Source organism: Oncorhynchus masou, chromosome 19, assembly GCF_036934945.1.
Source record: "Oncorhynchus masou masou isolate Uvic2021 chromosome 19, UVic_Omas_1.1, whole genome shotgun sequence".
Taxonomy (NCBI): domain Eukaryota; kingdom Metazoa; phylum Chordata; class Actinopteri; order Salmoniformes; family Salmonidae; genus Oncorhynchus; species Oncorhynchus masou.
Window position 1 is genome coordinate 20,245,482 of NC_088230.1, and position 110,040 is coordinate 20,355,521.

At 42.8% G+C, this 110,040-nt stretch overlaps 4 protein-coding genes, 1 long non-coding RNA gene and 1 pseudogene across 6 annotated transcripts; 2 read left to right on the plus strand and 4 right to left on the minus strand.

Moving 5' to 3' along the window:
- Positions 1-20,935: 20,935 nt before the first annotated feature.
- On the minus strand, positions 20,936-26,306 carry LOC135505968 (headcase protein homolog). 2 transcript variants are annotated; one of them, XM_064925275.1, is made up of 4 exons: positions 25,927-26,306; positions 22,620-23,711; positions 21,684-21,838; positions 20,936-21,431 (listed from the first exon to the last, which is right to left on the minus strand). In XM_064925275.1, exons 1-4 carry the CDS (start codon positions 26,084-26,086, stop codon positions 21,267-21,269), a joined length of 1,572 nt encoding a protein of 523 aa, XP_064781347.1. In that variant the 5' UTR covers positions 26,087-26,306; the 3' UTR covers positions 20,936-21,266. The 2 variants fall into 2 exon arrangements, with proteins under 2 accessions (XP_064781347.1, XP_064781346.1); XM_064925274.1 differs by having other exon boundaries at positions 22,620-23,714.
- Positions 26,307-27,364: 1,058 nt separating this feature from the next.
- LOC135505623 (costars family protein ABRACL-like) lies at positions 27,365-29,329 on the minus strand (annotated as a pseudogene).
- Positions 29,330-37,500: 8,171 nt separating this feature from the next.
- Positions 37,501-53,717, plus strand: LOC135505969 (ralBP1-associated Eps domain-containing protein 1-like). Its single transcript, XM_064925277.1, is given in 20 exon segments — positions 37,501-38,435; positions 41,421-41,544; positions 42,933-43,126; positions 43,359-43,518; positions 44,941-45,074; positions 45,448-45,613; positions 45,888-45,951; positions 46,156-46,310; positions 46,469-46,587; positions 47,082-47,162; positions 49,230-49,317; positions 49,540-49,638; positions 49,789-49,861; positions 49,956-50,128; positions 50,131-50,153; positions 50,414-50,587; positions 50,682-50,768; positions 50,872-51,011; positions 51,719-51,824; positions 51,996-53,717. Coding segments are annotated over 20 exon segments (2,382 nt in total). The 5' UTR covers positions 37,501-38,282; the 3' UTR covers positions 52,065-53,717.
- Positions 53,718-55,603: 1,886 nt separating this feature from the next.
- LOC135505970 (clusterin-like) lies at positions 55,604-63,263 on the minus strand. The gene is made up of 9 exons (XM_064925278.1): positions 63,126-63,263; positions 59,846-59,976; positions 59,579-59,727; positions 59,233-59,403; positions 58,587-59,025; positions 58,363-58,494; positions 57,801-58,027; positions 56,016-56,191; positions 55,604-55,889 (listed from the first exon to the last, which is right to left on the minus strand). Exons 2-9 carry the CDS (start codon positions 59,934-59,936, stop codon positions 55,877-55,879), a joined length of 1,398 nt encoding a protein of 465 aa, XP_064781350.1. The 5' UTR covers positions 59,937-59,976; positions 63,126-63,263; the 3' UTR covers positions 55,604-55,876.
- A 6,318-nt stretch (positions 63,264-69,581) lies between these two features.
- On the plus strand, positions 69,582-82,688 carry LOC135505971 (scavenger receptor class A member 3-like). The gene is made up of 8 exons (XM_064925279.1): positions 69,582-69,745; positions 69,881-69,984; positions 74,240-74,275; positions 74,561-74,605; positions 75,147-75,266; positions 78,626-78,706; positions 79,176-80,219; positions 81,300-82,688. The coding sequence occupies exons 2-8, from the start codon at positions 69,978-69,980 to the stop codon at positions 81,743-81,745; spliced, it is 1,779 nt and encodes a 592-aa protein (XP_064781351.1). The 5' UTR covers positions 69,582-69,745; positions 69,881-69,977; the 3' UTR covers positions 81,746-82,688.
- Positions 82,689-103,846: 21,158 nt separating this feature from the next.
- LOC135505561 (uncharacterized) lies at positions 103,847-106,043 on the minus strand. The gene is made up of 3 exons (XR_010450288.1): positions 105,070-106,043; positions 104,698-104,900; positions 103,847-104,398 (listed from the first exon to the last, which is right to left on the minus strand). It is a non-coding gene; the product is annotated as an uncharacterized LOC135505561 (long non-coding RNA).
- Between the last annotated feature and the right edge of the window lie 3,997 nt (positions 106,044-110,040).

The window sequence follows — 110,040 nt, forward strand, 5'->3', positions numbered from 1 at the left end:
CCTGTCCCTGCTGAAGAAAAGCAGGCCCAAACCATGATGCTGCCACCACCATGTTTGACAGTGGGTATGGTAGGTTCAGGGTGATGAGCTGTGTTGCATTTACGCCAAACATAACGTTTTGCATTGTTGCCAAAAAAGTTCAATTTTGGTTTCATCTTACCAGAGCACCTTCTTCCACATGTTTGGTGTGTCTCCCAGGTGGCTTGTGGCAAACTTTAAACAACACTTTTTATGGATATCTTTAAGAAATGGCTTTCTTCTTGCCACTCTCCCATAAAGGCCAGATTTGTGCAATATACGACTGATGTTTGTCCTATGGACAGAGTCTCCCACCTCAGCTGTAGATCTCTGCAGTTCATCCAGAGTGATCATGGGCCTCTTGGCTGCATCTCTGATCAGTCTTCTCCTTGTATGAGCTGAAAGTTTAGAGGGACGGCCAGGTCTTGGTAGATTTGCAGTGGTCTGATACTCCTTCCATTTCAATATTATCGCTTGCACAGTGCTCCTTGGGATGTTTAAAGCTTGGGAAATCTTTTTGTATCCAAATCCGGCTTTAAACTTGTTCGCAAAATGTGTCTCGGAACTGCCTGGTGTGTTCCTTGTTCTTCATGATGCTCTCTGCGCTTTTAACGGACCTCTGAGACTATCACAGTGCAGGTGCATTTATACTGAGACTTGATTACACACAGGTGGATTGTATTTATCATCATTAGTCATTTAGGTCAACATTGGATCATTCAGAGATCCTCACTGAACTTCTGGAGAGAGTTTGCTGCACTGAAAGTAAAGGGGCTGAATAATTTTGCACGCCCAATTTTTCAGTTTTTGATTTGTTAAAAAAGTTTGAAATATCCAATAAATGTCGTTCCACTTCATGATTGTGTCCCACTTGTTGTTGATTCTTCACAAAAAAATACAGTTTTATATCTTTATGTTTGAAGCCTGAAATGTGGCAAAAGTTCGCAAAGTTCAAGGGGGCCGAATACTTTCGCAAGGCACTGTAGGTCTGTAACAGTTTGGGTCTAGGGTGTCACCCCCTTTGAAGAGGGGGATGACCGCGGCAGCTTTCCAATCTTTAGAGATCTTGGACCATACGAAAGAGAGGTTGAACAGGCTGGTAATAGGGGTTGCAACAATGGCTGCAGATAGTTTTAGAAAGAGAGGGTCCAGATTGTCTAGCCCAGCTGATTTGTACGGGTCCAGGTTTCGCAGCTCTTTCAGAACATCTGCTGTCTGGATTTGGGTGAAGGAGAAGCTGGGGAGGCTTGGGCGAGTAGCTGCGGGGGAGGTGGAGCTGTTGGCCGGGGTTGGAGCAGCTAGGAAGAAGGCATGGCCAGCCATTGAGAAATGCTTATTGAAATTTTCATTATCAGTTGTGACCGTGTTACCTAGCCTCAGTGCAGTGGGCAGCTGGGAGGAGGTGCTCTTGTTCTCCATGGACTTTACACACAGTGTCCCAAAACTTTTTGGAGTTAGAGCTACAGGATGCAAATTTCTGCTTGAAAAAGCTAGCCTTTGCTTTCCTGACTGACTGCGTGTATTGGTTCCTGACTTCCCTGAACAGTTGCATATCGTGGGGACAATTCGATGCGATTGCAGTCCACCACAGGATGTTTTTGCTCTGGTCAAGGGCAGTCAGGTCTGAAGTGAACCAAGGGCTATATCTGTTCTTGGTTCTGCATTTCTTGAACGGGGCATTATCTAAGATGGTGAGGAAATTACTTTTGAAGAATGACCAGGCATCCTCGACTGAAGGGATGAGGTCAATATCCTTCCAGGATATCCGGGCCAGGTCGATTAGAAAGATCTGCTCTCAGAAGTGTTTTAGGGAGCGTTTGACAGTGATGAGGGGTGGTCATTTGACCGCAGGCCCATAGCGGACACAGGCAATGAGGCAGTGATCGCTGAGATCCTGATTGAAAACAGAGGAGGTGTATTTGGAGGGCAAGTTGGTCAGGATAATGTCTATGAGGGTGCCCATGTTTACGGATTTAGGGTTGTACCTGTGGGTTCCTTGATGATTTGCGTGAGATTGAGAGCATCTAGCTTAGATTGTAGGACTGCCGGGGTATTAAGCATATCCCAGTTTTGTTCACCTAACATAATTAACTCTGAAGCTAGATGGGGGGCGATCAATTCACAAATGGTGTCCAGGGCACAGCTGGGAGCGGAGGGAGGTCGATAGCAGGCGGCAACAGTGAGAGACTTATTTCTGGAGAGGTTCATTTTTAAAATTAGAAGTTCAAACTGTTTGGGTATAGACCTGGAAAGTAGGAAAGAACTTTGCAGGCTATCTCTGCAGTAGATTGCAACTCCTCCTCCTTTGGCAGTTCTATCAAGACGGAAAATGTTGTAGTTGGGTATGGAAATCTCAGAATTATTGGTGGCCTTCCTAAGCCAGGATTCAGACACGGCAAGGACATCAGGGTTGGCGGAGTGTGCTCAAGCAGTGAGTAAAACAACTTAGGGAGGAGGCTTCTGATGTTGACATGCATGAAACCAAGGTTTTTTTCGATCACAGAAGTCAACAAATGAGGGTGCCTGGGGACACGCAGGGCCTGGGTTTACCTCCACGTCACCTGAGGAACAGAGGATGAGTAGGTTGAGGGTACAGCTAAAGGCTATCAAAACTGGTCGCCGAGAGCGTTGGGTACAAAGAATGAAAGGAGCAGATTTCTGGGCGTGGTAGAATAGATTCAGGGCATAATGTGCAGACAGGGGTATGGTGGGTGTGGGTACAGCGGAGGTAAGCCCAGGCACTGAGTGATGATAAGAGAGGTTGTATCTCTGGATAAGCTGGTTATAATGGGTGAGGTCACCACATGTGTGGGAGGTGGGACAATGGAGGTATCAGAGGTATAATGAGTGGAACTAGGGGCTCCATTGTAAACTAAAACAATGATAACTAACCTAAACAACAGTATACAAGGCATACTGACATATGAGAGAGACATACAGCGAGGCATAAAGTAACCACAGGTGTTGATTTGGAGAGCTAGCTAAGACAACAACGGGTGAGACAACAACAGCTAATCAGCTAAAACAACAACAGGTAAAATGGAAATGAATGGGCAGACAGGGTCAGTTAACTACACACAGAGCCTGAGTTCGCAGCTGGGGCCAACAGATAAAAATAATAATAATAACAAATAAATAAATAAAACAGAATGGAGTACTGTGATTAATGGACTGTCCAGTGGGCATCAGCTATGTAGCCAAGTGATCATAGGGTCCAGGGGGCAACAATAGATGAGACAGGGAAGCCGTGGAGAGGTCTTTACTAAGCTAGCACGCGGGGCGACACGGCGTTTAAAGTTAGTAGCCCGGGGCTAGTAGAAGCGTCTGCTCCCACGTCCGACGGAGGCCGGTTGAAGGCACAGTGGATTATTCGAGTATTCGTCGTCGGTAGACCTGTCGTGGTGGTGTGGCAGGGTGCCTTGTCGACTAAGGATCCAAGCCAAATGGCGAAAGAGGTATTGTAGTTGTAGTAATTTAGTTTTCTATCTGGGAGATGCGCCTGGCTCACGGCTAACCGGTGCTAGCTTCGGGGCAGGGGCGTTAGCCACTATAGGCACTCGGTAGCAGGTCCAGAGCTTACGGCAAGGATCCGGTGGAGTAGTGTGTTCCAGCTGTGTTTGGGTGGAGTCCGGGTGAACAACTGAGTAGGCCAGGAGGTGAGCCTCAGGGATAGCTTCGGTACTGGGTAACTCGGTGGGTGCTAGCTAGCTGTGAAGATCAGGGGAATGGTCCAGGGATTACGGCAGGAATCCGGCGTTGTAGTGGAGAGACAGTCCGTTACTGGTAGGCTGACGAGTATTATCCAAGCTAAAAAAAGGGCTGGTACCTGTGCAGAAGGTAAAGGCCGCTAGCAGTGGCTAACAATGACTAAATAGCTTGTAGCTAATTAGCTTCTGATGGCTAGGCGGTTCTTGCTATAAGGTCTACAAATTAAAAATAATAGCGGATCCCTATCACATTGGGTGAGGCAGGTTACCGGAAAGTATAATTGAACTAAAATGGAGAAGAGATTGAAAATAAAATTGAAATATATACAAAAATAGATTGAAAAATACAAAAGTACACGAGACGTCAAACAAAACACGTCTGCACTGCTACGCCATCTTGGATGATATGTTGGTCACAGGGGCGTGGATCAGAAAACCAGTCAGTATCTGGTGTGACCATCATTTGCCTCATGCATCGCCACACATCTGCTTCACATAGAGTTGATCAGACTGTTGATTGTGGCCTGTGGAATGTTATCCCACTCCTCTTCAATGGCTGTGTGAAATTGCTGGATATTGGCTGGAACTGGAACACGCTGTCGTACACGTAAATCCAGAGCATCCCAAACATGCTCAACGGGTGACATGTCTGGTGAGTATGCAGGTCATGGAAGAACTGTGACATGTTCAGCTTCCTGGAATTGTGCACTGATCATAAAATGCCATTGTGTTTGTTGTCAGTAGCTTATGCCCGCTGTCACGAACCCAGCTTGTAGCCCTTATTAACAAAGAAGGAGACAACGTGGAGATAAGGAATAACAAAACATATATTTATTAAATAAAGTAAACCATATACAATTAACAATGGTGAGTGTAGTCATTAGTGTAAGTGAGTGGTTACGTGCATAGATGGTGAAAATGAGGGGTGTTGAGAGGTGCCAAAACAAACAAGCCAGAACCAAAAATACAGTGTGGCTGCGCGGAGAGAGTCTCCTCAATGAATGAGGGAAAGGTGCATTTATACCCGGGACACAGCTGAGCCCAGGCGTGTCCCATTTCGCTGATGACCCTCCCAGCTCCGCCCACCTACATCCTATTAAGGAAAACAAGAGCAAAGAGAAAGAATTCCGCAAACAGAGTGGGAGGGGCGTCACACTGCCCATACCATAACCCCACTGGCACACTGTTCACAATGTTGACCGCTCAGCAAACTGCTCACCCACACAACGCCATACACACTGTCTGCCATCTGACCAGTACAGTTGAAACCGAGATTCATCCATGAAGAGCACCCTGTTGTGTATTTTGTGGAATTGCATTAGTGAAACATTGGGAAAATGTTGTAATTTCCCAGGTATTGTAATTGTATTTTTTCAGGAAATGTGAAGAGGTCCCAGGACAATCCCAGGATACCAGCTACCCGTGTTAATCCCTATCACAGAATCTTGTCCCGCTATTGAACGGACAAGTTTACTGTTTCTAACGCAAGAAAGAGGACAGCCCTCTTGTCAGATATGACCTTTTTTTCCCAAGACAGAATAAATATTTTGTGTCAGGTGATAAAACATGCTTTGTTTAGTTACTTTTTCCTCATCTTGTTTCTCCAACTTTATAGCAAGTCAAGATAGCGTACACTAGCTCAAAGTCAGGCTAGGTTGAAGATGCCACTGTAGCTAGCAACCTCCGCCAAATAATAATCAAAAACAAACATCATTCCCATCACAATAAAATTCAACAGGAGGCAACAGTCAAAATATAATTGGCTTAACAGCCATGGTGTATTATTTAACATTACTATTAAAATAGTACTCACTCTTAGGAATGGGTAACTGTTAACAAGTTATACACCAAGTTCAAACCATTAAAAACACATTCCTAATATTGAGTTGCACCCCCTTTTTTTGCAGTCAGAACAGCCTGATGGACTCCACAAGGTGTTGAAAGCATTCCATAAGAATGCTGGCCCATGTTGTACTTCAATGCAGTTCAATGCAGTTGTCAAGTTGGCTGGATGTCCTGGGTGGTGGACCATTCTTGATACACACGGGAAACTGTTGAGCGTGAAAAACCCCAGTAGCGTTGCAGTTCTTGACACAAACCGTTGCGCCTGGCACCTACTGCCATACCCCATTCAAATGCATTTCAATCTTTGTCTTGACCATTCCCCCTCTGAATGGCATACATATACAATCCATGTCTCAATTATCTCAAGGCTTAGAAATCCTTCTTTAACCTCTCTGGGATCGTTCGGGACGCTAGCGCCCACCTCGCCAACAGCCAGGGAAGTTGCAGGGTGCCAAATTCAAAACAACAGAAATCTCAAAATTAAAATTCCTCAACCATACAAGTATTTTACACAATTTTAAAGATACACTTCTCGTTAATCCGACCACAGAGTCCGATTTCAAAAAGAGTTTTCGGCGAAAGCAGAACATATTATTATGTTAGGTCAGCAACTAGTCACAGAAAGCATTCAGACATTTTCCAACCAAAGAGAGGTGTCACAAAAAGCAGAAATATAGATCAAATTAATCACTAACCTTTGACGGCCTTCATCAGATGACACTCCCAGGACTCAATGTTACACAATACATGTATGTTTTGTTCGATCAAGATCATATTTATATCCAAAAAACCTCAGTTTACATTGGCGCCATGTTCAGAAATGCCTCCAAAACATCCGGAGAAATTGCAGAGAGCCACATCAAATAACAGAAATACCCATCATAAACTTTGATGAAAGATACATGTTTTATATAGAATTAAAGATAAGCTTGTTCTTAATGCAACTGCTGTGTCAGATTTCAAAAAAGCTTTACGGCAAAGCACAATATTCAATAATCTGAGAACAGCGTTCAGCCACAAAAGCAAGCCATACAGTTACCCGCCAAATTGTGGAGTCAACAAAAGTCATAAATAGCATTACAAATCTTTACTTACCTTTGCTGATCTTCGTCGGAATGCACTCCCAGGATTCCCACTTCCACAAGAAATGTTTGTTTTTGTTCGATTACGTCCATATTTATGTCCAAATACCTCTGTTTTGTTTGTGCGTTTAGTTCACTATTCCAAAGGCACAATGCGCGAGCGCAAAATCCAGATGAAAAGTCAAAAGAGTTCCATTACAGTTTGTATAAACATGTCAAATGATGTTTACAATCAATCCTTAGGGTCTTTTTTACAATAAATCTTCAATAATATTCCAACCGGACAATAGCGTATTCATTACAGAGGAAAAAGAAGGAACGGCGCGCCCGCATGACCGCACAGTAAACAACTGATTGGTCTCAGCCTAGTCCACTTGTTGAAACAGCTCTTATTCGACATCCTTCCTCAAACTTTCTAAAGGTGGTTGACATCTGCTGGAAGCCTTGTGAAGTGCAATCTGGCCCCATAGACACAGCATATTGGATAGGCAATCACTTAAATGAAACTACAAACCTCAGATTTCCCACTTCCTGGTTGTATTTGTCTCAGGTTTTCACCTGCCATATGAGTTCTGTTATACTCACAGACATCATTCAAACAGTTTTAGAAACTTCAAAGTGTTTTCTATCCAATACCACTAATAATATAAATATATTAGCATCTGGGACAGAGTAGCAGGCAGTTTACTCTGGGCACCTTATTCATCCATGCTACTCAATACTGCCCCCCTGTCACCAAGAGGTTTTTAACCTCTCTCCTCCCCTTCATCTACACTGATTAACGTGGATTTAACAAGTGACGTCAATAAGGGATCATAGTTTTCACCTGGATTCACCTGGTCAGTCTATGTCATGGAAAGAGCAGGTGTCCTTATTAATGATTTGTACACTAAGTGTGCAGTGCCTTCAGAAAGTATTCAGACCCCTACACCTTTTCAACATTTTGTTACATCACAGCCTTATTCAAAAATGGATTAAAATAAAATCTACACACAATACCCCATAATGACAAAGCAAAAACAGGTTTTTAGAAATGTTAAAAAATGTATTAAAAATAAAAAACAGAAACACCTTATTTACATAAGTACTCAGACCCTTTGCTATGAGACTCGAAATTGAGCTCAGGTGCATCCTGTTTCCATTGATCATCCTTCAGGTGTTTCTCCAACTTGATTGGAGTCTTCCTGTGGTAAGGTTAATTGATTGTTCATGATTTAGAAAGTCGCACACACACACCTGTCAATATAAGCCCCCACAGTTGATAGTGCATGTCAGAGCAAAAATCAAGCCATGAGGTTAAAGTAATTGCCGTAGAGCTCAGAGACAGGATTGTGTCGACGCACAGATCTGGGGAAGGGTACCAAAACATTTCTGCAACATTGAAGGTCCCCAAGAACACAGGGGCCTCCATCATTCTTAAATGGAAAAGTTTGGAACCACCAAGACTCTTCCTAGAGCTTGCTGCCCAGCCAAACAGAGCAATCGAGGGAGAAGGGTCTCAGTAAGGGGTGTGTCCAAGAACCTGATGGTCACTGACAGAGCTCCTCTGTGGAGATGGGAGAACCTTCCAGAAGGACAACCATCTCTGCAGCACTCCCCCAATCAGGCCTTTATGATAGATTAGCCAGACGGAAGCCACTCCTCAGTAAAAGGCACATGACAATCTGCTTGGAGTTTGCCAAAAGGTGCCTAAAGACTATCAGACAAGATTACTGATGAAACAAGATTAAACTTCTTGGCCTGAAAACCAAGCTCAACGTCTGAAGGAAACCTGGTACCATCCCTACTGTGAAACAAGGTGGTGGCAGCATCATGATGTGGGAATATTTTTCAGCGGCAGGGAATGGGAGACTAGTCAAGATAAAGATAAATATGAACGGAGCAAAGTACAGATAGATCCTTGATGAAAACCTGCTCCAGAGCGCTCAGGACCCCAGACTGAGGCGAAGGTTCACCTTCCAGCAGGATAACGACCCTAAGCACACAGGCAAGACAACGCAGGAGTGGCTTCAGGACAAGTCTCTGAATTTCCTTGAGTGGCCCAGCCAGAGTGCGGACTTGAACCCGATCGCACATCTCTGGAGAGCCCTGAAAATAGCTGTGCAGCAACGCTCCCCATCCAACCTGACAGAGTTTAAGACAATCTGCAGAGAAGAATGGGAGAAACTCCCCAAATAATCAAAGGTATTTACAAAGCCCGTTTTACATCAGCTGATGTCACAAAGTGCTATACAGAAACCCAGCCTAAAACCCCAAACAGCAAGCAATGCAGATGTAGAAGCACGGTGGCTAGGAAAAACTCCCTAGAATGGCAGGAACCTAGGAAGAAACCTAGAGAGGAACCAGGCTCTGAGGGGTGGCCAGTACTCTTCTGGGAGTGCCCGGTGGAGATTATAACAGTACATGGCCAAGATGCTCAAATGTTCATAGATGACCAGCAGGGTCAAATAATAATAAAATCACAGTGGTTGTAGATGGTGCAACTGGTCAGCACCTCAGGAGTATATGTCAGCTTTTCATAGCTGAGTATTCAGAGTTTGAGACAGCAGGTGTGGTAGAGAGAGAGTCAAAAACAGCAGGTCCGGCACAAGGTAGCACATCCGGTGAATATGTCAGGGTTCCATAGCCACAGGCAGAACAGGTGAAACTGGAGCAGCAGCACAACCAGGGGGACTGGGGACAGTAAGGAGTCATCAGGCCAGGTAGTCCTAAGGCATGGTCCTAGGGCTCAGGTTCTCTGGGAGGGAGAGGGAGAGAATTAAATGGAGCATACTTAAATTCACACAGGACACCGGATAAGACAGGAGAATTATGCCAGATATAACAGACTAACCCTGGACACAAACTATTGCAGCATAGATACTAGAGACTGAGACAGGAAGGGTCGGGAGACACAGTGGCCCCGTACGACGATACCCCCGGACAGGGCCAACCAGGCAGGATATCACCCCACCCACTTTGCCAAAGCACAGCCCTCACACCATTAGAGGGATATCCACAAACCACCAACATACTACCCTGAGACAAGGCTGAGTATGGCCCACGAGGATCTCCCCCACGGCACGAACCCGGACAGTGACTCAACCCACTCAAGTGATGCACCCCTCCTAGGGACGGCATGGAAGAGCATTTATAAGCCATTGACTCAGCCCCCGTAATAGGGTCAGAGGCAGATAATCCCAGTGTAGAGAGGGGAACCGGCCAGCCAGAGACAGCAAGGGCAGTTTGTCGATACAGTGCCTTTCCCTTCACCTTCACACCCCTGGGCCAGACTACACTCAATCATAGGACCTACTGAAGAGATGAGTCTTCAATAAAGACAAAGGTCGAGACAGAGTCTGTGTCTCTCACATGGATAGGCAGACCATTCCATAACAATTGAGCTTCAAGGGACAATAAGGACTGTAGCATACATCTTGTGACTGTGGCATACGTGTAGGTACGTATGGCAGGAACAAATCGGAGAGACAGGTAGGAGCAAGCCCATGTAATGCTTTGTAGGTTAGCAGTAAAACCTTGAAATCAGCCCTAGCCTTAACAGGATGACAGTGTAGGGAGGCTAGCACTGGAGTAATATGATAAAATTGTTTGGTTCTAGTTAAGATTCTAGCAGCTGTATTTAGCACTAACTGAAGTTTATTTAGTGCTTTATCCGGGTAGCCGGAAAGTAGAACATTGCAGTAGTCTAATCTAGAAGTGACAAAAGCATGGATTAGCTTTTCTGCATCATTTTAGGACAACATTTCTGATTGTTTTCAATGTTACGAAGATGGAAAAAAGCTGTCCTTGAAATATTCAATGTTTGTCAAACGAGAGATCAGGAACCAGAGTAACACCAAGGTCTTTCAGTTTTATTTGAGACGACTGTACAACCGAGATGAATTGTCTGTCAGGTTTCAGGTAAGACCCAACTGCAGACTGTGTAGAAGTAAAAAAATGTATCGTAACAAGAGGGGTAGGCAAACGACAGGTCAAGACAAGCAGGAGTCGATAATCCAGAGTAGGAGCAAAGGTACAGGACCGCAGGCAGGCTCAGTCAGAGTGGTCAGGCAGGTGGGCTCGGAGTCAAATCCAGGAGTGCGAGAAATGCGAGACTGGAAAAAGCAGGCGCTGAGACACAAAACACTTGAACAAACAAGACGAACTGGCACAGACAGACAGAAAACATAGGTATAAAAAACCAGGGTATAAGTGGGGAAGAAGGGCAGAACCTGGAGGGGGTGGAGACAAGCACAAGGACAGGTGAAACAGATCAGGGCGTGACATTGTCAGATCCAACAAAGATCTCTGTTTCTTGGGACCTAGAACTAGCATCTCTGTTTTGTCCAAGTTTAAAAGTAAAACATTTGCCACCATCCACTTCCTTGTCTGAAACACAGGCTTCCAGGAAGGTCAATTTTGGGGCTTTACCATGTTCAAATCAAATCAAATCAAATTTTATTTGTCACATACACATGGTTAGCAGATGTTAATGCGAGTGTAGCGAAATGCTTGTGCTTCTAGTTCCGACAATGCAGTAATAACCAACAAGTAATCTAACTAACAATTCCTAAACTACTGTCTTATACACAGTGTAAGGGGATAAAGAATATGTACATAAGGATATATGAATGAGTGATGGTACAGAGCAGCATAGGCAAGATACAGTAGATGGTATCGAGTACAGTATATACATATGATATGAGTATGTAAACAAAGTGGCATAGTTAAAGTGGCTAGTGATACATGTATTACATAAGGATGCAGTCGATGATATAGAGTACAGTATATACGTATGCATATGAGATTACATTTACATTACATTTAAGTCATTTAGCAGACGCTCTTATCCAGAGCGACTTACAAATTGGTGAATTCACCTTCTGACATCCAGTGGAACAGCCACTTTACAATAGTGCATCTAAATCATTAAGGGGGGGGGGGTGAGAAGGATTACTTATCTTATCCTAGGTATTCCTTGAAGAGGTGGGGTTTCAGGTGTCTCCGGAAGGTGGTGAATAATGGAGGGTATGTAAACATTATATTAGGTAGCATTGTTTAAAGTGGCTAGTGATATATTTACATCATTTCCCATCAATTCCCATTATTAAAGTGGCTGGAGTTGAGTCAGTGTCAGTGTGTTGGCAGCAGCCACTCAATATTAGTGGTGGCTGTTTAACAGTCTGATGGCCTTGAGATAGAAGCTGTTTTTCAGTCTCTCGGTCCCAGCTTTGATGCACCTGTACTGACCTCGCCTTCTGGATGATAGCGGGGTGAACAGGCAGTGGCTCGGGTGGTTGATGTCCTTGATGATCTTTATGGCCTTCCTGTAACATCGGGTGGTGTAGGTGTCCTGGAGGGCAGGTAGTTTGCCCCCGGTGATGCGTTGTGCAGACCTCACTACCCTCTGGAGAACCTTACGGTGGAGGGCGGAGCAGTTGCCGTACCAGGCGGTGATACAGCCCGCCAGGATGCTCTCGATTGTGCATCTGTAGAAGTTTGTGAGTGCTTTTGGTGACAAGCCGAATTTCTTCAGCCTCCTGAGGTTGAAGAGGCGCTGCTGCGCCTTCTTCATGATGCTGTCTGTGTGAGTGGACCAATTCAGTTTGTCTGTGATGTGTATGCCGAGGAACTTAAAACTTGCTACTCTCTCCACTACTGTTCCATCGATGTGGATAGGGGGTGTTCCCTCTGCTGTTTCCTGAAGTCCACAATCATCTCCTTAGTTTTGTTGACGTTGAGTGTGAGGTTATTTTCCTGACACCACACTCCGAGGGCCCTCACCTCCACCCTGTAGGCCGTCTCGTCGTTGTTGGTAATCAAGCCTACCACTGTTGTGTCGTCCGCAAACTTGATGATTGAGTTGGAGGCGTGCGTGGCCACGCAGTCGTGGGTGAACAGGGAGTACAGGAGAGGGCTCAGAACGCACCCTTGTGGGGCCCCAGTGTTGAGGATCAGCGGGGAGGAGATGTTGTTACCTACCCTCACCACCTGGGGGCGGCCCGTCAGGAAGTCCAGTACCCAGTTGCACAGGGTGGGGTCGAGACCCAGGGTCTGGAGCTTGATGACGAGCTTGGAGGGTACTATGGTGTTGAATGCCGAGCTGTAGTCGATGAACAGCATTCTCACATAGGTATTCCTCTTGTCCAGATGGGTTAGGGCAGTGTGCAGTGTGGTTGAGATTGCATCGTCTGTGGACCTATTTGAGCGTTAAGCAAATTGGAGTGGGTCTAGGGTGTCAGGTAGGGTGGAGGTGATATGGTCCTTGACCAGTTTCTCAAAGCACTTCATGATGACGGAAGTGAGTGCTACGGGGCGGTAGTCGTTTAGCTCAGTTACCTTAGCTTTCTTGGGAACAGGAACAATGGTGGCCCTCTTGAAGCATGTGGGAACAGCAGACTGGTATAGGGATTTATTGAATATGTCCGTAAACACACCAGCCAGCTGGTCTGCGCATGCTCTGAGGGCGCGGCTGGGGATGCCGTCTGGGCCTGCAGCCTTGCGAGGGTTAACACGTTTAAATGTTTTACTCACCTGGCTGCAGTGAAGGAGAGACCGCATTTTTCCGTTGCAGGCAGTGTCAGTGGCACTGTATTGTCCTCAAAGCGGGCAAAAAAGTTATTTAGTCTGCCTGGGAGCAAGACATCCTGGTCCGTGACTGGGCTGGATTTCTTCCTATAGTCCGTGATTGACTGTAGACCCTGCCACATGCCTCTTGTGTCTGAGCCGTTGAATTGGGATTCTACTTTGTCTCTGTACGCTTAGCTTGTTTGATAGCCTTACGGAGGGAATAGCTGCATTGTTTGTATTCAGTCATGTTACCAGACACCTTGCCCTGATTGAAAGCAGTGGTTCGCGCTTTCAGTTTCACGCGAATGCTGCCATCAATCCAAGGTTTCTGGTTAGGGAATGTTTTAATCGTTGCTATGGGAAAGACATCTTCAATGCACGTTCTAATGAACTCGCACACCGAATCAGCGTATTCGTCAATGTTGTTATTTGACGCAATACGAAACATGTCCCAGTCCACGTGATGGAAGCAGTCTTTGAGTGTGGAGTCAGCTTGGTCGGACCAGCGTTGGACAGACCTCAGCGTGGGAGCTTCTTTTTTTAGCTTTTGTCTGTAGGCAGGTATCAGCAAAATGGAGTCCTGGTCAGCTTTTCAGAAAGGTGGGCGGGGCAGGGCCTTATATGCGTCGCGGAAGTTAGAGTAACAGTGATCCAAGGTTTTTCCGCCCCTGGTTGTTTCATAGAAATGTACAGCTGTGTATCATCCGCATAGTAGTGAAAGTTAACATTATGTTAACTTTCACCAAGTGAAAATGACATCACCAAGATGTAAAAACAATAGTGGTCCTAAAACGAAACCTTGAGAAACACCGAAACTTACAATTGATTTGTCAGAGGACATACCATCCATAGAGACAAGCTGATATCTTTCCGACATATAAGATCTAAACCAGGCCAGAACTTGTCCATGTAGACCAATTAGGGTTTCCAATCTCCCCAAAAGAATGTGGTGATTGATGGTGTCAAAAGCAGCACTAAGGTCTAGGAGCACAAGGACAGATGCAGAGTTTTGGTCTGACGCCATTAAAAGGTAATTTACCACCTTCATGAGTGCAGTCTCAGTGCTATGATGGGGTCTAAAACCAGACTGAAGCCTTTTGTATACATTGTTTGTCTTCAGGAAGGCAGTGAGATGCTGCTTTTTATTAACATTTGAGAGGAATGTGAGATACGATATAGGCTGATAGTTAAAAAAAAAAACATTTTCTGGGTTAAGGTTTGGCTTTTTCAAGAGAGGTTTTATTACTGCCACTTTTAGTTCCTCAGTTAGGTGGTTAACCTATTTTTGTACTCTGACGTCCTTGGATAGGTGGAGGAATTCTAGGAATCTTTGGACGGCTTTTGATTATCCTTGGTTGGGGTCTATGCAGATTATTTGTTACGATTGCAAACGTAATAAGATGGTGGTCCAATAGGTCAGGATTATGAGGAAAGGTATTAAGATCCACAATATTTATTCCACGGGACAAAACTAGGTCCAGGGTATGACTGTGGCAGTGAGTAGGTCCGGAGACATGTTGTACATCGAGGTTGCTTCTGAAAGCCTTTTGGAGTGGGTCTGTGGACTTTTCATGCAAATATTAAAGTCACCAAAAATTTGAATATTATCTGCCATGACTACAAGGTTCGATAGGAATTCAGGGAACTCAGTCAAGAACGCTGTATACAGCCCAGGAAGCCTGTAAACAGTATCTATAAAAAGTGATTGAGTCGGCTGCATAGATTTCATGACTAGAAGCTCAAAAGACAAAAAGAAATTATCTATCAGAAATATTAGCAACACCTCCGCCTATTGTAACCAGGAGGAGGGGCCTAATTTAACACAGTAAATTCATCAAGCTTAAGTGTGTTTCAATCAGGCCAATCACATCAAGATTATGATTAGTGATTAGTTCATTGACTATAACTGCCTTGGAAGTGAGAGATCAAACATTAAGTTGCCCTATTTTGAGATGTGAGGCATCACAATCTCTTTCAATAATGACAGGAATGGAGGTCTTTATTCCAGTGAGATTGCTAAAGCGAACACCGCCATGTTTAGTTTTGCCCAACCAAGATCAAGGCACAGACACGGTCTCAATAGGGATACAGACTATGCAAGTGGCAGACTCCACTAAGCTGGCAGGCTGGCTGACAATCTGCTGCCTGGCATTCACCCTATGTCACTGTGGAGCAAGAGGTGTCTCATTCTAAATTTTAAAATAGGGAACAGTTGTCTAACTTTTTTTTTGCTTTGGGGAGGGTTGTTTTTTGTTCTCCCTGATTTACATTCATCCTTTGCAGATATTTTTTTTTAATTGGGCAAAGGGGAGGGTGGTATCTTTTTTCTCTGGTTTACATTTGACCATTTGCAGGTTTTACTACATAATTTATTCCATCCTAGGCAAATTTCCTCACCTGCTTGCCTTGTATGAGCCTTCCCTATAAAAGTGTTTTGGTACATCCTTATGCACTATACTTTTCCGCACACATACCACAGATCAATATAGTCCACCAGTCTAACTTCTGTATCTTTCCTGCCCTCTTTCCACCATTCATCAGTGGTGTAAAAAGTACTTACGTAAAAATACTTTAAAGTAGGGCCTCCCGAGTGTGCAGCGGTCTAAGGCACTGCGGTGCTTGAGGCATCACTACAGACTTGGGTTTGATCCCAGGCTGTGTCACAACTGGTCATGACCGGATGTACCATAGGGCGGCGCACAATTGGCCCAGCGTCACCTGGGTTAGGGGAGGGTTTGGCCCGGGGGGCTTTACTTGGCTCATTGCGCTCTAGCAACTGCTTGTGGCAGGCTAGGCGCCTGCAGGCTGACTCGGTCATCAGTTGAACGGTGCAACTGGCTCCCTGGTTAAGCGAGTGGGTGTTAAAAAGTGTGGTTTGGCGGGTCATGTTTCGAAGGAAGCATGACTCGACCTTTGCCTCTCCTGAGCTTGTTGGGGAGTTGCAGCGATGAGACAAGATCGTAATCATGAAAAAGGGGTAACATTTTATTATAAGACACAGTGGCAAAATAAATTCCACCACACCTTTGTTTCATCACAATACCGGAGAGCAACATCTGTCCGGTGAAGTCCACAAAGCATTTTGCATGTAACAAACAGTTTCATGACCTACAGCATGGTCAAGCAAGTTAATGTTTCGGACTACTAAACAACCATTGACTTAGAAACATGGTGAGTTACCACAAGTGGAAAATAAAACAGGTGCTGCCTGCACTATTCCAGCAACATTTCAAAATCATCAAATCACCTGCACTTAGTTTAATACGGTGACAACTTCAAGATACCAAAAACAATTGAATCGAATCAAAGTAAGCTAAATATGATGTGGCTGTCGATGGTGCTGATTTGTGTGTGCGTGCAAGTAGAAAAAACTACGAGATGCAACAGTTGTGTAAATAAAGTTCCTGTATGTGTTAACTCTTGGGGTGCCTTATTCCCCTCTCCATTCTGCTTTTGATGTGATGTGATTGGTGTCAAGTCAAATCCAAACTGGCTTCCCATGACACTTTTTTTTGTGTATCAGGACCATTCACATTTGAGCTCACTCAGTTTAGCCAACACTGATTGGCTATTATTATTTTTAAATGATCAAGGGAGGCGAAATGCTCTCGCCTCCCTTGCATTCAATGCTACGGGCAGCAACGATGTCATACTCTTTAAGACCAGACAGCATCAGATAAGTGGGCTAAACATACTGAGAAAGAGGGGCACTGTTTCGCTCGCTCGGGTGCTTTCTCCAGTGAGATACATTCCGCCTCTTGCGATTTTAAGTACAATTATGAAACACAGAGAGACGAAAGATGCATTTAAAAAAACAAACATTTTTTACATGTATTTTTCCCTTCCCTTAGCATCCATGAATACACGCCACTGATGTGCAAAGCTGATACAGACATACAGTACCCAAGACGACTCAAAGCTGAAATTGCCGCCAAAGTTGGTTCAACAGAGTATTGACTCAGGGGTGTGAATATTTATGTAAATTAGATATTTCTGTATTTCATTTCAATAAATACTTTCTGAATGCCCAGTTATTCAGGAAAGATTAAAGTTGCACTGCCTCCTCTCCGATCCAAGTAGCTATTTTTCACTCACCTAGAACACTTCAATATAGCCTAAATATAAAATGTATTACCTTTTTATGTGTGGCATAAACACAACCAGTCAAAGTTTTTATCTGATTAGGCTACTTCAAGGCTAACTGCACATGTTCGTCCAAAATATAATTCTAGCATCCAAACTGTGCACCGCCACGCCATTTGATAAATGCAAATAAACATCTGCTCAGTGTGCAAATTACGGGGGGCCAAAGGGGGCTCAAACCCCAGAAGGAAACATGAGCTCCCCAAAATGCAACATAAGGGGGGGTCTCTAATTGAACCATTCTCTTATTTGTTTAAAATGCCATTTTGTACTGATAGTGGTAAATATGAAAAGAAAAGCTTATTCCAAATGAAACAAACACCCCCACCTCTCTATCATGGTTTAAACCAGTGACAGTTGGTTCAGGCAGAGAGAGGGAGACAAAGCAAAAGTCCTGTCTCTGTCCCAAATCTATCTATGTTAAGCATGCAAGGAATTTTTGTTTGGGGGGCAATGAGTGTCGAATTTAATCAAGATAAACATGAATTGTTATTTTGATATGTGAGGCTTATTTGATCTAATAGAAGTATCATAATGCTTAGATTGTTATGAGTGTACTTGAAAGAGAGCAACCAGGCTCCACGTATTTGCTGACCCGTGACCCACTGACACCGCCCCCAGTTAGAGGGGAATAAGGCACCCCAAGAGTTAACACATACAGGGAACTTTATTTACACACCCTGACGAAACTGAAAATTGGGGATATACATTTTAATTTTTTTAGTGCTCTCTCTTTCATGGTCCTTTAAGCTGGATTTGTGCCTTTGCTGACACCTCAGCAGGTAGCCTGGAGGGTAGGAGCGTTGGGCGAGTAACTGAAAGGTTGCTGGTTTGAATCCCTGAGCTGACAAGGTAAAAATCTTTTGTCTGTCCCTGAGCAAGGCAGTCAAGCCAATATACCCCGGGTGCCGATGATGTAGATGTCAATTGAGGCAGCCCACCCCACCTCTCTGATTCAGAGGGGTTGGGTTAAATCAAAATAAAATAAAATTTTATTAGTTACATGCGCCGAATACAACAGGTATTTCAACCTTACAGTGAAATGCTTAATTACAAGCCCCTAACCGACAGGGCAGTTTTAAAAAATCTGGATAAGAATAAGAGAAATATAGTAACAAGTAATTAAAGAGTAGCAGTAAAAAATAACAGCATATACAGGGGGGTGCCGGTACAGAGTCAATGTGCGGGGGCACCGGTTAGTTGAGGTAGTATGTACATGTAGGTAGAGTTAATTAAAGTGACTATGCATAGATGACAACAGAGAGTGGGAGTGGTGTGGAGAGGGGAGGGGGGGGGAGCTTGGTAGCTTGACATGTGGTAGCAGAGAGAACAGCCTATGACTAGGGTCTTTGACAATTTTTAGGGCCTTCCTTTGACACCGCCTGGTATAGAGGTCCTGGATGGCAGGAAGCTTGGCCCCAGTGATGTACTGGGCTGTTCGCACTACCCTCTGTAGTGCCTTGCGGTCGGAGGCCGAGCAGTTGCCATACCAAACAGTGATGCAGCTGTAGAACCTTTTGAGGATCTGAGGACCCATGCCAAATATTTTCAGTCTCCTGAGGGGCAATAGGTTTTGTCGTGCCCGCTTCACGACTGTCATGGTGTGCTTGGACCATGTTAGTTTGTTGGTGATGTTGACACCAAGGAACTTGAAGCTCTCAACCTGCTCCAATGCAACTCTGTCGATGGGAATGGGGGCGTGCTCGGTCCTCTTTTTCCTGTAGTCCTCAATCATCTCCTTTGTCTTGATCACGTTGAGGGAGAGGTTATTGTCCTGGCACCACCCGGCCAGGTCTCTGACCTCCTCCCTATAGGCTGTCTCGTTGTTATACCCCCATCTAACAATGGTGTTAGAATCGTGCCTGGCCGTGCAGTCATGAGTGTACAGGGAGTACAGGAGGGGGCTGAGCATGCACCCCTGAGGGGCCCATGTTGAGGATCAGCGTGGCGGATGTGTTGTTACCTACCCTTACCACCTGGGGGTGGCCCGTCAGGAAGTCCAGGATCCAGTTTCAGAGGGAGGTGTTTAGTCCCAGGGTTCTTAGCTTATTGATGAGCTTTGAGGGTACTATGGTGTTGAACGCTGATCTGTAGTCAATTAATAGAATTCTCACATAGCTGTTCCTTTTGTCCAGGTGGGAAAGGGCAGTGTGGAGTGAAATAGAGACTGCATCATCTGTGGATGTGTTGGGCGGTATGCAAATTGGAGTGGGTCTAGGGTTTCTGGGATGATGGTGTTGATGTGAGCCATGACCAGCCTTTCAAAGCACTTCATGGCTACAGACGTGAGTGCTACGGGTCGGTTGTTATTTAGGCAGGTTACCTTAAGTGTTCTTGGGCACAGGCACTATGGTGGTCTGCTTAAAACATGTGGACTAGGTATCCCCCTTTCCTTTAGTATGGCGGCCCACAGAGACCACACAGGGTAATTGTCACGCTGCCAACCCGCGGTCCAGTGGAGTATGGTTCTGAGGTATCCAGTGTACTACTACCATGTGGATTATACCCCCTCTCTGGAGCCTATGGAAACCCCACGCCTGAGGACGGTGCAGCATGGATCCTATGTTCCCTCTCCTCCACCTGTGGGATACGACTCAGCACCAGGTGGGGCTGCAGTAACACCCCAATGGGTGGACTACCAGAGAGCCACATTTCTGCATCCGTTGTATGGTTTTCCCTTTTCCGATTGTGTGCAGGAAGCACATTTTGCTCGTATGAAACAGGATGTAACAGAGGCTTCTTCACATTATGGCAACAGAAAAATGGATCCCGGGCTTCCCCCAGTCAGGGGAGCCCTCTTCAACAGGTTGCAGTGGAGAACATGGGACAGTCATATTGAGTACATCAGAAGGATGCCGCCTCTCCAGCGCCAGCAACATTGCTGGCTAATAATGTAACTTTAGGGTGAGTATATACAGTACCACTCAAAAGTTTGGACACACCTACTCATTCCAGGGTTTTTCTTTATTTTGACTATTTTCTACATTGTAGAATAATAGTGAGCACATCAACACTATGAAATAACCCATCGAATCATATAGTAACCGAAAGTGTTATATTAAAAATATATTTTATATTTGAGATTCTTCAAAGTAGCCACCCTTTGCCTTGATGACAGCTTTGCACACTCGTGGCATTCTCTCAGCCAGCTTCATGAGGAATGCTTTTCCAACAGCCTTGAAGGAGTTCCCACATATGCTGAGCACTTGTTGGCTACTTTTCCTTCACTCTGCAGTCCAACTCATCCCCAACCATCTCAATTGGGTTGAGGTCAGGTGATTGAGGAGGCCAGTCATCTGATGCAGCACTTCATCGCTCTCCTTGTTCAAATAGTGAGCTCATCCGTGGTGCTCGCCTAACCCTCAACCTTCTGGCCTGTAGCCCTGCATCGCATCGACTGTGCCACAAAGGCATGCTTAAGTAGTAAAGTCAATATCGATGTTTATAAACACAGGGTTGCTACAGTTATTGTTATTTGTGATCTTAAACATTATTTTGAGTGAGTGAATTCAATGAGAGGCTGTGCAATTATTTTTACAGTACGGGGGGGGGGGTCTCTGCTATTTGCCAATTATGACGAACGAGAACATGTAACATTTCTTTCTCTCCTTTATTAGAGATTTTTTGTAAAAATGCAATTTGACCTACAGATACATTCACTTGTCACAGTATATGTGTTGTTCGCCTTTTTAAGTGCCAGACAGCTCCAAACCGTTTAAGGTCTTATGAATATAATTTTTTTCTGATATCATGTAGATGTTGTCTTGGAACTTTTCAGTGGAGTCATATTCTTTCTATACATTAAAAAAGAGAAAACAATAACTGAATCCCAGAAAAAAGTATTCAAGGCTCAAAATTAAGTTGCCTAGTTAAAAAAAAATGTAACAAGAGAAACAGCACTAGCATTCATGCACAACATTTGTCAATAAGCTTCCAAGACTTTGAAGGAGGAGAATGGCTTGACAAAGTGGTAGTCGAGGTTCCCACAGTGGGGGCACTGCTGCACGTTGCTGTACTCTGAGAAGTACTGCATCCCCACCCTGACATCTATGACCGGCTTACCACAGTGCTTGCAGTTCAGACGGGCCTAAGGGCACAAAGAGAGGAAATGGCTATGGATCTGCAGTAGTTGACTTTGCCATTCATAATGACAATGAGACTAATTGATAGCAAGAGATCTAGCCACAACACAACCTCCATTTTGCTCGGACTATGGCCCATGAAGTTACTTTATGGCAGCCTGCCATGTCCGAATGACGACCCTTGACCATGCAGATACTGACCCCAAAATGAATTTCAAACTCCTCATGAGAAGAAAACGATGTGATGGCCTACTCACCTGACAACATGGCATCGCAGCCAGTATATCATAGGTGTACATTGTCCCCAACTGGTGCCAGCTCCCATCCCACCTGGACTTGCACTTGATACATACAATTTTGTGGACTCCCTCCAGACAGTCGACACAGATTGCATACAGGTGCATCAGCCTCCCTTCACAAGAGAGACAATAGTGTTATTTAATAGAATCTACAATAAGCCCTACAGCGTGAAAAATACATGCATGAAAGGATTTCACTGTAACGCATATTAATCATGCATATCAAAGCCTGAAGATCAAAGCAACATCATCCATCCAGTTTTAATTCATATCCATGTGGTGAATAGCTACCAAGCTGCTCGTGGAAAATTGGATAGATTGACTTGATTGATATGTATGATATGCTTGATCACATTCATGTGGCATAATCATTTCATTTACTTCTCAATTAAAGTCATTAATTGTATTGTGCCAAGTTTATTATGGTGTGTTCTCATCTTAAATATATGCAAGAGAAAACACCCTATATGCAGACCAGAACAACAAATTATGAAAATTGTTATTCTGAAGACCTTTGTCTGTCCCACCATACACCTTTTGAGTCCAAATAATTTGCTTGCAGCCACATACTGTAGCTCCTGAAACCTTATCAGCTGTCAACAGTAAGCTCAAACTTTTCACTGTACACATTTTTTCTACCTCAGCAGGAAGCTCGGAACCAAGGCAATCATTTTCAATGTTGTAATTACAGGTTTCCTGAGACTGTTTGTGGGAAAATATGTCCACAGAATATCAAACAAGAATGATGCCATTTTCCATTAGCAATGTTTGAGTTTGTAGCCTATCACAACATACTTATGAGGCATGTGCAATGTTTTGGCTGTCTGCTGAACCTGATAGCTTAATTGTTTCAAATTCAGTTCCTCAGAGACAGACATTGTTCCGCAGGCATACCTTGCAGGTGGCACGGCACATCGTACTCGATCTCATCATGTCTAGCGGGGCTCAGGAACAGGGTCCCGTCCACCAGGGGGAACTGCTCAAAGACAGGCAGGGTGCGGTGGCACAGGGCACAGTTGACCATGTTCCTGTGGCTGGCGCTCAGAGCCGACAGGATGTACCTCCTCAGGTCCTCTCCCTGGCCCGCCTGGGCATCATCCTCCATACGTACGTGGTAGGTGTTCAGCTTGTGTCTGGGAATGTGGGTCAGCAGCTCTGTGAGGTCCAGCCTTCGCAGGAACTGCACTGGGTTGTCCCCCAGGGTGAGTCTGGGCAGAGGTAAGATGGTGTGATCCAGGTGGCCTCCGCGACCCAGCATGCCGCTTGCCAGCATGTGCTTCCGGTGGCTATCCATGTGCACTGCATTCTTCAGGAACTCCCCCAGGTGCCGGGAGTTGCGGGGCCCTGCGAAGGCGGGCGGGGAGAAGAAGGAGAAGCCTAACGGAGGGGACTGGCCCGGGGACTCAGAGGGTGAGCGGGGCCCCAGGCTGCTTGCACAGAACAGCCCTACGTGTCCCCTCTCTTGAGAGTTCTGCCGATCCACTGACTGTCGGTGAGGCAGCTCCTGACTTGCTCTGTGAGCCAGTTTACTGCCCCCATGTAACTTGCCCCTCTTAGGATCATCAGGCAGATCCAACCCACCTCCACATGCACCCCCTCCAGCTCCGGTTAGGCTGCTCAACTTCCCCAGGCTCTTCTCCAGAGGGATCTTCTTCTTTACATCTGTCATGCGCTTCACCTGGTACCAGTTTGTGTCTTTCTTAAGGTGGCCCTGGCCACAGCGGCAGGAGCAGAAGCGGAAGGCCAGGTCGTATCCCTTCTTAGTCCACATGTTCTGCCGGCACTGCTTCTCGTTCCAGCTGCGGGCTCTTCCAATGCAGTTGAACTGGACCAGGATGCTGCTCTCCCACTCGTAGAAGCACTGCAAGTGCATCCAGTTGCCATAGGGGCAGCTATCACTGTTGCACACTACACGTTGATAGTCATCCTTCTCAAGGTCAATGTCTCTGGCCAGACTGCACACAAGAGGGGTGGCACAGGGGGCTTCTGCTGAACACAAAACAAAAGAGTTACTGTATCACTCAAAAATATATTATAACATCTTCATACGAAGTATGACTTGAAAATAAAAACAAACATGAGCTTTTGAGGCACAAAATTCACTTTGGACATATCACAGAACAAAATGATATTAAACATAATAGATTTTAATTCACGCTGTAAAGACTAACTCCTGTGAATGCAATGTTGAAAATATTCCATGCTGTTAGTGAACGATTCAGGACTGAAACATCAATGCAGAGCCTGTCTGGAACTTAACATTAAACAGTAATGGACTGTGTGAACATTCAAAAATAAGAAGAATGCTAATGGTATCTGTGTTACTTTGCAACATAAGAGCCATCATCACTGAGCATGGATCACTGAGAAAGGCCATCTGAATACACATCAGACAGGGAAACCCATCAGTACAGCCAAGTGAGTGGGAAAGTAGTCCAATGAATATATTTAATTAAAATGTGGCCTTCAACGATTCAGGGGAGACCTTTAATGAAGTAATTAAAGAAGCACTACACTCATAGAAAAAAGGGTTCGAAAAGGGTTCTTTGGCTGTCCCCATAGGAGAACAGTTTTTGGTTCCAGGTGTAACCGGTGTGAAATGGCTAGCTGGTTAGCGGGGTGCTCGCTAATAGCGTTTCAATCGGTGACGTCACTCGCTCTGAGACTTGGAGTAATGGTTTCCCTTGCTCTGCGGCTTTTGTGGAGCGATAGGTAACCATCCTTCGAGGGTAACTGTTGTTGATGTGTGCAGAGGGTCCTTGGTTAGAGCCCAGGTAGGGGCGAGGAGAGGGACGGAAGTAGCACTGTTACACCCCTTTCGGGTTCCATGTAGAACCCACTGTGGAAAGGGCTCTACTTTGAACCCAAAACAGTTCTACATGTAACACAAAAGGGTTATAGCTGGAACAGGTTCTAGATCAGCCTGGTCTCAGACTGGACATCACATAGTAAATGTAAATCCAGTACAGTAAAAGTGTACAATATGTTACGTTTGGTATGGGTACATGAGACAGAAGGTTACTTAAGGCAAAAATGAAAGTAGGTTGGCTCGTCGCGGGTAGACGTATAATGCGAATGTCTACCAACCCAAATGTTGCATATTCGAATCTAATCACAGACAACTTTAGCAACTACTCACTACTTTTTAGCTATTTTCAACTACATAGCATGTTAACTAACCCTTCCATCTAACTCATAACGTACTGTTAGACACATAGCCACCTAGCTGCCGTTAGCCAAAAACTATTGGAATTCGTAAAATATTATACATTTAGCAAATTTGTGACATATTGTACGAATTTCAATTTGTGACATACAATACCAACTGGATGATAGACATCCACAAATTAATGCATACGATACGAAACATTTCATACTAAGACAAATGTAAATCCAGGACACTCCAATTAGTATGATTTGTGAATGTCCGTCAACCATTTAAAATTATGTTATGAATTACAATTCGTATATATTACAAATTGCAATTTGTTCAATATGTTACGAATTTGAGAGGTGTATAGTATGTTACAAATTCCAATTTGCTGTGGCTAAATGGATAACGTTAACTAGGCTAAGGGTTATGGGAAGGGTTAGCTAACATGCTCAGTAGTTGCAAAGTAGCTAAAAAGTAGTAAGTAGTTGCAAAGCTAATTAGCTCAAATGCTAAAGTTGCCATGATGATATTTGAACACGTAACCTTTGGGTTGTTAGACGTTTAGGTTAGGGTTAGCTAAGCAGTTACAAAGTTGCTAATTAGTTAAAATAGTCTGTGATGAGATTCAAACACGCAACTTTGAGTTGCTACATGTTTGCGTTATAGGCTCACCCATCCACCCCGACCAATCACTTTACTTTCGTGTACCGCCTAAAATAACATTCGGTCTTATGTAGGGCGGTTACCAAAGGTAACTTAACGTACTCATTGCCGTTTCCCGGATATACGTTTATTATGTTACTCTAGTCTAAGAGACTAGGCTGGATGTGTGCGTCGTGATATGGCAGTGCATGGAGCTCCATGTCAACGCATCATTAAATTACCAATGTATAATGCTCGTTGCCAATAAAGAAATAACACGTGAGTTAGGTACAGTCGATGACAACAATGAAATGTGAAGCAACGTAAGCTTGTCGTCTAGTGCGTATGCAATAAAATCCATTGCAATAACTTGTCACGCATGTTTTGACACAATTTCACACTTACCACTTGTATGCTCGTGTAACGGTGCAGCTGTAGCACCCAATAAGGTTGTTACCCCTGGGGCTCCCACTGTTGCGGCAGCACTGGCTCCATTTTCTTGCTCATCTCCACTACTATTAGTGCGTTTATTTCTCTTCCCCTTGTTGCTTTTCTGGTTGGGCATTTTACTGATCCTGATATGAATAATTTCAAACTATAATCGACTGTCTGACATTTCTGCGGGTTCCATTTGAATCCCACTTCAAATTAACGGATACTCTCTTCTTGGTTGCAGGTGGTACTGTTTTTGCAGCTATATCACCATCTAGATTTCTGCAGTTGTGACAGCAAAGGTAACCTACGAAGAAGGCGTGTCCGTTTCTTGTTTTGATTCCTGCTTTGAATGTAGATCGGCCAGGCGCTGTTCTGTTTTCCTCCTGCCTCCATGACGAAACACGGCCCCGCCCCCCGACCCATTGCTGTAAGTTATTATTAGATCTAGCAAGGGAGTCCCAAGTAAAGGGGCCTGGTAGGAAGGGGAATCCACGGTAATACCTCAGGATCAAGTCAATGCTTTATCTGGTTTATCTGAGGCTACAGTTGCAGTCATAATCTTCTATGGCTTTGCCAACAATAGATTGATTGAGTGCAGACTTAGTATGCAGTTGCATGGTCTCCTATCCTTTTCATGAATACAAATGTTCTTCAATAATACAGTAGAGGCAGAGTGCAGTGTAATAACACAGCATAAGGCTACAAATATATAGATGTATGCAATGCATCTGTTGTATTGGGCTAATAATCAGGCTGCAAAGTAAAGGTTTGTACTTTATTCACCATCCTCAGACCCCCCCCCCACCCCCACAATTGCTTTCTTAGGAATGTATTATTTCCATTATAAGACAATGATGAACTTTGGAAAGGAACTGCACTTTGATGAAGTTTGATAATGATCATACTGTAAATGCATTGTATTAGTTCAGAGAAATTGTACATTGCTAAATTTGTCATTGTTTTTATTTATTTTTCTAACCATTTTCTTGAATAATTACAATTGCTTCCCATATCAAGTTTCACCTTTCTTTCCTACCAGAGCACAATACTAAGTATGTGTTTCCTTGAATAACAGTAACACCATGCATTGGAAAAACTAAAATGCAAGTGCTTCAAGAGAGGCTTTTGCAAAAGCAGCATGTGCAAAGGTCTCTCTTGAAGCACTTGCTATCTTAGTTTTTCTAAGGAGTTCAACACGAGGTAGCAAAATTACCATTTAAACAATCAATTAAATTGCCATTTAGTGATTCCTGTAAGGGTTAATAAAACAGGAGGAAGTTGTTTCCTAAGAAGTCTATGTATTTCATCCCCTAGAAATACAATATTTGTAGTCCTAAGAATTTATAAAATGTTGATTTATGATCCCTGGTAGATGTCATAGTAAAGCCTCAAAGAAACGCTTGACTTATCACCTGAATAATGATAACACACTCCTACAAGAATGAAGCTGATGGTTATCAACATTGTAATGGACACCTTGCAGGAGCAGCTCCCCTTCAAATGCGATGATCTTTTCCTCTTGGCAGCCCTCAGAAAGATCTTGGCAGCCCTCAGAATCACAACCAAAGCCTCAAAGATATTGGTGCACTTATAGGCATTGAACAGAACACCAAATTTGACACTAGTTTGTCCATCTGAATGTGTAAAACAAACCAGGGTTGAGTGAGGAGATATCAACATTCCTAAAGCTCTTGTGAATGTCTATGACATTATGTTGTTTCCACTAACACTGCATGGTAATGGCAAGGCTTCCCCACCTAGTTCCAACTCCCCACCAAAACATTCAGAAACATTAATCATGATATATACCGTTCAGATAAACAGTGGATCATACTGAAACAATACACTCAAATAGGCAGTGTCAGCTGAGGAGCAAAAAAGAGGAAGCATGGCTCTAAACAAATATGAAAGCCAGGGGATTTTCAACAGCAGGAGAGAGCATGAGGTAGTGGAGCTAATATGAGGTGGAACAGCCAGAAAGGAGTTCACAAACAGTTGCAGCACTGCCTGAGGATAAAGAGCAAGTGTCCAAATGAAGACTAAATACGCTTATACGCTTTTATTGTACTAATTAATCTCATTAATAGCATTATGATTCTGGGAATCCACATGGTGTGCAGACTTTGGTTACACCCCAGTACTAGAATTGTAGAGGTTTTAAAATACAGTGCATCCCCTATTGCAGCAATCACACCACCTATCCCTGGTGATTTTATTATTTTAACAGATTGTCTTGCAAAGTACACTACATGAACAAAAGTATGTGGACACCTGATCTTCGAACATCTCATTCCAAAATCATGGGCATTATTATAGAGTTGGTGCCCACTTTGCTGCTATAACAGCTCTCTCCACTCTTCTGGGAAGGCTTTCCATTAGATGTTGGAACATTGCTGATGGCACTTGCTTCAATTCAGCCACAAGCATTAGTGAGGTCGGGCACTGATGTTGTCATCGTATGCTGTAGCGTTAAGATTTCCCTTCACTGGAACTAAGGGGCCTAGCCGGAACCATCAAAAACAGCCCCAGACCATTATTCCTCCCTCACCAAAAATGTACAGTTAGCACTATGCATTGAGACAGGTAGCGTTCTCCTGGCATCCGCCAAACCCAGATTCGTCTGTCGGACTGCCAGATGGTGAAGCCCCAGAGTCCTATTGCTCCAGTCCTATGGCGGCGAGCTTAACACCACTCCAGCCAACACTTGGCATTGTGATCTTAGGCTTGTGTGCGGATGCATGGCCATGGAAACCCATTTCATGAGGCTCCCTACAAACAGTTATTGTTCTGCCGTTATTTCCAGAGGCAGTATGGAATTCTGTTGTGAGTGTTGGAACCAAGGACATACAATTTATACATTATACGTGCTTCAGCACTCGGTGGTCCCATTCCGTGAGCTTGTGTTGCCTACCACTTCGCGGCTGAGCCGTTGTTGCTCATAGACGTTTCCACTTCAAAATAACGGCATTTACAGGCAACCAGGACAGCTCTAGCAAGGCAGAAATTTGATGAACTGACTTGTTAGAGAGGTGGCATCCTATGACAGTGCCATATTGAAAGTCACTGAGCACTTCAGTAAGGCCATTCTACTGCCAATGTTTGTCTATAAAGATTGAATGGGTGTGTGCAAAATTTTATACACCTGTCAGCAACAGGGTTAACTGAAATATCCGAATCCACTAATTTGAGGGGGTGTCCACATACTTTTGTATATATAGTGTCTATTGACAGATTGATTGATTACTATCTGTTTGATTTTTGCATTGGTTATTGTTATAAACAACGTGCACTGTAATACTAGATTAGACTTATTTTTACTGGCAAACAGTTGGATCTCTACAATAAGCAGAGATACTTCATGTTGAACCGTCATTGTCCCTAGAAGTACAACAAAGTGTATAATGTCACATGCCAATATTATACAGGTGTTCCCAGAAGCCAAAATCAATAGCAAGGGAGAATAATGGGAGGGGTGTCATAATGAAGACATTTAAGTCATAACATTCCTTGTATTGTATTATTATAATGTATGGTACCTTATTAATACAGGATATTCCAACAAAGTATTTTAAAGATATACTACATTGTTGCTAAATGGTCTACAGCAGCAGAAGAAACAAATCTGTGTCACATTGTAACAAGCTGCAATTATGGGTGCATTCGAACAGATCACTTTTGTGTCACGGCCTTTCAAAGTGTGTTGCATTATGGGGATAAACATTTTCCGACTTGCACCTACAGTACATGTCAACTGCATGAACTTTATAAAAATCATGTGATCATAGGTCATGAAGTTGACTGCAGTCGACTGAAAGTTTCTGCAGTTGCTCTTCAACTTCATCCTACATTGTGGTATTCATCATTGTCAACCAATCAATAGGGTGTTTTTGTTTGAACCACACAACGTAAACAGAGAGGAAGAGGCAAAGCAAGAGGGATAACTCGGCCCAAAATCTGTCTTTTCCAGCAAGTGCCATTTCTTCCGCTTACCAAGCAAAGAGTTTTTGTATGGAGGTCAATGAGAGTTGAATTTGGTTAACAAAAAATGTAATGGCTTATTTGCTACATGAGGTTTATTTGATCTAATAGAAGTTTTGTAATTATCATGTTATTGGGAGTTGTAACGGCGTTCTTCGTTTGTTGAAAGAGAGTCGGACCGAAATACAGCGTGTTGGTTACTCATGTTTTTTAATGAAACAAATGACGAATACATGAAAACAACTGAGACAAATACAAAACAACAAAACGGAACGTGAAACCTAATTACAGCCTATCTGGTGAAACTACACAGAGACAGGAACAATCACCCACGAAATACACAGTGAAACCCAGGCTACCTAAATACGGTTCCCTATCAGAGACAACAAGAATCACCTGACTGATTGAGAACCGCTTCAGGCAGCCAAACCTAAACTAAACACACCCCTAATCAACCACAATCCCAATGCCTACAAAAACCCCAATACGACAACACAATAACATAAACCCATGTCACACCCTGGCCTGACCAACTAATTAACTAAAACACAAAATACTAAGACCAAGGCGTGACAGGAGTGTACAGATATAGCTTAAGTAGGACATGTGACATCCCGGCAACTTTGAGAAGAAAACACTATAGAAGTTGCTATCTGGGACCCTTGGGAAATGTAAATGTGACCCTAACCATCACCCTTACCTAACCGTAACTATTTTACATTTCAAATGGGGTAAAGTCAGAGTTGGGACGTCCCAAGAATCCCAGATAGTGCATACTTTGTTTAGCATGATGGCGCCGACAGAGATGGTTGCCTTGCTTCTAGTCCCTAAGAAACTATGCAGATTTTGTTTTTTATATATTATTTCTTACATTGTTAGCCCAGAGAATCTTAAGTGTTATTACATACAGCCAGAAATAACTATTGGATATCAGAGCGATGCCAACATTACGACCAGGAATACGACTTTCCCGAAGCGGATCCTTTGTTTGCACCACCACCCAGGACATTGGATCTGATTCCAGAGGCCGACCCAAAACAACATCGCCACAGAAGAGGTAGACGGAGCGGCCTCCTGAGAACAAGGCTATCTAACTTCTATCAGCATATTGTCTATAGAACTCGTGCGTGCAATACACTGGATCACTGCTACTCTAACTTCTGTGATGCATACAAGGCCCTCCCCTGCCCTCCCTTCGGCAACTCCGACCACGACTCCATTTTGCTCCTACCGTCCTATAGGCAGAAACTCAAACAGGATATACCTGTGACTAGAACTATTCAACGCTGGTCCGACCAATCGGAATCCACATTTCAAAATTGTTTTAATCACGCGGACTGGGAAATGTTCCGGGCAGCCTAAGAGAATAATATTGATTTATACGCTGATTCGTGAGTGAGTTTATAAGGAAGGGCATTGGAGATGTTGTACCCATTTTGACTAAAAACTTACCCTAACCAGAAATCATGGATACATGGCAGTATTCGTGCAAAACAAAGCGTGAACCACTGCATTTAACCTTAGAAAGATGACTGGGAATATGGCTGAATATAAAAAGTGTAGTTATTCCCTCCGCAAGTCAATCAAACAAGCAAAATGTCAGTATCGGGACAAAGTGGAGTCGCAATTCAACAACAGACGCACGTGGCAGGGTCTACAGGGAGTTACAGACTACAAAAAGAAACCCAGTCATGTCATGGACACAGACGACTTGCTTCCAGATAAATTAAACACCTTTGCCTGCTTTGAGGATAATGCAACCTCAGGAGGCTGAAGAAATTTGGCTTGTCACCTAAAACCTTCACAAACCTTTACAGATGCATAATTGAGAGCATCCTGTCGGGCTGTATCGCCGCCTGGTACGGCAACTGTACCACCCACAACCACAAGGCTCCCCAGAGTGGTGCGGTCTGCACAATGCATCACCGAGGTCAAACCACCTCCTCTCCAGGACACCTACAGCACCTGATGTCACAGGAAGGCCAACAACCACCCGAGCCACTGCCTGTTCACCCCGCTACCATCCAGAAAACGAGGTCAGTACAGGTGCATCAAAGCTGGGACCGAGAGACTGAAAAACAGCAATGACTATAAACAGCCATCACTGATACAGTGAGGCTGCTGCCTACATACTCAAAATCATTGGCCACTTTAATAAATGGATCACTAGTCACTTTAATGTTTACATACCTTGCATTACTCATCTCATATGTATATACTGTATTCTATACCATCTATTGCATCGTGCCTATGCCCCTCAGTCATCGCTCACCCATATATTTATATGTACATATTCTTACTAAGATTTGTGTGTATTCGATAGGTGTGGAATTGTTAGATTACTTGTTAGATATTACTGCACTGTCGGAAATAGAAGCACAAGCATGTCGCTACTCGGATTAACATCTGCTAACCATGTGTATGGAACCAATAACATTTTATTTTGATTTGTTCTTGGTTAGTTTCCTCTTATCATCCTCAAGGGAAACAATAACAGTTTATAAAGTCCTAGGTTGCCCCACATATTCCTGAACTGCACCTAATGAACCTCTCAGGCCTGGTCAACCACAGCCTCTGACATTCTGCTGGTGATAGTACATCACTGACTAACACATTATATGCTTCTATGTTGTTGAGGGGCAATACATGTGTTCACTCTAAAAAAGGACTCAGGCCAGGGTGAAGATTACTAGACACTGACAGATAGATTGATAATAGCCCATCTCAAAAACCCTTTCATAATTAATTTGAGCACCACTAGTAGCTTCGTGTGATGTTTGATTAAATACATCAGTAATTTGCATCTGCATTAATAAAGCAGACCTGAACTCGAGAACCAACTTATTTCGTTGAACGGAATGCGACAGCGATGTTTGTCAGAAACATTTATTCCAGTGCAAACATTGACTAGAAAGTGCAAGTAGGTTAATTTGTCATTAAGTCAATATAATCTAAACTGGGTTTTGTGATATTTCATTAAGAGTTCGTCAGGACTTAGTTGATGGTTGGGTTTTGATTTGAACAATGCCCACGCATACCCGATAAACAGCTGCGGAATAAACAGCTGCGGTGATTGCGCTCTATCCGCAGAACACACCGGCACTAACTAAGTTTCCATTGACCCAGGTTTATTCGACAAAAGCAATGTCGCAACAAAAAATGATTACATGTGTAATGGAAACGGAAGATAAACATTTCGAAAGATTGACAACAGTCGGCAGTTTTCCATTGACCCAGGTTTATTTGACTAAAGCGACGTCGCTACACCATTAGATTAATGGAAACGGCAGATATATAGGACAATTTTTCTAAAGATCGACTAAAATGTTAGCCGTTTGACAGGGGTGGATTTTCCTTTTGTCAGTTTTGTTATTGCGACAAATGACGGAAACTGATAATTATTAGAATATGGAAAATATTAAATTGCATACTATCCATGCTGGCTTTTGCGTCCAGGTAACTCACCCTAGCAGGCAATTATTGCGTCTATTTTCTATGGAAACTTTCTAAATGTCAACATAAAAAAAATCAATTGACAAGTTAATGGAAACAGCTATTTTTATCTATTCAACGAGTAGATTTTTCGAATAGAGGATGATTGCCGAATAATTTGTCATTTAGACGTGACGTCACCGCGTAACTATAAAGATCCACTCCACATTGCATTCAGAATGTCTACTGCTTGCAACTAAAACATTTTAGTTTCTCTTTCAAGAATGCCTGAATTGCGTCACTTTTCTTTTCTGGTTGGCAAGTTTTACAATGTCACGGACCGTGTCAATACATTGGCACGTGAATAATTAGAATGTGGCAAGTAAGGCTACATGAGACAGATGGGTGGGAGGGCATACAGGCGGTCACTGGTTACACAAGTTGCCTAAATCGGTAATGTTTTTATCGACACAAGATAGTTCTCATTGGAAATGCACCCTAGCAGGCAATTGTATTTCCTATGCGAACTTCATAAATGTCGTGAAAAAACAAAATCACATAAGTTAATAGGAACATCGCTATTAGCGAAGTTTCCATCCAATTGGAGACATTTCAGATTTCATGCAAATATTCTAACATCTGCATAAAGACTATGAGCATTTCCCCACCAGTAGTGTTTCCAAACTGAATTTAACTGCAAATGTGTGTGTGCACTACATCACGCACAGCCTTTTATCTGCAATAAATACACTGCAGTTATTCTGCATCCAAAATACCAGTTGATCGCAGATAAACTGCATTTAAAAAAAAGAGTATTGATATAACCAAGCGTTCCAGCCATTTAATGATTTATTTTAGACAATTATCCCAACTTCTCGCCTATTTTGTTTTGTCAACATTTTGAAAGTTCCTCCGAAATGTTTCCATCAGGCCTGTCATGGCTGTAGTAAGTTTTAACTTCCTCTGCATACACATCACAGACAAACTGAATTGGTCCACTCACACAGACAGCATCGTGAAGAAGGCGCAGCAGCGCCTCTTCAACCTCAGGATGCTGAAGAAATTCAGCTTGTCACCAAAAGCACTCACAAACTTCTACAGATGCACAATCGAGAGCATCCTGTCGGGTTGTATCGCCACATGGTACGGCAACTGCTCCGCCCACAACCGTAAGGCTCTCCAGAGGGTAGTGAGGTCTGCACAACACATCACCGGGGGCAAACTACCTGCCCTCCAGGACACCTACACCACCCGATGTCACAGGAAGGCCATAAAGATCATCAAGGACAACAACCACCCGAGCCACTGCCTGTTCACCCCGCTATCGTCCAGAAGGCGAGGTCAGTACAGGTGCATCAAAGCTGGGACCGAGAGACTGAAAAACAGCTTCTATCTCAAGGCCATCAGACTGTTAAACAGCCACCACTAACATTGAGTGGCTGCTGCCAACACACTGACTCACCTCCAGCCACTTTAATAATGGGAATTGATGGGAAATGTAAAATATATCACTAGCCACTTTAAACAATGCTACCTAATATGTTTACATACCCTACATTATTCATCTCATATGTATATACTGTACTCGATACCATCTACTGTATCTTGCCTATGCTGCTCTGTACCACTCATTCATAGCTTCATAGCTTTATGTACATATTCTTTATCCCCCTTATACACACAAGTGTAAGACAGTAGTTTTGGAATTGTTAGATTACTTGTTGGTTATTACTGCATTGTCGGAACTAGAAGCACAAGCATTTTGCTACACTCGCATTAACATCTGCTAACCATGTGTATGTGACAAATAAAATTTGATGTCATTCGATGTACTTTACACACAAAAGTTTGATGGAAACAGTGAAACGGACCTGCCAAGCATCGTCTACATAAGACATTTTTTTACTTGAGAAATACTGCACCAAACACGTTACCTAGATGTAAAATTGCTTGAGTAAAATCCTGGCAAAAGCTGACGTGTTCTTCAATTCATATAAACTATTGTCAGGAATTTATACTGGCTTTGTGCTTATGGTGACAAACATCAATAACTGTCACATCGAACCACACTCTTAATGAATCTGCAGGAACCCCTCTTTATAAGTCTGTTGGTCTAACCAGTTAAGTGTAACTAAATGAATCGAAAATGTTATCTACATAATCCCCCAACGTAATTCTCTCATGAAGGCCATCAACAATAACTATTAATGCTGTATAATGATAGGAGACAGGCACACGTAATAAGGGGTTTTATTTCTCCATTTAAAATAACTGCACAATACAACAAAGCAAAGGTACTCAACACCAATGGGGGGAAAAAACAATGGGGAAGAGAGGGCAATGTAAATCAGGGGGAACCAGGTGTGCGTAATGAGACAAGACAGACCTCAGTACCGGCCTCAGGGACAAGGTGTGGGTCAGTCAGGGCGCCAATGGTGAAAAACCCTGGTCAGCGAAGCATCCAGGATGTCCACCGCAGGAACACGGCGCCACTCCTCTGGGCCATACCTCTCCCAGTCGATGAGGTACTGGAGATGCCCCACCTGACGCCTTGAATCCAGGACTTCACTGACCAAGTACGACAGACCTCCCTCGATGTCCAGAGGAGGAGGCAGGGCGTCACTGGGTCCAGCCTCAGCGAGGGGACCAGGCACCACTAGCCTGAGGAGAGACATGAAAAGTCAACAGGGAGTTGCAAATGGTACCTTGCCTCATTAAAAAACCTCTCCTCAGGACTTTAAAAACAGACACACAAACCAAAGACTTAACTTCCGGCAGGGTAGGCGGAGGGGCAGGTTAAAGGTGGAGAGCCAGACCTGGTCGCCTGGAGAGAAAACAGGTGCCTCATTGCAGAGGCGGTCGGCCTGTTTCTTGTGCCAACACACGGCCCGCTGGAGAAGAGTGTGTGCAGCGTTCCAGGTCTTCTCAGCGCGCCGAAACCACTCGTCCACCACAGGGGCCTCAGTCTGGCTGGGATGCCAAGGTACCAGCTGATACACCTTTCCAGTGCATGTTGGGGTGAGGTTAGTGGAGGAGTGGCGGAGGGAATGCTGCACGTACTCAGCCCAAGGTAGAAAACCCACCCACTCCCCCACCGGTCCTGACAGTAATACCTCAGGAACCTGCCCAGTTCCTAATTAACCTGCCCATTAGCTTGAGGACAGTACCCAGAGGGGAGACTGACCATGATCCCTAGGTGTTCCATGAATTATTTCCATACAAGTGATGTGAACTGAGGGCCACGGTCTGATGCTAAAGGCAGGAATCATTGTCGCAGGTAATGGTCAAAAACAAACAAAACCTCACAATCATACAAACAGAAAGAACTGAACTAAATAGGGAACTGATGAGACCGAACGCAGGTGAAATCAATCAACAAAAATGAAAGACAGGGCTTCGTTCCAGAACACAAAGAAACATGGCTATGTTCAAGAACACAAATAAAAAGAACAAGGTTGACTAAGAAAAGAAAAGCAGAACCCACAGGTAGCGTACACAGATTTGCAGACATTATCGCAGGTGCAGCGAAATGTTTGTGTTTCTCGCTCCAACAGTGTAGTAAAACATAGCAATACAAAACAATACACACAATGTAAAAATAAAGAAATTAAGAAATGTCTGAACAGATCCAATTAATAACCCAAATAGCACTGTAACAGTAATCCAAATGCAATCTCATTTTTCGTCCACTTTCCTTCTCCTCGCTGCCTCGCCTCGATTACCTTGGAGAGAGGAAGCAGGAATTAAGGACGCAGGAATTAAGCAAACCAATTGAGAAAAGGAGAGGCAGCCAGGAGAGGGGAAAGTGGACGGAAATGTACTTGTATGAAATGAGACTCTCCTTCTCCAACACTTATGAAGTTTAGAGGGTGAAAACCCAAAATAGATGTATAAAGTGAATAAAACAAATGTAGCTAGTTGTGCAGGACATTTTTTAAATAAATGATAAGTAACACATGTTTGCGTGCATTCCTTCGATAAAACAATAACTGATTCAAAGGGGGTGTGGCAGATTTCAAAATTGTTCTGAGAAGGATACACTTCTGCTTCCTCACCAAAAGGAGGCTATCGAGGAGGGGAGGACCGTCTTCCGTTTGCCTACAAACGAATTGGAACAACTCCTCTACCACTCAACACTTATCGGTTTCCGGGTTACGGAGAAGAGAGGACGGGGAAGAGAGGGCTAAGGACGGACTTTGTCAAATGACAAAATGCCATTGAATTGAATGGGGAGAACCGTTCTATTCATTACATTTCTATGGTTGACATCCTTCATCCGGGACACGGTTAGTCCCCCCTGCTTTGCAGACACGCGCTGACTCTCACCGTCTGTACCATGACATCACGGGGTATAGGAATGGCGGCTCTGGCTGATGGAGGAAAGAGCCAAAAGACCCTGAAACTTTACTTCTAACATAATTAAGAAAGATTTTAAATTGATTGAAACAACATACGGTAACGGAATAGAACCGGAAGAACTCGAATTCCGGTTGATTTACTGTTCAATAGCGACGTCCAGTCTCGGAAGTTGACTACTGGCACTGCTGACTTCAGGCTAACGTTGTTAGTTAAGCTACCTGCTAATATCATATAGCTAGCTTGTTTAGCTAACGTTGGTAGCAACGTCAGTCAGTATTTACTCACATTTGATTGATTGATAATTCATAATTATCCGAAATAAATCATTGTTCTAATTAGTCGGCACGTATATTGCTAATAGGCTAGTTTCTGAGGACATTCACGAAGGTGAAATAAAAAATAAAACCCTTCTTACCATAGCTAGCTAGTTACAGTAGTATTTAGCTAAGCTGAGAAACTAGCAAAGCTGACCAGCAACGTCGCTCCTCGCCTTGTTGAGTCCAGTTATCACAAGGATAACAAAATTAGTCTGCTGATCGCTTACTTTTGATGCCATAATGGAAAGTTTAACGTTAACTGATGTGGAGCAGAAGTATTACTCTGATTTGTTCGTTTATTGCGATACGGACAACACCAAGAAAGTGGCTTCCAACGGCAAAGTTCTTGATCTTTTCCGGGCGGCCCAGCTACCCAGTGAGGTTGTCCTGCAGGTAAGCTAGCTAATGTATCAATCTGTGAAGTGTGATAGAGATTTAGTGTATGTGGCGTGCTTGTTGACTGGTGAACGTGACAAGACACCTTCTTCTAACGTTAGCCAGTTGCAAAGCCTCTTTTCACTTTGCTAACTGCTAACCAAGTATGCTACCCAGAGGAAGTTAGCAAGTTGCTAGCATTACATTATCTACATGGGCAAACTGATGTTAATAGACATGTTCTTTCAGCACAATATTTATTTCCAATGTTCTTCTATCTTTCTGCTTGAAATTCGTACAATTTTAATTATTAGCTACCTAACAGTCGATAGCCCACTTCCTTCCTTGTGCAGTTGATACTTAGTTGATGACTGGATACAAAGTTTACAATAATATTGTCCATATTAAACGGACACAATCTTATTTGTATTACCTTGATTATATAGGTCGTTATCAATAAAACAATACTGTTTTATTGATAGAGCGATCGATTTGGCTGCTGGGGGGTAATGCGACCCCCACCTTTTGCTATTAACAACAGTTGTGTGTATGTAATGTATATATGTATGTATGTATGTATGTATGTATGTATGTATGTATGTATGTATGTATGTATGTATGTGTGTATGTGTGTATATGTATGCACCTTTAACTAGACGGTTCAGTGACTGCCTACAATGACTGCCTACACCGGCCAAACCCAGATGACACTTGGCCAATTGTGTCCGCCCTTTGGGACTCCCAATCACGGCCAGTTGTGATACAGTCTGGATTCGAACCAGGATGTCTGTAGTGGCGCCTCAAGCACTGAGATGCAATGCCATAGACCGCTGCGCCACTCAGGAGCCCAGCTATGTGTCGTTTTCAAGGGATTGTTAAGTAAATGTTATAACTATTTGGTTTTAATATCATCACCTCTTGATATACACATTTCCGATTATTCCAAATGTTTAGCTCTATCATCCAAGTTAATCAGCAATTAACTGCATGCTTAATCATGATCAGTTAACATCCATTGATCATGTATTTTCAGATAAGTGAGGGTAGCCTATCAATTTGGTATGTAGCTAAATGTGTAGTCAAACATGTTATTAGCTCGCTGGCCAATTTGTCATGGTCCATCAATCAATGAAGCCTATCATGTCTGTTAGCACCAATAGTGATTAAACACTCTTAAAAGCAATGTTAAAAATGTGATAATGATAGCCAACTTCACTAGGTTGGCCTATGTTGATTGGAGAAAAAAGTACATTATCTCTACTTACCACTATGTTTAGTCAAGTGTACAAAGTTTCTACCCGTAGCTTACCAAGTAAACATTATCAACTAACAGTACATCGGCAAATACATCCCTTCTGCTTGACATGCAGAGCCCACAAAGGATGGGAAATTAACCTAAACCACTCATACTTGACAGGTCTAGTTCACTTTTATATCACTCAAATATCCAATTGATGGTGGCCAATATTGAGAGATATTGTGAAACTACCCTAACATATCTGAAATTACATGATCAATTGATGTTTACTGATCATGATAAACATGCAGTTACTTGTTGTATAACTCTGATAGAGCTAAATTAGCTCCTGATCATGACTCCCATTTCCATGACATTACATTACACATCAGAGTCATTGGATGAAGGCCTCTTCTGTACTGGGGTGTTTTGTTAAGAACCCAGAAGCTTGGGATGAACATTAATATGCATCACTTGCGGTACGGTATCTTTTAATATCAGCGAGAAATAATAAAGAAAAGGTTCAATTGATACCCACCTTTTTTATAGGGTTAGTGAGTATTTAGCATTTTTTATTTGAAATGAAAGTAAAGGGCTTTATGTTTCTAGACACGTATCGCAATTGAGAATCGATTCATGTTTTAGATGGATAATTTGGTTGTTTGGGCTGCAAGAGCCAGTCTAACTCAGCAAATAAGTTCCTTGGACCTTAAGGAATAACGGTAGGCTCCTTTTCCTTAAGAGTGCATATTCGGCTATAGCTAAATGTCCACAATTGTTTTGCATGGAATAATCAGAAATGTCTTTCTATGCTCTTCAAGAGCTGATAATATTACAACCAAGTAGTTAACATTTATTTTACAATCCCTTGAAAACGGCACACAGTTGTAAAAGGTTTTATCTGAGCTGGGGTCCCCCCCCCCCAGCAGGCAAATCAAAAGTGCTGCACCTTTATTGTGACGGTTTGTTGATAATGACCTATCCAAAGGTCAAAGTGTTCATTTGAATCATTTATCAAATCCAAGATGTAAAGTCGGTAGAATGTACGTTGTAGCACAGAATACTTGAACATAGTTCTGTTCAGCTTGCCTATTTCTTTGTATATTCGTGCTATTATCAATTTCTGGGCTGACATCAACATTACTGTGACGGTTGAAGATTTCTGGGCTGTCTTTCATTCGAAGTGTCAGTTATTGACCGGCTCAGTCTAATTCCTAAGCCATTTGTCCTGGTGTACATAATTAACTTGCTATTTTTTTTGGGCCATGATTTCTTCCTCCTGCAGAAACACAAGACTAATAGTTTCTGCTATGGTTGTTTAGTATACTGAAGAATAGGCTTTATACATGATCCATAAATCTGAGATGTGAAATGTTTCCTGGGTCTGTCAGTTTGACCGCCTATCTCACATTGAAATGATGCTGACTCACTAGGCCTAGGCTGGTAGCATCATTTTTTTTTTTACCAATGTTGGTCTTACCCTATAGCAGTGCAATGCTAAAGGTGTACACCTCTCCAAATTCAGAGAGTGCATGTTCCTTTTAGACATTACAGACCATTTTGTGCAGACACAAGTCACATTGCTCAGTAAGCACGCAAAGCAACAACTGTCTTCCTTTGTTAGGAAGCAATGTCCTCGGAACCTTCTCTGCGAGAAACTGCATCATTCTCCCCATTATAACATTTTGGCACAAAACAGTAGTGCATTAACAGAATGAGTTTGTATCACTCTACAGACTGATGTTGGTAATATTTTGTTGTCTCAGATCACAGAGCTCTGTGGAGCCACTCGCCTGGGCCATTTTGGAAGGAGCCAGTTTTACATTGCACTGAAACTCATCGCTGTAGCCCAGTCTGGACTGCCTCTCCGGGTAGAGAGCCTCAATTCTGGTGAGTAAACATGTCTAGAATTCTCCAACTATTAGAAATGGACCCCTAAAATATGAGGCAGGGTATAGCACCGGACAATGTTTAAATCTTTGTTTGCCTTCAGTCTGGTTATATTTAAAATCAACCTGCTGATATTGAAGGGACAGTAGTAAAGAACACATGACTATACAATGGCATTTATTTGACTTCAAACATTGCAACAGGAGAGCTGATTGCATAACTTCAAAGATGGAATAAGGATAGCCTACACTTACCAACTTCTTCCCTGATTCAGAGGGGTTGGGTTAGTTGCATTCAGTTGTGCAACTGACTAGGTTTCCCATTTGAATCAATGGACACACAGTAGGGCCGAGACAATACCAATATCGCGATACTCGTTATTATCGTGGCAATTTAACAAAACACAAAGCGGATTTGACTTATTTAGGAAAACAGACACAATGTTGGAAACAAACATCATTAATGACCAAATATCGCAATACTGGTATTGTCACAGCCCTAACACATGGGCCTAAAATACAAATAAGGTATGTTTTTGTATTGAACTGAATTTGCTCCCTAGAGATGAGCTGTTTTTAAATGTGTAGTATACTGTCAAAACATGGAGGATATGTGCATCACTTGGGAGACTCACCCAAGTCTCATATCTGTCTATTAATAAGAAACAGGATGCAAATATATGGATGGTTCAGAGATAGCATTGGTGAGCATTTGCAGGAAATAAAGGCATCCCTGTAGGGTTAAGATACAAGAGAAGAATAGAGACTTAAGGCAACAGGAAATTGCACAACTCAAACGGGCGGCTGGGCCAGTGAGATTGGAGAGAAAGACTCCAAGTTGCCCTTCAGAACATGAACATCAGGTTTTTTTCCCCGTCTTTTTTAGCCACCACCTTTTTGTTGTCCTGTGTTTGGTCTTTCTTTTCAAACCACAATAGGAAAGTGGGAGGTAAAGGTTCATGGTCCCCCAGACTACCCTCCACACCTCCCCGAGAACACCCTACCCTTTTAGCCCACTACCCCAGTTTGGTGGACACACAAAAGCAAACAAACCAAGAAAAAACTAACAAAAGAATCACTCCCACACACAAGCAATTACCCTGATAAACTACAAAAAGACATAAAACACACACACATTAACTCAACAAAGAAAAACAACTAGAATTGTCATATGACTACATCAAGCTTTGTAAAGCACCTTTGAGATATATATATATATACACACACACACACGTTGTCAATCTTGTAATACTTAACTTGATCTGGTTTTCAATATCAACACTTTTGTTGTGATAAGCCATGCTAGACTACAACAACTGACTCATCAAGACAACTAGCTGGAGGGGATTTGAGGTAGTGCTGTTATCTAGCAGTGTTCTTCATCCACAGTCAAGGACTTGCCTCTGCCTCGCTTTGTTGTGGCCAAAAATGAGCAGGAGGCCAGACACACAGCCATGTACCCCGACTTGGAGAACCAGGGGCCTTACCAGGGTGTGATTCCACGACCCCCTGGCCGAGGGCAGGTCAAGAAGGTGTCTGCCCACGAGGTCATCCAGCCCTGTGTGCCCACAGTAGAACCACAGGTCAGTCATAATAATTCTTCCCGCCTGGAGTAGTAGTTTAGATATCATGCTCAATAAGAGCTGGTATTTTGATAGTGGTGAAAGTTTGATATAGCCTACATGTTGGAAAGGGCAAGGAAATCAACATTTATTTGATACAAACCAATTTGTATTATCCTTTTTTTTAAGAAACTGAGACAGATCTAACTTTGATAGACATACGTTTTATCTAATGTTATTTACCCTTCTGCAGCCCGACACCACATCCCCAGTGGTATCTCCCCACCAGTCCCCTCCCACCTCGCCTCATGCCTGGAGAAAGCACAAAAGGCAGGCAAGCGGGGGGAACGTAGAGAGACCTCCTGTGGTGGTGGCAGGTGCTGTCTGGACACCTTTCAGAGAAGCACAATCAGGTACACACTCTACTCTGCAAACTGTATCCTTTGCGAAGATGACAATCTGGCGATGGAGATGTCCAATGATGCGTCTTATTGACGTTCACCATCCTGTAACTTTTGCATGTCTTAAATAAATGAGAGGTTCAGCCAATAAACAGAACTGGTTTGTTTCCTGACAAGGCTGTTGATGTCATACAATGATGTGAAAAAGTATTTGCCCCTTTTCTAATTGTAGCTACTTTTGCATATTTTTTTATACTAAATGTTATTAGATCTTCAACCAACACATAATATTAGATAAAGGGAACCTGAGTGAATAAATAACAAATTACGTACTTATTTCATGAGCAAAGTCGTCCAAAAAGTTATACTTTTGACTCATCTGTCCATAGAACACTCTTCCAAGAGTCTTGATGATCATCCAGGTGCTTTTTGGCAAACACGAGTCAACTTTTTGGATGAGATGGGTCCCATTTTATGTCTTGTGAAAACCAAACCCTGCATTCCACAGTAAGAACCTCATATCAACGGTCATGCGCGGTGGTAGTTTGATGGTTGGGGATGCTTTGCTGCCTCAGGACCTAGACGACTTGACTTAATAGAGCAGAGCAGGTTCCTTCTATCAGGTAATTCTACAGGAGAATATCAGGCCACCCGTCTGAAACTGAAGCACAACTGGGTCATGTAGCAAGACAATGATCCAAAACACACCTCTACCTTCTTGCCCTTTGTGCTGTTGTCTGTGCCCAGTGTTTGTACCATGTTTTGTGCTGCTATCATGTTGTGTTGCTGTCTTGCTATGTTGTTGTCTTAGGTCTCTTTATGTAGCGTTGTGTTGTCTCTCTTGTCGTGATGTGTGTTTTGTCCTATATTTATATATTTTTATTTTTAATCCCAGCCCCTGTTCCCGGAGGAGGCCTTTTGGTAGGCCGTCATTTTAAATAAGAATTTGTTCTTAACTGACTTGCCTAGTTGAATAATTAAAATAAACATGAAAATGGTTAAAAAGCAACAAATTTGAAGTTTTGGAATAGCCTAGTCAAAGTCCAGACCTAATCCCAATTGAGATGTTGTGGCATGACTTGAAATGAGCACTATCTGTGGGTTTAAGGGGGCAATTACATTTTCACACAGGGGAATTAGGTGTTGAAGAACTTTTATTAAATAAAACAAATATACATTTTGTTATTGGTAAACTCAGGTTCTCTTTCTCTAATATTAGGTTTTGGTTGAAGGTCTGATAACATTCAGTATCAAAAATATGCAAAAAATAGAGACAATCAAAAAATGGGGCAAATACTTCTTCACCGCACCACACCGTCTCTCTGTAGTCCAGTCCTTCAACAGTTCTTGAGTATGCTCTCTACTGTTGCTAGAACGATCTTTGTGTAATCTAATGGCACTGTCTGAGGCTGTGTAACTATCCTCTCTCCATAGGACCTGTGGTGGTAGGTGATGGGATGTGGTCTGCCCACTCACCTCCCCCCGTTCAGGAAAGCTGGGTCAGTTTGAAAGATACTTATCCCCCCTCCTCCAGCAAAATGCCACCAATGCATCTCTCGCCGGTCCAGGTAGTGCAGCAAATGCTTCCATGGACCTGTCATCTTTCTCACTTAAAGGCAGAGATGGAACTTAATCTTAACTTCTTGTCTAGCCTACTTCCCTATATGCTCTTTTTTGATGGCTTCAGTTTCCCCTTCATAAAAATACATATTTCACTGCAATAAATCAGGAACAGTTCTGTGTCCAAATGAGCAAGATTCATTGTAAGTGGGTTGAGGTATTTGAAAACAAACACTTGCAAATCCTCTTCTGATTACTCTTCTGTTTATTTCCCATCGTCCCACAGTCTGTATTCATTACCTATTAGTACTACCACAGCTCTTCCAAAGGATTGTTTCAATCTGTTATTTTCCTCTAAATGTTTCACTCGGCTGCCTTTAGGAGAACTCTTCCATACGAACAGTTGCGTCTGCTACTCCAGCCAATGAAATCCAAAGACAGTCCAGTAGCGGTTATGACGACCCCTGGAAAATCACGGACGAGCAGAGGCAGTATTATATCAATCAGTTCAAGACCATCCAGCCCGACCTCAACGGTTTCATTCCTGGTAAGTAGCGTGATCTTTGTCTGGAATAGGGTTGTAACTTTCCATAAATGTCCAGGTTTTCCATTAAGCCTGGATGGATTCTTGGAATGAGCAGAACATCAGGAATCTTCAACCAGGATTTCTGACAAACCAGGGAATTTAAGGACATTTTGCAACCCTAGTTTGAGACCACCTTTTACACTTGTTCCCATTTAAAGGTTACAGGGACTCTGGCTGTTACACTACAATGATTGGCCTATCACTAACTGACTTTTTCCCTTTGTCTATATTACAGGTTCTGCTGCAAAAGAGTTTTTCACTAAATCAAAGCTACCTATTCTTGAACTGTCCCACATTTGGTAAGTTATTAGAAGGTGTGCTATTGGCTTTAGTTGAGATGTTCCCCATATCTAATGATACCATATGAGCTATCTGCTTCAGTTTTAATCTAGGAAGCTATATCAAAGAATGGAAAATATAACCTTCGGTAACTCCTCTTCAATTAATGAATTGCAATGCATGAGTGGGTTTAAATAAATATTCTCACATTCTTTGCATTACAGGGAGCTTTCGGATTTTGATAAAGATGGGGCGTTGACACTGGATGAGTTCTGTGCTGCATTTCATCTTGTTGTTGCTAGGAAAAATGGCTATGACCTTCCCGAAAAGCTGCCAGAGAGTCTTATGCCAAAGCTTATTGACTTGGATGACTCAGCAGGTAATAGCTCGTACTCTCCTACTGCTACATATTCTGAGTCTGTCAAAATCTGCCCCGGGGACCATCTGCTGCAGACAGTTGATTTATGGAACACGGAAAGAAATAAGTGTGATTGAATGCAACAGTCATCCTGATGGTATAAATCTTCCATGTTCTAGAGGTTCCAGACCAGGCCCCTGACGTCGGCTACTCGGGCTCCCCCGTGGAGGTGACCCCAAACAAGTCCCCCATGCCCTCACTCAACCAGACCTGGCCTGATCTCAACCAGGGCAACGAGGTTGGACACAGCACCACCCCATGTTATCACTGTAGAAAAGAACATTATTGAACTTTTAGCTTTCCAGCATTTTGTAAATGACTTCTCAATGAAATGATCGATAAGGTCCTTTCCATTGTGAGGTGTTAGTACCTATCCTCTTGCAGGACTTTCCTGATTCAGTACCTTTCTTATCCATTTCTGAGAAACACCACTTAGTACTTACTAATTTACATACTGTATATGTTTTGTCAGAAAGCTGCAATTGTTGATATTCTTATCAGTCCCAAAGTAAGTTTGCTCCATTTCTGTTTATCTAGTTATCACTAACCAGTTTCTAGCCAATATCCACCCCCTCCTCACTATTACTAATGGATGATATGTGATGATAAATGTAGTTCATCACCCCTCCTGTGGGAGAGCAGTGGGGTTTGTAACTGGGTCTGGAATCATCCTGTGTGTGACTATCCATTGAGATGCCTGTGGTGCTGATGTACTTCTGCTCTTGTCTCTAGCAGTGGGAGACTTTTAGTGAACGCTCCTCCAGCTCACAAACTCTGACCCAATTTGATTCTAACATTGCACCAGCTGACCCTGTAAGTCAATCACCTAGTTTGCCTGTTTCTGTATTAATGATAATATTAACCCTTGGCCTCTTGATCTCTCTCTTAGAGTGCATGTCCTTAATTCTGCTGAATCTGCCACAACGGAGGTGTCAATGTGATTTTGCTTGCTTAGCTTATTGGATACTCAACTTTCTGTCCCATATTAAAAATATGACATTGGGTTCTACAATATATTTATTTATTTTGACCTTTATTTAACTAGGCAAGTCAATGTCTGGGCTATTTGATCAATTATAGCAGCATGAAATATCTTTCCCATATCTTCTGGTTTCTTAAATCTGCATAATTGCCACACATATACAGTGGGGCAAAAAAGTATTTAGTCAGCCACCAATTGTGCAAGTTTTCCCACTTAAAAAGATGAGAGAGGCCTGTAATTTTCATCATAGGTACACTTCAACTATGACAGACAAAATGAGGAAAAGAAATCCAGAAAATCACATCACATTTTTATGAATTTATTTGCAAATTATGGTGGAAAATAAGTATTTGGTCAATAACAAAAGTTTCTCAATACTTTGTTATATACCCTTTGTTGGCAATAATAAAAGTGAAATGTTTTCTGTCAGTCTTCACAAGGTTTTCACACACTGTTGCTGGTATTTTGGCCCATTCCTCCATGCAGATCTCCTCTAGAGCAGGGATGTTTTGGGGCTGATGCTGGGCAACACAGACTTTTAACTCCCTCCAAAGATTTTCTATGGGGTTGAGACCTGGAGACTGGCTAGGCCACTCCAGGACCTTGAAATGCTTCTTTTTACGAAGCCACTCCTTTGTTGCCCGGGCTGTGTGTTTGGGATCATTGTCATGCTGAAAGACCCAGCCACGTTTCATCTTCAATGCCCTTGCTGATGGAAGGAGGTTTTCACTCAAAATCTCATGATACATGGCCTCATTCATTCTTTCCTTTACACGGATCAGTCGTCCTGTTCCCTTTGCAGAAAAACAGCCCCAAATCGTGATGTTTCCACCCCCATGCTTCACAGTAGGTATGGTGTTCTTTGGATGCAACTCAGCATTCTTTGTCCTCCAAACACAATGAGTTGAGTTTTTACCAAAAAGTTATATTTTGGTTTCATCTGACCATATGGCATTCTCCCAATCTTCTTCTGGATCATCCAAATGCTCTCTAGGAAACTTCAGACGGGCATGGACATGTACTGGCTTAAGCAGGGGGACACGTATGGCACTGCAGGATTTGAGTCCCTGGCGGCGTGGTGTGTTACTGATGGTAGGCTTTGTTACTTTGGTCCCAGCTCTCTGCAGGTCATTCACTAGGTCCCCCCGTGTGGTTTTGGGATTTTTGCTCAGTGTTCTTGTGATCATTTTGACCCCACGGGATGAGATCTTGCGTGGAGCCCCAGATCGAGGGAGATTATCAGTGGTCTTGTATGTCTTCCATTTCCTAATAATTGCTCCCACCGTTGATTTCTTCAAACCAAGCTGCTTACCTATTCCAGATTCAGTCTTCCCAGCCTGGTGCAGGTCTACAATTTTGTTTCTGGTGTCTTTTGACAGCTCTTTGGTCTTGGCCATAGTGGAGTTTGGAGTGTGACTGTTTGAGTTTGTAGACCGGTGTCTTTTATACTGATAACAAGTTCAAACCGGTGCCATTAATACAGGTAACGATTGGAGGACAGAGGAGCCTCTTAAAGAAGAAGTTACAGGTCTGTGAGAGCCAGATATTTTGCTTGTTTGTTGGTGACCAAATACTTATTTTCCACCATAATTTGCAAATAAATTCATTAAAAATCCTACTATGTTATTTTTGGGATTTTCTTTTCTTATTTTGTCTGTTATAGTTGAAGTGTACCTATTTTGAAAATTACAGGCCTCTCATGTTTTTAAGTGGGAGAACTTGCACAATTGGTGGCTGACTAAATACTTTTTTCCCCACTGTAAGCCTTTTCTAACCTTATAAACTGTTCTGACAGTATGAAAGGAGTTCTCTTTACAGTCAGAAAGGGAATGGATAGATTCTTTTAAGGCATTATTATTGTGAGCTAATGATCAAACAAGAAACCTTTGTCCTTACAGGATACAGCTATTGTCCACCCTGTTCCCATCCGCATGACCCCAAGCAAGATCCATATGCAAGAGATGGAGCTGAAGAGAACCGGAAGTGGTAAGATACTTTCCCCATATGATAACAGCGCTTAAACATACACTGAGCTCTGTCCTCTAAAGTAGTGTTCACTTTTGAGACTCCATCAACTAGCAACTCTCACGTATTTGGCTGGGAGTGGTGAAGGGATGCACTGTACCTTTTTTCTTTTTAAGAACTGTTTAAAAAATATATATATATACTGTTGATGGAATTTACTGTTTTTCTTTCTCATTCCTGCAGACCACACACATCCTACCAGTCCCCTGATGGCTAAACCACCTGAGCTCTCTGAAGAAACCAAGCTTGCCACCTCTATGAAGTTTGTAACAGCTAACTCTGGTCAGTGTCAAGGGATGTTCCATTATCATAAAGAACTTAGGACTATTGCAGTTTGTAGGTAAATCTATTGTAGAAAATGTCATGTGACCATAATTATATGGCATTTCCTTGAGGATTGGTTAAACAGAATACTCATGTTCTTTACTAAAGGTGATGGTTATAGCAGTTCAGATTCATATACTTCAGATCAAGACCCAATTACAAGTGTTGTAACAAGACAAAGGTAAGTTCGTCTCAATGTCTAGAGATAATAGATGCTTTGTTTATTGAAGCGCTTTTGAACAGTAAGCTCACTAGCCGTGTTGTCTGGGTTGTAGGTCTAATTCTGGGACCTCTCCTGAAGGTCTAAAGGTGGCGGCTGCCCCCCCACCACCCCCTCCCAGGCCCAACGCCTCCCACTCCCGCTCCTCCTCGCTAGACATGAACAGAAACTTTGCCGCTCACCCCACAGGGCCACAGCAATCTGGAGTCGTGGCCTGTCCTCCAGCCATACCCCTAGGCCGCTACCCACACAGGTAGAAAGCCAATACAGACAGAAGAAAGTCAATCTCATAGCAGAAGAGATGTTGCCACCTCTGGGTAGTCTTTTTTTATAAGAAGTATACACATTGAAATGCTGAAATCTCTTCCCTTTGTCTTTTCTTGTCCATATCCTCTGTTCACTCTACACATACCACAGTCATTGACCATGTACTCTCCAGTTCAAGGTTGTGTTCAGTTTTCAACATGCAGTGTTAAGTCTGAACTCTGTCTATCCTGTCCCCTTTGTCCCCAGACCTCTGGTCCTCATAGTGGGCATCGCTCGGATGAGGGTCTGGCAGCTCACTCTACTACCTCGCCCCAGCAGATCCCAGAGCAGCCCAACTTCGCTGACTTCAGTCAGTTCCAGGCGTTCGCTGCCTCAGATCAGCCCAGTGACGACGGGGAGAAGCACCCAGAGAGTCTGCCAGTGAGTCAGACATACAGTATAATACAGAACCTGTTCTATCAGCTGTGCTCAGTTATAAGAAAAGAGACTGAGACTGTGTGTGCTCTGTTCACAGGTAGAGAAGTCTACAGAAGGGGCTGGGCCTTTGAGAACTGTGAAGATTGACAACCAGGAAGAGAGAGCTGCAGCTACTGTGAACTCTGTAAGTAGTGGACTTACTGAGACCATGATGCCAATACTGGGGGTCTAAATGTCCTCATTTGTTCAGATGATTTTATACAGTGGGTTTGTTTTTTTCCTGTCAGGCCAAAGGGTCCATCATGGTCCCCCCACCCAAACCTGTCCGCCGGAGACTGAAATCCGAGGACGAACTCCAGGATGAAGCCCTCCCCCCGAAGTCTAACGTCATAGCCACTGTTCTAGCTACACTGCCATCCATTCCCAGGTAGGAACAGGGGTTTCAAAGCAATCTCAAATCAAATTTCATTTGTCACATACACATGGTTAGCAGATGGTAATGCGAGTGTAGCGAAATGCTTGTGCTTCTAGTTCCGACAATGCAGTAATATCCAACTAGTAATCTAACCTAACAATTTTACAACAATTACCTTATGCACACAAGTGTAAAGGAATGACTAAGAATATGTACATAAAATAATATATGAATGAGTGATGGTATAGAACGGCATAGGCAAGATGCAGTAGATGGTATAGAGTACAGTATGTACTATATGAGATGAGTAATGTAGGGTATGTAAACATATGAAGTGGCATTGTTTAAAGTGGCTAGGGATACATTTTTCATCAATTTTTACATTATTAGTGGCTGGAGTTGAGTCAGTATGTTGGCAGCAGCCACTCAATGTTAGTGATGGCTGTTTAACAGTCTGATGGCCTTGAGATAGAAGCTGTTTTTCAGTCTCTCGTTCCCTGCTTTGATGCACCTTGTACTGACCTCGCCTTCTGGATGATAGCAGGGTGAACAGGCAGTGGCTCGGGTGGTTGTTGTCCTTTATGATCGTTTTGGCCTTCTTGTGACATCGGGCACATAGTAAATCTGAATAGTGACTGGTCTGTGGTTGTTGATTATACATTAGATTCCGTAGTTAACATCAACAACGAACTTAAAGCTCTCTTGAATACTTTTTACAGGTCTGTTGGTAAGGATAAAAAAGCAATTCAAGCCTCTATCAGAAGAAACAAGGAAACCAACACAGTTTTGGCCAGACTCAACAGTGAATTACAGCAACAGCTAAAGGTATAGGAGTGATTACAATAATACATGCATGCATGCTAGCTAGCTATTCTGTTACTAAAATGAACCTGATGCATATTTTGGAAAATGTTATCTTCTTGAAATCCAAGCCTTTAACAAGGTTAAACTTTAGTCCTCGTTTGAGGATTGTTTATCTTGTTGTTTTTTGTTTAGGACTTACTAGAAGAGAGGATATCTTTGGAGGTTCAACTGGAACAGCTCAGACCATTTTCCCATTTGTAACCTGTGTGTGTGAGGAGGACAAGTCCATGAGAGAAGATAGGAGAGACCTGAAGGGGCCTTTTGTGTGATGCACATGTTATCTCCACTGTCCATTCCCTCTGCATTCTGCTGTCTCTTCTGTGGGAACCAGATGGACTGACCGACCGTCTGTCTGTCGGACGGTCTGCCTGATGGTCTGCCAGTCTGTCTCTGTCGGACGGACAGACGGTCGGACGGTCGGTCTGACTGACGGTCGGTCTGACTGACGGACCGACTGACGGGCTGACTGACGGACTGACCGCCTGTCGGTCGGACTGACGGTCGGTTTGCAACAACACACCCTGACTCGCCCTCATCAGACAGAACAGTCTTTCCAAAGGGGCTGGGATAGGAATGTTACAAATATTGGCACTTTTATTTATCAAAGAAATAGCAAAGATTATTCTGGACGTCAATCCCTTATACTATATCACAGGCCCCGGGGCCAGACTGACAGGCACTGAACTGGAACTTGAGTCATGGGGTACTGAAGGCCGAGTTCCCTCCCTCATTCTTCCCCATGATGACAAGTGTCCAGTAGAGGAGCACTCTGGGGTCTGCCTGTGCTGTGTGTGGGCCTGGTCTCCTGGGACCTGTCAAGGACAGATAATCATGCCAGTGAAGGCATTGTGAGGAGTCTACAGGAGATGACTCTCTATCCTGGAGCGCTTTGGACTGATCATGTGACAGGAAAAAATTCATGTTCCAGTTTATTACAGCATCCCGCTACGCGGAGGGCTATTCTGTCCATGTGCGTCTCTGTATACATGTGTGCTGTATGTATGGTGTGTGTTTGGATTTATTTGGGCACGCAATGGTTACATAAACGGCATGATGAAATGAGTGTGTATGTATATTTTTTTCTTCCACTAGTCTTCTGCAATTTAATCTGTAACAAAATGAGCTGTGTTACTATGTGAAGTGATTGACCCCCAGATGACAGACCACATTTTTGTTTTTGCTCCTGGCTCTGTAGTTGCTCATGCTGACGCTGCCTGTGCCTCTTACGGTACATAAATGGAATCAGTCCTTCCCCAAACATAAGGTTCCCTGTGAGATATGATAACCAACTATGGAAGCGAGACCAGAATGAAACGACTGCACTTTTCCCCTGTTTTTTTCTTTTTGTCCACCCATCGCATGTTGTTCATGCTCTTATCTAGTATGAAGACAGTGCTTAAATACAAACCACTTGATTTCTACCTGTATACGGTATCTTACCGAGTCTGACATTTGTGTTGGTACCTACACCTTGTATAACTGTCTTTTTGTTTTTCTGGAACTTCTTGTGTTTTCTTAATTTCTTAACCTGTCTTCAAAAGCCTTACTCCTGGCGTTCAGGTTTCCACTGTAATCTATTCTCCCTGTGTTGAACCAAGTTGAGCCTTCTTTTCCCTGCTGTTCAGGTTGATGTACTGTATAAGGGGTATGTTGTATATTGTATATGATACACACCTTTTGATCTCATATGTACATTTGCATTAATTGCTGACTAACAGCAAATATTCTATTTAATTGCTTATATTATGGCTGTGTGATCATAGATGTTTAACTGCATGGATGTATCTCTGCAGAATGAACTAGCAGCTGTGTGATTTTTACACAAAATAAAAACTGCACAATATTTTAACTGCCTTTTTACCAGGTCTAATTTATTTTATTGATGATTTGACTCAAGGAAGAACTTACAAATGTGTTACATTGTGCTACATTTTTAACACTATCAATTTATGCATTCCAGTCTGACATACAAGTTAACTTCTCCCCTGGTGTAACATTTCTCAAGCGAAAGGTATGTAGTGTATAAGCTGGAAGTAGATGCCTAAGTGGTGTCCATTCGTTTACTCAAATTAGGAGAGAGGTGGTAGGGTTAGGGGAAAATATGTCAAGGCAAAGGGTGGCTATGTTGAAGAATCTCAAATATAAAATATATTTTGATTTAACTCTAATTTTTTTGTTGTTACTACATGATTCCCTATGTGTTATATCATAGTTTTGATGTCTTCACTATTATTCTACAGTGAATGTAGGAAATAGTAAAAAGGAGAGAAAAAAACTGGATGGATGAGGCGTGTCCTAACTTTTGACGAGTACTGTGTGTGTGTGTGTGTGTGTATATACAGTGGGACAAAAAAGTATTTAGTCAGCCACCAATTCTGCAAATTTTCATCATAGGTACACTTCAACTATGACAGACAAAATGAGAAGAAAGAGAAGAAAGAAATTCCAGAAAATCACATTGTAGGATTTTTAATGAATTTATTTGCAAATTATGGTGGAAAATAAGTATTTGGTCACCAACAAACAAGCAAGATATCTGGCTCTCACAATAGGTAAGCAGCTTGGTTTGAAGAAATCAACTGTGGGAGCAATTATTAGGAAATGGAAGACATACAAGACCACTGATAATCTCCCTCGATCTGGGGCTCCATGCAAGATCTCACCCCATGGGGTCAAAATGATCTCAAGAACGGTGAGCAAAAATCCCAGAACCACACGGGGGGGACCTAGTGAATGACCTACAGAGAGCTGGGACCAAAGTAACAAAGCCTACCATCGGTAACACACTACGCCGCCAGGGACTCAAATCCTGCAGTGCCATACGTGTCCCCCTGCTTAAGCCAGTACATGTCCAGGCCCGTCTGAAGTTTGCTAGAGAGCATTTGGATGATCCAGAAGAAGATTGGGAGAATGTCATATGGTCAGATGAAACCAAAATGGACCTTTTTGGTAAAAACTCAACATGTCGTGTTTGGAGGACAAAGAATGCTGAGTTGCATCCAAAGAACACCATACCTACTGTGAAGCATGGGGTGGAAACATCATTCTTTGGGGCTGTTTTTCTGCAAAGGGACCAGGACGACTGATCCGTGTAAAGGAAAGAATGAATGAGGCCATGTATCGTGAGATTTTGAGTGAAAACCTCCTTCCATCAGCAAGGGCATTGAAGATGAAACGTGGCTGGGTCTTTCAGCATGACAATGATCCCAAACACACCGCCCGGGCAATGAAGGAGTGGCTTTGTAAGAAGCATTTCAAGATCCTGGAGTGGCCTAGCCAGTCTCCAGATCTCAACCCTCATAGAAAATCTTTGGAGGGAGTTGAAAATCTGTGTTACCCAGCAACAGCCCCAAAACATCACTGCTCTAGAGGAGATCTGCATGGAGGAATGGGCCAAAATACCAGCAACAGTGTGTGAAAACCTTGTGAAGACTTACAGAAAACGTTTGACCTCTGTCATTGCCAACAAAGGGTATATAACAAAGTATTGAGATAAACTTTTGTTTTTGACCAAATCCTTATTTTCCATCATAATTTGTAAATAAATTCATTAAAAATCCTACAATGTGATTTTCTAGATATTTTTCTTCTCATTTTGTCTGTCATAGTTGAAGTGTACCTATGATGAAAATTACAGGCCTCTCTCATCTTTTTAAGTGGGAGAACTTGCACAAATTGTTTTGTATATATTTACAAAAGAAATATGGGGGATTGGAAATGAGCACAAAGTACAAACTAAAAAGGTGCTCACTGATCCTTGTTTCAAGTGAATTGCAAGTTTTATTCAAAGGGTAACATTAGTACTATATTCTTCTTTCTCCTCAAGACAACAGGACTTGGTGCACCATTTCTAGTTAGGTTTTTAATAGCAGGATGAACTCTAGTTACACAGAACATATAGGGATACAATAACTTGTAATATCAACAATGATGAGGATGTAGCTTTCACTTCTATTCTCTTCTCTTATAGTTGAGTTGTGAAATTGTCCTGAACATTGGTGCTCTCCAGATGTCTACTTCACCACTCTGGAAAGGGAATAAAGTAAGTTAAAATACATTTCTTGTCATTGTCACATGGTGGAGTTGAACAATAAAAAATAAAGCCTGGTTTAATTTGCAATATTATTTGTCCAGTAATAGAGCAGCACTCACACTGTTGTCTGTTTGTAGCGGTCAAGGGCCTCCTGTGCCACCACCTCTGAGAACTTCGGGTCGTTCCAGGTAATGTCTCCAGGCACACTGAAGGTCATGGCAGGGGTGTTAAACAGCTGCACAGACACGTTGGTGTCCCCTGGTTTCTCAGGATCCTCCGTGTCCTTGGACATGACCTTGGAGGAGATTAAGACATTTCAACATACAGTTGAAGTCGGAAGTTTACATACACTTAGGTTGGAGTTATTAGAACTCGTTTTTCAACCACTCCACACATTTCTTGTTAACAAACTATAGTTTTGGCAAGTCAAATAGGACATCTACTTTGTGTATGACACAAGTCATTTTTCCAACAATTATTTAGACAGATTATTTCACTTATAATTCACTGTATCACAATTCCGGGTCAGAAGTTTACATACACTAATTTGACTGCCTTTAAACAGCTTGGAAAATTCCAGAAAATGATGTCATGGCTTTAGAAGCTTCTGATAGGCTAATTGACATTATTTGAGTCAATTGGAGGTGTACCTGTGGATGTATTTCAAGGCCTACCTTCAAACTCAGTGCCTCTTCGCTTGACGACATGGGAAAATCTAAAGAATAAGCCAAGACCTCAGAAAATAACTTGCAGACCTCCACAAGTCTGGTTCATCCATGGGAGCAATTTCCAAACACCTGAAGGTGCATCTGTACAAACAATAGTACACGAGTATTAACACCATGGGACCACGCAGCCGTCATACCGCTCAGAAAGGAGACACGATCTGTCTCCTAGAGATGAATGTACTTTGGTGCGAAAAGTGCAAATCAATCCCAGAACAACAGTAAAGGACCTTGTGAAGATGCTGGAGGAAACAGGTAAAAAAGTATCTCTATCCACAGTAAAACGAGTCCTATATCAACATAACCTGAAAGGCAGCTCAGCAAGGAAGAAGCCACTGCTTCAAATCCACCATGAAAAAGCGACTATGGTTTGCAGCTGCACATGGGAACAAAGATCGTACTTTTTGGAGAAATGTCCTCTGGTCTGATGAAACAAAAATAGAACTGTTTGGCCATAATGACCATCGTTATGTTTGGAGGAAAAAGGGGGAGGCATGCAAGCCGAAGAACACCATCCCAACCGTGAAGCACGGGGGTGGCAGCATCATGATGTGAAGGTGCATTGCTGCAGGAGAGACTGGTGCACTTCACAAAATAGATGGCAAAATGGCTTAAGTTGTGGCAAAATGGCTCAAGGACAACCAAGTCAAGGTATTGGAGTGGCCATCACAAAGCCCTGACCTCAATCCTATAGAAAAGCGTGGGCAGAACTGAAAAAGCGTGTGTGAGCAAGGAGGCCTGACTCAGTTACACCAGCTCTGTCAGGAGGACTGGGCCAAAATTCACCCAACTTATTGTGGGAAGGTTGTGGAAGGCTACCTGAAATGTTTGACCCAAATTAAACAATTTAAAGGCAATGCCACCAAATACTAATTGAGTGTATGTACATTTCTGACCCCCTGGAAATGTGATGAAAGAAATGTAAGCTGAAATAAATCATTATCTCTACTATTATTCTGACATTTAACATTCTTAAAATAAAAGTGGTGATCCTAACTGACCTAAGACAGGGATTTTTTTACTAGGATTAAATGTCAGGAATTGTGGAAAAACTCAGTTTAAATGTATTTGGCTAAGGTGTATGTAAACTTCCGACTTCAACTGTACGTCTATTCAAAAGACCACGATAGAAAGAAATACTTTAGTAATAGAAACCCCATGCAGACTATGGAGTCTCACTGTTTCAATCTTGAAGATTCCATCCTTGGTGTCGGTATTGTTGGCCAGGGCAGACACCCAGCCAAACTGCTTGCTGAACAGGTCCAGCAGGCTGGATGTGTTAGACATCTTCTCCTCAAACCTCCTCAGCTGCTTGTTGTACTCCTGGGTGAACTTCTCAGCCATGACCAGGGCCTGTTCCAGCTCCTCCTTCAGAGGACCAGTCAGAGGCTTCTTCCCAGAGCAATCTGACGAGAGAACGTCAATTCATGTAATACACAACTATATAGTCAACAGGGTTGTTGTTGTCCCTTCAGCCCTATGTCAGCAACTTCTGGTGTGATGTAATAGCAACTTATTATACTTGACTCAGCCAAGGCATGGCTTTGTGGTATCATAGAGACTTGAAAATGTAGGTGTACAAGCCAGTGCATGTTGCATGATGAATGCTGCTCCCTGTGGTGTCAGTGCCAAGGATAATCCTGCTTGCTTTTGTTCAGACCTCTTCTGACCTCTGAGTTATGAAGCACTTGGGTTATGTGAATGTTGCAAAAGAGAAAAAGACAAATCTGAAGGGCTTTACCAATGTCCTGGATCGCTACACATTTTTCACACTCTCCTCGCAGTTTAATGCAGCCAGCAGAATTGCGACGTATCTCTCTGCAGGTCATACCGGAAGGCTTTGTCACAACAACATCCTCGTTCACACTCCCCTCTGTGGAAAAAAAGACCCAAAGGTAATTTTAAGTGACTCTTCACATCATATTTTGGTCTAATAACAGTTGTTTTATTAGGACTGAGGCATACCCTCTGAGGGGTTGATGTCAAAGTTAGCATCTGCATCCATGAAAGGCCCCATGGAGCCAAAGATATTCCAGGCCATGTCCATCATGGGAGCGAACATGTTGTGGAACCCATGGAAGTCTGGGTCCTTCAGAGGGGACCTGACCACACGGGAATGCACCTCGCCCGTCTCTGCTCTCTCATTGGCCCTCTCACCCTGACCCCAGATGCTGGGCATGCGGTAGGGGCTAGGGAACATGGGAGGGTTGAGGGAGCGCATGTGGTCAAACACCCTCATGCTGTCAGTGAAGATGCTGTCCACCCCATCGGCCACATTGGAGTAGCGCTCCTCCAGATTCTGGAACCTCCAGCTCTGCTCCTGGTCCTCTCTCTCCAGAACATCCATGTTCTCCCCGTTGATCCAGATGGAGAATGGAGAGGTCCTGTTCAGAACCTCTTCCAGCTGAGAGAAAACAGGAGAAAGCAGCTAGTACAACAGTAACCTATTTTATTTGGAAGGGTTGTATAACAATAGTTAAGCACATTGATCATGTGCTTTTGTACTGCACGCCCCTGTGTAAGTCTTTCTCACAAAACATATTTGAGTTACAATTGCAAACCAATGTGGAGATAGATTGATGATAGTTGAGTAGTGTAGTTGAGGCGATACCTGTCTGCCGACTAGTCCAGCGCCACTGCTGCAGGTCCTGGAGTAGTACTTGATGCAGGTGTTCTTCAGGCAGGGCTTGCACTCCTCCCACAGAGACTGCATGGTGCCGTTACACACCTCCTGCTCCTCACTCAGCTTTGTCTCCATCTCCTGAGCTGCCTTCAGAGCATCCTGGGAAATAAGCACAGAAATAGGCTCAGTGGCTGGGAACTACTGTAATCACCCAGGAAACTGTATAAGGTGATGAATTGCATACAAAATGTACAAGTTGATCACTGACTTTTTTGGGGGGCCAATATAGTGACCAAGCTCAACATGTACAGTATGATGCTCAAATACACTGTACCTCTTTTTGCTGTGTAGTTTTCTCCAGGGCACTCAGGAACTTCTCATGGTCCTCTCCAGACCTCTCCATCACTGTCTTCATCTCCTTCACCCCACTGATAGCATTTTCTATCTGCTTGTCCAGGTACTTCATTCCGAGGAGAGAAATCTCTGCCAATAAGAATCGTTGCTTAAAAATAAATCTCCAAAGTGACTCCAATGGACAGAACATGCTGCATCATACAATTTACCGGTATTTAAACAAATATTTAGTTCTCAGATGACTTACGGCTTAGATCATCCTTGGATGGAGGCAGTAGACACTGAGCAGAGACCAGGAGCAGGGCAAGGCCCACTATTGACCCAAAGACTTTCATCATCACTTTTTCTCATATATCAAGTGACTGATGCAGTACAAACCTGAAAAACAGACATGATACAATATCACTGGCAAACCTAAATCTAATACATTTATGGGGAGGGGATGCCTATGGAAGTTACTTGGGGCTGAGGGTATTTTGGATGTAATGATTACACCTCATGAAAAGCACTGCAAAATGACCTCATAGTTCACATCTGACCTTGGTGTTGTTGTGATGTTGATTATATCCACTAGAGGGTGATGTTGCACATCTAATAATGATAATAGTGTGACTTGGGTTGCAAAGTTACCGGAATCTTCAGTAATTTTGGTAATTAAGAGAGAATCTATGGCAATCTATCGTAACTTTGGTAATTTATACTTGAATCATTTAAAAAAGATGTATATATAGTATACGTTTTTACATCTGTGTCCATATTGTCCATGAGTTTCTTGTAGATACAACATATGGTTCAAGAGAAAATTGACTGACTAATGAAAAAAAGCATCTAACCTACAATGGCAAGTCCATAGTTGCAACTCTTCCAACTATTGACTTTTTTCATCATTTGATTAAATAACACGGACAGCAAAGTTGTAAAATAAAATAAATAAGTGTGTAAAATAATATTTAATATAATATAAAGGATATTTCATGCTGAAACTCTCATGTTAAAAACCAATGGTATTCACTACGTTGATGGTAATGTTTTACAGCTTTGTCATTACATTTTTTTATTTGAATATCATCTTATTTAATTATTTCATATATTTTACATGTGATAAGGTCACACAGAGGGCAAGAGATAATTAGACTCCTGTGATAATCTGAAGTACCCAAAAGGCCACTAGATATCTTGTGATAGATTACATAAAATACTTGAAAGATACCACATTTCTGGTAATATACCTTCCCTTTGCAACCCTAAGTGTGACACAGCAGCCTCCCGGGCGGCGCAGTGGTCTAAGTGCCACCAGAGATTCTGGGTTCAAGCCCAGGCTCTGCCGCAGCCGACCGCAACCAGGAGGCTCATGGGGCGACGCACAATTGGCCCAGCGTCATCCGGTGTTAGGGAGGGTTTGGCCGGAAGGGATATCTTTGTCTCATCGCGCACTAGCGACTCCTGTGGCAGACCGGGCGCAGTGCCCTCTGACCAGGTCGCTAGGTGTACGGTGTTTCCTCCGACACATTGGTGTGGCTGGCATCCGGGTTGGATGTGCGTTGTGTCAAGAAGCAGTGCAACTTGGTTGGGCTGTGTTTCGGAGGACGCATGGCTCTCGACCTTCGCCTCTCCCGAGTCCGTACAGGAGTTGCAGTGATGAGACAAGACAGTAACAGTACTAATTGGATACCACGGGAACATTCTGACATTAGCAAATTTTATCCAAAGGATGCAGTGTGTTTAATCTGCATTACATCATATACCTTTGTCACATTTGATACTTTTCAAATTTTGTTAATATAAGTATAGACATTAGACTCATAGAGCCCTGTAGACATGGATACAATGTGAGGATTAGGAGACATTTATCTGACAGATAAACATTTGATCCTGTTCCACTCCAACAGGAGGAAAGTACAAACACAAATCCTTCTCCACTAATCTCTGAATATTCCAGGCAGCCCTATAATCCCTTGTGTATTTAACACTCACTGTGCAATATACAAGAAAACACTGAATCATTGAGAAACAAAAAAGTAGTCTTAATTTGGAGAAATAATGACACATCTGTCCAATTTTTGCACCAGATATTCAATGGAAATGTCACCATTGAAGGAGGTCATAATGTTGACATGTTCAGTCACATGACTGTTAGCAGCCTTTTTTGTTTTACAGGTCTGGGTGGATACAATTCTGGAAAATATTATTGACATTTTCAGTCTGAGGACTGTAGACTTACACATTATACTGGTCTGGCTGGATAAAGGATTTCTCAAATGAGGCGTCATCACATATGATCAGACTCCAAACAGCATTTGTTTTGTTATTTAACCTTAATTTAACCAGGCAAGTTAGTTAAGAACAGATTCTTATTTAATGACGGCCTACCCCGGCCAAACTCTGACAACGCTGGGCCAATTGTGCGCCGCCCTATGGGACTCCCAATCATGGCCAGATGTGATACAGCCTGGATTCGATCCAGGGACTGCAGTGCCTTAGACCACTGCGCCACTGATATAGAATAAGAAAACACTTCGAGAGGATGAGTCTTTGCCAAACTAAAACACCTAGCTTGGTTATGTAAGAACCATGAAGTCCCTCTGAATTCTTTATTCTAATAATATTTCTGATTCCAGCTGGTGTCTGCAGAGACACTTGAGATTCCTCTCTGAGGACCACTGAGACAGCTGCATGGCCTCTCCAGAGGGTCTTTACTGAAGCTTCTCCCATGGAGTGGGAGGAGAGCTGCCTCTAACAAATGGATCTGGGACAGATTGTTTTGTCAGCCTGCAAACCCTAGAAAATGGACGTTGTTCTAAAATACAATAAAAATGGGAGAAGAACAAGTCAATAACAATAGTTAACAACTTCCTACTCATAAATTGCTCCAAAAGTACTTGCAGGACAAAACAGAACTCTATTTATAGAACTCAAAAGTAGAACACCGAATTCTGATCTATCGTGCAGATGGACTGAGTCCTGTATTAGAATGGATTTGCACATTTTAATACCCTCCTAATAGGGGAAAACATGGGGTCAGAGAACTGCAGCGTCCAGACTTGATTACTGTCTACTCTGTCCATCTCACTCAAACTTGCCCTGCGCAGCTAGAATATCAACCCAATAACAACTCTCCATAACTCAGAGTGAATTTGTGCCTTTGAGCAAAAGATGTTGAACTAAATTATCAAAATGTGTACATTCTTTATAGCAAATGTGTTGAATAAAGCTTGCAATCTTAAAATGTTTTGATATTCTTAGTACATATCTGGGTCATTCCCAGGCAGAAATAGCAGTGTTGATACTAGAGGTCACCCATGAGTAAGAATCAGGAAATACAGTCCCATGACTGCAACATTTCTGCAAGGTCAAGAGTTGATAATAAACAACAATAGAAGCTTGATCCCCAGGTAGAAATGGTAAGAGCAATCCAGCATTCCAACAGTAAACCCATCTTTATATGCAGCAAAAGATATCTGCGCACAGGGCTGGTACTCTGAAACACGAGACACAATTTTTCTCACAGGCAGCAGAGGACCACTCACCTCCCTGTGGATCTTGCCTCTTCAGAGTGGATGAAGCGCAGTGGGGCTGTCCGCTGCTAGGTATTTATACATGACCTAGCGGTGATGTTGGCACTGTGATTCACTCCCATATAATGCCCTGTGGCTTTGGACTTTTCCAGAAGTTGTGTAATTTCCGGTCATAGCTCGGAGCTGAGCCATGAAGCAGCCAGAAGTGGGCAGTGTTGCACTGTGTGTCACTAACCCCCTCTAGCTTCTCTCTGCACGGCTGCTGGGAGACAAACCAAATAGAGGGAGGATTGTGTGTGATGTGTGGGTCAGTAAACAAGTTTGGGGGAGGGTACTTTAAAGATGATTGCTCTTTACATTCACTCATCCCCATGACTCAGGGCTGAACAACTGATTAACTTGGGTGCATCAGTATACACAATCAAAAGGATAGTGCAAAATGAGTCCCATTCAAATCATATTGGCATCAGCCAAACAAGAGCACACATTTACTGTAACAGCTACACTCTATTTCAAAGCATATCCCCACACTTGGCTCAAACACAACAGTCCCAGGCTCCAGGCTCACACAAACGCTCGACCAAACACAGGTATTTACGGGAATGTTGTGTTCCGAGTGGGAACCTGCTGCTTCTGGAAGGATATAAAAGGGTTGGTTAATGAGCCCTGCAGATTTAAATTTGTTACTTCATTCCCTAATTGTTCTGTTGCCAAGCTGAGCTCTACGGCCAGTGACCAGATGTCTGCAGTCATGACTATGCCTTATTTTTTCCTGTGACGCATGATCATTACATAAGCTCATTCAGAATTGAAATGATCTAAAGGCAAAACTAGATTCCTGGCTGCATCCCATCCAAAACACACAGAGAACAACAAGTTCTGGGCCCTAATGTTGAATAACCAATAGGGTGATATTTGCTGTGCCTTCGGAAAGTATTCAGACCCCTTGACTTTTTCCACATTTTGTTACGTTACAACCTTATTCAGAAAATTGATTAAATAAATACAAAATAATTCCGAAACCTACACACAATACCCCATAGTGACAAAGCAAAACCAGGTTTTTTGCAAATGTATTTAAAAAAAAAAAACATAAGTACCTTATTTACATAAGTACTCAGACTCGAAATTGATCTCAAATATATCCTGTTTCCATTGATCATCCTTGAGATGTTTCTACAATTTGATTGGAGTCCACCTGTGGTAAATTCAATTGATTGGACATGATTTGGAAAGGCACACACCTCTATGTAAGGTCCCACAGTTGACAGTGCATGTCAGAGCAAAAACCAAGACATGAGGTGGTTGGAATTGTCCGTAGAGCTCCGAGACAGGATTGTGTCGAGGCACAGATCTGGGGGAAGGGTACCAAAAAATGTCTGCAGCATTGAAGGTCCCCAATAACACAATGGCCTTCATCATTCTTAAATAGAAGAGGTTTGGAACCACCAAGACACTTCCTAGAGCTGACCGCCTGGCCAAACTGAGCAATCGGGGGAGAAGGTCCATCGTCAGGGAGGTGACCAAGAACCCGATAGTCACACTGACAGAGCTCTAGAGTTCCTCTGTGGAAATGGGATAACCTTCCAGAAGGACAACCGTCTCTGCAGAACATCACCAATCAGGCCTTTATGGTAGAGTGGTCAGGCGGAAGCCAATCTTCAGTAAAAGACACATCCTGCTTGGAGTTTGCCAAAAGGCACCTAAAGACTCTCAGACCATAAGAAACAAGATTCTCTTGGCCTGAATGTCAAGCATCACGTCTGGAGGAAACCCGCCACCATCCCTACGGTGAAGCATGGTGGTGGCAGCATCATACTGTGGGGATATTTTTCTGCGGCAGAGACTGTGAGACTATTCAGGATCGAGGCAAAGATGGACAGAGCAAAGTACAGAGAGATCCTTGATGAAAACCTGTTCCAGAGTGCTCAGGGCCTCAGACTGGAGCGAAGGTTCACCTTCCAGCAGGACAACAACCCTAAGGACACAGCCAAGATAACGCAGGAGTGGCTTCGGGTCAAGCCTCTGAATGTCCTTGAGTGGCCCAGCCAGAGCCCGGACTTGAACCCGACCGAACATCTCTGGAGAGACCTGAAAATAGTTATGCATCGATGCTCCCCATCCAACCTGACAGAGTTTTAGAGGATCTGCAGAGAGGAATAGGAGAAACTCACCAAATACAGGTGTGTCAAGCTTGTAGCGTCATACCCAAGACTCAATGCTGTAATCGCTGCCAAAGGTGCTTCAACAAAGTACTGAGTACAGGGTCTGAATACTTATGTAAATGTGATATTTCATTTTTTTTTTTTTTATAAATTAGCAAAAATATCTAAACCTGTTTTTGCAAAGTCATTATGGGTTAATGTGTGTATATTGATGATATTTTTATTTTTATTGAATCAATTTTAGAATAAGGCTGTAACATAACAAAATGTGTAAAAAGTGAAGGGTTCTGAGTACTTTCTGAAGGCACTGTACACACTCATACTTTGGCACTGTGTCGGCAGTCTCCAAGGGCTGATTTGTGGTTTCAAATAAGAGGAAAGGTAAAAGTTCAGTTGTCCAGGATATTACAGCTGGAGTGTCCTAGCAACAAGACCTCAATTTGTCTCGTTTTATATAGATTATTTTATATTTTGAATGTGGGTATGAACTTAACACAACAGTTTTAAGCATAGAAGTGAGATAATATATAAACAAACTTGAATAATGCTCTTGGCATAGGTTCTTGTGGCATGGTGTTAAGTTTTAGAAGATGAAACCCACTGGGCACACACTTGTTGAATCAACGTTGTTTCCATGTCATTTTAAGAAATTACGTTGAACCAACATGGAATAGACGTTAAATTGACGTCTGTTTCTCTCGCTGTTGTGTTTTATCTGCCAAGGCATTTAAATCAGGTGGGTTATTGCCTAGTCCCTCATGTTGCCCCATTAAAAGTGATTGCATGGGCCATTTGTTTCGGCAGTCTCTGAAGTTTGGCATTGAGATCAAAGTGTCCTTCTTGAAGTAATTATGCACCTTTCATTCATCACAACTCTTACTTGATATTCACGCTTAATCTTTAGATCCACATGTCCTCAGTTTAGCTCAATATTGTGTTACCAGCTACTGCTTTTGTAATGTATCCTACAGTACTACTGCGTTTGTCATGTATCCTACAGTACTACTGCGTTTGTAATGTATCCTACAGTACTACTGTGTTTGTAATGTATCCTACAGTACTACTGCGTTTGTAATGTATCCTACAGTACTACTGCGTTTGTAATGTATCCTACAGTACTACTGCGTTTGTAATGTATCCTACAGTACTACTGCGTTTGTAATGTATCCTACAGTACTACTGCGTTTGTAATGTATCCTACAGTACTACTGCGTTTGTAATGTATCCTACAGTACTACTGCGTTTGTAATGTATCCTACAGTACTACTGCGTATGTAATGTATCCTACAGTACTACTGCGTTTGTAATGTATCCTACAGTACTACTGTGTTTGTAATGTATCCTACAGTACTACTGCGTTTGTAATGTATCCTACAGTACTACTGCGTTTGTAATGTATCCTACAGTACTACTGCGTTTGTAATGTATCCTACAGTACTACTGCGTTTGTAATGTATCCTACAGTACTACTGCATAACATGACATCATTGGAAGTCAATGTCCCACATTTACAGTTTCCTCCATAGTGTATTTTTATAACCTTTATTGTTATTTACAATGACTGCCTACACCGGCTAAACGCGGACGACGCTGGGCCAATCACGGCCGATTGTGATACAGCCTGGATTCGAACCAGGGTGTCTGTAGTGACGTTTCAAGCACTTTGATTCAGTGCCTTAGACCTCTGCGCAACTCAGGAGTTTACATTACATAACTTCTGTAATTGGTCTGAAACCTAAAGGTGATAGCGTTCTGACCTTTAGACACATCATTAACTGCTACAGTCCCACCTGCGCGTTTTCCACTTTGTGTATTTCTTCTGCTTTAGTCTGTGATTAACAGGGGGCTGAGCTAGAGGGGCATTTGTGATACAAGGGCGGATCCCGAAGTCCGAATGGTTTGAGCTACAAACCTCACGCACATGTAACATGTTTTGTTATATGATGCTCAAAAGAGTCGTTAGCAGGTAAGGGGTTCTCTTACATAGAAGATCATAGGAAACCCCAGGACATAGTGTCTAAAATACTGTAATAAGCTCACAAAGTTGCAGTCACCAACTCCACACAGTTGTCACTGACTTGTTGGATATTCATTTCCCAGTGAGCAAACCCTTTTCTGTACATACATCATTCACATAAATTCATTTTTAACAGGATTTTGCTTTTCTTATTCCTTATTGCCAATAAAACTCATGAACGCAACTGTTTATGTCAAAGTGTTCTACTTGTTGTCCTGAAAATAAAATGGTAAAACACTTAACCGTGAGGCTAAATATAAGGGCTGCAAATATAAATGAAAGTCTGATAAATAAATTAAAAGCTGATTTTTGCTGGGGTCTTGGGACTGATAGGGTTAATAGATATCCTTCCAAACAGCTGAATTACATCTGCTATTAGAAACATTCAGGCCTCAACATCTGTATGTAAGTATACACAAATGTGTTAAAAATAGCGGCCTCTAAACTCTAGCCAAAATGGCCTCTCTCTGCATCACTGACAAATCAAACCAGTCATGAACTTCCCATTAATCAGTGGCCAGGCTATTTATTTGATAGCAGTTTTGATTTAATCTGTTATGGATTGAAACATAGGGCCTCTCATAATAAACTCATTAAACTGGAATGTAGGCTATTTACAAAATGGCTGCCCCAGTAACAGCAATGCAAATACATTTAAAACACATTGGTTTATTAATCTCAGCTACAGAGGGGATGTTATATTTATATTGATAAATAACCCGATGAAAGTGTTTGTATTAATGCTGATTGAATCTGTTTGCATAGGAGCTAACATCATGCATATTGTTAGATCATCCTAAGTGATTATAATATTATGTCCGCTCTCCAAGCCAAAAGGCCATTTAGCAGCGGGGAAAGGACAACCTCGTTCCTTGTGCTTATGCGCTTGAAGGAAAAACACGTCCGTGGTCTTTAATCATGCAACTGTCTCTGTCGCTCTCGCACGCTTTCTCTTTCTGAAATCTCCCTCAGCTCATGTTCTAAAGATGGAGCTTTATCAAATCAAGCTGGAATCCATTTCTTAAGAAACAAATTGCTTTCAGAAACTTTTCCAAACTAAGGATTATCTGAGCATCTTGCAATGCTTATCCATCCATTGATTTACTGGCTGGTAATGATTCCCATCCAAGGTCACAACATTTTGTACAGTCACTGCATATTGAAAAACATCAGTAGAGCAGAATAAGACTAAAACAATCACAAAAATATGTTGAGAATGGACCAAAGTGAACAAAAGCAATGAAAGGGTTTCTGTTGGAACGTATAGACGGACTCCATTAGAGCAACTAGATAATTTACTCTGTATGGGCCCTGAGGTACCAGGAGAGAAGGAGCCAACTAAAAGGTTCAATTAGAGGAGAGAGAAAAATGAGCTCATTTAGCTAGAGTAATAATCTTAAAATTGTTCAGTGATGGGATAGCTTCCTCCTGCCCTGTCCAGATCCTCTCTGTACTTCCTCATTCATCCGTATCCTGGTGACCGTTGATGTGACTACTGCCCATATGGTTCACAGAGAAGCATCTGCTCTTCCTCTGGTCTGGTGCAAGAGTTCATCCTGCTAACATTACAGCATCATGATATCATTGTTGGGAATAATTGATACAATAGTTGGCATTGCATGACCCATGGCTAATAATGCACCCATATGGAGGGTAATTAGGTGGTATTTGTTATTTATTTGGAAACTGCATACTGAGAAACTATTCCATTTTAATTCCAAAATAATATGCAATGTCCCTGCACAATGATCACAGAGGACTGTTGGTGATTTAATTTGAGCAAATGTACTTTCCTCCCTCATAATCAGGATAAAAGGTAAGGGTTTGTATTCGATGTAAGTAAGTAAGGCTGGGTTGAAAATCCAATGTGCCGTTATAAGTCTACTGACAGATCCTCTCACTCCATGACAAATTGAGGGATACATTGTATTATAAGTAAATTAAGCTGATGTTTATCTTCTAAAGTGGTCTATAACCATTCAACGACATGGTTTCTGAAATGACTTGAGGTTTGCCTCTTTTCTTCTGGACATGAATTACCCCTGACATGTCAGACATGGAGAAAAGTATTTCATTTTAAACAGCGGAGGGAGGCCATAGGCAGTAAAGGTGCCCATTCCTCCATGTTAAAACATTTGTTCGCAATTAGCTTGAGCTGCAGAATGGACTTTCTGTGCACCCTCCTCCCCTGCCTCTTCTTCCCCTCTCACAGTCCCCCTTCCATCTCTCTCCCTCCCTCTCTCCGTCCCTCCCTCTCTCCTAGTCATGTTTCCCCAAGCAGCAGATGGTTACTGTCCAAGGTATTAGTTTCTTCTGGCTCTGACGGAGAGAGGCAGGAGGAGCAGCTGCCTTGAAGCAGTAACTGTAGCATGTAGCCGGGTAGTCTCCATGCACTAATAGAGCTAGACTGTTTTATGTATGTGAGCTGCAGTTCAAGTGAGAAGTTGCTGGTAAGAGAGAGAGCCCATGCCTGAAGAATTCCTACTCTAGTTGTTTAGAGAAACGTCTGGCTGGATATATAGCAGTTGTAAATTAACAGGTAAGTCCTATGGATGACTGACACAGTTCTTTCGTTACTTGTCCAGGAGGAGACTTTTTCTGCAGAGAAGAGAAGAGAAGAGAAGTTGTTGTCCGGGCAACAACTTCTTCACATCCTCACCAAAGCTGCCTTGAAGAATCACCATGAAAGGTAAAGTGGCTTTTGATTATTCTCTGTTGATGCTGTATTAGACTTCAGACTACTGCCTGCTGTGGAGGAATATAATATATTATGTAGGAGACTTGAAAGTGCACCAGTTGCACACAAATGTGCAGACAGCTTGCTTTTAAGACCAGTACCTCAGGATCCAGTGAGAATGATGTGGAACATCCACCCTTTTCAAAAGCTCTCCATTTTCAGCAGCCACACATTTGCTTTTGGGCTTCTTTTAAAGATCTTATTGGAGCCCTATTGAAAGGATAACATGTGAATAATAACTTTTGTCAACATTGCATGAAATAAGACTCTTAAGGAGCTTTGAAGAGGCTGAGAAATCTGAGGAGTCCTCTTGGAGAATTGGGGAGTAGCGACATGGTTTTAGCTTTGATGGTCTTATTAAGTGTTAAGGTATTTACAGAGGAACACACAGGTAGGAGGTCTCCTCTTGTCTTGTTAGGAGCGTGCTTCATTAGAGCTCAAAACATGCAGTCTAACACATTCCTAATGTAAAACAGGAAGGAGGCACCTCTGTAGTGGAAGCAGCAGGTGTGTGGTTGGCTCATATAGTACAGTAAAGTAGAAAGAACTCTGACTGGAGACACAGACTGCCATACAAGTATATGAATAGGACTGTTTAACACAGCACCTCTAATCTGGAAAGACAAATGTATTCCTTCGACATAGACATTCAGTCAGAATTATTTGGCACATGACAATGAAAGGTTGTTATTATAGAAAACTACTGCGATTGCAAGAGAGAAGTTCATTAGACTACAGAACAAGACCCTTGTTAGCATTACTAGTCTGTTTCTATCATGAGATGTCCAAAGCGTTTTCCTGGAGAAAACGAGGGCATGTTTATAGTATAATTTGATGTCTAGTCAACTCTCTCAGTCCAGTACAGAAGAACCACAGTAAAGGGGGGTGTTTGTGATCATTTCTCCAAGAGCATTTGGATCAACACATTCCAGGCATTTCATTGCTTTGAAAGGAACCACCCATTCAATTGTAAGTTCATGTGAAACAGTCGGATGTCAACAGTGGCTTGTGAAGACACTTGCCTTTATTAGTTGAGGCCCCTTTGGTTCTGGAGCAACCCCATCTCGTGTCTCTTGGGTTTAGGGTTTTAGGTATTCATGTTAAACGCTTTAAGTGAACTCCATTCAAGGGGACATTTCAACCAGTCCACTATAGAATTTGTTTTCAGTCTTGGCATTTGTTCATGTGGAGGATGGATTGCCCGTTGCCTCTGTTAAAAGACAGGAAAACATCACCTTTTGAGCCAAAGCTTGTACTCAATAGTCAAACTAATCTGGATTTTCCCTGCGCCACATCTAAATGTGTGTGGAATCCAAGCTCTGGGTTACATATTCTAGGTTGATAGGAAGAGATTGCTGTAAGTGTAGAGTTCAAAAATCCACTGCCGAATGTCAACCTAAGAAGGAACACAGTAAGGTAACCACAAGCATTGACAAATCCTGAGGTTTGTAGACTTGCAGGGAATTGACTGGTGTCATGTTCTTGCTCAGTGTGGCCTAAAGTTCACAACAACAATGAGCGTGGGAGGACAGACTGAAAGACTAATAACCTTCTCTTTGTTCACTGTGTATTTTACATGCACATTGGTGATGATTTCATATGCAGAACAAATGCACTGGGAATAGAAACATTGGGTCATGTCATGCTGATGGAGGTGTCAGGTTAGACTATAGCCTATTATACAGTTATAGCATCATTAGATATGGGTCAGCCAACTAAGTGACTGTCCTATTGTGGAAACAGAACCCACTTTACGGACTCCAGTTCCTCTCCCTAGGGTGTCATCATTTGACCATCATTAGGCAGTCAACATTGGCCTTGCCTTATCAGCAGTTCTGTATGGACCTCTCTTCCAGACCCTTTCTTAGGTTATAGGTTACAGTGTTAAATAATTTGACTATTTAGCCTAACATGTGACAACTCGATTATTAGCCAGCTTGTCAAACTTACCCTCACACCTACTACGTGGGTATTCATGTGCATGTGGTTACAAATAATCAACTATATTTTGAGAAGCACCGAAGAGGACTACAGTATGTAATGCAGTCACTGCCTCTAATGTTCTTGCCAAGGTGTTTTGACAGAGCTCAACATGTGGGTGGCTACGTACTGTAAGACAGCTGGCCGTGAGACAAATGAACCCTATTGCTTCCTCCTTCTTAGAGTCAAAACGATTGCCTGAAAACTGAAACATTCTGAATGTTTTTCATCTCTAATCCTCTCTATACATCGCTGTGTCAATTTCTCACCGCTTACAAGTTTGTCGGCTGTTGAAATTCAATTGTCTCCATAGTTGTAGCTGAGGCAAGCCTGAAGTATTGGGATGATTATTTAAACCTAATAAAGATTATTTTCATTACTTTCAGTTCATGAGAGGTTTTAACACATTACCACAGTTCAAGAACTATAGCACAGAAGCTGAGAGGTATATTTGGCAAGTACTACAGTGGACAGAGGGTTAGTTACATGGTCACTGCTTTATATACAGTATACGCTGTTAAAACAGAGAACATATAATCAAATACACATTCCAAATGATCTATTTTGAAAAACTAATGATAGGTAGGGGTGATCCTATTTTCAGTGGAGTAAGCTTGATGTTTATGCACATTCAACGTGGCTACTTGGGTTCTTAGCTTAGCATTGCAAGAATGACCGACCTTAGTATGAAGATCTGAGGGACATACCTGCTGGACACACTATTCAGAAATGTCCCTCCCCCAGCATATATGTTATTGTAGTACATTGTTTTTGGAGAGGACACTCCATTCATGATGATTTTTCCTCCAAATGCACCTGTGCTCATATTTGCAATGGAAAGCTGGCTCTACATACACGTAAAACCCACCACATTTAAATAACATTCAAAGCTTTCCATTCTAATGACCACTGACCAATAGTGCCCTCAACTGCGTGCCTGATTCTATCTTAAAAACACGTCTGGTGATTATGATGGTGAAGTGCTTCCGTGGCCTCGCAGGCTGGCAGTGGTCTGCCCTCCTCTGTGTAGGTTGGAGAGCTAGAGTTCCTGATTGACTTGAGGGTCATGTTTTCCAAGGACGGTAATGCGGAGCTTTAGACAGGGAGGGCAGGACGGCCGAATCCCTTCCTCTGTTGGCAGAGCCGGGAGAGCAGTGGAGGCCCAGGTTCAGCTTCGAGCCATCTGTATGGCTGACAGGGAAATGTGAAGTCTGAGGCCTGCAGCACGCAGCTGGGCCCATTCCAGACCCATTCTCGCTCTCTTTCACTGGTCCGCACATCTCCGCAAATCAGACTCAGCCTCTTCATCTGGCCTGACTTCAGCTGCTCTAGCAGGCAGCACACATAAACACCCTCACCTCAGAGTGCACTGCATTCCTCTCACACTGCACGCAAAGCACAGCACAGCAGAGATGAAATCTCCAGAGCTGGAAAAATACAGCATCATCAGCTGAATTTAATATTAAGGGAAAACGACGGTGACGAAAAACACTGAACAGAGACTCAACTGAGTGATGTTCTTTACTTTTGGGGCTCTTGTACCTCAGTAAGAGAGCTGTGGACTCTAATGGTATGAGCAGTTTTAGGCTACAAACCTCAGTAATCCTTCAGATGATCATTAATCCATTGAAGGTCCAGTTTACAGGTGTGCACTGTGGTACAGCAAATGAGATACAGTAACGTTATAGCTCTATTATGTCAGCATTACCAGTTAATTTGTGCCCAGCAAGAAGCCATTTAAACCCAAATTCAATCCAAATTCAGGTCTTGGCTTGACACTTCTCTTTGGCATCAGTCTGCTGTGTCCCACTGGCCCCTCTACCACATTGAAGTGGAAACGGGTGACGCCACTACATCCAGCCCAGCTAGCAACACACACAATCAGCCTCACTCTGGTGTATCATATTGTGCTGCTATGGGGCCCTTTATCTGACAGGTCCTACATACTTACCTGACAAAAACAATCTCTTTTTCAATTCGCATAATTATGTTTCTATAAGATGGCAGCCAAGTATGATCTCACGCTCATATTGAGCCCAAAGTTGAATGTTTTGTGTCTTGGATGGTAGAGGTGGCTGCGGGGGCATATTCAATTTTGCCTCGTATTTAGCCATTTTTGAGCACTGTAATAAAATGTGTGAGTTGTTCCCCCAAGAAAGCTTCAAGTTATAGACTATTAACCTTAATCTGTGAACATGCATTTCAAGTCTCTCCATCTGTTTTCCAGAAAGCTATTCCGGATACGAGAACCAGCTCTTTAAAGGTGAGGATAAACATGCACGTCAGTTTCCTGAACTATCCTCTAGTCCTGGGCCAGAATGGTGTGACAAATCTGTTTGTTGATATCCTGGCTTTGGAAAATCTAGTAGGCCTACTGTACTATTGCATGCCTGTATGGTGGAAGTAGTTGGATTACGGAGAGGGTTAAGGAGCCCAGTAGGAAGCTGTGTTTAAGTAAAAAAGTGAAGGAATGCTGGCATGAGCTGAGGTGTGTGATGGTATCAGGCATTTCCATAACAGTGACTAATTTTTCTTCTCTGCTTGTCAGAGGATGATCTTACTGGGGAGGAAGAAGAGATGCCTTCCTTTAGAGGTGAGAAACATGGCCCAAATTCTACCACACACAGACATTTTATTGCTATGCATTTTTGTTTATGTGCCTTGTTATGTGGCCAGGCAAGCAAGACTTATTTGGGGCAATCGAGATGCCACTCTCTTTTTATGGAGTGGTTTTGAGTATTGTTTTGATGTTAGTCGTAAGTCTACCACAAAGTCCCCTAACAACAGCAACACTTTGAACAATAATGGCAGAATATCCATCTAGGGCGTATTGTGTGCACATTGGGTTATGTGTGTACCTTGTTTGTGTTTGTGTAAAGATCTGCGTGTGTCTTCATACACTTGTGATCACTGCTTTGTTTATATGCATTGTACATCTGCTTCAGATATCCCTCCTTAGTCCTTCTCCACACAACTTCAGCAGCTCTGCTGACCAAAACCAGACGCTAGTTCAGTAATTAGCAATGCACAATCCACACAGTGTCAGGGTTAAGACAGGTGTTTCCCTTCCTCTCTGCCCTCTAACCAGCTGATGTTATGTAAGAGAGACTAGAGCCCCATGCTTCTGATTGCAGGAAGAACCAGAGGTGGCTGTGTGAAATGCCAGAAGACATATTCTCTGCAGCTGGCCGTCAAAGTGCTCTACGGTTTCTTTGTCTTCCTGATCATAGCAGTGGCAGTGCTGGCATCACTAGGTGAGTAACTATGATATCACACCACCGTTCCAGTACAGTGGTTATGCTCTTGGTTATCCTCCATGCCAGGCACATTTATGAGTCTTTTATTAGCTTGTATTGTACAAATGTGAATAGTTATTGTTTTCCACGTTGTGCTTTTTATAGGATTATGATTGCAAGGCCACTAGGATACAGGAAAATGTGTATTCATGTTTTTAATCCCTGGAATAATATGTCCGTAATAGTAGTTGAATTGAATCACACTGAGAGAACTTGGAAAAGACTCCCTGATTCCTGCCCCTTTGGGCTGTTGGGCCCACTTTTACACCATTGACTTTGGTTGGGTTTGCTATATATACTGAACAAAAATATAAATGCAACATGCAACAATTTCAAAGATTTTTCTGAATTCATATAAGGAAATCAATCAATTTACATAAATGCATTAGGCCCTAATCTATGGATTTTATATGACTGGGAATACAGATATGCATCTGTTGGTCACAGATACCTTAAAAAAACATAGGGGTGTGGATCAGAAAACCAGTCAGTATTTGGTCACCATTTGACTCATGCGGCGCGACATCTCCTTCGCATAGAGTTGATCAGGCTGTTGATTGTGGCCTGTGGAATGCTGTCCCTCTCCTCTTCAATGGCTGTGCGAAGTTGCTGAATATTGGCGGGAACTGGAACACACTGTCGATCCAGAGTATCTCAAACATGCTCAATGGGTTACATGTCAGGCCATGGAAGAACTGGGCCATTTTCAGCCTCCAGGAATTGTGTAAAGATCCTTGCGACATGGTGCCGTGCATTATCGGGCTGAAACATGAGGTGATGGCGGCAGATGAATGGCCCGACAATGAGCCTCAGGATATCGTTACGGTATCTCTGTGCATTCAAATTGCCATTGATAAAATTAAATTGTGTTCGCTATCTGTAGCTTATGCCTGCCCATACCATAACCCCACCGCCACCATGTGGAACTCTGTTCACAACATTGGCATCAGCAAACCACTCACCCACCAGTACAGTTGAAACCGGGATTCATCCGTGAAGGGCACACTTCTCCAGCGTGCCAGTGGCCATTGAAGGTGAGCATTTGCCCCTATGAAGTCAAACTGATGCCAAACTGCAGTCAGGTCAAGACCCTAGTGAGGATGACGAGCACGCAGATTTTTAAATTTTTAATTTGACCTTTATTTAACTAAGCAAGTCAGTTAAGAACAGATTCTTATTTTCAATGACGGCCTAGGAACAGTGGGTTAACTGCCTGTTCAGGGGCAGAACGACAGATTTGTACCTTGTCAGCTCAGGTTTGAACTTGCAACCTTCCGGTTACTAGTCCAACGCTCTAACCACTAGGCTACCCTGCCGCCCCAGGGTAGCCTAGTAGATGAGCTTCCCTAAGACGGTTTCTGATAGTATCTGCAGAAATACTTTGGTTGTGCAAACCAACAGTTTCATCAGCTGTCCGGGTGGCTGGTCATAGACGATACCGGAGGTGAAGAAGCTAGATATGGAGGTACTGGGCTGGCATGGTTACACGTGGTCTGCGGTTGTGAAGCCGGTTGGACGTGATGCCAAATACTCTAAAACGACATTGGAGGCGGCTTATGGTAGAGAAATTAACATAAAATTCTCCAGCCACAGCTCTGGTGGATATTCCTGCAGTCAGCATGCCAATTGCACGCTGCCTCAAAACTTGAGACATCTGTGGCATTGTGTTGTGTGACAACATTTTAGAGTGGCCTTTTATTGTCTCCAGCACAAAGTGCACTTGTGTAATGATCATGCCGTTTAATCAGCTTCTTGATATGCCACACATGTCAGGAGGATGGATTATCTTGGCAAAGGAGAAATGCTCACTAACAGGGATTTAAACAAATTTGTGCACAAAATTTGAGAGAAATAAGCTTTCTGTGCATTTTTTAGGGGATCTTTTATTTCAGCCCATGAAACATGGGACCAACACTTTACATGTTGTATTTATATTTTTGTTCAGTATAATAACTAAGCTAATAAAGCTGTATTAAATCCAGATTGTTGGATTAGCCATTTCAGGCCGGGATGTGGAGTTCCTGCAGGTATTATGTGTGCATCACTTCAAGCTCCACATCTTCCGGCATTCCTCCACAATCAGAATCTGTTCTCTTTAGTCATGCTTGACTTAACAATGTGCTCCCTGTTGTACACTAACAGCTGAGAGAGAGATTTGGTTCAAGCCTTGAGGGTTTTTTCTTTAAAATATAAGGGCCATTTAATTTCCAACAAGGATCGAACGAACATACAACATCAATCTGATTTGCCATTTCTTACCTGTCTGACAACGTTTTAAGTGCTTACAGATGTTACTTGCATTTAGGCAAAAATATGATTGAGATTCAAAACGCTACATCTCTTTTTCACAGCAGCCCAGAGCTCCCTTAGGGCTCTTGTGTAATTCCAAGAGCCCTGATACAGAGGGCTGGGATTCCAACACCACCGTGGCACCGTATTTTATTGGCTGGAGCAGGGTCTGCTTGAGTTCATGTCAACGCAGAGCACAGCAATACTGAGGCAAAACAAAACAAGAACAAAGCACTGTAAACTTTAATTGTGAAATGTCCAAAATTGTGTTTGGTTAAAACTCCCCAAACATTGAGCGAGAACAAAAACATGGACCTATAAATGTAGAAATGTCCTTATAATGCAGCACATCTGTTTTGCATTGTTCAGAGTCCCCAAGAATTTGTGTTATGTAACAACAAAAAACTCACAGTAGAACCTAACCAACCTCTCTCTAACTAGCAGACATGATTATAATAAGAAGTTCAAGTCCACCAGTACACCAGGAGAATGCCAATTACTGTTAAGAGGCTGTGTAAAATCAACGTCCCTGAGACCTAATGCACTATAACAGGTGGTATGTAGAGGACATATGGAATCGCTTGTGAGCAAAAACAGACGATGACACAACTGTTATTAATCCCCAGAGTCAAGGATTAGGAAATGATATGCAACAAGGAGTCCTTAAAAGTGTGCTTTAAGCACGGTTGTTGTTCTTCTGGGAATTATAGTTGACTGGGAAGTAACCTGCTGTACAAACCATTTCCATTATTTGTGCTGTACTTTGTAATGGAAACAAACTGTGTTGTTGTTATTGTAAAACAAGGTTCAGGACGGCATCTTAATTCCATTCAATGATGTGTATTGCTGAGTGCTGGCATGTTTCTGGGGCAAGGTTCTTTATCAATGGAGTGGTGTTGGCACTCTAACTTCATTTGGGTGTCAGTCTTAACACATGTATTAAGTCTGTATCAATACCTACGTAGAGAGGAACCTCCATTCTCATTATTCGGAAAGTCTAATTTACATAATGATCTTTGTCTTATCAGTATTCAGGAAGGTCGACAACTTATCAGAAGAGGAATCCTTTTATCATAAGAAGATTACTAAGGTCCAGGAAAGTATACAAGGTGAGAGAGCGTTATTAATCATGTGACAACATGTGCTGTGCAAGCAGGGCCTCCCAATGTGGCTGCTGACAGAAAAGTCAAGAAATAAACAAGGACTAATAGAGCATACTGGACATTTCTGCAGATTTCCAAAATATGTATTTTGCCAAAAGAGTTGTCTCTGTTTAAAATATGTCACCCATTGAGTGTAACTGTATGGGTGATTGAGTATGAAGTCTGAGCAAATAAGGATCTGCTCTTCAAGCTTAATGGCCTGCCTCCTGTGCTGTGTCAACTTCCTGAAGAGACAGAGCTCAGGATATGACTTCAACAGTGACCTACTACAGCTGCCTCCATTGGCCCATCATTTATGGAAGCACTGCAGCTTCCGTGTACTTCAGTCGACTAGAATTGACACATAGCTAACTCTGATATTGGCTAAATTATCAATGAACTGATCATCATAACATTGTTATCGCTTCTTTCCCAGATCTCAGCACTACCAGAAACTGCTCTGACTGCTTCGACATGGCCCACTTCAGCGAGGAGATCAGTAGGCTGAAGAGGGAGTTTGAGGACCTCCAGAAAATGATCCTGGGACAGGAGCAGGTCCTGGATCAGGCCTCCCAGACCCAGCAGACCCTGAAGGCAGCCAGAAGCAGGATGACCCGAGACATGCAGAACTACTCCCTGTCCATCAGGCTCATCAACCAGTCCCTGGAGCGTTACTTAGACCAGGTGGACGGTTGGAAGGCGGTCATCACCGAGACGGACGAGAGCATGAAGACTCTGTCTCAGGATCAGTACGATCTCAAGGCCACCATGAATCAGGTCAATACCACGGTGGCCCTCAACTCCTTGTGGATGGACGCCCTGCAGAGGAAGACCAATGAGGAGACATTGGTCCTGCAGAAGATGACGGTGGACTGGCAGAACTACAGCCGGGTATTGAGCGGTCTGAAGTCCAACTCAAGCACCACCACTCAGACGGTGAGGAGCATCCAGAGTGGGATCTCGGCCACGCACCAGAGGATCAGCATGAGCTCGGAGATGGTGCACGACCTCACCCTGCAGGTTATGAACCTGCAGATGCAGCTGGACAATGTCACCTCCTTCATGGACGAGCATGAGGAGAACATGCACGACCTCCAATACCACTCCAAGTACTACCAGAACCGGACGGGCGAGAGGTTCATCACCCTGGATGCTCGCATGGACTCCATCGAGATGGAGATCGACACCATCTCATCCAGCATCAACGCCACGGTGAGCCACGTGCAGAGCATGTACAAGTACATCAACATCGAGAGCACGTCATGCCAGACGCGGATGGGTAGCCACACGGAGGACCTGCAGAACCTGAACAACACGGTGCTGCTACTGATGCACCTGGCTGTCACCCTGAGGCAGCAGTACATGCTGCTGAGCGTCCGTCTAGATGTGGACGCCAGGAACCTGTCCATGGTCATGGAGGAGATGAAGCTAGTGGACACGCACCACACCCAGCTCATCCAGAACTTCACCATTCTCAAAGGTACAGCCGAGATGTTTTTGATGTCATTGCCAAATGCACTTTTGTTAAAAGATCTTCATTTAAAACATGTCAAAAGTGTTCCACAGAGATGCTGGCCCATGTTGACTCCAATGCTTCCCACAATTGTGTCAAGTTGGCTGGATGTCCTTTGGGTGGTGGACAGTTTACTGTGAAAAAGCAGCAGCATTGCAGTTCTTGACACAAACCGGTGCTCCCAGTACCTACTATCATACCCCGTTCAAAGGCACTTACATTTTTTTGTCTTGTCCATTCACCATCTGAATGGCACACACACACAATCCATGTCTAAAGAAGTATTTTTAAGCCTTGAGACAATTAAACCTGTCTCCTCTCCTTCATCTACACTGATTGAAGGGGATTCTATTTCTTTTTACAAATTGTAGAAAAATACAATTAGTGACAAGACAACCATAACAACTGAGGACAATGTTAATTTTTGAATTTAATTTTGAATTTAATTTTTAACTAGACAAGCAATTGTACTTTCAAGGATAAATTGGTGTCAACATTTTCTTTTAAAGGCTTGGTTGTTAGAGATGTAGAATTTTACAATTTGAATATGAATATTTTGTCTTGTAGAAGTATTGTGTTGTTTATTGGAGGATTATAGACATTGAGGTCACCAAAGATGATAAGCTACGGGTTAATATATAGTTTGATGGAGTGATGGGAAAGCCAGCCTTGACACTGTAGCTAAAATAAGCTCACTGTCGGACAGTACCAATACAAATGCATTATGTCTTCCTTTTCATGACAGAGTCTGCATTTAGAGTTATGATCAATACCCAATACTCTTTGTTGACAGAATTGTATAGAACATATTTAACTGAAAGGTTCTTGAGTATGTACTGTATCTATTGATGGTTTGTATGTGAGACCTGCTTTCATGGATTTCGGTTGTCAAAGATACTGTATCTTTCCAATATGTTTGAAATTTGTATGGCATTGCAGATAGGTTATGGAAATTCTAAGTACATTTCAGATGTTATCTTTTTTGTATGCATTTTGTATCCTAACTGCTGTCACCTGTGCTCACTAACACTATTCTTCTCTTTACAGGTGCACCGGGCCCACCTGGTCCAAAGGGGAACAGAGGGGAAGGAGGAGGCAAAGGTCCTGTTGGCCTGACAGGAAACAAAGGAGACAAGGGCCCAGCAGGGAACCGTGGTCCTCTGGGAGAGAAGGGCCCTTTCGGGCCTAAAGGAGCTCAGGGGGAGCCAGGACCAACAGGGGCCAGAGGCGGAGTGGGTGTCAAAGGGGTGAAGGGTTCTCTGGGTCAACCAGGTCCACGTGGCGAGAGAGGCGAGAAGGGAGACATGGGTACTAGTGGTAAGGATGGAATACCAGGTCCCAAAGGGCCACTGGGAATACAGGGCCAAGCAGGGCTCCCAGGGCTCCACGGGCTGCCTGGCCCAAGAGGAAAGCCCGGGCCTGTTGGTCCACACGGGCCTCCCGGAATTCCTGGCCAACCAGATCTGCCAGCTTACCCAGACACGGTGTCTTGAGGGGCCTCTGGTGTCTGATCACAACAAGGACAGGACGAGCCTCCATTGGACGTGGGGAAGTACTGGCAGCCTGGCAAAGGGATGGAGGATGATTGAAGAGGGTGGAATGAATGGAGCATGGAAGAGTTCACACTCAAGCGTTCCCCTTCATGTTACTTCCATGTTTTTCCTTGGACACTCAATGGACACACCATTGAGCCTATACACACAGCCCATGTTCAGGTATGAAGGGGTATAAAGGAGACATTGATAACAAGATAACAAAAAGACTTGAGTTTAAAAAGATGCATTGCAAATTGTCAGTATCATATACAGCTGAATGTATGTTTGAAGGAACCACAGCACTACCCTGGGGGCTTCATAAAGGTCTAGGTTTACAATGCCATGCACTTTCATGAGGGTAGTTAAATAACAATAGATTTTTACACTAATTTGTGAAACATTAACATGTGAAAGTCTATTCAATGGCACTTTTGGTTTTATAAAGTGTAGAAACTACAGTCAGTTGTTATGTGTTTGCTTTTGTATCTTTTATGTTTCGGAGCAGGTTCTCTGAACACTGACTGAAGTTGAGATGATTCAACAGGTCATAGAGTGTAATGGTAAGGGATGAATGAAATTGCTGAAGAACCAAAGGTGTCTGCCTGGGTACACAATTATGGATGTATTGTATGTTAGTCAGTAATTGAACATTTCCTAAATGACTTAAAAGGTACGGTTTTGAAATATAGATATTTTTACAAGATGTATTTTTGGTTTTATGCCAACAATTTGCCATGTTACATTGAAGTGTTTTCAGATTTTCACGTGTAGGTAATATACATCATTTTTGTTGTGTTTCCATTCATATTCATCTCCGCACATAATCAGAGCTGTGTGATGATCTGTGTATTTTAATAGCAAATACAAAACATTAAAAAAGTTCAAATGATAAGAGACGCTATTTTTGTATACTTGTGTCATTCTTATAGATGTTGAATAAATGTTACCGTTCTACTTCACCAAAGTGCATTGACATCATGCACTCACAAGTTCTGCTATTCTTCAACATATTTGAACTTTAAAAGGTTCATGTAAACCTATTTTGAACTATCAATTTATGTGTGGTAGAAGGCTCTGATGTAGCTGCCAGGAGAGTCAATAAGGGTTCTAGTCAGTCCAAGATGTTTGGGCTATATTCCACACAGAATATTAGTTGTGGATATTATGGCTTCAAATGACGTGCTGGATACATGTAGTCTCCATTGGTGGAAAGTACTTAAGTTAAAAAAAATCTTTAAAGTACTACTTAAGTAGTTATTTGGGGGGTATCTGTACTTTTACTTTAACTTCACTTCATTCCTAAAGAAAATATGTTCTTTTTACTCCATACATTTTCCCTGACACCCAAAAGTACTAGTTACATTTCAAATATGCTCAGACTTGTTTGTAAATCAAGTCTGAGTGTTGGAGTGTGCCCCTGTCTGTCCATAAAGAAAAATAAAGAAAATTGTGCTGTCTGGTTTGCATAAAGGACAAATATTTTGGTATATGTTTTCATTAGTCCCCTGTTGATACAGTCCCAACATGCTTTGTATGTCAGCAGTTTGTTGACATGCAACACATTTTGGCCTTGTATCAACAATGGACTAATGAAAAAAATACAAAAATGTGTTTTTGAGTGGATTTTCCCTTTAATATTAAGTATTGAATACTTTTTCCACCACTGTACTTAAGTACATTTAAAACCATATACTTTTACACTTTTACTCAAGTAGTGTTTTACTAGGTGACTTTCTCTTTTACTTGAGTAGTTTTCTAATTCCCCCACTGCCAGTCTGTTTTCTCTGAAACATGCAAGGTCTCGTGAGATCTAAGGGGCGTGAACTTGAACAAAAACGTCGCCTAAAATCCACCCAAATCCCATATTTTTGTGATTATACGGATTTGCAATGTTTAGAGGGATTCCACCACTTTAGCTTTTCACCTCATCAATATTACAGTGGGAAACAGATTGTCAAATGAAAAAGCTTTAAAACCTGAAGACAATATGAAAAGACTGCAGCGTTTAAATTTGAGAAGGTGTGTCTGATTCCAATGGCTGGCTGTGTAAAAGACACTGTGTTTAAAATGGCTTCTCTTTCACATGTTACTGGCACATGTGGTGTGCAAGCTGCCACAAGATATATGACTTCCAGCAGCTTTTCAAAACCATTACCACATGTACAACCATAAATCACTCACAGTCACAGTGTGTAGGGAAAGATTTTGGCTTGATGCGTCTTTAAAAATTGCATATTTGGGCAGAAACAGTTTAATCGACAGTCAATGTGGAGCCAGCATTATGCTCAGTCACACAGATGCTGTCCCTGTTTACCATGTTTGTGCCCTCCTCAACTGGTCATGGATCTTATCATTGCAGTTTGACAAAAACCATTGTGAGTGCTTCAATAACTAACCGCTACAGTAAATAAAGCACATTAAAGCAAACATACACTGGAACGTTTAATGACACTTTTTAATTATATTGTTACTTTCAGTGTATACTCCAATGACATAGTTGAAGTCGGAAGTTTACATACACCTTAGCCAAATACATTTAAACTCAGTTTTTCACAATTCCTGACATTTAATTCTAGTAAAAATTCCCTGTCTTAGGTCAGTTACAAACATAACTTTTTTTTAAGAATGAGAAGTGTCAGAATAATAGTAGAGATAATGATTTATTTCAGCTTTCATTTCTTTCATAACATTCCCAGTGGGTCAGAAGTGTACATACACTCAATTAGTATTTGGTAGTATTGCCTTTAAATTGTTTAACTTGGGTCAAACGCTTCGGGTAGCCTTCAACCAGATTCCCACAATAAGTTGGGTGAATTTTGGCCCATTCCTCCTGACAGAGCTGGTGTAACTTAGTCAGGTTTGTAGGCCTCCTTGCTCGCACACACTTTTTCAGTTCTGCCCACGCATTTCTATTGGATTGAGGTCAGGGCTTTGTGATGGCATCTCCAATACCTTGACTTTGTTGTCCTTAAGCCATTTTGCCACAACTTTGGAAGTATGCTTGGGTTCATTGTCCATTTGGAAGACCCATTTGCGACCAAGCTTTATTAACTGATATCTTGAGATGTTGCTTCAATATATCCCCATAATTTTCCTCCCTCGTGATGCCATCTATTCTGTGAAGTGAACCAGTCCCTCCTGTAGCAAAGCACCCCCAGAACATGATGCTGCCACCCCTGTACTTCACGGTTGAGACGGGCCCATGTACCGTCAAATCTTGGGTGAGAACCTCCTTCCCTCAGCCAGGGCATTGAAAATGGGTCGTGGATGGGTATTCCAGCATGACAATGACCCAAAACACACGGCCAAGGCAACAAAGGAGTGGCTCAAGAAGAAGCACATTAAGGTCCTAAAGTGGCCTAGCCAGTCTCCAGACCTTAATCCCATAGAAAATCTGTGGAGGGAGTGGAAGGTTCCAGTTGCGAAACAATTGCCTCGAAACCTTAATGACTTGGAGAAGATCTGCAAAGAGGTGTGGGACAAAATCCCTCCTGAGATGTGTGCAAACCTGGTGGCCAACTACAAGAAACATCTGACCTCTGGGATTGCCAACAAGGGTTTTGCCACCAAGTACTAAGTCATGTATTGCAGAGGGGTCATATACTTATTTCTGTCATTAAAATGCAAATAAATGTATAAACATTTTGGCATGCGTTTTTCTGGATTTTTTTGTTGTTATTCTGTCTCTCACTGTTCAAATAAACCTACCATTAAAATGATAGATTGATCATTTCTTTGACAGTGGGCAAACATACAAAATCAGCAGGGGATCAAATACTTTTTTCCCTCACTGTAGGCCTTGAAATACATCCACAGGTACACCTCCAATTGACTCAAATGATGTCAATTAACCTAGCTGAAGCTTCTAAAACCATGACATCATTTTCTGGAATTTTCCAAGCTGTTTAAAGGAACAGTCAACTTAGTGTATGTAAACTTCTGACCCACTGGAATTGTGATACAGTGAAATTAATCTGTCTGTAAACAATTGTTGGAAAAATGACTTGTGTCATGCACAAAGTAGATGTCCTAACCGACTTGCCAAAACAATAGTTTGTTAACAAGACATTTGTGGAGTGGTTGAAAAACGAGTTTTAATGACTCCAACCTAAGTGTATGTAAACGTCCGACTTCATATAACATATAACAACATTTTAATGCGAAGCACGGTAAACTATGAAGTCTGCAGAGAATAATTGCTCCATATAATATTTATTGTATTGGCGCCAGGCGTATTGTTGGGGTCACAGTTGATGTCTGTTGCTGACACACTCATTTCACAGGCCCATCTGTAGCATCTAAGACATGTCTATACAACTGAACCCCCAGATACACTCCGTTCTTCACCGATACACTTTCCATGAATAGCCCAAAATATATGAGGGCAGATCATTTGCCGGGGGTCAACATGTCATTTGAGCACCATTTCACTGGTTTCAGTTTCCCTTGTACTGAAAGAGTTGAACAATAACTGCTATTTGGCCACCATTGAATGTGCATAACTCTAAACCCTCAGACTCAAATTATGAAAAATGTGACGTCATCTCATTAAAGAGATCCTACACTTATTTCCACGAGCCACCTCAATTACCATAATCTATTGCATTATTTTTCACCAAACTGCAAGACTGCATTCACTAATGAGTAACGAATATGAGTGAAACTGGTTTTTGGTTGCCTTGGTCTCGTTATGTGGCCGCTGCTCGCTGGGAAAACAGACCTGGGGATTGTTTGGCCTCTTTATGAGCTAATGGCTGTCCTTTACCCTTGGTGTCTGCTGACTGCGTGGTGGAAAAAAGGCCCTCTGTCTGGGTGTCTACAGCTGGCAGACAGGCCTTTAGCTTACAGCAGCTTACAGCAGGTCCATGCCACCACCACCGCACCATGTCACGCTGCTGGCTTGGCTTGGCTGACAACCGGACTGGACCGCCCCTCCAACCCCTAACAGACAGACACATAACGCTCCATGGATACAATTACCAGCCATGAAAAACAGTAACTTCACATGGAGGTAAAAGTAAAAGTCCACTATAAAAGTCAGTGAGAAGGACTAGTACGAGCGATGGAAAGTGACATAGTGTGTACGTCTGTAGGTATGAGCGTGGAGCTCCTGTGACACACCACAGCCAAGTGTTGGTCTGAGCTGTCAGCTGCCAGGTGATTGTTGACAAGAGTAAAAGTCCTGGACTTTAAGACAGCCATATTGGAATATCATCATCATGCCATTGCCTACTAGCTAGCTTTAGGCTGACATGGTATACTATTGTGCTGCCAGGATGTTTTTGGTTGTGAAAATGCACATTACACTATCAGTTGCCAAGTGTCAATAGATGACTTAAAAGATTTCTGTCTTTTTGGAAAAACACTTCTTATCGTCAGTCTGGAATAACAGCTGCATGTAACACAAGGAGACAGATAAGGTGACCCTTTTCTCACAAGGAGACATATGGTGACCATTTCTCACAAGGAGACATATGGTGACCATTTCTCATGCAATATTTTACAGCATATCAGAGTCCCTTCTTACACTGTGTGGGCCCTACAATACATGGGGGGTTAGAGAAAGAGGGAAATATAGCCATGACGGGGGTACACAGGATAATCCATTTCTATTAAAGATCCAATGCAGCCGTTTTTATCTCAATATCAAATCATTTCTGAGTAAAAATGTAGTACCTGACTGAGATTGTTTTTTAATTAAAATGGTAAAAAGAAACAAAAATAGCTTCTAAGAAATGAGCAATTTATCAAGCAAGAATTTAGCTAGGACTGTCTGTGTGTAGTCTGAGTAGGGAGAGGAAAACTGAAAACCATTTGTTATTAGCAGTCAGGTTTGGAACTATCTTTATTATTGGCCCATTAACTACTATAGCGTGATGTCACCAGTCAGGCCAAAACTCCATCCCACTGAAATTACAGGCAGTCTTTTCAAACAGCTCTTACACTAAAATGGCAATATAATAATTTTCACAATTTCACAGTATTATTCCAACCTCATAACGTGGAAATAAACACTACATGACCAAAAGTATGTGGACACCTGCTTGTCAAACATCTCATTACAAAATCAAGGCTATTAATATGGAGTAAGTCCTCAATTTGCTGCTGTAACAGCCTACACTCTTCAGGGAAGGCTTTCCACTAGATGTTGGAACATTGCTGCGGGCACTTGCTTCCATTCAGCCACAATACCATTAGTGAGGTCAAGCACTGATGTTGGGCGACTAGGCCTGGCTCGCAGTCTGCGTTCCAATTCATCCCAAAGGTGTTCGATGGGGATGAGGTCAGGGCTCTGTGCAGGCCAGTCAAGTTCTTCCACACCGATCTTGACATCCATTTCTGTATGGACCTCTTTTTGTGAACGTGCACTATGCATTGGGGATGGTAGCGTTCTCTTGGCATCTGCCGAACCCAGATTCGTACGTTGGACTGCCAGATAGTGAAGTGTGATTCATCACTCCAGAGAAAGCGTTTCCACTGCTCCAGAGTCCTATGGCGGCGAGCTTTACATCACTCCAGCCGATGCTTGGCATTGCACATGGTGATCTTCGGCTTGTGTGCGGTTGCTTGGCCTTGGAAACCTATTTCATGAAGCTCTGGACTAACAGTTATTGCCCATGTTTGTCTATGGAGATTGCATGGCTGTGTCCTCGATTTTATACACCTGTCAGCAAGGGGTGTGGCCAAAATAGCCAAATCCACTATTTGAAGGGATGTCCACATACTTTTGTATATATAGTGTTTATAAAACACAAGAAAATCTCATTTGTGACTGCACTGGGCCTTTAAGTTCTCCAATTTCTTTAATAAAGATTATTGCTGTTGAATGAAAATAAATTACTTCTTTCTAATTCTCAGTTCAAACACAAAAACTGAAAAGTAAGAGGGCGTTGTGCTTTTGCTCTGGTGAAAAACACAATGCTTGCCAGAATAAACTGCACCAGATGTTCAGTCAGGAAGCAGAGCCAGGTTTTTCTCTCCAGGTGGAATACATTTCACACATGTATTTTCTCACTCCTGTGCATAGTAAAGCAGCTGTCTCTGCAAAGGTAAAAGTTCTTTCCTCCTATTTAAGTTTTCCAAATGCCATTGACAACCCGGTTGCAACAGGGGACACATGACATGGTACTTGACTACCTGAGAAGTGGATTTAATGACTGCCAAAAGTTACATGCTAATTCTTTTCTCCTTTAACACACCCCAATGGATCACTGTTTACCAGAGAGCAGGCTGAAATAGGGGAAGCGACACCTGCAGTCACTCTTGCCAATCCAAGTCACATTGGCAAATTTACAAGCTTGCAATAACGTGACCATTAAATATTTGACAATGGGTTATTGTCTATCTGAAATGTGCCTTCTACCAATAATAACTTTCATTCACATAGTCTGACAGAAGACAAATGTCTGTTTTGGACACTGACAAAAACACATGAGATTATATCAATGTTGACTGATATGTCTCACAGAATAACCTTTGAATTTATCAAGGATCAGGTATATTTCACTATGTCAACACAATGTGTGTCAGATACTTGGATCCACCTCGCTTCTTCTCTCTTACATCACACATTCCCACCTGCTGCTATTATGAGTAGTGAGGTACGTACGTTGATTGTTTTCACAAGTCTTGTGACATAGAGACTCCAGGGATTGAATCCTACCATAATGTCATATCCAGTCTGGCCATTGAGGGAGGTGACAGAAACATCAGGAGACACTACCTTACCTGGAATCTGACATCATCAATGGAACCCATTACAGGTGCAGCTGTTTAAATAGACTGTTCTGAGACCTGCGTTTTAAAGCTGATCAAACAGTGGTCGAGTCAACGCTTTTAGAAAGTTTGTACATAAGACATGACAGAGATTGAGAACGGCATCATTCTACTGTATGCTGGTGATTTTTTGTAAGAGCAATGGGACTACTATTGTAGTCTATAATACATGGTTTAGATATTCTCACTGGAAGTATTAAGAACGTAGCACAATCCCAATGGTTCTTCTACCTCCTCTTCTAGCTCTGTGGGTCAAAGGTCCCTTCAGTCCAATGGTATTTCAGAGTAGGACATTTCATCTTGTGTGGCAGGATATTTCACCTTGTGTACTCAGAGACCTACCCTCTTTGAGTGACATTTACACTCCAGCTAAGCTTAAATTTTATGACCCCTTTAGCTGACTGAAACCACACATGTAGAGGACTGTGACCGTTCTGAACTTGAGCATTTCACAAGGGTCGACATTCATTACAGTATCCAATGCTATTTCTTAAAGCTGTAGGAAAAGCTACGGCTGCAGAATGTCCTCAGAGGTTCCAAATGTGCTCTGACGGTCTTGTTATTTAGACATAAACCGTCTTGTTATTTCAATCTGTAATGAAATATATAAATGGAGAACTAAATTAAAGTATTATCTATTTGTTTGCGTTTCATGACAGAGAGAACAATATAGGTCTCTAATGATTAAAACCATATTTTTGGAGAGAAATAAGCATTGCATCACTCTATACAAATCCCTCGTGCCAAATTGGAATATTGAAGCAACGTCCCAAAAATACAACAAGGAAAAACAAAGAAGTCAGCATATGGACAGCACTGCCAAAGACTGGAAATGGTTCAGTATTATGTGCTCTGACCGTCTTGTTATTTCAATCTGTAATAAAACATATAAATGGAGAACTAAATGAAAGTATTATCTATCTCTCCAAACATATGGTTTTAATCATTAGATACCTATATTGTTCTCTCTGTCATGAAAACAAACAAATAGATAATACTTTCATTTAGTTCTCCATTTATATGTTTTATTACAGATTGAAATAACAAGACGGTCAGAGCACATAAGAATGAACCATTTCCAGTCTTTGGCAGTGCTGTCCATATGCTGACTTCTTTGTTTTTCCTTGTTGTATTTTTGGGACGTTGCTTCAATAATCCAATTCGGCACGAGGGATTTGCATAGTGTTTCAATGCTTATTTTAATTAAGTCTAATAAACAATGTGTCAAACATTATTAATCACTATGTAATTGGGTACTTGAGATCAATGACACTGTAAAATAAATATTTGATTTCATTTGGAATGACTTTTCTTATTTTACCAAGATGCAGGAAAATAGTCCTGCAATTTCATGCTCTGAAAGCCGTTTTGTTTACGATGTTATGATCTGTGAACAAGGGCACCCACTTATCCTCAACAAGAAACTCGAACATTCAATTTGACCAAATAGCTCAATCTCGTAGTGAATGAACCTATTTTCGTTGTAATTTTGCAGTGACATGTTTTCGTCTAAACAGGTTGTCCAAAAGTGGTCTCTAATTTTCCGCTTAGGTTTGGACCCACATGGCTTACATCTGCTCTACACTCTGGGAGACATTTTGGAAGGGTCTTTCTTTGGTCAGGTCATATTGCTGACCATACTCCACAGGTCAGCTACAAAACATTGACTTTGGACCACTCTATTCTTACCCCTTCTTAAACGTTGTGGTTTCCAAGTGCCCTTCCTTTCAATAACAAATGTAGAAACATATGCATCAAAAGTCATGATAATTTATTATTCCCAGTTATTAAATACCATTATAAATGATAAATTAAAGAATTGTTTATTCCTGTATTGAGAACTTGCCAAGTGTTTTCACTAAAAGACGCTCCAAGTTACTGTCAATTACTTGTCCTCCAAGAATAAAAAAAATAAAAAAAGTCTTCCAAAAGTTGAGATACAATAAAACCACAAAAATATAGTGCGCCTCAAATAAGACCCTTCTCAAAATGGAGCTTTTTTGTTAGATGATAAGAGGTAGATGCTGTTGGTTTACTTGATACGGATTTAGCGGACTAAAAGTCAAACATTTTTTGCATACCTCAATCCTATTACTCCACTCCTGTCAGGAGAGACATGCATTCCCTACTGTTTTCCATTGATTTGATTCTTCATATTCTCACGGTCTGGATTGTGGACGATGCAACCAGAGAATGATTTCTGAAAGGTATGCACACCCTGAGCCAGGTCAAAGACATAAATCCCATCACCAAACAAAATCATATTCCACTGATAATTCCACAATAGAAGGGTGGGCAATGGAGAGTGAGACATGCAACCATACTATGCATTCCAGTCTAAACATGTATATTGTGAAACAATATCAATCAAGTATCATGTGAGGACAGTTCAAGTTAAACAAAGAATTATTCACATTTTCCCCCTGCTCTTAAAATGGTCCCGAATCCACTAAAAACATCCAGAGTTCATAGGAGGAGTGCTCTGTAAATTGCTTGTTCATTTCCTTGTCTTAAGAATAACAATGTCTCTCCAGCATGCAGACCTTACAAAGTCCAGCTAGACTTTAGAAATGAGTCCCTGCTTTGCAGTGAAGCAGTGGCACCTTGATTCAATATGGCAATTCAATCAAAGGCGGATGTTAGCAATTACATACGTTAAAAAAACTGTAGGTTACGTAACAAGAATAAGTCAATTGGTTGAACATACCACCACCACCACCACCACAGGCAGTGGTTATCTGATGCTAGATAGCAATTAGTAATTTTTTAATATCTGCTTGTGTTTGTGCCGCTCCTGATCCTAGACATTGGACTGGTAGATTTTCACTACTGTACACACGACAACTGTGGGAACACTAATCCAAGAGGCCTCCTCCTCACAGCAATTTAGGAAGAATGGAAGTGTTGGATAGAGCTTTGGGGTCTGGGCCTCTCCCCCCTCCTCCCAGGCATTTTCTGCTGAGTTCATCATCTGTGGTTGCCTGTTTGGAGCCCATGGGGAGGGGAGGGCCATGACTGGCAAGGCGGGCTAACGCCTCCCAGATGGAGCCACAGCAGCGTGGGGAAGGGGGTCATGATCTGTTAAGACAGCTGTGTGTTTCTCTGTACTATTATGGGTGGTGGTAACGTCATGTTATTATTATTATTGTAAAGGTTGAACATTGTGAATACACCCAAAGCTCATACGAGCCAGACAATCAGGAGAGACAAAGCGAGGAGAGACAGAGCACTCAAGATTCCACTATAAAGTTGTTGCAAAACTTGAGAGACGGCCTGACTGCAAAACAAAGGTCTCAAAACAACTTCACACGGATGTTTATATGTACTCCAGTGGAGGCCGATTTCCCTGCATGCATTTCCTTCCCTGAGTATACCAAACATTAGGAACACCCTCCTAATAATAATAATAATAATAAAACAAATTTCACTTTGACTTTATGGCGTATTGTATGTAGGCAAAAATGTGGAAATTTAAGGGCTGTGAATACTTTCCGAAGGAACTGTAAATATACACTGCTCAAAAAAATAAAGTGAACACTTAAGCAACACAATGTAACTCCAAGTCTATCACACTTCTGTGAAATCACACTGTCCACTTAGGAAGCAACACTGATTGATAATAAATGTCACATGCTGTTGTGCAAATGGAATAGACAACAGGTGGAAATTATAGGCAATTAGCAAGACACCCCCAATAAAGGAGTGGTTCTGCAGGTGGTGACCACAGACCACTTCTCAGTTCCTATGCTTCCTGGCTGATGTTTTGGTCACTTTTGAATGCTGGTGGTGCTTTCACTCTAGTGGTAGCATGAGACAGAGTCTACAACCCACACAAGTGGCTCGGGTAGTGCAGTTCATCCAGGATGGAACATCAATGCGAGCTGTGGCAAGAAGGTTTGCTGTGTCTGTCAGCGTAGTGTCCAAAGCATGGACGCGCTACCAGGAGACAGGCCAGTACATCAGGAGACGTGGAGGCGGCCGTAGGAGGGCAACAACCCAGCAGCAGGACCGCTACCTCCACCTTTGTGCAAGGAGGAGCAGGAGGAGCACTGCCAGAGCCCTGCAAAATGACCTCCAGCAGGCCACAAATGTGCATGTGTCTGCTCAAACGGTCAGAAACAGACTCCATGAGGGTGGTATGAGGGCCCGGCGTCCACTGGTGGGAGTTGTGCTTACAGCCCAACACCGTGCAGGATGTTTGGCATTTGCCAGAGAACACCAAGATTGGCAAATTCGCCACTAGTGCCCTGTGCTCTTCACAGATCAAAGTAGGTTCACACTGAGCACATGTGACAGACGTGACAGAGTCTGGAGATGCCTTGGAGAACGTTCTGCTGCCTGCAACATCCTCCAGCATGACCGGTTTGGCGGTGGGTCAGTCATGGTGTGGGGTGGCATTTCTTTGGGGTGCCGCACAGCCCTCCATGTGCTCACCAGAGGTAGCCTGACTCCATTAGGTACCGAGATGAGATCCTCGGACCCCTTGTGAGACCATATGCTGGTGCGGTTGGCCCTGGGTTACTCCTAATGCAAGACAATGCTAGACCTCATGTGGCTGGAGTGTGTCAGCAGTTCCTGCAAGAGGAAGGCACTGATGCTATGGACTGGCCCGCCCGTTCTCCAGACTTGAATCCAATTGAGCACATCTGGGACATCATGTCTCGCTCCATCCACCAACGCCACGTTGCACCACAGACTGTCCAGGAGTTGGCGGATGCTTTAGTCCAGGTCTGGGAGGAGATCCCTCAGGAGACCATCCGCCACCTCATCAGGAGCATGCCCAGGCATTGTAGGGAGGTCATACAGGCACGTGGAGCCCACACACACTACTGAGCCTCATTGTGACTTGTTTTAAGGACATTACATCAAAGTTGGATCAGCCTGTAGTGTGGTTTTCCACTTTAATTTTGAGTGTGACTCCAAATCCAGACCTCCATGGGTTGATACATTTGATTTCCATTGATCATTTTTGTGTGATTTTGTTGCCAGCACATTCAACTATGTAAAGAAAAAAGTATTTAATAAGAATATTTCATTCATTCAGATCTAGGATGCGTTATTTTAGTGTTCCCTTTATTTTTTTGAGCAGTGTATATACATACACACACACAGACACACACACACACACACACACACACACACACACACACATAGAGAGAGTACATACATACACAGAGTATCCCAAACATTAGGAACACCTTCTCTCTTTTGCCCTCAGAACAGCCTCAATTCGTCGGGGCATGGACGCTACAAGGTGGCGAAAGCATTCCACAGGGATGCTGGCTCATGTTGACTCCACAGGTGTGTCAATTTGGCTGGATGTCCTTTGGGTGGTAGACCATTCTTGATACACACGGGAAACTGTTGAGCATGAAAACCACTGAAGTGTTGCAGTTCTTGGCACAAACTGGTGCGCCTGGCACCTACTACCATACTCTGTTCAAAGGCACTTCAATCTTTTGTCACCCTCTGAATGACACACACACACACAATCCATGTCTCAATTGTCTCAAGGCTTAAACATCCTTCTCCTCACCTTCATCTAAACTGATGGAAGTGGATTTAACAAGTGACATCAATAAGGGATCATAGCTTTCACCTGAATCCACCTGGTCATGGAAAGAGCAGGTGTTCTTATTATGTGTATACTCAGTGCTGTGTGAAACAGAATACATTTAATCCTCGGCTTTCCTCGATATTGTGACATTATTACAACTCTTTGACAAGTGATGGGTCTCAAATGGAATTGGAGCTGGAGATTTCCCAGAGCCCCTGCGGTAAACAGGGGAGCTCAGGCGAAGATAGAAACACGAACAGCACAGCGACATATGCCAAAATACACTATTCTAAATACACATGTGTCTGAGATGTGCTGCTCGTTCTGATAGGCCACTGTCATGTAAGAATTGTAGAGAAACTGAACAAGGACCTCGCCATGTTGACATAGTGACAGGAATTTTCCATCAACTTGTGGGAAACATTCACATGGCCAGAGGAGAAACATGTGGGAAGCAGACAATGGACATGACTACAGTACACACAAATAACCGTCCCACGTTGATAGTGTTGTTTGCTGATGTCCAGCCCAAATAAGTATATCGACATACTGGTTTCAGACAAGTCTTACCAACACTTTAAACTGTCATGGGAGCATGGTCATGCTGTACATATAGTGGTTTCCTTCAAATTGTAAAATCATCATCAACAAGAAGTTGCATAAGTTACAACTGCAGTACAATATCTGCTTTGCACAGCATTTATTTGTGAAGTAATAATGACATGAAGTGAAGAATGATTCCAGAACCCAAATCCCTAGACAATTTAGTGTAAAACTATTTCAACTTCAGGCCTCCAAGAAAAATGATAACATGACACAAATGATAATGGTTACAAATAAATAAACTCTCTCCAACAATGAAGAGACGATTATAACGAAGCGCCTCTAATTAGGACAGTCGGCTTCACCACAATGATAGCTGTGCAGCTGTGACTGTCTCCCCAGGCATTTAACTTAATTGGGGTTTATTTATGTCATTGGATAAAACATGAGAACACAGACAGTTCAGAGTTGGCTTTTCTTTGGCATGTAGACAGTCACTCTTTAGGGGGGCCTTGGTATGCAGTATGTGGGAACCCAACTCTAACTTAAGTTGTCTCTGGGGGAATCCTCTATCCTCTAAACATGCTCTATGTGGTAAACGAGAATTCAGTTGTGCAAAATATTCGCAAGGCTTTTTAAACAGTCCTGTTGTTTCTCGCTATTCCCTGTGGCTCCACTCACTTCCAAGACACAGAGTCGCCTACCCGAAAGGATGTCAGAGTGGAAGGCAGGAGATTGTGGGTGAGCCAAGTGATCTTGGACGGATGAAGGGCATCACATGGCTGGAATTTATTGTGGATTCCTGTGGCAGGGACTCAGTCCTCCTAACCCAGATGCTCAGCATAAGCACCCCCACCATCAACACTAAACAGTCATTATTCAAATATGCACTCCTACATTATAAAAGATAGAGGATGCTGGGGTTGTTGCACAGCATTAGATCTCATTATTCTGGGCTGGTGGGAGTGATTGCTGCTATTGTCTCAAAATGTGCAAATATGTGAATAAACGCATCCACAGTTTTTGATCCAGAAAGGCAATGCTCTGAACCAAGTCTGTAGAAATGACACTAGCCGAGTTCCTCTCATTAAAAGATCTGAAATACAGCATTTATTGAAGGAGGACGGAAAATACATCAATGCATAAATACGTTTTATTGAGGTAATTTAACTGTTGGCTCAGAAAACCCTCATGGATGGGTGAGAGGAGCTGGAGGAATCCTTGTTGTTGTCCTGTGAGAGGTGCAGGTTGGGTAGGTGAGATGGCCATCCTGCTGGTGCACAGCTTACAGATGCCTATATCCTGCTGCTGACGGTAAATCCACAGGCAACTCTGCTTGTAACTATGGTACAATCCTCTCAGATAGTGAGACGGGTTCTGTTTGATGGCAGCTGTGAAGGCAAAATCTTTTGGAATAAATATAAATATCAAGAAATTACAAAGGATATAAACAAATAAAACATGTTCCCGTTGGTGTCAGATGTCAATTTGTCTATTCCAAATTGGCTCAACCTAATTTCATTGAAATGAGGTGGAAACATTGATTAAAACAGCGTGTGCCCTGTGGATTAATTGTAAAATCCCTTACATGCACAAAAAAACATGGACACAATCTCAGAATAGCTGTGCTTGCTTGCATACATGCAAACAATCATGCACAAATACAAAAAAAGAGGCTTGGTAATCGTAGGTAATTGACGTATACGCACCGAGCCCTGACCTTTATACCCTGCCTGGGTAGTTTACACAGAGTGGTCATCCGTGGAGAAACACAGTCCATCTTCTTGTGGGGGTGCTCAAATCACCCCCCATGTGCAGGCTGTGTTTCCTTACACCAGAGGGGTTCCTTTCCAAGGTGAGCACCCCCACTCTGCATTTTACAGCCTTGTTTGCTTGTGTTGGAGGCTCCAGCTGGTCGGGTCGGTAGTAGTTGGTACAGCTCAGTCTGCCCTCCAGAGTCAGACCCTCTATACGTGGAGGTGTGTGGTCCTCCCGGCACGCGCCTCTGCCCTGTCACCCACAGGAATATGTTATTATGACCAGCATGGGGGTAAAGCATAGCTGACAGAAGCCACCATGGGCTCCCCAGACACAGTTAGGGACACTTTCCTCATCTCTCTCTAAACAGGAAATGACAGGTCTGCCTAGCTATAGCGTTAAATGGATGCCAATACATCCACAGAGGAAAAAATGTTTAGGGTAGGAGTTATACAAACGGGCCACATGGGCAGGAGTTGGGAGCTCCATGCTGAGAATAGGCCCCACTGTGGTAAAGCAGTACAGTTTTGAATAAATGTACTGTATGAGCTGGTATTCAGGACCCAGTTTATGATAATCCCCATTGAAAATGCCTTTTCTGTCCAGGAACAGGGTTAATCTAGGTCCGGAAAACCACCAGCCCTAAATCTCAGCCATAAAGCACATAAGCATCTGCTTCACTACTGTACGGCACCGAAGCAAATGAAGAACAATTTGCTCCCACGCTCTCTCTGGTCATTATTAGCAGAGCCAGGTTTCCACTCTTCACCCCAACGCTGCACTGTGCTTGGGTTCTGTGAGAATTGGGCTGGGATGGAGATGAAGCTTGAGCTCTGGCAGGGTCATGCCGTGGGCTCCTGGAGAGGATGACTGCATATTTCCAATAAACACAAAAACCTGCCGTCTCCATATGGAGAGGACCATCAGAGGTGGCAGCATTCAGAGGCCCTTCTTTCCATCGTGGCCTTATGACCTTCCAGCATAGCCGACGCCCTCCTCCGCAGAATAACTCATTTGTTTTATGTTCAGGACAGGCCTCCATCACCTTTGTGTGCCATGTCTATATTGTGTAGACTAGCTCTTTTGAAATGTACCCTCTTAAATGTACTGTGGGAAAAACAGTAGATTCAGACCTGAAAAAGCTTTGTAAGGGATTTAGGGCTACCTTCAGGGTCCTGAAGTTAAACTTCAGTTCAGGAAAAGAGCTCTGAGCACTGAATCCAAAGGTGTGGGAAACATAGGGCCTTTGGCAGGATATTTGCTGTTTTTCTCATAAATATGAAATGAAACTATTGTGACAGAACTGGATATGATCTCTGGTAGTCTGTCCTCATTTGTCCTGGTATAGTGCTTTACTTTCAGAATGTCACTGCCAAACTATTATTTTGTTTGATTTAGGTAACGTTTGCCTCCCCCGCAAATTACATTTTCCCCACCAAAAAAGTTGTTTTTCTCCACAAAAGACAGGCTCCAGAGACTAACTAATTATCCACCAAAATTCCTTGTTTTGTCAGTCACAAACGGGAAAAAAAGTTCTCCAGTAGGAAAACCAGACACCAATTTGCTTTTATCTTCCCGTCCGAATTAACACGACCTACTCATTTATGACAAAACAAGACAAACGTTTAAAAAAAATGGAAATCCCGACTTGCAGTGCATGAGGAAAACATAGGCCTATAGCCGCATGTATCTGTGAGATAATATTGAAGAGACACTTTGACCAAACAAATCTGTAGCCGACATCAAGTTTGATTATTGATCAAATCAAATCAATGAATGACAAATTATACCACTTAGGGACAGTTCGAAATGTATCTTTTACTTCATCATTTCTTCCATCCTAGCCAAATTTCCTCATCTGCTTGCATGCGTCTATATCAAGGGGTTTTGGCGGTTACAATTTCTGCAAGTGGCATTAGCAATCTATACAGTCCCTACACAATTCTGTAAGATTCTGTATCTGTGCCTTTGTGTCTGCACTCAGTATGTGTGTATTCACTACCTCTGTTTCTGTCCATTACAGAACCACTACTATTCTACAACCTTTCCACTTTTCATGCCCAAATTCATCTTCCTCAGTGTGTTTAAATAAAGTTCCTGTGTGTTAACTGTTGGGTTGCTTTATTCCCCTATGAACGTGGGTGGTGTCAGTGAGTCACAAACAAGTAAAATACGTAGAGCCGCGTCGCTCTCTTTCATGGATTTGTGGCTTTGCTGACACCATTACAATATGGGGCCCCACAGAGACCACACAGGGTACTTTCCACACTGCCCACCTTCGGTCTAGTGGAGTATGGTTCTGAGGTACCCAGTGGATTACTACCATGTGGATTATACCCCCCTCTCTGGAGCCTATGGCCCCTCTCCTCCACCTGTGGGATACTACTCAGCACCAGGTGGGGCCACATCCCCAACAACCTAGCGGGTGGATTATATTTCTACATTGGAGTACCAGGGAGTTGCAGCACCGTGGTCATCACTGCCTACATTGTATGGAGTACACGTTTTGCCCATATTGAGCAGAATATAGAGTCTTCTTTGCATTGTGCAGCAGAGGACCAGATCCCAGGATTCCTCCTGTCAGGGGAGCCCTCTCCAGAGGGTGGCAGAGGAGAGCATGGAACAGTCATATGGAGGACAGTAGCAAGGGGTTGTCTCTTAGGGCCCGGCCTCCTTCCCAGGTGTGACTGTGACCAATGGTTTTGACAATATTGCCTCTCCAGCCCCAGCACCATTGTCAGGCATGGCTGCGACTGAGATTGGGCAGGGACATGTTATGTCCTCGGCCGACGCTGGTCCTCAGGAGTTGCCTGCTATGGAGACCCATACCAGATGTCATTCCCGATCCCCCCTCCACTGCTGTGGAGTCTGAGGGAACCCTCTCCCCGCTAAGATGGCCTATGCCACACAGCAGTGAGCCTATGTTGCTGACTGTACCCTATTCCTCACTGCCACCAGATCATCACCAGCCAGAACTACCTGTCTGCCTCTAACTCTCTGCCTGTCACTGCACTAGGGGACCCTCCAGCAGCACCGAACCGGTCTGCTGCTACCTCCGATGACCGGTCCAGCCCTGACCTGGGTTCAGCCACACCACTGTCACCAGCTGCTGACAATACAGCCTCAACTGACCCAGTAACAGCTCTGGGTCCCATTCGGGGTGTCCAGGATGACCCTGCCCAGCATGCACCACCTGACCCAGCTCCAGTCCTGCTGCTGCCGCTGGACTCAACCCCCGACGTGACTGGGGACACAGCAAACCTCATCAGGAGCGACTACCCAGACTTCACCCCCAGTGTCCTGTCCCAGGGACACTATGTATTCCTGCTCCTGGGGTCTGAGCTGATCCACCATATGCCCTGGACACACCAGCTCTGCCTCTCGATCTACGCATTTCCACGTGCTAACTATTACTATAACACAGGTCAGTATACCAGTCTGTCTTTCCTGCCCTCTATCCACCATTCATAGTGACAATAGTGGTAGGTGGATTGTTTGTCGAGTTCCTCAATAGGCTAACTAGCAATCATACCTCACAAGAAATCATTCAAAGTTGCATCAATTTTCTATATATATAACCACAACAAATAGGAATAGCTGATAGGCAGCAGAAAGGCCAAGTGCTTCAGTGTGTAAGAAAGAACAGTGAAGACATGAGACACCCCACTCAAAAAAACTCCTCTATTGATCTTGTTTAAGGACAATTGTCACGCCCTGACCGTAGATTGCTTTGTATGTTTCTATTTATGTTTGGTCAGGGTGTGATTTGGTGGGCATTCTATGTTTGTATGTCTAGGTTTTTGTATTTCTATGTTTCGGCCGGGTATGGTTGGCAATCAGGGACAGCTGTCTATCGTTGTCTCTGATTGGGAATCATACTTCGGTAGCCTGTTTTTCCGCTTTTAGTTGTGGGTAGTTGTATTTCTGTTTAGTGTTTGTTTCACCTTGCAGGACTGTTTCGGGTTTTCCTTTTGTATTCAGTTCCTTATAATAAAGATGAACACGTATCCCGCTGCATTTTGGTCTGACGATTCCTCTTCTTCTGATGAAAGCCGTTACAACAATACAATTATTATACCAAGACTAGCCTACAACACCACAATGCAATGAATAATTGTATTGTTGTGAGTACAAAATTCTAGGCTGAGGTGAAAATGTTATTTGAATAATGGCGCAAAAGCCCTGTTCCATTCTGATCAGCTGTGGGTCACCTCTCCAGTTTATCAGATCATCACAATCCCAAGTCGTCCTCTAATATTGTGGCCACATATGCTCCCAGCAGACCCAGTTCTTCAGGAAAGCTTAACAGGCTCTGGCTTGTCTCCCATCCGTGAGGCTATTCCTCGTGCGCCTAGAGCCTAACGCTTCAATATAGGGTAAATATGTGTAATTTAACCTGTAAACTCTGAGTGGTTGTTCTGGGCCCTGTACAGGCAATGTCATAAGAACTCCCCGCATTCTTAGAGTGACACCATTAGGTAAAATATCTCACATGGTTTGAAACAGTAATTAGTGACATTTTATTTCAAATCTAGACTTTCACCAACATCTGTTTGTCGACATTGACATAGTCTATTTGATTGTGGTGTTGAAAACGTAAACCATGATATTGAAGCATCTGTATGCTTTACTTATTGGTTGCGTGGTGCATTGGCACAACCTTGTTGGTGGAAAATTCTTTGCATAGGCTGATCATTGTCTGCAGCCGGCTCTGATAGTGTAAATGAAACAGGCAGGGAGAGTGAGCCTTCTGCATGCTTAAGTGGCAAAGTTTATATCCGCGTTTATAAACACAAGGTCGCTACAGTTATATGTGGTTGTAAACATTATTTTGAGTTAATTCAAGGGGGGAGGGTGTGCACATTTTTTACAATAGGGGTGGTCTTTGTTTTTTAAAATATATTTGGGATGGGGGGCATTTTTTAAAACATCTAACTGCCCCTTAACATGTCCGTGACCAAAGAGGATAGATTATAACTGGGATATTTAGTACAGCTATCGGTCCATTATAGACATGCACCTGAAACACGCAACAATCTGCCATCTAGTGGTCCTAAAGAAAATGGAATCCCAAAATGTGAAATAATGTAAAGGTAAATGTAAGTAAATTTTAGGTTTCACGTTGTTACAATGGGTGTAACATGATGTTTCTTCTTTCAAAGCTGTACATCTATGTAAATCTCATTACAGAAATAACTGGGACCTCTTCTGGGATTGACTCATAGAACAGAACTAATATAATGAGACCAGAATATGGAATTCTGGCTGAACTCTCAATGACTCCCTTGCAAAGACGCTACTGAACTGCCACAATACTTAAAAAGTATACGGCTTTGGCTTCTTTTTACAGTACAACAGCTCAAGTTGATGCTTCCCAAGCAGTAAATCTCTTGAGAAAGGGTTACCGATGTCAGCGCAACAAATATCATTATTAACCAACCAAACCATAATCACTCATCAATCATACAGGATCCCATGTGGTAATGCACTGTAACTGTTACCTAGGGTCTTCTAACATGTTACAGCAGGTCCGTTTCTCCAGGAACGGCTACTTCTAATCAGAACTAAAACATGAGCTGCCCCACGTACGCTTGTTGTGATAAGATCCTTGTTTAAACACACAACCAACTGTCAGGTCAGCTATAACTTCAACAGCATGCCTTTATTCAACAGTTCATAACTTGAAAAATATCTAAATGCCTCATCCATGAAACAACCTTCATGGAAAACAGGACATTTGTACACTATGTTCCAGTCCTTGAAATAATACTGGCATGTGACATAAGCATAGTCAACAGTTGGTTGATAAACACAGACCGGGGCCTATAGTTACATATGACATCCTGTCACTGAGAATAACCCAGTCTTATTCATGTAGTGGCAAGCAAATCACATGCAGATTGAAACAAAGGCCTTTTATTCTGCTTTTAGAGGTTGTTTGGAGTGAAATTGTTTACGCAGATGTCAAATGAAATGCAAGTCCTCCGGAATAATTAATTCGGACACACTCCTCGTGCCTCAACCTGCTCCATGCGTTTCAGTCTGTGTGATGTGGACCAGAGGTCAACCACAGCTACATCCACACACAGCATTGAGAAATAGAGATGTCACGCTTTATACTGAAAAACCAGCATGTGTCAATTCAATCCCAGCTCTGATCACCCAGGAAGGAGAAAGTTGGTGGTACCCATTCTCTCAACTTTCAAGCAGCACAAACCATTCATTACACATCCCACTTCATTAGCAAAGCTATGTCAACATATTGTCTCAATAATGAACTGGGCAATTAACATACATTTTAAACAAAAACTGAACTGCCCATAATGAAACTTTGAGCTGATAAACAAGGTGATTTTTATTCACAATGTCAGCAATCTTTCAATGATTTCAAAGAAACATCCAAGACAAACCTTATGCATGGATTCACGAGGACACAATTCACATGTTCCAGTCTCTGGCCAGGACAACGTCTGCAGCATTGGCCAGGTAAATTATAATTAAAAAAGTACATACTCATTTAATTTCACCCATAGACATACTGGTCAGGAAATCATATATTAATTCATATCATTAGGTCAACATGCAACAATACTGAACTGGATCATAGAGCCTATAAGGTATAGCCGTCCCAAGACTAAATCGTTGGCAGGAGCTTTCTGAGGAATCGGGGTGTTGTTGTTACCCTCTTGTCAGTCAAGCAGAGGATGTTCAGTGCAAGAGATCAATGCTGTTGGAATGTTATCCTCTGAAATTCAAGAAGCGTCGGGAAACCAGGCTGTTCAGAGAGTCCTGAAATTTTAGTAAAATTGGCACACGTACTGTTCCAAAACTACAGTAGCAATTTTATCGATCTATATACAATGTCAAAGCACTGTCCGGTATAACAGTGAGGGCCCAACCCAACAATGTTTACTTGCAGGTGGTGGAGTATGTCCGATATTGTCCTTTTACATGAAGTCATCCGAATCATTTCCTTCCTGAAAAAGATACAATTATACATTTCAGACATAACGGTCATATTACAACACACTGTCATATAACCAATTAATATGCCAGTCTATTTCTGAAAGAAGCAGACTACACATCCGTTTAGATTGTTAATCAATATGACAACAACTGATGTGAGTTGTCACACGTCATCAGCGAAGAATAACTGCTATTAAATGGACAATTACTGTGTGAGTTTATCATTCACACAAGTGACTATTCAGTGTTTTGGGATGACAGATGAAGAGAGGTGATGTAGCTAGGGTTGGACAGAGATAAGAGAACTTACTTGAGCTCATCCAGCTCTCTTTTCTTTTTTATGCCATCTTTATCTTTCTTTTTCAAATCTTGTATCTGGGCCTTCTTCTCGTTTCTCTCTTCCGTATCTCTCGACTCTTTCTCTGCTGCCAGATCAGGGTATCGCTCGTCCTTTGTTTCCTCCAACCTGTTCACAATCTCATTCATCTTCCTCTCTACTGCCACAATCTTAATCTACAAAACAGTAGACATACTCTTAATGATCATTTCATAGATATTACTCAAATAGAACACCAATAGAAACTAAAAATATATTGACAATGAAAGCTGAGACCTATAAAAGTAGCCCAATAGATCCGAAAGTTACACAGATACATTTTGCCAGAAGAGAGAAATTACTGACCTCCTTGTGCCGATGGAAACCTATTTGTCCTACATCCATGTCCCCTGTTTTTTTTTAGGTTGGCCCATGGTGACAACATTGAAGTTGTTCATTTTACATCCTGAGTTAAAAGGATATCAAAGTTTCCTGGAGGAGGTTTGTACATGACTATTATATTATTCTAATCAAACTCACCGGGCCACTCAATGTATTACCTTGGATGCTGTTGTTTTTCACAAGCTGTACACAGTCAATCAAGACTTCCTTGGGAATATCCTCAATTGTCAGTCCCTTAGGCATTCTAAGGTACACATGGGCAGAAGAGAGTTTATCCACATGAAACCTGTGGAAATGATACAGTTACTATTATAACAGCAATAACACCTCCATACTAAAATAATCAATGACATGCATATTACCACAGCACTATTAGCTGATATAGGACTACTGTACTATTAGCCTAGCTCTAGGGCCACCTGGTGGATATTTTTCAACACTACATAATAATAAGTAATGTATACATAGAACCAACAGTCAGACTCATCAAATGGTCAAATCCTAATAATGTATTTCATGGTTTGAGTTACAAGAAGAAATGGATATGAGTTTCTCACCAAATGTCTTCAGGCCATCCATATTTGATGAGATCTTCATCTAATAGTGAGAAAGCTGCAGAAAGTAAGCTGGGTAGTCAGAGCCGCTTGATAACCCGCTTGATTATAGCTGAACTAGGTTCGGACATGCCTCCTGTGTAAAGTAAAGTAGTCCGCATGATTCCCTTCCGAAACAGGTCGGAAGGTTTTTTGGGGCTGTTCGTTCACACAGTCTATGCCCCTTCCTCGGTCACTGGTCAACATCAGGGATTCTTCAATTACAGTGCCTTGCGAAAGTATTCGGCCCCCTTGAACTTTGCGACCTTTTGCCACATTTCAGGCTTCAAACATAAAGATATAAAACTGTATTTTTTTGTGAAGAATCAACAACAACTGGGACACAATCATGAAGTGGAAAGACATTTATTGGATATTTCAAACTTTTTTAACAAATCAAAAACTGAAAAATTGGGCGTGCAAAATTGTACACACCAGAAGTACATTCATTTCCAATGGAACGCTGCATTTGCCTTGCAGCATTGCGTTGAAAAGGCAGTTGCAGTGCGTTCTGTGTGGTGCGTACGTTCGATGTATCTAACATATGCATCAAATTGTATGTGTAGACTTGACAGAAAGTAGCAAAATATGAATGTAGATTATTTTTTGCACACATATTCATTAAAAATGTGGGATTACATAAAAACAGTTTGATTGCATAATTTCTTCACATTTTTTATTAATTTATTTGCCAAGTATATTATTTATTCGATGACATCCACACATGAATTGTGATAGTCATAGTATAATTTCCCTCCAAAATGCCGTTTTGGAGCGAAATGCAATAATAGTCAAAATAGCAGAGTAGGCTCTTTCAAAAATGAGACCAACGTTGAGGAAGGTGGTCTTGATCGCGCTGTTGGGCCAGGACCAGCCCCGCCGAAAGCGCAGGTCTGTGTGGGTCCAGAGATGGTTAAAGTCCCGAAAGCAGGCAGGGGAGTTCCACCGTCTAATTCAAGAGCTTCGACTGTTTGGACAGGAATTCCGAAGTTACTTTCGTCTGGACAGTTCGATCACCTGCTCCAGATGGTTGGAGCCAGGATCTCCGGTAAGCTACATTCTAGTATATTTTTAAAGCCTTTGATACCATAATTGATTGATATTTGATACATTGTTTTGATGTGCAACCTAGCTAGCTAAAGGGCTCTAGTTAATAGTCCCTATTTGACATCAGATGTACTTTTACAGAATGTTCATTGGGACTATAACTTTTCCCAAAGTTAGTTTTATAATCCTTTTTGAATTAAGAAATATTACCAAATGAAAAGAAAGGTGTCTTCTGCCCTGATGAAGGTAGGCTAGTCTTCTCCAGGACCCATTGTTGTTCAAAGACAGTTACAGTCATTCATTACATTCTTATTGGACTCACATACACTCTTAGAGAGAAAGGTTCCAAAAGTGTCCTTCTGCTTTCCCCATAGGATAACCATTTTTGGTTCCAGGTATAATACTTAATACATGGAACCCAATCGGGTTCTACTTGGAATCAAAAGGGGTACTACCTGGAACCTAAAAGGGATCTCCTATGGGGACAGCCAGAGAACCCTTTTAAGTAGATAGTACCATTCTTTCTAAGAGTAGAGTTGGCCTGGACTACAGTTTATTGATATAGTCAATGACTGAATTGTACTGTTTCAAGGCATTGTTAATGATGGTTGATGAGTATTACAATATAATTAGTAAAGCATAATAAACAGTAATGAGGTAGCTATATGAGTAGATATAATATGTGGGTGGAATTCAAGTTATACACAATATTGATCATTATATTTAGATTGTTGGCAACAGGGGACTCCTACAGGACCATAGGATTCAGCTTCTGAGTTGGATGGTCCACGGTGGTAGGCATTGTCCCCTCTGTGGCACAAGCCATTTGGGACTGTCTGGATGGTGAACACATGCCTGTCCCCATGGAGGAAGAATGGAGGGCCATTGCTGCCGAGTTCCTGGAGAGGTGGAATTTCCCCAACTGTCTTGGCTCCATTGACGGGAAGCATGTAGTAATCCAGGCTCCACCGTGCTCAGGTTCGCCATTCTACAACTACAAGGGTTCATATTCAGTTGTACTCTTGGCTGTAGTAGATGCCATCTACTGTTTCCGTGTGGTCGATGTTGGTGCTTACGGCAAGGGAAGTGATGGCGGGACCCTCCGAGACTGCCTTTGGCCAGGCACTTCAGGATGGCACCCTGGATATTCCACCACCTGCATCACTCCCTGGGGCTTAAGACCTGGGATCTGTTCCCCATGTCTTCGTCAGCGATGAGGCCTTCCCTTTAAGACCCAACCTCATGTGGCCCTACGCTGGACGCCAGTTGCCATTGCCAAAGCCTGTAAGGATCTTTAACAAACGACTGTCCAGGGCAAGGTTAGTTGTTGAATGCGTCTTTGGGATTCTGGCAGCCCAGTGGAGAATGTACCGGAGAATGCTTGGTCTCAGCCCCTCAAATGTTGATGCCTGCGTGAAGGCCACATGTGTTCTCCACAACTACCTGCGGAGGTCATTCCAGGAGCCGCTCCGGATGGCGATGGGCACGCCAAGTGGTCACCTTCCTGATGTCACCAGGGCAGGTGCCAACAACGCCCCCAGACAGGCACTCCAGGTGAGGGAGAAGCTGACCACCTACTTAGACTTCCGGCGCCGACAGAGATGGCCGCATCGCATCGCGTTCCTAGGAAACTATGCAGTTTCTTGTTTTTTTACGTGTTATTTCTTACATTAGTACCCCAGGTCATCTTAGGTTTCATTACATACAGTCGAGAAGAACTACTGAATATAAGAGCAGCGTCAACTCACCATCAGTACGACCAAGAATATGACTTTCGCGAAGGTGATCCTGTGTTCTGCCTTTCACCCAGGACAACGGAATGGATCCCAGCCGGCGACCCAAAAAAACAACTTCGGGCACATCATGCACCACTCCCTAGCATTCTTCTCGCCAATGTCCAGTCTCTTGACAACAAGGTTGATGAAATCCGAGCAAGGGTAGCATTCCAGAGGGACATCAGAGACTGTAACGTTCTTTGCTTCACGGAAACATGGCTCACTGGAGAGACGCTATCGGAGGCGGTGCAGCCAGCGGGTTTCTCCACGCATCGCGCCGACAGAAACAAACATCTTTCTGGTAAGAAGAGGGGCGGGGGCGTATGCCTTATGGCTAACGAGATGTGGTGTGATCACAGAAACATACAGGACCTCAAATCCTTCTATTCACCGGATTTAGAATTCCTCACAATCAAATGTAGACCGCATTATCTACCAAGAGAATTCTCTTCGATTATAATCACAGCCGTATATATTCCCCCCTAAGCAGACACATCGATGGCTCTGAACGAACTTTATTTGACTCTTTGCAAACTGGAATCCATACATCCTGAGGCTGCATTCATTGTAGCTGGGGATTTTAACAAGGCTAATCTGAAAACAAGATTCCCTAAATTGTATCAGCATATTGATTGCGCTACCAGGCCTGGCAAAACCTTGGATCATTGTTATTCTAACTTCCGCGATGCAAATAAGGCCCTGCCCCGCCCTCCTTTCGGAAAAGCTGACCACGACTCCATTTTGCTGATCCCTGCCTACAGACAGAAACTAAAACAAGAAGCTTCCACGATGAGGTCTGTCCAACGCTGGTCCGACCAAGCTGATTCCACACTCAAAGACTGCTTCCATCATGTGGACTGGGACATGTTTCGTATTGCGTCAGACAATAACATTGATGAATATGCTGATTCGGTGTGCGAGTTCATTAGAACGTGCGTTGAAGATGTCGTTCCCATAGCAACGATTAAAACATTCCCTAACCAGAAACCGTGGATTGATGGCAGCATTCGCGTGAAACTGAAAGCGCGAACCACTGCTTTTCAGGGCAAGGTGACTGGTAACATGACCGAATACAAACAGTGCAGCTATTCCCTCCGCAAGGCTATCAAACAAGCTAAGCGTCAGTATAGAGACAAAGTAGAATCTCAATTCAACGGCTCAGACACAAGAGGTATGTGGCAGGGTCTATAGTCAATCACGGACTACAAGAAGAAAACCAGCCCAGTCACGGACCAGGATGTCTTGCTCCCAGACAGACTAAAAAACTTTTTTGCCCGCTTTGAGGACAATACAGTGCCACTGACACTGCCTGCAACGAAAACATGCGGTCTCTCCTTCATTGCAGCCGAGGTGAGTAAAACATTTAAACGTGTTAACCCTCGCCCAGACGGCATCCCCAGCCGCGCCCTCAGAGCATGCGCAGACCAGCTGGCTGGTGTGTTTACGGATATATTCAATCAATCCCTATACCAGTCTGCTGTTCCCACATGCTTCAAGAGGGCCACCATTGTTCCTGTTCC

What these genes read in the sequence shown, in the direction of transcription:
- LOC135505971 (XM_064925279.1), top strand. An exon ending in GGCAGTGCTGGCATCACTAG is followed by an intron (nt 75,267 to 78,625) that starts GTGAGTAACTAT and finishes TTGTCTTATCAG; the next exon opens with TATTCAGGAAGGTCGACAAC. An exon ending in GAACTTCACCATTCTCAAAG is followed by an intron (nt 80,220 to 81,299) that starts GTACAGCCGAGA and finishes TTCTCTTTACAG; the next exon opens with GTGCACCGGGCCCACCTGGT.
- LOC135505970 (XM_064925278.1), bottom strand. Translation starts at nt 59,936, where the DNA reads ATGATGAAAGTCTTTGGGTCAATAGTGGGCCTTGCCCTGCTCCTGGTC. An exon ending in ATCCAAGGATGATCTAAGCC is followed by an intron (nt 59,728 to 59,845) that starts GTAAGTCATCTG and finishes TCTTATTGGCAG; the next exon opens with AGATTTCTCTCCTCGGAATG. An exon ending in GAATCTTCAAGATTGAAACA is followed by an intron (nt 56,192 to 57,800) that starts GTGAGACTCCAT and finishes ATCTCCTCCAAG; the next exon opens with GTCATGTCCAAGGACACGGA.
- LOC135505968 (XM_064925274.1), bottom strand. Translation starts at nt 26,086, where the DNA reads ATGCCCAACCAGAAAAGCAACAAGGGGAAGAGAAATAAACGCACTAAT. An exon ending in GTTACACGAGCATACAAGTG is followed by an intron (nt 23,715 to 25,926) that starts GTAAGTGTGAAA and finishes TTTTGTGTTCAG; the next exon opens with CAGAAGCCCCCTGTGCCACC. An exon ending in TGTGCCGTGCCACCTGCAAG is followed by an intron (nt 21,839 to 22,619) that starts GTATGCCTGCGG and finishes TCTCTTGTGAAG; the next exon opens with GGAGGCTGATGCACCTGTAT.